Source organism: Marmota flaviventris, chromosome 6, assembly GCF_047511675.1.
Source record: "Marmota flaviventris isolate mMarFla1 chromosome 6, mMarFla1.hap1, whole genome shotgun sequence".
In the NCBI taxonomy this organism is placed as follows: domain Eukaryota; kingdom Metazoa; phylum Chordata; class Mammalia; order Rodentia; family Sciuridae; genus Marmota; species Marmota flaviventris.
Window position 1 is genome coordinate 56,361,471 of NC_092503.1, and position 112,895 is coordinate 56,474,365.

A 112,895-nucleotide genomic window follows, 5' to 3' on the forward strand; every position below is an offset into this window, starting at 1 on the left:
TCCTCTCCATTTCCCCATTTCCTGAAGCAGCAAAACCCTTAGTTTTCTATGAACTGATTATTTTTCATGTGAGTAGATCCAGAAAATTTCCCTAAGAAATGGCTTTGGCTTTGATCTTGAGTATTTATTTGTCTTAGTCTGCTTTCTGTTGCTATAAAATACTTGAGACCACATACTTTGTAAAGAATAGTTTATTTGGCTCATGATTCTGTCATTTGGGAAGGCCAAGTATATAGTATATAGTCCTAGCATCTGGTAAGGCCCTTCTTACTACATGATACTTGGGGGAGGACCTCAAATGCTAGAAGGCTAGTTCAAGTTTCTTTCCCTTGTTACAAAACCTTTAGGGCAATGGTGTGTGTGGGGGGGGTCCCACCCTGAAGATATCAGTTAATCCTAATTACCTCCCAAATGGCCCCACTTCTAAATCCAATTAACTTCTAAACTAGGGGATTAGGTTTCCAGTATATGAACTTTTGGGGACATATTTAAATCATAGCAATATTGTTTGAGGAGCTATTCTCTGCTCTGTTGTAGGGTGTATGGGATTTTGTATAGGGATGGGTCTGAGGTTGGTGTGGGATGAGTGGTATATATTCATGGTGGTTTCATAGTTGGGATTTGCAATTTATGCACCCATATATCCCTCTCCTGTCCCAGAAATGGAAGGTTCAGCCTTCCCTTCTGACATTCCTTCCTTCTAGCAGGATTCCCATTTTGTTAGCTTTCTTTCACTATAACAAATACCTGAGATAATGAACTTATGAAGAGAAAGGTTTATTTTGGCTCATAATTTTAGAATCCACAATCAGTTGACCCTGTTACTATTGGGTCTGTTGTGAAGCAACACACCATGGTGGTAGCTCAGAGCAGGGCAAAACTACTCACCTGATGGCTGAGATGTGAAAGAGGGCAAGAAAGGAGCTAGGATCCCACTAACCCCTTCAGGGCTCACCTCCAGTAACCTGAAGGACTCCCACTAGGCCCCACCACCTCCCAATAGCGCCACCTGGAGGACCAAACCTTTAACACACAGACCTGCAGGAGACATTTAAAATCAAACTCTAGCACCCAGGGAAGGCGTCACAGTTATGTTAATTAACCCAAAGGACTAGTCCAACTTCACATCTCCTTGCCAGAAACTGTGCTAGCATGGGGGAAAATGCCAAGAAACCAATCATACTGAGCTGGAGCTGACCCTAAGTTTAGAGCTGTGAGAAGTCCAAGGCTCCTTCCATCCACCAAGTCACCTCTTCTTTATAAAGCCCCTGTCTCCTTTTGCCATTGTCTCTGCCTCCTCAGGGGACAGCTGTATCACTCCCCTTGGACACTTAGCTCTTTGGAGATTCCATCCCCACTCTCTTTCTTCATTCCAACCCCCAGATATCTCTGTGGTGCCTTCAAAATGTGAGATATTTGTTTCAAAAAGCACATGATTGTATTTTAAAGTAGTATGAGTTGCAGGGTTCATTAATGAAGACATCTCACTTAACTAGAATGTGAGTTTGATCATGGTTAATCCTCAGTGCCTGGCACAGAGTAGGAGCTCAGTTCATAGCTGTTGAATGATGCATGAATATCACCCTGCAAGTAATCGCACCCTGCTTGGTATTTTCTATTTGGTTTCCAAAGTTTGTCCTTTGGGACTTTTCTCCTATCACAGACTGTATCCAGGGAAAACAAGAGCTGAGTTTCTTAGAAACAGCTCTGTCAACAGCCTCTCCCCACCCCACCTCCTCTGCCAGAAGTGGTGAGGCAGTAAACAGCTTTTATCAGAAAACTGGCACTTGGAAAATGTAAAAGCAATTAGGGATCTGTGAAATGCCTCAGGAGAGCATTATTAGGGAGTTAGAAGGGAGAGTACACACATATTGGACAGGACCTCTAAGACATAACCTTTTGGAAGACAGCATTGATTGTAAATAGTCAAGCTTTAAGTTTAATCGTTTGGCAGTTACTGAACTCTATATACATCCTTTTTTTGTTTTGTAAGATGTTGGATTGAAGGGAATTATCAAGGGGAAAGTCTAGATATTTCTTCAGGGGCGCATTTGATGTGATATTCTTCTGCCTTGTGGATTAATCTCTTCCAGCTGCCATAACAAAGTACCAAATCCTGGGTGACTTAAACAACAGAAATTTAATTTTCTCACAGTTTGAGAGGTTGGAAGCCCAAGATGGAGGTGTTGGCAAGATTGAGTTCCTCTGAGACCTCTCTCCTTACATATGGCCACCTTCTCACTGCTTCTTCATATGGTTGTCCCTCTTTGCAGGCCTACCTCTGGGGCTCTCCTTAGGACACCAGTCCTATTGGATTAGGGCCTTCCAGATGATTTTATTTAACCTTACTTCCCTCTCAAAGTCCCTTCAGCATAGGGATTTCAGAGAGCCACAATTGAGTCCATAATACTTACTGTTCGTGTTGGATAAAAAATAGCATCCTTTCTCCCCTGCATGTACTCTTTCTGCCAGTTTCTTGAATTGTTAAACCAGGAATGGATTGCAAATAAGTGTGAGGACGTGCGGGGGACATCAGAAGGAAATGTGTGAACGTGCCTGCCACTGTAATCATCTGTAGTCCAGTCATTTTGATTCTTTTCTTTTTCTGTTTGTCAGAAGATAAGAAATTAGTTTGGGGTGGGAGAAGACATTTATTTAACTATTAACATTCTTTTCAGAAGTCTTGGTCATGTACTACTGTAAAAACCCAGTGGGAACTATCTTTTGGTTTTATTTGCATTAGGCTGAATTAGTCTGAATTTTTTGGAAACTCCTATTGAACATGCCTAGACACCTGTAAATATAAAAATATTAAGTTCGTTAAAAGTAAACATTGCAGTATGGAAAAAAAAAACCAGTGGGGAGGTTACATTATAATATTTCCATCGAACTATAAGACAAGGAACCAGCCTGTGAGTTCTAGCTCCTCCCCAGTCTAGGAATGCATAATATTTCTAGTCTTTGGTCTTGGAAGGGTCTTATGTACCATCAGAAACCAAAGCTATTGACAAAAGAGAGACTAGAGAAGGCTGTTATGTGACACATCAAACTTGCTAGGTCTGGGCTTGATTGCTGCATAGCTGGCTACTGGTGACCCTTAATTGACCTACAGAAATGACATGATGGACTTTGCTTTTCAAAGGAAAGAGATCATGTCAGAACCTCTGATATACTAGTTCAATGACAGAGCACTTACCTAGCATGCACAAGGCCCTGGGTTCAATCCCCAATATTTCAAAAAAAATGGAATGAGACAGTGGATAGGACATATGCTATTTTTTTATAAGTTTTCCTTCCTATATTATATACATTTTCTAAGGGACATACAGTAGCCTAGAAGAATATATATTATAGAAACAGATCATCCATGTTTTCTTGAAATGACAGGATTCCAGATGTCTTCTTTTAATCCACCTGAATTTTATAATTTTTTAATAAAGAGATTGATATACTTAGTAATAATTTAAAAGTTCTCTTTTGTTCAAAGATGGGAGAATTTTCAATTAGCTATTTTAGTCTCTCATTTATTCCCTAGTATTTGACAGGATATGAATACATTTATTCAATGAATTTGCTCATCAATGCCATAGATTAGAATTTAATGAATTATCTATGTCAATGTCACAGATGAAAATGACTAGAAGGGATGATATTGGCATAGCTGTGGGAAACATTTTCTGTGTCACTAGGGTTACAGGGGCTATGAATTTAGCTCCAGGTCATGGTTAGACTTCTTTTTCTTTTTCTTTCTTTCTTTTTTTTTTGATGCACAGCAGACTGAACCCAGGTCTCACATGTGCTAGGCAAGTGCTCTATCAACTGAGCTACACCCCCAGCCCCATATAGCTACACTTGCTAACATCTCTCAAAAGGAAGAAACTTCCTGATAGTTTAAAATTGATTGAATCTTATCAGCCAATATCTTTTATTTGAATGCAATTCTTACTTTCTTTCATTATGGGAACGGGAAATGGCATCAGTGAGAAGTGATATGGTATATTTTGGCCTTTTACATCAAGAACTACTTAATAATCTAGTTTTGCAATCATTTTATCTATAATAAATGCTACAGTGACTGAGGCTTACATTTCCTTTTCAGGCTAGCTAAATACTTTTCTCATCAAACAATAGCAAATGAAATTATTTATAAAATTGAAGCAATTATTTAACATTGTTTATAGAAAGTTATCAGGTTTTGCCTATTGACTTATTTCTCTTGTGTTTTTGAGAACGGTGGAGATTCTCCATAAAAAAAAAGACACATCTGAAAATGTCAGGGCAGTATGTATATAATTTTCAACCAGATTTAACTTTTATAAAGGGAAGCTTTAATTCAATATTTAAAAACATTGTTTACTAAAAAGGAAAATAGCTTGAATTAAAGTCAGAAAAAAATCTTAGACAATAAATTTACAAATTGTTCCTAAAAGTTTACTTTAATTTCTATTTCATCCGAGTTCACGAAACTTCACCAATCTTATCTTGCAAAGGTATGCAAAAGTCTTTCTTGTAACCACATGATTGATTCTTTCACTTAATTTTTTTTCCTTCACAGGAAATGTATTAATTTCCCAAAGTCCACTGAAAAAATAACAAAGCTAAACCTATATGTTTGTTCTTTCTCTCTCTCTCTCTCTTTCCTTCCCTCCTTCCTTCCTTCCTTCCTTCCTTCCATCTTTCTTGGTAGGAGGCAGGGGATAGATTAAACCCAGGAGCACTATACTAGTAAACTACATCCCTAGTCCTCTTTATTTTTTATTTTGAGACCCAGTCTCACAAAGTTGCTGAGGATCTTGCTAATTTGCTGAGATTGGCCTTGAACTTGTGATCCTACTGCCTCCGTCTCAGGGTGGCTGGAATTACAGGCTAGTGCCACTATGCCTGGCAATTTACAGGTTTTTTTTTTTTTAATTTATATATGAGTGGGATGCATTACAATTCTTATTATACATATAGAGCACAATTTTTCATCTCTGGTTGTATACAAAGTATATTCACACCAATTCGTGTCTTTATACATGTACTTTGGATAATAATTATCATCACATTCCACCATCATTTATAACCCCATGCCCCTCTCTTCCCCTCCAATCCCTCTTCCCTATCTAGAGTTCATCTATTTCTCCCATGCTCCCTCTCCCTATCCCACTATGAATCAGCCTCCTTATATCAAAGAAAAACATTCGGCATTTGTTGTTGTTTTTTTTTTGGTGGGGGGGTTATTGGCTAAAATGGGCCAAGGACCTGAACAGACACTTCTCAGAAGATGATATACAATCAATCAACAAATACATGAAAAAAAATGTTCATCATTACTAGCAATTAAAGATTTCATTTTGCTCCAGTTAGCATGGCAGCTTTTATGCATACAAACAACAATAAGTATTGGTGAGGATGTGGGGAAAAAGGTACACTCATACACTGCTGGTGGGACTGCAAATTGGTGCACCCAACATGGAAAGCAGTATGGAGATTTCTTGGAAAATTGGGAATGGAACTACCATTTGACCCAGCTATTCCTCTCCTCGGTCTATACCCAAAGGACTTAAAAACAGCATACTACAGGGACACAGCCACATCGATGTTTATAGCAGCACAATTCACAATAGCTAGACTGTGGAGCCAACCAAGATGCCCTTCAATAGACTAATGGGTAAAAAAAAAGAATGTGGCACATATACACAATGGAATATTACTCAGCAATAAAAGAGAATAAAATCATTGCATTTACAGGTAAATGGATAGAGTTAGAGAAGATAATTTATAGGTTTTTAATGCTGTTTTCTACTCTAGAACAATTTCTTTCTTTGGTGCTAAGCACATGCTCTACCATTGAGCTACATTTTTATCTACAAAAAATATTAATTAACTTCATAAAAAATAGTTTTATTCCATTTAAATAAATAAGTGGGTTTATTCATGTGTCAAGTACTTCATACAAGTATTATAATGTGTGTGTGTGTGTGTGTGTGTGTGTGTGTTGCTGGCAATGGTAATAAGGTCAATTGAATCCAGGGCTTCACACATGCTAGGTGAGTGCTCTACATCTGAGCTACACCCCAGCCCCAAGTGTTATACTTTTAATTGAGATGCTGTAACAAAATACCAAAATACAATATATATACAAGGTAAACTTTCTGTTGTCACATGGCGCTTTTAGAGAATGACAAAGTCTTTTCTCTGGAAGGAACAGTCTGAGTACAAACTAAATAGTCTCTATTCTATGTTCTTAGACTCAGAAACCCAGTAAGTCACCAATAAAGAAGATTTTAAGTAGCTATCTTGCCGCAGTCTGGCTGGGCACAATCAGGAGCCACTTGTCAAAAGAAACTAACTTTATTTTTAGAACCACACACGGCAAACAAAACAGCCTCTCAGGAAAAACCCTCAGAGCCCCAACTGCCACCACCAGCTTTCCACAAGCCTCTCTCTCCAACACAAGCCTCTCTCCACCTCCCACAATCCTCCTGCTCTTGAGGCCGATTGGCTGGGTCACATGGGCGGAGCCAAAAAAGTCCCCCAATGAGCAGCTCCCTGGTCTGAAAGGGCAGGGAAACAGCCCAATGAGCATCACCGCAGAGGAGCCAATCAGCTAGATGTTGCTGGGGCCGCTGTGAGCCAATCATCAGCCGGCAGCTGGAAGTTTGCTGGCAGCTGGAAGTTTGCTGGGGCCCCTTTGGCTGTGGCTCTCAACATCTCCCCCTCTCTGTTTAAACAAAAAGCATGTGGCTTAGGGACCGTGCCGTGCCTGCCTTAGGTTGTCCAATAGTACATATGGTCCTTACCCGTTAGGTTGGTACCATTGCAATTGGATCTTACCCGTCACTAACTACCGGTCCAGTATACAGCCACACCTGTGGAGAGGTCTTTGTACCAGCAGGGGGGGTGAGGTTCTTTGCCTCACCTCTGTTGGCCCCCAAATTTTAGCTGGACGATCATGACAAGCAGAAGGGAAGAAGATACACCAAGCCAATTGACGGCTTCTTTTGGAAAAATTGTACCACCGATGACATCATCAGCAAAAATACCCCAACACTACCACAAGTTGCTGCACCAACAGATAGTTCACAATGCATACAGGTGAGTTCACAATGTGTCCAGGCAAGTTCTGCAAGCAGTTCAGTGATGGCTATTGCAGAAGCTGTAGATTGGTTTTATCTTTGACTTCACCAGCACTGGGATGAAGATAGGAATTCTGGCAATAATGGCTAAAGAAAAAATTATGTAACATTCCAGAAGGCACTAAAAGAAAACAATTTTCTTAACAATTTACATTATCTTTAAGAGAATTATTAAATATAATGAAAAGGAAAGGTGAAAGTAAACAAACAGATCTTTTAACCTCCTTTTTTGTTTACATATTAAAACAATCCTCAACAGTTGTTAATCCAATTTAAATTAAACCATTTAAATCATGTGAATAAAAAAAATATATTTGGATCCATTTTTTTCATGAGCGCTCATCATATATGATATATGGACATACGTACATTCAAACATATAACACAAAACACAAGTGTGCACACATAATATAATACATACAACACATAACCTAATAGTAAAGGCCTTATAACTTTTTACAGGTGAAATCTCCATTGCAATGTTTAAAAACTCTATAGTCAAAAAATAGAACTGATCATCAAAACATTAACCTAGGTCTGTATGAGCTCAAAAAACAAAATAGAATGTGGGAAAGGGCAATAATAAAATTGATATTGAAAAAAGCATCCTGGTTCTATCGCAGATGTAAGGATAGCCAAACTGGAGTTTTGGATATCAGCTGTTATGGACTTGAGTCAAATATCTTCTTTTTGGTCTGTAGAAATCGCTTTAGTTAATCTCTCTGGAATCCAAATCGGCTGATGTTCTCCCTGTGGAAACACACAAACAGGCCCCCGACTCCAGACAATCACTGGGTCAGGACCTTGGTTAATCTCTCTGGAATCCAAATCAGCTGCTGTTCTCCCTGTGGAAACACACAAACAGACCCCCGACTCCAGACAATTACTGGGTCAGGACCTTTCCATTGTCCTGTTAGAATATCCTTCCAAAGTACCTTGGGCTTATGCACATTTTTTGGACACATATGCCTTTCCGCAGCACTAAGTCCTGATGAATCCAAATTTAAAAAGTTTAGAGTAAAACGGGTTATTTTAAGTTTATCTTTGGGGAATATATACCCCTTCCCAATTCCGTCTTTTTGCTTTAATAAGTACATTTTAATAGTTTGATGAGCTCTTTCAACTATGCCTTGTCCCTGTGGATTGTATGGGATTCCTGTTATATGAGTAATGCCAAATGATGAGCAAAATTGTTTAAAAGAGGTAGAAGTATAACCAGGGGCATTATCTGTTTTTAACTGTTTTGGAATGCCCACAGTGGCAAAATTTTGTAAGCAATGAGCTATAACATCTTTAGTTTTTTCTCCAGCATGAAGGGAGCCCATCAAAAATCCAGAAGTATCAACTGTAACATGCAAATATTTTAATTTTCCAAATTCTGGCAAGTGTGTGATGTCCATCTGCCAAATATGGTTAGGTATCAATCCTCTAGGATTGACTCCAAGATTAACTTGTGGTAAAACGGTCACACAATTTTGACATTGTTTTATTATTTGTCTAGCTTGTTCCTTAGTTATTTTAAAACGCTTTTGTAAAGTATTAGCATTGACATGGAACCTTTTATGAAAATTTATAGCTTCTTCTAGTGTAGAGAAAATATGTATGTCATGTGTAGTTTTATCTGCTAAATCATTGCCCAAACTAAGGGCTCCAGGCAATCCTGTATGTGCCCTGATATGTCCTATAAAGAATGGATCTTTTCTGTCCCAGATTAGACTTTGTATAGTGGAAAGCAAAGAGAAAACAGTAGAGGAAGGGGAAATCCTACCAGCATCTTCAAGGGATACTATAGCGTTAACTATATACTGACTATCGGAAAATAAATTAAATACAGAATCTTTAAACATCACAAAAGCTTGTAATACTGCATTAAGCTCTACCTTTTGAGCTGATTGTTTGGGTACTAAAAATGTAAAAGTTTGATCAGATGTAACTGTTGCTGCTGTACCATTATTTGATCCATCAGTGAATATATTTGGAGCATTCATGATAGGTGTTTTTCTTGTCATTTTTGGAAAAATTACAGGATGCGATGACCAAAAAGACAATAAAGGATTAGATGGTAAGTGGTTATCAAATGAAACATTAGATTTGCACATGATTTTGCCCAAGTATTTAACTCATTAGCTAACTCATCAATTTGATTCATAGTATATGGAGTAATAATTTTATTGGGAGAAATTCCAAACATTCCCTTTGCTGCTTTTATTCTTTTGAGTATTAATTGTCCTACAGCCTCAGGATACCTAGTAAGAATAGTGTTAGGAGAATAAGATAAATGTATCCGTAATAATGGACCTTCTTTCCAAAATACTCCTGTAGGAATATTTTTTGTTGGTAGTACAATAAATAATAAAGGCAAACTTATATCAATTCTATCCAAATGCATATTTTCCATATATGTTTCAATGATTTTTAATGCCTTTCTTGCTTCAGGCGTTATCATTCAGGGTGAATTTGGATCTGATGGACCTTTAAGGATATCAAATAAAGGTCCCAACTCTCCTGTTGGTATACCTAAATAAGGCCTTATCCAATTTATGTCTCCTAATAACTTTTGAAAGTTGTTAAGTGATTTGAGTTGATCTACTCGTATTTGAATTTTTGGTGGACGGACCATGGTTGAGGATAATAGAACTCCTAAATAATTAATTGGAAAATTTAATTGTACTTTATCTATTGCTATCTCTAGATTATAATTTTTTAATAAGTTTGTAAGTGTGGCATAACATTCTAGCAATGTGTTTTTAGCTTTGTGTGCTAATAATAATACATCATCCATATAGTGAAATATTTGTAGTTCAGGATTTTGATTTCTAAGTGGCTAGATTACTTTGTTAACATAAATTTGACACATAGTTGGGCTGTTAGCCATCCCTTGATGGAGTACTTTCCATTCATATCTCTGATCAGGACCTTCATGATTCAGTGCAGGGATAGTAAATGCAAAACGTGGACTATCCTCAGGACGAATTGGAATTGAAAAAAAACAATCTTTAATATCTATAACTAAAACATACCAGGTTTTTGGCAAAGCAGACAACTGAGGAATCCCTGATTGAGCAGGTCCCATAATAACCATCTCATTATTAATGGCTCTTAAATCTTGCAATAATCTCCATTTACCAGATTTCTTTTTGATGACAAAAATGGGAGTATTATGGGGAGATACAGAAGGTTGTATGTGTCCTTCCGCTAATTGTTGTTTGACCAGGTCATGGGCTGCTTGTATCTTTTCTTTAGTCAGGGGCCACTGAGGAACCCATACTGGTCTTTCTGATTTCCAAGTAATTTTTATTGTCTCAGTGGCCCTTTCTGAAAATCCAACCCATGTCTGTCTGTTCCTTGATCTATTTGTATTGGTGCTGCTATACCTTGTTCTTGTTTTTCTAATCTTTTTCCTTTCCTAAAACCTTGTCTAGTCATAATAGTGGGTGCATTTTGGTTGATGTTATTTGTTAATGTCAAACCTAATTGATCTAGGACATCTCGTCCCCATAAATTTACGGGAAGATGATCCAATACATATGGCTGTATAGTTCCTTCACATCCTTCAGGATCCTTCCAATCTAATACCATTGCATTTCTATGGGGATTAGTCGCCACTCCTAGGCCTCGAAGCGTTTGAGTGGCTTGTTGTAATGGCCAATGTTTTGGCCATTCTTGACGAGAGATGATGCTAAGGTCTGCACCTGTATCCAGTATCCCATTAAATTCATGTCCTTGAATATTTAGTTTTAGCATGGGGCGAGAATCTAAATTTAAAGAAAGCATAGCCCAATCTACACCTGTGGAGCCTAATCCCTTGGAACCTCTTTCTACAGTACGACTGGAAAATTTATCATGTAGGCTGGGTATTATTAGTAACTGTGCTATTCTATCTCCTGGTGAAATTACTGATATACCCTTTGGAGAACTGGCTATAATTTTTATTTCACCTTCATAATCGGGATCAATTACCCCAGGACTTATCATAAGTCCTTTTAGAGTAGAAGAGCTGCGTCCCAATAATAAGCCTACTGTTCCTTTGGGAAGAGGTCCTTTCACCCCTGTGGGAATGATTTGAACTCCCATCTCTGGAGTTAGTACTGCTCTGGCGGAGGCGCAGATGTCCAACCCTGCGCTCCCTCTGGTTTGTCTGACGAGGGATCTGATGGACAATGTGTCCTGGGCACTACACTGATGGGGTTGCTGGGTTCCTCCAGTGCTCCGTATATTTGTGGTTTTGGGCCCCGGAGCATTGGGCCTCCCTGTCCATTTTTTGGCAACGGAGCCTGATGCCTTTCTCCATGATATCGTGGATAAACACCTGGTCCTTGTTCGTTTTTTGATAATGGAGTACCCTCTATGGTGGTTTGAGAACGGCATTCATTAGCCCAATGTCTCCCTCTACGGCATCGTGGGCAAATACCTGGTATTCTACTCCTTTGATACCTAGTTTTGTTAAACCCTCCTCCAATGGGGCAATTCCTTTTAAAATGTCCTGTTTGTTCACAATTGTAGCATGTTCTTGGCCTGGCATCTAAAGCTTGTTTTACTGCAGCTGCCACAATTTGCCCTTGTTCATTAATGTCTCTGGCATCTAAAGCCTGTTTTACTGCAGCTGCCACGACTTGCTCTTGTTCATTAACGTCTCTACATAATTTAATATATGTGTTTAAATCTTCATGTTTCCATGGTCTAATGATATCTCTGCACCAACAATTCGCTTGCTCATAAGCCAGTTGTTTTAATAATGGCATTGCTTGTTCTGTATTCCCCAAAACTCTGGTAGCTGTTTGAATAAGCCTATCTACAAATTCAGCATAAGGTTCATTAGCTCCTTGTATTACCTTAGATAATTGACCTTGTAAACCTCCATGTCCTTGTAAAGTCTTCCATGCCTTAATTGCATCTACAGCAATTTGTGCATATACACCAGGATCATATGCAATTTGTTGCTGCTGATCCTCATAAGGTCCCTTTCCTAACAACATATCTAGATTTCTCTGAGGATAACCAGCTGCTGCATTTCGCCTAGCCGTCTCCTTGCAAAATTCCTCATTGGCAACCTTCCATAACAGGTATTGTCCTCCATTTAGCACAGCTTTACACATATTAGCCCAATCTGCTGGCGTCATGTTCAAGTTGTTAATGGATTCGACCATGCTTACAGTGAAGGGTGCTTGAGGACCATAGGTTGTTACAGCCTCTTTTAGCTGCTTCACTGTTTTGAAATTTAAAACATGGTAAACTCGCTGCCCTCCTGCCTCAAATACAGGGCATGTTAATATTTGAGATCTTGTCTCAGGATCCCAACTATCAACTGCGGGGGTTGGGGGCCTCCCAGCATATGGAGGTGGCCTTGTTAGTTGGACACTTACGTCCTCTGGTGATAGAAAGGTGTTAGTAGCAGTCTCCTGTAGAGGTGGTGCTGTTGGTTGGACACTTACACCCTCTGGTGATAGAAAGGTGTTAGTAGCAGTCTCCTGTTGTAACTTTCCCCCTGATGGCTTTTTCTGTTTTACACTTTCTTTCTCTGTCTGACTAGCTTGAGAGGCCTTCTCTTTTACTTGAATTTTTTCCTCTGTCTGACTAGCTCGAGAGACCTTCTCTTTTACTTGAATCTTTTCCTCTGTCTGACTAACTTGAGAGACCTTCTCTTTTACTTGAATCATTTCCTCTGTCTGACTAACTTGAGAGACCTTCTCTTTTACTTGAATCAATATGTCTTCTCCTTCCTCTACCATTGTCTGAACTGAAGGCTTTGGACTAAGCAAACAAGATACGAACGTCCACAATGGCAATGTGCCAACTGGCAGAGTCCCTGGGCTTTTCTTTTCTATTCTTTTTAAATCTTCACCATGATGGTTCCATTGTGATATATTTAACAACTCCTCCTTAAAAAGCCATGGGCTACATTTTTGTATTGTATCAACATATGCCCTGACTGCTCTTGATTTTACTGGGATGCCTCCTTCCTCTAACAATTTACTTAACACTCTTTCAGTTTGTTTTTTACTAATTTCTGATCCCATATTTCTACTATAATACAACCCAACAAGATAACACCAAACAAAACCGAGATAGAATGAAATAAAAATGGAACAATAAAAAATCATTATAACCTTTCTCCCTATCTGTTCCTCAGACGCAAATAGTTTTTCCTCAGATGTGAGCGGTTTTTCTTCCATCTCACTCATCTCCAGGGACAGGCAACTTAAAACAAAAGTGAAGCAAAACAAAAGAGGAATCTTAAAATGGCTACCCATCCTCTTGCCCTGCCCTCAGGGGCGAGCAGTTTACCTTATCACTTACCCTCAGTCGCTCCCAGTGCGAGCCACCAAATGCCGCAGTCTGGCTGGGCACAACCAGGAGCCACTTGTCAAAAGAAACTAACTTTATTTTTAGAACCACACATGCCAAACAAAACAGCCTCTCAGGAAAAACCCTCAGAGCCCCAACTGCCACCACCGGCTTTCCACAAGCCTCTCTCTCCAACACAAGCCTCTCTCCACCTCCCACAATCCTCCTGCTCTTGAGGCCGATTGGCTGGGTCACATGGGCGGAGCCAAAAAAGTCCCCCAATGAGCAGCTCCCTGGTCTGAAAGGGCAGGAAACAGCCCAATGAGCATCACCGCAGAGGAGCCAATCAGCTAGATGTTGCTGGGGCCACTGTGAGCCAATCATCAGCCGGCAGCTGGAAGTTTGCTGGCAGCTGGAAGTTTGCTGGGGCCCCTTCGGCTGTGGCTCTCAACACTATCTTAAGATTTTGAGTAAATGCATCAAGTCCTAGGACATCTAGCTTCATTTTAAGCAAACTCCACTGTCCAGAACAAGCCAATGAGAAATGCCAACAACTCAGAAAAGTCTGGTAAGTTTAAACAATAATGTATGGAGGGGTAGAGAGGGCTGCCAAATGTCCTGCACAGAAATTCTGGTCAATTCTTATAAAGACAGCTATTATGCAGCTATTTTTACATGTCAACTGTAGTTACTGCTGTCTGCAGCTTTCATTTATGGGTTTTTAAATTTTTTAAAATAACTGCTTATCTTCAGAACAATTATGTACAATGTTATGAAAGATACAAAGTCCATTTCTAGCTGATTTCACCTGCATTGTGTTTAGTTCTTTGGTTAATATAGTCTTTCTAACACTAAACATTTGCCTATGCCAGTATTAGAGACAGTAATTAACATACTTTTAACAAATATAAATACAGATGTTGCCATGTGAGTTCTGGTTAGATGAACCAGTTAAACGATTATGTTTGCTATCTCTCCTTGAAGAAATAACTCTTAGATGACAGTGAAAGATTTAAATAGGCATAAAATCACAAAAACAAAAGGAATGGGAGAAAAAAATGAGGTAACTTTAAAAAACTGGAAGCTGGACGCGTTTGCACTAAATGATTTGAGCAAGGTTTCTAGACATGGTGCTACTGACATTTGGGGACATATACATTTTTTTTCCTATTCTTTTCTGCAGATGTGCCGCAGTCTGGCTGGGCAAAATAACCGGTGTGTGAGTGACAAGCAACTTTTGAAGGTTGATACAGTGGGAGCCACTTTATTGCAGGACAGCAGAGGTATATATACTTAACTAATTACACACAGCTTATCTTAATTAACATAAACTAGATACAGCAGTCAACCAATAAGGAATTCTCATCATCTTAATGATTACACACAGCTTAACTTAATTGACATAATCTAGACACAGCAGTCAGTCATTAAGGAATCTCTATCATCTTTTTTTTTTAATTTCTATTGTTGGTTGTTCAAAACATTACATAGTTCTTGATATATCATATTTCACACTTTGATTCAAGTGGGTTATGAACTCCCATTTTTACCCCGTATACAGATTGCAGAATCACATCAGTTACACATCCATTGATTTACATATTGCCATACTAGTGTCTGTTGTATTCTGCTGCCTTTCCTATCCTCTACTATCCCCCCTCCCCTCCCCTCCCCTCCCCTCCCCTCTTCTCTCTCTACCCCCTCTACTGTAATTCATTTCTCCCCCTTGTATTTTTTTCCCTTTCCCCTCACTTCCTCTTGTATGTAATTTTGTATAACCCTGAGGGTCTCCTTCCATTTCCATGCAATTTCCCTTCTCTCTCCCTTTCCCTCCCACCTCTCATCCCAGTTTAATGTTAATCTTCTTCTCATGCTCTTCATCCCTACTCTGTTCTTAGTTACTCTCCTTATATCAAAGAAGACATTTGGCATTTGTTTTTTAGGGATTGGCTAGCTTCACTTAGCATAATCTACTCTAATGCCATCCATTTCCCTGCAAATTCTATGATTTTGTCATTTTTTAATGCAGAGTAATACTCCATTGTGTATAAATGCCACATTTTTTTTATCCATTCGTCTATTGAAGGGCATCTAGGTTGGTTCCACAGTCTTGCTATTGTGAATTGTGCTGCTATGAACATCGATGTAGCAGTGTCCCTGTAGCATGCTCTTTTTAGGTCTTTAGGGAATAGACCGAGAAGGGGAATAGCTGGGTCAAATGATGGTTCCATTCCCAGCTTTCCAAGAAATCTCCATACTGCTTTCCAAATTGGCTGCACCAATTTGCAGTCCCACCAGCAATGTACAAGTGGCATTACTTCTCAAACCACTCCTCTTGGCAAGTGCCAGGCGCCATCTTGACTTGTCTGTGGCTCTCAACACAGATGCATGATAGGATGGTTAGCAGCATGCTTGCCTATACACTGAATGCCAATAGCACCCCCTTCCCAGTTGTAACAATCAAAAATGTTCCCAGTTACTGTCAAATGTTCCCTGGGGAAATACTGCCCCTGTTAGAGAAGCACTAATTTAGGGAGTAAGAAAAATCATGAAGTATCCCTAGGGAAAATCCAGAAGTAAGCTTATGCTGGTGAAATAACCTCCCCAAAGCTCAGGAACTAGAGAAAAAAGAAAATAAGACCAGCTAAAACTCTGTAGAAGAGGCAGGCTGAATCTTCTGTATCCCCTCTGCTAGAGAGTCCTTCTTTGGAGAGGCCGAGTTTTGGGGACTCCAGACTTGAAGGCACAGTTGAGGGTATAGGTTCCACACTGAACGTATTATATGGAAATCTAATGTGTGAGTGGGATCCCAGCTTCTTGTTCCACTCAGCTCTAAGAACACTGGTTCTCAGGTGCCTATTTTCCAGGTAGGAGACTGGAGCATTCTTCCAATTAAAAAAACAATACAAACAAACAAACAAAAACTGACCAAATCACCTAAAAGAAAAAAGATTTATTGTTATTCAAATTAAGTGAATAACCAAATGACCCTAAAACCGTAAAGTTCATGAATCATCTCTCCTTTCCTTCTCCACCATATCTTCTAATCAAAGGTTTTCAGGGCCTCACATAATATGCAGATAGCCAGCCAAAGAAGGCCAAGCATTGGGAGAAAGCCTCCAGTAAAAAAGGAAAAAAACAAGGAAGAATAAATTTAGAGAAAAAAGCCCAGCATGATAGTGCATGTTCCTATTCCCAGTGGCTCCTAGAGGCTGAGGCAAGTTCAAAGCCAGCCTTAGCAAAAGCGAGGCACTAAGCAACTCAATGAGACTCTGTCTTTAAGTAAATACAAAAATAGGGCTGGGGATAAGGCTCAGTGGTTGAGTGCCCCTGAGTTCAATCCCCAGTAGGAAAAAAAAATTTTTTTTTAGAGGAAACAAAAATATTGTGGGAAGTTCATGAAAACTTCCAACAAGTTTCATGTAAAGTTGTCCTTTCCGGGGATCTGTTTTCTATAGACCCTTCTCCTCTGGGTGGGACATAGAAGCAGCCTCTTGTGTTGCAAAAGAAAAAATCCTTAATGAAGGAGGAGGCCATGAAAAAGAACACAGGTGACAGATTGAATGGGTGTCCCCTGGCCAAATTGAGAGCAATTTGAGCATAAAAATAAATGGTGAGAGTATGACATTGTAATTCTTGATTAAAATTGGAATCCATGAGTCCACAATGGCATAAACAAATCAGGCAAAGAGAAAGAGGTCATCAGTGGATACTATGTCCAGTGGGTAGAGGTTTGGTGAGGAACAGGTACCAGCAAAATCTCAAGATGTTCTCCATAAAGTACCAGTCATGTACAAAGAGAGAATTGCTGACTTTACAGTGGGAAGAAATTGGCAGACTCAAAGTAACAAGTGATAAAGGTTAATATCACCAAAATGGGATGGGTTGACATTATATGCATGATGTGATGTACTAAGAAAAGGCACAGCATATTGTTGTAGAATTCCCTGCAAAATCTATGGCTCTAGACTGGTGATGGGGAAACATTGAACATGTAGATGGACAATCATTCTATGCAGTGAAAAGCGTGTACTCTGAAGATATTAGAGCCAGGGAAAGACCGCAGAAACAATGACCTATCAATGCAATGATGATTCCAAATAGGAGTCCTAAACCTTATAAGAAAAAGAGGCGTTGTTTGGACAATTGGTAAAGTTTAAATGGGTCTGGCAAAGATACCACATCTAGCACAGCTGCTATAATCAGAGCTACTTCTTGGCTGAGTTTTTTTTTTCTTGTTTTTGTTTTGTTGTGCTAGGGATCAAACCCAGAACCTCATGCATGCTAGGCACTCTATCACCTATCTACACCCCCAGTCATTGATTGAGTTTTAAATAGTCCACTGTTGCTCTTCAAATTCTGTTTTTGTTTGTCTGGTGAATTAAATGGAGATAATATAGGGTCCACTACTCTCTACATTCTTCAAGTTAAGGGTGACACTAATTTTTGCCAGACCCTCAACAATGCAGTATTGTTTTTTTATTTCCCTTCTTGATTGTGTGGGAGTATGTGTGTGCATTTGATGGGGTGTTCGTTTCAGAGACTTCCCCTTGGCCATCTTCATTTCCATAACTTTTACCCACCAGGCCAAGGAAACAGTGTGGGATATGTCAGTTTTCAATATCAGAGACCAGAAAAAGCTATGGATGGGTCTGCAGAGTCAAGGGACTCACTGTCACAAAGGCCAGAACTCCATTCCTCACTGAACTCCATTGCTCTGAGTCCAAGATGAGGAAGAACAGCATAGCAGCAGAAGGGTGTGGTGAGGAAGCACTGCTTCATTCATGGTGGCCAGGAAGTAGAGAAAGAGAGGGAGGGAGGGGGATGCAGGGAAGATGAACCTTTCCCAGGCCGTGCCCACAGCGACCACCTCCTTTAGCCATGCCCCACCTGCTTACAGTTACCACCCAGTCAGTCCTTTCAAACTAGGGGGGACTGGTTAGGTTACAGCTATCACAATCCAATCATTTCACCTCTGAACATTCCTGCATCAACACAGGAACCTTTGAAGGACACTGTATATCCAATCGTAATAACAACTCTCCTCAGGTCAAGCCGTTGCCCGTCGCTCACACTCTACCACTCATTACAATAATTGTATCCATCTGGCTTCTGATGGTTAGGTACTAACCTGGACTCTAGAGTAAGAGAAGGTGCAGATGGGTGGGAGTGGGTAGGAGATATCCTATGATCTTCATTACTATCAGGAGCCCAGTTGTTAAAAGACAGAACTTCATCCCTGGTCTACAGAGGGAAGTTTTCACAAAATTCTTAGAGCCGCTCTTGTCAGCTCGTTCCCTATTACTCTGGTCAATAATGTTTGCTAAGAGCCACAGCCAAGTAATATGATGCATTGGCATTTTTGGTTGAAAGGTGACGCCAGCAAGCCACTGAGATGATATGATTATGTTAAGATCTGCATTCATATGGATATTGGACTCCTGCTGTTCACCTCAGCCTGCTACGGGACTCCTGGAGAGTTCCCATTGGTTGGGGAAGTGCGGTAGGAGGGAATTCCGGAGGAGGGACTTCCTGTTGGGGTCTGAGAGAACGCCGCGTGGGGCGGTCGGCAATCTTCCTGGGAGTATACGGGGCATTGGCGGCAGTTTCAAAAATAAAGTTTATTCCTGCTTGAGTGGCGCTTGATTTTGTGCCCAGCCAGACTGCGGCATATTTACTCTGTTGTCCCCCCACCCCTGCATAGAGATGTCATCTAGCTCTTGAATGGTCTATCCACTTTGACCTGCCTGCTTCTCTGAGCCTTGCTGTCTGTCTTTTGCCATCTGCCAAGACAATTCTCAGAATGGACCATTGCTTTCCCCTGGCTTCTTGGAGCCATCCTAACAATATGTTTGCACCATCTCCTGTGGATCCTTGTCACTCACTGAATAAATCCAATAAATAAACATTTCCAATAAACATTATCATTGAAAGTAATGCTTTGCCTGCCTTCATCCAATGCCCTCAGAAATCCTGTGCCATGTGTCTTCTCCTGGCTCCTGCCAGTATCTGCTGCAATTCTTTGTCCCTTTCCTCTCCAGTTAAGTATGTTGTGACTTCACCTAGGGATTGGCCTAGAGGCTGGGATAGGAGGTTGGGACAGATCTGAGGGGCCACATGTTTTATAGAGGTATGGCCTCTGCATTGTCTTTCATAAGAGGAGAGTACTGGCCCAAACTTCAGCAAGGATGTAGTGCTGGCTCAATTCTGCAGGCCTCCTCAACCCAGATGCCACCGTCCTATCATCAGCCTCCTATTCTTTGTCAACAGGGCCATGACCTGGGCATAGCAAACTTGCCTAATTTGAGAGATTAACCATTTTTGGAGCTACCCTCATGATAAGTTCTGAGTCTGGTTCTCAGCTTTCTCTGTATCTCTGCTACTGGAGAAAAGAGATTTATTCTGTATAACCAAAAAGGCCCTCTGGCTTTAACATTTAGCTTTGAAAGTCAATTAAACACTCTTTGTCTTTAATTATCTTTTTCCAAAATATCAGTTGAGCATAGCAATAGTCACTTTTATTATCCTTGTCGTTATTAATTCCTCCACATTGCTCTGCACCTTTTATGATACCCAATTAAAGCATTTACTATCACCAAAGCAGGTTTAACATTTGTGTTGTTGCCTTGTGCTCTCCCCCAACCTCCATTAGTGACATCTTCATTGCTGACAAGATGGCATGGGACACAGCTCCAAAATCCCATCTTACCATTACATTCTCAGACCATTGCTGGTACCAGATTTTCATAGGTCGGATTCCTCAGCAAGAAAGATACTGGCATGGAGGAGACTGACTAGGGAATACTCTGGGGATCAGTACTCATAGTAGAAAAGGAAAGGCAAGGAAGTAGGACTGGGTAGAGAGAGAATGTGGCTGATTACACAGGGAGCTCAATAACTGGGCTCCCTCCAGAATTGTCCCCCACTGCAGCAAGGGCCTCCCCAGCTCCCTGTGTCCTACAGTCATTGATTGATGGCCACTCTGGGAAGGGGTCTTGACCATCTCTGAAATTCCCAAGCAGGCAGATGATGGAGAACTGCCTTCCAACAGCACTTCAGTGGCTGTGGGACTACTCAGGAGGGACTTGGTGGCTCATCCCAGTATCCACCATAGCATACGTGTAGTACAGGAACACTCAATTTGATCTAACCAGAATGCATGCTGTGATTGGGAAAAGAAATGTGTGTGTTTGTGTATGTATGAGGTCCAAGAGTATAAAAGTGAAAATCTTCTTTTTACATGATTAGTTCTCAAAAGTGGTTCCAAAAAGAAATTAAAATAAAAATCTACTATGAAACAAGCTGTATAAATGTTTACTCAGGCATTTACTCAGGCATTCCTGTCTTCCCTTTATGAACAACCCCACTTTTTCTACCCACCAAGAAAATGTTATATTTCTAAAATAGTTTTTTTCCAATTAGATTTTAATAGCAAAGAAAAGCATTTTGCATTGAGTTTTTACATTTTTGTCTTTCTGGACGGAAGCTAAACTATCAATCCAGTGCTAGACCCCTGACAGTGAAGATGAAAAGTATTCACTAGTTGTCTCTTTATTTTTTTAATTTAATAAACTTTTCTTTTTCCAAATGTGTAATCAGTTTGACCTGTTGATGCACCTCCACCAGCAGCTGGGCACCTCCACCCTGATGTTTTCAGTGTAAATTACTTGAGCTTTGTGCTTCCAAACCAGTTTGATGAGTCCTTTAGTAAGAAGCTGCTGAGGGCTGCAGTGGGGACTGTGACACTTCTGTCTGTCGAGACAACAGCTGGGATTATAAGCTTATATTTGGAGTTTCCTTATAGCAATGGTCAGAAGTAGCTTTGTGGGTGAGTCACACAGATCCTTCTTGATGAGCCTGTTGTGAACTTGGCCTTTGGTCTTCTTTTGGGCCTTGGCCCAGATTTGTTCATTGAGTCTTTTTCTTGTCTTACTGTCCTGAGTTGTTTCCTGATCCTTCTTGAGTGGGACTGTGAATCTTGGAGGGCAGTTGTGACCACTGCAGCCTTGCTAAGATGTTGGGCAAAAAGCAGTTACCTCTTTTTTAAAAAATATTTATTTATTTATTTATTTTAGTTTTAGGTGGACACAATATCTTTGTTTTATTTTCATGTGGTGCTGAGGATCGAACCCAGTGCCTCACACATGCTAGGCAAGCACTCTACCACTGAGCCACAACCACAGCCTCTTTTAAAATAAGGAATGATAATAGTCAGTTTAAAACTGTTGGATGTCTTCCAAATTCTGTTCACATCTTCAGTTCTCATAGTAATTCGACAGTGTCAATAAAGCAGACATTATCCCATTTGGTGGATAAGGAAACTGAGGCTCAAATGGGCTGTGCTTCAGAGGTAAGATCTGTATATAAATACTGGACAATGAATTCAATTAACAACAGAGTTCCTTTGTGTTTTAGTTAGTTGTCAGGAATCTTAAAACAACTGCTGATAAAAATAAATTATTTATGGTAAATTGCATTAACAGGGAAGGTATTTACCCAAGTGTTTTCTAGAGTACTTTTTGTTAGAAAATAAGCTTGTTCTAGAATAATTTCATCTAGTTTCAAGAACTTTGTGTTAAACAGTTATTCTGCCTTTTAAAAGATTTAAGTTGTTGGGCTGGAGTTGAAGCTCAGTGGTACAGCACTTGCCTAGCATGTGTGAGGCACTAGGTTTTATTCTTAGCACCATGTAAAAATATATAAAATGAAGATCCATTGACAATGAAATATTTTTAAAAATTAAATTGTCAAACAGTGAGTGGTGGAATTAGACAATTCCATTTCTATTGGTAAATGCTATATGACTTTTGCTGGAGATTGTTTGGTATAAGTTTAGAACCTTTAAAGCAAAACAGAAGTGGTGAGGAAGATGGAGGAGGTGCCTGGGGCTCAGCAAGATCTTAGCAATGGTAGTCGCAGAAAGCACCATCTACACATGTTCCTCAGTATCCACGGGGGACAGGTGTCAGGATCCCCCCAAATCATGCTCAAGTCCCTCCTACAAAATGGCATGGTATTTGCACATAGCCTATGTACATGCTTCTGTAAACTTTATCTCTATAATACCTAAAACGATGTAAATGCTATGCAAAATAGTTATGCTGTATTGTTTAGGGAATGACAAGAAAGAAGTCTATACACATTCACTACAGACACATTCTTTTTTCCAAATATTTTTGATCTGTGATTGATTTACACCATGCTTGATTGAATCTGGAACTCATGGATCCCAAAAGCTGACGGTATACTATATTCAGGGGAGAGCACTGGGAACAGTTGAGATCCACTCTGAGAAGCACTCCTCTATGGAGCATTCTCTGAACTCATTCAGCAGTTGGTCATTTTACCCATTTTCATTTTTGCACTATAGGCTATTTTTGCCCTTTGCTTTTGCTATAAAACAAAGAACCCATTTTTTGTTTGCTTTCTTTTTTGTCTTCTTTAAATAATATAAAATCACATCTGAACAAGCACTAAGTGCATTAATGTCAGATCTCCATTACTTGCTGAACACTTATTAAGTAGACTGCCAAATTCTAGCCTTCCAGACAAGTTTATTGCACTAAAGCCTGAAATCACTGCCCATAGGCTTTTAGCAGCTTATATAAAAAACTTAATGAACTTGGGGCAGGGGTAAAAATAAGATAAGGAAGATATATAATTTTTTAAAAAATAAGTTTCAGGGTTTGGTTTTTAAAATAAACTATTTGACTTGTTTTTAAAATAGTTAATTCATATATATTGTGTAAATTCAATGGCACAAAAAGTGATCGCTGAAAATCAAGTTTGCTTCCATGACATGATATATACTCTTTGGTTTTTGACCATGGTTCTAGGCTTATGGCTCCCTCCCCGAGACAACTGTGGGTACTAGAATTTCCCTTCCTCAAGGCAGGTCATAGAAACTCTTTCCCCCAAGTAGTCTTGGAGCTCACTGTAAAGAAATTCTCTCATCTATCCTTGTCCAATGGTCGATCAGAAGAGAAACCACAGGGGTCCTGCCCCATGCCCTAGAGGAAAGGATGCTGCTGCCCAGAGGGACAATCTGAATAGACAGGCTTGCTGAGTCCCTACCCCCAGAATTCTCAGCAATCATTCCTACACAATGAAGTCTCCATAAGAACCCCAAACTAGAGGGTTCAGAGATTTCTGGACAGCTCAGCACTTGGAGGGTCCAGGAGGGAGGAGTGCCAAACCCCTGCCCCCATTCTCTGCCTTATGTAACTAAGCCCTCAACTTGTAGGATTGGACTTGGTCTCTAGTGCCAGAACTGACTTGAAATGGAGGACACTCAGCTCGAGTCTGCTGCTGCTGAATTAATGGCTTGTTTGCTACGTGGGGAAAACTCCCATACATAATGACTCAGAAGTCTTTGTATTGTGGAGTGAGAGTAGAAGAAAAATAAGACACTGGTTTTCCCTAACACATCTTCTCACTATGCCCCAGAGCTACCAGTTTTCCTCTAGAGAGGAAACAAATTCCTTGTATTTCCCTTTCCAGAGAAATCTTCTGCCCAAGCCTGCACATAGATTCTACACAAATGTCAGCTTGCTACATCTACTTTTCTTCAATCCATATCAGAACATAATACAGCTACAAAATTTCTTTCCCAATGGCTAAATGGTATTAAATGGAAGGGATATGCCATAATGCACTAAATTATTAAAGTGCACTTAGTTTGTTTTTAATCTTTGTTACGAGCAATGCTGTAACATCCAGTCTTGTGCCCCACAATGATATTTAGGGCAATGACAATCAAATATATGACAATAATCCCATAGTTATATTGTCTAGTAATGTCATAACTATCTTAGTTTGATGATGGTTACAGAACAAAAAAAAATTGCCTAACAATGTATTTCTCACAACATCTCTGTTATTGACATGTAGATTTCTCTTATGTTTTAACCTTTGCTACACTGGAATTTACTTTGGAGTAAGCAATGAGGTAGAGATCCACAAAACTTTTCTACATGGCTACCACCTTAGTAACAGAATAATTCATCTTTTACCACTGATTTGAAAGGCTTCTGTTACAACCAAAATTTGGGGGAGTTGGAGTAAACTTCTGAAATTTTTATTGCTTTATTTATGTCTGCCTGTGGAAATATTTTAATTATTATTGCCTTATAACATGTTTTAATATCTTTTAGGGTATTTTCCCCTCTTATGATTATGATTTTTTGGAATTTTCCTGACTTTTACTTTATTTTTTTCATATGGCCTGTGCACAATTGATTTAGATTACCTATCCCCTCAAATTTCAAGTGTCCATCAAGGATTTGAAATGTGGCTAATGTTGCTAATGAACCAAATATTAAATTTTATTTAATTTATTTAAATAGCTAGATGTGGCTAATGTCTACTGTGTTAACAAGGTAACCCTAACAGGTTCTTGTTTGCATACATATTGATTTCTGAACATGAATTTTGTAAGCAGCCAATTACTCAAGTTTTCTATTAATTGTAACCCTTTTTAGTTAATTCTCTTGGCTCTTTCAGGCACAGGCACACAATTATATAATCAGAAAGTGACAACTTCTTTCCTTCCAACGAACATAACTGTGTGTGTGTGTGCACGTGTGCGCGTGCAGGCATGCACTGGGGATTGAATCCAGGACCTTGCACAAGTTTGGAAAGTGCTCTACCACTGAGCTACACCACTGGACCTTTTAAAATTTTTATTTTGGGACAGGGCCTTCCTGCATGGCTCAGGCTGACCTTGAACATATGATCCTCCTGCCTCAGTCTCCAGAGTAGTTGGGATTATAGGCATGCACCACCAGCTCAGTCCCAATTAAAGCAACTTCTTTTTATTTATTTGTATCTTTTAGTCTGATTGAAACAGTGGTACATTAACAACTTCATGAGATTAATTAAATCATTCAACAAACATTAATTGCCTTTTAAATTTTAAGGGACTTGAAAGAGACAAAATAACTAAGAATTTTTTGTTGCCTTGAAGAATTTGTATGTAGTGTGGTAGATAGGATCATCTCAAAAGAAAATGTAATACAAACCAGGCACGGTGATGCAGGCCTATAATCCCCACTACTCAAGTGACTGAGGCAGGAGGATCATAAGTTCAAGACCAGGCTTGGCAATTTAGCAAAACCCTGTTCTCAAATAAAATAATAGAGTTCAGTGGTAGAGCACTTGGCTAGCATGGGTTCAATCACTAGTACTACAAAAAAGAAAATGAAAAAAATAGAGAGGTGTTAATACAGTGCGATAAAACCCATGACAGATATATGTAAGGTTACGGTTCTTTGGGGAAGCAATGGCAAAAGAGAGAAGAGTTCCTAAGTGGTGTGTGTGTGTGTGTGTGTGTGTGTGTGTGTGTGTGCGCGTACGTGCGCGCACGCAAAGGTAGAAGAAGAGTCAAGGATTTTGGACAAAGGAGATGACAACTGATCTATATGTAAATATATTAGTATTTTTCTTTTTGCTTAGTCTTTATATGTGGTATAGACATTTGATAAAATATTTATACAAGATTGATCAAATATATTTTAAAATAATATTTATGCTTGGAAACACCTTACCATTGAGGCTCTCATAAAAATAATACATGAGGGGGCTGGGGATGTGGCTCAAGCGGTAGCGCACTTGCCTGGCATGCGTGGGGTGCTGGGTTCCATCCTCAGCACCACATAAAAAATTAAAAAAAAAAAGATGTTGTGTCCACTGAAAACTAAAAAATAAATATTAAAAAAATATCACATGATAAAAATAAAAGTGATATTTTAACTAATATTTCAAGTTACCTGCTTATAAGGATGGCAGTTAATTTAGCTGGTAGGTTAATTTCAAAGTTAATTTTATAGCAGTTTTAACTTTTCACTAGTAATTATTTCACACTGGAAATTCATTATGCCTCAAAACATATGATCTTTTCTCAGTAAAAGTGCCTTCACACCAGGAGGCTTTATATTTCCTACAGAGTTGAAGGGATGAACTTAAATTTCCTTTGAAATACTTAGCTCTATTGTTTCTTCTAGAAGAAAAAATTCTAATTAATCATCTAGCAAAACAAAAAGCCAGTGTGCATTGAAACTCTTTGACACATGATGCTAAACCTCTCTTTTTCTAATATCATCTGGGTCATGATCACGAAGGCTCTAGTATTATAAAAACTCTAGGTTAAGATCAGTTTGCCAAGTGATTTACCAAATTATACACATACCTGTTTTTAAAATATCAATTGCTTATAAACCATGTACCAATGGGCTAAGGCCTCGGTGTTCAGTGTATTTGGAAGATGGATGCATCACAATTGTTAGGGGTTGTAAATGTCCACCAAGTAGAAGGCCACGGACTGGATTGAAAACGGTATGATTCTGTCATATCTGTCAAATTTATCAAATGAATCCCACACATTTTCTTTATTTACTTTTTTTTCAGTGCTGGGAATCAAATCCAAGGTCTTGACACAGAGGACAAGCATTCCACCACTTAGTTATATCCCAAGTTCTCACATTTCTTTACAGTGATCTTTCTAGGCTGGGTTGAATGTTATTATTGTTTTCCCTGTCTGTAAGTTAAGGATTTTTTTCTTTTCTTCTTGGTGCTGGGGATGGAATCCTGGATCTTATATATCCTAGGCAAGCACTTTGCCACTGAGTTACACATCCAGCCTCTTTCTCTGTAAATTGTGGATTTTCAATGGAACTAAATAAAATGCTTTATTTTTTTACAGAAATATTAATTTTTCAGGAATTTCTGAACACTAGAGTACTTCTGAAGCACTCAGCTTCTACATAGGGCTTACACTAACATGTAACTGGAGTTGTGTCTGTGAGAAGTGTGAGGATGCCAATGGATCTCACTTCCAGGCCCAATTTCTTCTTGTTCTACCTGTAACTCTTCCTTGATTTCTCTCTCAAGAAAGCAGACCAGTGGTAGAGCACTTGCCTGGCATGTATAAGGCCCTGCAAAACAAACAAATAATAAACAGAAACAAAAGAAGAAAGACCAGCAAACAAAGAGACATAGGAAGGATGGTATTGGTGTGTTGGTCAGGATAGGCACTATGCTATGCTTTATCAATATTCCCTCCCAAATTTCAGTGGCTTAAAACAAAAGCTTTTAATTGTTTTATTTCTTGGATGCTAGCTATCCATTGGATTGACAGAGAAGCTCTGTGAACTTTAGTGACTCAGGAACTTGGGCTAATGAGCAGCCACCATTTTGAACATTGCTGGAGACAAGAAAATTCTAAGGCATCAACCCAGACTCTTAGCTTACAACACATGGGCTGGAACGAGGCCCAAGATCCCATCTTACCACTGAGGCTCTGAAAGTGGAGAGAACTCAAATTATCTGATAAAGGAAACCAATGATTACTATGATTGTATTGAAAATGCGGAAAGAGCAGTTTGGGCAAGAGCAGAGGTGACCTCAGCACAAATGGAACAATGAGAATGAGAAGAGAGCACAGTGTCGGCTGGTCTGTGCTATTCACACTTCCCCCTTCAACTCTTTTCCAATTCAATTCGATTTTATCAACATTTACTAAAAGCTTCAGAGTGCAAAATACCTGCTTATGTAAAGGTGGAAGAAGCAAAACTGTGGATATCACTTTTCTTTTGGATGTTACACTCAGGCTACTTTGAGGTTACCTTAAGAAAAACCAACATAGATGGAACAGTGGCCTCCAAATCAAACTTAAGTAGGAATAAGCATTTGGATTATAAAAATAGTGTGGATAGGTATTGGGTTGATTGGTACTTGAAAAGTTAGATTCCTTCCTCATATCATTTACTAGCATATACCACTTGAAAGGCAAGAGCCACAAAAGCAAAAATGGATCAATGAACTTATTCCAAAGAAAAAAACTCTACCAGCTTTTAAGAAAAATCTTTATCTCACAGAATGAGAATAATTGCAAACCATATATCTGATAGGGGATTTATATTTGAAACACACACACAACGCCCACATTCCTCAACTTAAGATGGGTTTACATCCTGATTAAAGTCATTGGAAATTGGAAATATTGTTACATGGAAACCTAACTTACTGAACATCATAGTTAGCAACACAGTCCTTAAATCATGAGCCTGCTTTCTCTTTCATCCTCTTGTTTTTTGTGGTGCTCAGGATAGAATCTAAGTGCTTTACCACTGAACTATATTCTAGCCCAACTGGTTTGCTTTCTTGAATGGATGGTAAAGAAAGAGTTTCAGGTAGCATGAAGAAATTGGGCCTGGAAGTGAATTCACATCTTTCTCTTCACACACCCTTCTCATAAGCATAATTTCAACTACATGTTAGGGGAAGCCTACCACTTGTATAGAAGTTAAGCTTTCCAGACAGAAACACTCCAATGTTTGCATGGTGGAGTGGGAGCTGCAGCTCACTGCCACTGCCCACGCTGCCCGGAATTGAGAGAGAGGAAGAGGGATGGGGACAGGGACAGGGGGAGCAGGGGAGAGGGGGAGAGTGAGAGAGCACAAGTTCAAGAGTATAGTTCCTATCGCTAGCTCCAGGAAAGTTCAAAATTAAAAAAAATATTCAAAATCAAAATTTGGTCTATCATCTATTGAATGCATATCATCTTCACAGCATCATAACATTGAAAATCATTAAGAGGAATTATACTAAGTTGGGAGCCATCTGTATTTAAAAACCTCTTAAATGCAACAGTAAAAAGACGACCCAATTTTAAAATGAGCAAAGGAATCTCTGAAGAATATAAATGTCTGGTAAGCACATGAAAAGATACTCAACTTCATTAGTCATTAGAGAAAAGTAAATCAAAACCACAGTGAGGTGCTACTCATACCCCCTGGGATGGGTAGAATCATAAAGCCAGACAACAAAAAGTGTTGGCAAGGATGTCAACAAACTGGGAGTTTCATATATTATTGGTGGGAATGTATGATGCTACAGCTTGGCAATTCTTCAGAAAAACTAAATATATGGCCCAAAGGATATAGCTCAGTAATAGGGTGCTTGCATAAGGCTCTGAGTGCCATCCCCAGCACAGAAAAAATAAAAAGAATAAAAGATACAGAGTTACCATGTGATCCAGCAATTCCACACCTAAGTACCTATCCAAGAAAATGAAAATGTGTTCACAGAACACTTGTATACACAGGTCTGTAGTGTTAGCAGCAAAGCCAGAGAACCTGCCTGATTCTAGCTGGCTGGATTCAATTGCCCACCTGCATAAAAAACAAGCAAATGATGTAAAAGGAAAAATGAATTTAATGCAGTTTGGACAAAACTGGGGAGAAGATAATCAATCTCCACTGGTCTTGAAAAAGTGGTTATAACTCATAAAAAGAAAAGCTGGGAAATATACACATGTAGACTTAGCTAAGCTGTGTAACCAGAGAAGAGGTCACAGTTCCTGTTTTTCAACCCTTGCTGCCACCATCTATACTTGGTGGGCAAGTTTTTTTTTTTTTTTTATCTCCCATTGAGAAAATAACAACTAGTAAATTGTGGGAGCAAACAACGTGGGACTTTTAATTTCATTGGGGCACTGTTACAACAGAAGCATACTTTTAAAAAAATATTTATTTTTTAGTTTTAGGTGAACACAATATCTTTATTTTATTTTTATGTGGTGCTGTGAATCGAACTTAGTGCCTCATGCATGTGAGGCAAGCACTCCACCACTGAGCCACAACCCCAGCCGAGCAGCATTATTCTTAATGGTAAAAGCTTGGAAACAATCTAAATGCCAATCAACTGATGGTGAATAAACCCAGTGTAATATATGTCCACATTGGAATATTACTCGGCCATAAAAAATGAGAAATTGATATATGGTACAATGTGGATGAACCTGGAACAAATTGTGCTAAGCAAAATAAGCCAGGCACAGAAAGTCACATGCTGAATGATTCCATTTGTATAAAATTTCTGGAATAGGCAAATTCATAGACACAGAAAGTACATCAGAGGTTGCCAGGAACCGGGAGGAGAGGGGCATGGGGTGTGACTGTTGATGTGTATGGATCTTCTTTGTGGGTTAAGGGAAAAGTTCTGGAATCTAGTGGTGACGGTTGGACAACTGCTAAGTCTGACACCAGTTTTATCAATAAAATACATATAACTACATCCATTTATGCACTGTTAAACAACACAGGAAGGTCTTTGGCATGGGTTCCTTCTGTACCCAGAGCTGCTAAATAAGCATATAAGAACTTAACTCAGAAACAATTCTTACAATAAACCTGATTTTAAAAAAGACCCTCAGCCAATTGCAGGCAACCAGTCAGCTAGTTCTGTATCTAGGGATCTCCCTTCAGAACATACTCCAATAAGGTAGAAGCTTCACCATACCAAGCCCACATAAGGCAAAAGCCTCACTGGAGGCCATCAGGTAGGTGATTTCCCGACTTTGCTTCTGGGTTCAGCCTATGGAAACCCAATGCTCTGCTGCAGGGGGAGTCCTCCAGACCTCTTCTGGTTCCAAGTGCTGCTTGATTCATGAACTGTTCTTTCCTTAAATAAATTCGGTCAAATTTATTTTGTCTAACTAACAAGTGATTTTTATCTTTTCTCTAATCTTTTAGAACATGCCTTTGTAATTAGTAAAAGAAAACCCTGATAAAACAATTTAAATCAAATTCAAAAGCTGAAATCTTGCAATTCCCTAATCATCTTTTAATGATATACAAAGTTATATATAGAATAAGCAAAACTAAATTGTGCTGGGAAAAATTTCTGGAAGAGGTGGTTTCCTCTGGAGGGACAAGGGAAGAGATGAATAGGAGAGGGCATCGGGAAATCTGCTGGGGTGACAGAATTGATAGGGCTTTGGGTTACCAGATGAGTGCATCTGCCAAAACTCAGGGAATGTACGTTTAAGATTTGTGCACTTTACTGTATATCAATTTCACATAAAAACCCATAAACTTATTGAATTCAAGTTAATAATAGGAATGCCATACTAGTTAGAAAAGTGTACTTTGAGGTACATATTTAAATAATAAAGTAGGTTAATGGATGAATAGAGGTACAGTTACATGATGAAGCAAATATTTTAAAATGTTAATAGTAGAATACAAGTGGTGGGTGTGTGGGTGTTCACTGCATTATATGTGAAACTTTTGAATAAAACATTGGGGAGAAAGAAACCCAATATAAAGACTTCATTATCTACCCCTTGATTCCCCAAACACCATCTTACTTAATTGCCTATTCTCCCTATTGGCATTTCCATTGGTTATAGAATTCATCTTCAGCACCTACAAATTATTCTTGCTTTCTTTCCCTTTTTATTAACGGTAACATCATTCATCAAGTTGTGAACATTTCCCAGGATAAAAATCATTCTTTACTCCCTTCTTTCTCCTGTATCCTCCAATCCAATTAAGCTCTATTTTTTTTTCTGATTTTCACTTTTAGTATCTCGTTTCTTTTACCATTAGCACTATCTAAATTCTGCACCAATTACCTGCATTCTAGTGGCTGTTTCCATGGAGAAATAAAGTAGCATCCTAAGAAAATAATTTGCACATAATTTTAAAAGACGTAGATTTTTTACATGCTTGCCTTTAGAATGGTTCTGATACTGTATTAGAATTAGAATATCCGGGATTCTTGGTAAGTCTTCAAGTTCTGAATTCTAGGCTTACTTCCTTTTAGTTTGTATGCTAATGACTTGAAACCAGTTTTGGATAATTTAGATGTGTGAACTTATCATACAAAGCAGAATGATAAGTATTATGTATGATTAGCTTCTATAGACAGTCGGTCCTGCTAAGTGAACTTGCTAACATTGTCAGTTATCGTTTTGGTGAGTAGGTAACCTGCAGGCCCATCTTGCAACTAATTTATCTAGGAAGTCACACCAAGGAGTGAAATTGCTTACAATTAGATGTCCCCTGGGTACTTCATTAACTTCTTTTCCTTGATGGATATACAAGTGGGCCGTTGGTAACATCTACCTTACAATTTTCCCTTATTAAAATAATTACAGCTGAGATGCAGTATTTGGGAGCCTTAATTATCTGACTGCATGTTGGAATGAAACTGATTTTTATGAGGAATAACTTGGCTCTGTCAAAAACATTTTCCTGTCAGGCACAGTTGCACACAACTGTAATCCCAGTGACTCAGGAGGCTGAGGCAGGAGGATCTTAAGTTCGAGTCCATCCTGAGCAACTTACTGAGACTATGTCTGAAAAGAAAATTAAAGGGCTGGGGTGGTAGAACACCCCTGGCTTCAATCCCCATTACAAAAAAAAAAAAAAAAAAAAAAAAGTTCCCCACAGAAATATGGTGTGGCGATTTTTGAAGACACTACCTTTTATCTTTTTGCAAAAACTTCCTATTTTCTTTTTGTGGCACTGGGGGTTAAACCCTTGCTCAAGCCAGGCAAACGCTCTACTGCTTGAGCCCAGCAGGGTCTATGTTCTTAAAGGAGCCAGTCAATCCCACGCTTCATTTGATTGTCAGAGTCCAAGTGCTGTTGAAGACCTCCAGATCGGTAGCCTATTTTTTAAATCAAAAGTTCATGGAAAATACTTAAAAAAAAAAAAAAAGTGCAGTCCTGCAGTTCTTTCAGATATTTTAAACTTTATCTTCAAAGGAAGCCAAATCACTGGGGAGGTTGGTCTCTAGAAAAGCATTTAGTAAATTACAGGAGTGTCATATGCTATTAGTTTACCATAAGATCTCTGTAAGAAAATGAGTTAAATTCATGATTGCATGCACTGATGTATAGTTTCAAGTTATTGACTGCCTGTTTTGTCCAGGATCATGCCAGGTACTTTGAGAGCACCATTTAAATTTAATCTTACTCCATGGAAGAGATGTTACCTTTATTTTACAGATGAAGATACTAAAGCTAAGTTACACAGCTCACAAATGGCAGTAATAGGATTCAAACTCAGGTTTGTCTGATTTTTAAATCTAGTGAGTTTACCCCAGTAGAAATGCCCCATTTTATCACACTACAGCCTTAGCATCTGCATAGGTACCTTCACAAGCGTTTTTGCTTTTCATTTTTGTCCTGGTTTTATAACCAAGAAGTATAAATTTCTTCCTCGCCTTTACTATTGCTTTGCTTCACTGATTTCCTCCAACTGTTCACTTTTATACCTTCATAATAACATTTTTAAGAAACTGCCTAAAATCCTTGTGGATTTATATCCCATGGAAGTATAAAGAAAAGTAAATTTTAAAAGCCCCTATAAAACGCTGTAGTAATTACTTTTACCTATATTATTTGCTTTTATCAAAATTTCAGTTTCTGTTCTAGTGTACATGCTGCTTCAGTTATGAACAAAGGAAGGCCTTCTTTATTAAACTGCTTCTGATGTTTCTGAACACAGTGAATAAACTGTACCCAAGGCTTACTCAACATGCATTCGGCTTGGTATAGACAATTATATCTGAAGAAAAGAAAGGAGGTTAGAGTAATTAATAAATAAATGTTTATAATAAAAGCTAGTTTTAAGATTGTGTTATTTGTCACTGGGTGTAGGGGGGCACACCTGTAATCCCAGAAACTATGGAGGCTGAGGCAGGAGGACTGCAAATTTGAGGCCCACCTTGGCAATTTAGCTAGACCCTGTCTCAAAATTAAAAATAAAATAAAAAGGCTGGAGATCTAGTTCAGTGGTAGAGGATCCCTGAGTTTAATCAGCAGTAAAAAGAAAAAAAAAAAAAAGTATTTTACTCCCTGCTTCAAATGTGACAGAATGTGACAAAGCTTGCTGAGCCTACTGATTGAAAAATTGGAACCAACCCTCTTCTTTTCACTGTCCTTCAGGTTATTCTAAAATTCTGAAGATACTTGCTTATGTCAGAAGTTACAATTTATTTCCTAATAGAAACCTTTTTTTTTTTTTTTTAAAGAAACTCTTCTTCTGTACTATCCTGCTTTTTTCTAGATGGCCCAAGCTCATTGTCATAACAAAGGATGTGATGTCAAATAGGGAACATTCCATCTCCTGGTTTCAAGTGACCTTCTTGGTAACAGTTCGCCTGGCTTTACAGGGAACACTGGTTTTCTCATTTGCTCCTCTGACTCTATGTGGTATCAGAATGCCAAGTTCTGTGACTGCACCACATTTTTTTTACCCTGGCATAACTTTTTCTCTTTTCTGTTTGTCTGCTTCATTTGGTCTTATAAACAATGATTCATCTTACACTTGAAGCCACCTTTACCTTCCAGAAGCACTCTGTTGCTGACAATTTCAGGGGTTAATTAGGTGAGGCACAGAATTTTTGTCACTTGAATTTCCAGTGACTTAGCAAAATGAGGTCTATTAGATTTAGGGTCAAGATGGAGGAGAGACACAAATTAGGTATTTTTCATACTAGTTTGATATTATTACATGTGAACAGTCAATGTTGCACTTCCCTGTTTACAGATTCAAATCATCAGCTCAAATTGAGATATGGGAACAACAGTAAATATTCTTTGAAGAGTTTTCATTTCAAATTACACATACATTAAAAATAGATTGGGACAAAGATTATTTGTTTGCATTTTACATCATATTAACTCCTTCAACTAGATGGCTTCCTCAGTGTCTCAGGGGGACTGGCTGTAGGATCACCAGATTCCAAAACCAACGGATCTCAAGTCCCTTATATAAAATGTCCAAGATGCTTATAATCGACACAAACCACCCTAGGTATATTAAATCATCTCTAGATTATATGTCCTAATACAGTACCTACCTGTCACTTTATCTGCATGGATTCAGTGAAGTACTCCATGCAAGCCAAAGCTTTCAAGTTCAGCTTTTTGGAACTTTCTAAAATTCCTTTTTTCTGAGTATTTTTGACCCATGGTTAGATTTACCTGGAGAGGAGGAACCCATGGATATGGAGCGCCAACTACAATGTAATTTTCTCTGTTATAGACTTCTTCTTTCAGGGATTTGGAGTCAAAATTAGTAATATAGAGAACCCAGCGTAAAAAGTGTGTATATGTGTGTGTGTGTATCGGATCATTTGATAGTGGGAGGATCTCAGGGAGGGGAAAACTATTAATAAGAAGTTACAGGCAGATCAAATTCCTTTGATAAAACATTCTAGTGGTTCTCTTATTTTTTTCCTCATGTACTTTATATTTAGAAAAGAATTTTTTCTTAATAAAGTGACTTTATTAAATAATTCAGTTTTCTACATTTATCAAAAAATATGTAAGTGCCAAGTCAGAAAGTCTGATCAACCTGAGATGACAGCGGTGTCCTAGCAAAAATAAAGATATCTAAAAATGAAGCTTCATAGTGAGTAGACATTGGTTTCCATTAGATTTGGACAAATACTGAATACAAATCTTCATTAAGTCTCTTTGGGCTCAAGAGAAATAGAGAAAATTTATAAAGACAGTCAAGAGGATTAGGAAACTATGAGGAAGAGAGAATCTGGGTAAAGCAGGCTCTTGCCAGGGCCTCTTTGGCATCCTCACCAGATGATCTGCAAGTGTTTCAAATGATATGTTAACTTACATATTTTGAATCTTTCTCACTAAAACCATGCTCCGCCATTACCAACTTTCTAGTCCAATATGGTCTGATAGATTACAACAAATGTTTCTAAGACCTCAACAAGCTCAGGTGTGATCAGTAAATAGAATAAACTCAACACAGCACGGAGTTGTTCTGGCTCCTAAGCACAGGCTCTGGGATAGCAGAAGTAAAAATTTAACGGTAAGAAAGAAAGGGAAAAAAATTCTCAGTCACTTTAGTTCTATTCTTAGAGAAATAAACGGAGTGTCTGCACCTGGGGCTCCTCCCTAGACAGGCATCCCCCAAAGTTTTGCATGACTCTGGGTCCTGGTGGGTTGCACTTCCTCCTATGAGCAGAACTTCTCTCCCACCTGCTTTGTACAGTACTCAAAAGAAAATATATTGCTTGATTGCTTTTGTGTGGTTTTTAACGCTCCCTCAAGCAGCCTCTACTGCTTGAGGAGAGGTCATGTAGGTTATCTCCAGAGGTACAACTACCGTTTTTGTTAGTGCTTTAGTTATAAAGATACGTGTTTTGAGAGGTTTTTTCCTAAGCTTATTTTTACTATAAATTCTGTTCTTTTTAATGAACATTTTTGCAGAATGTACTGTTTTTCAGGAATATATATCTGGCATTATAGTAGAAATCCTGTACTTTATACTTATCAGATATTTAATAAATGTAGACAGATTATTATAATTAATTAATTACATCAGAGGAATTTTAAAAATGATTCCAGGCAATGACTGTGTTGACAATGAACCTAATTACAAGAATTGAGCAAGATCATTTGATTCTCTTGAGTTAGAATCTTTAAGTCATTTTAATTTGCATGATACATTTATCGTTACTGTTTCAGAGAAACAGAAGCTAACTTTTCATTTTCAAGGCTTAATGAACAATTATCCATGAGCTGCTGAAGTTGAATAACAGGAAACTGTACTTGTTTTTCAAACCATTTAGCGACTGAAAGAAGCTGCTGATCACAAAATGCACGTCCAATAAACTGCAGTCCTATTGGCAACCCTTGGCTTGAGAGGGCCATAGGGACATTCACTGCAGGTAATCCTGAGGAAAAGAAGAAACCCATTAGTTGATTAATTCTCCATCTTAAGAAACAGAGACATCTTCTATTTTCTAGTGCTAGGAGGTAAAAGCAGAATAAAGTTTAAAAAAATAAATACTATACTCTGTATTTTGCACAATGCTTTGTTTACTTAATAATGGGTCTTAGAAATCATTCTTTCAGTTTATAGAGACCTTCATTCCTTTTTTATACCTGTATAGGATTCCACTATGTGGTTTTGCCATAATTCATTCAACCAGTCTTCTATGATTGGGCATTTAGGTTGTTTTTAATATTCAGCTATTTCATATAATGCCCCAGTATATAATAATTGTGTACATGCTTTTTGCTATTCTTGAAAGTTTCTTAGATAAAGAGGGATTGCTTCATCAAAGGATAAATGAATATGTTATTAGAAATTCCACTTCAAAGTAGCTGTTCCAATTTGAATTCCCATCAGAAAAAATACGTCTTCTTTGCCTACAGTCTTGCCAACAGAGTTTGTTGTAGAGCTTTGGAATTTTTTCCCATCCATTAGATAAGAATGGTAGTCTGAATTTAAGGTTTGAAGCAGAAAAAGTACAAGATCACAGAATATCCTGTTATGCCATTAAAAAAAGTTTTTAAAAAATGGGAAAGGGTTTAAAGAACACCTATAACTTGAAGGGATCCCTATTGGCCAAATTTAGGACAATTCAAGTATCAAAAACAATGACAATAATTGTTTATAATACATTCAGTTTTTTAAAAAGAGGAAAGCTCTTATATAGAGAAGTCTGCTAGTTAATAAATGGATGCTAAAACTGGGTTCAAGGTTATTGGGGAAGAAGATATTCACATGGTCCCAAGAGTATCACTTCATAAGTTGCTTACAAATCATACAAGGAAAAACGTACCTTATCTACTTAACCAAGTGGGACAAAATGATAGTAACTCTTTCCTGATATGAAAAGTGTGTACTGTTTGTGCCAAAAATGTTTAACTTGACCCAATTAGAAAGAAACAATGTGACGAAATCCAGATTGTGAATGGGGTATCCTATAGGACAAGTAGACTGAACTCTTCAAAAAAACAAAAAACTTATTAAGAGAAAACATTTTAAAGATGGATGATTTCTCATTAAAAACTAAGCAGGACAGAAGAAAGTGGCATGACATTTTCTTGTGCCAAAGGTAAGAACCAGTGAACCAGAATCCTATTCCTGCAAAAGAGTCTGCAAAAGTGAAAGGGAAATTAAGACATTTTTGCAAATCTGAGACAATCTGCTGCCATCAGGAACTATCTTAAAAGAATGGCTCAAACAATTTCTCTAAACAGGAAGAATGTGTTAAAAGAATCTTCATACTTTAGGAAGGAAGACTAATTGTAGACACCAGAAATATGGGTAAATAAAATAGACTTTCCTTTTTCTTAAGTTTTCTACATGTTTGATGATTGAAAAAAATTATAACAGAGCCTGATATGGTTGTAAAAACATCAGACATGGGGGGTGATGCTCTAGATTTTAAAAAGATTATCGTAAACAAATACAATATGACCAGGGAAAAAAACAATACATGAAATATTTTTTTGGTACAACTAAGAAAATGTGAATAAGAAGTATAATCAGATTATTACTGAATTGTTAGTTTTCTGAGGTGTGTCAATGGGTAGAATGTCTTTATTATTAGAAGATTCATGCTAACTTATTTAGGAGTGAAGTGTCATGATATCTGAAACTTTCAAAATGATTCAGTTAAAAGGTGTGTGTGTGTGTGTGTGTGTGTGCAGACAGAGAAAGAAAATGAGGTAAAATGTTAACAAGGATGAATCCTGGAGAACGGCATATCAATGTTCATTACATCATCATTTTTCACTTTTTGAAGGTTTTAGTATTTTCAAAATAAAAGTTAAAAAATACAAAGTATATCGGTTCAGGTTTGTGTGTTTTTGTGTGTATATATGGTTGTGTGCATAAGAATGCATGCACACACACTTCTAAGTATTTCAGAAGGATAGGCTGTTTCTTTATGGGAACAATCTAGCTAGAACCTAAATTGAAGACCAGGGCACCTGCCTAAGAATTTGAAGAAAACCAAAACACTCTTGAGGGACTCTCACCTGCCATATTTACAGCCTGTGTAAAAATATCATCCTGGGCACTTCGTGTTCTGTTGTCTTCTTTGATAAACTCCAAGTATGGTACTGCCTCACGCAGGGTGGTGGGGGTTAGCAAGACATCCACTCCAGAGTTAAAAACATTCACAAAATCATTGGCAATGAGGCGCCTCACCTTCTGTGCTTTGATGAAATAATTCTCATAGTTTCTGTGGGGGAAAAAAATGATACTTTAAGGACTTCGTCATTTTTTAAAAATCATTTCTCTTATATTAGGCTTCTTAGAGAACCACTGGTTTCTTGGCTTTTATGAGTGAGCATCATTAAGATTCTTAACACATAAAGGTGAGTTTTGTTCAACTCTGCTGTTTCTTTGAAAATTTATACATCCGGCATTTAATCAATCAGAATTCACAACTAGGTGCAATTTCACACATATAATCACAAAATATCAGTACTTCCAGAGACATTGCTAAACAAGAACATTCATTTGGGGGTGAAGAAAATCAGGTGCATAGCCATTAAATAAATTTCCAAAAGTCAGAAAGCCAGGCAGTGGTAAAGGAGATAAGAACACAGGTCTCTAGAGGCTCACCCAAGCTTCTTTCTATTATAATGTCTCATTTCATCTATTGTAAAATGATTCATTATAAGGACTCTCAAGTTTTTAAGATTCTTGTATGCTTTCTGAATTCGACACTGGGAAACACACCTAGAAGGAAGGTTCTATGAACAGAAATTGGGAAAAGTATGCAGTGTTGAAATCCATGAATAGTGTAGTTAGAGAGTAAAGATATGAGATTCAAGTAAACATGCTTAATTTACTAAAAGATTAGGATAAATGCCACATATAAAAGCGATCTTACGTCAATGAAGCAAAGAAAGGAAAGAAAACTTTTCAGATCCTTCTGAAGTTACTGAAGAAGGCTGACAAAAGAACTGTTTTAAACCTCAATTTCCTCTACTGTAAAAATGGATATAATATCTCCAGGCTCACCAAGGACCAAATAAAATGAGATAAAAATGTGAAATCTTTCTTACTCTAGAAAGACTTACAGAGTGCTGTAAAAAGCAGATTCCTTACTATCTCCATCTGACTACAGTGTCTACAGAGCTATGAATACAGGTATCACATGGAATTTACACAATATGTGGGGCATGGTGGCACATGCCTACAATCCCAGCTATTAAGAGGCAAAGGCAGCCTTAGCAATTCAGTGAGACCCTGTCTCAAAATGAAAAAGAAAAAGACTGGAGATACAGCTCAGTGGTAAAGTGCCCCTGGGTTAAATCCACACTATATCAAACCAAACCAAACAAACTGTACAGCAACAACAAAGAGTTGTTGTTTTAAATATTATATTTGGGCTGGGGATATAGCTCAGAGGTAGACTGCTTGCCTAGCATGTGCCTAGCAAGGCCCTGGATTTGAGCCCCAGCACCAACTCCAAGTACACACAAATTAATAGCATTCCCCAAACCCAAATTTTATAAAACTAATATTTTCTATTAATTTCCTTCCCATTTCATTTATTTAATCTTTTTGGTACTAGGGATTGAACCAAGGGTGCTCACCCCCCACTGAGTCACAACCCCAGTCCCCCATTTTTTTCTAAATTTTAAAATTTTGAGACAGGGTCTCATTAAGTTGCTAAGGCTAACTTTGAACTTGCCTCCTCCTGCCTCTGCCTCCTGAGCCTCTGGGATTACGGGTGTTTGTCAATGTTCCCAGGCCCTTTCTACTTTAAAAATAGTTGAAAAATAGAACTGCTTCCATACATGATAGAGTACAGGGATGAGATTTATCCTGTCTTCTTAACCCCAAAACTGAACAAAATATGTGAAACAACCATTTCCAGATATTAGGTAAAGGGCATTTGGGAGAGAGTGCACTGAGAGGAGAGGCAAATGTTTCCCCAGCTTAATGCCTAGAGGTACTTTTCAGGCCTTAGTCCAGAGAGGAAGGACATATACACAGTCATGGTGGATGAATCAGAAGTTCAGGGAGAAAAAGCCAGCAGCAATTTTCAAGGCAGTATTGAATTGGAGAGTGGCACACAGAGAGTGTAAGAGATGTGTGAAAAGATTCCCGCAAGTCTCTGGCCCAGTATTGGCCTGTGCATGAATAAGAAGACACCCCCAAAGTTGAGGAAAGAATCATCAAAAAGCAGGAGGTCAAACAATTCCTAAGCTCAACAGAGCTGGAAATAGTGTGTGTTCTTAACAGCTAAAGTGGAAAGACCTCAAAATACACACAGCACCTGGGAAAATCTTCAGGATATTGCCTTAGAGTTAAATTAGCCCTACTCTAAAGGTTTTCTGGATTTACACTATTAGAGCTTAAAAGGAAGGCTTGAAAGGATCCAAAAGATTCCAAGTAACCACATCTTAATCTAAATACTGTTTAAAAGAAACAACAAAAACCTAGCACATGACAATGTAAAATTCAATGTCTAGGCATACAAAGAAGCAGAAGAAACATGATTCATAAGGAGGGGGAAAAATAGTTCATATAAAAAGGAATCTGAATAGAAATGACAGAAATGTTGGAAATAATAGCTAAGAACATAAAAAAGGCATGTTCTATATGTTCAAGATGGTATAAGAAAACAAAATGATAAAGAAACTGAAGAGCCAGGTGTGATGGTGCACGCCTATAACCCCAGCAGCTCAGGCTGAGGCAGGATAATCATGAGTTCAAAAACCAGCCTTAGTAACAGTGAGGTGCTAAGCAAATCAGAGAGACCCTGTCTCTAAATAACATACAAAATAGGGTTGGGATGTGGGTCAGTGGTTGAGTGCCCCCAAGTTCAATCCCCAGTATCAAAAAAAAAAAGAAACTGAAGAGATAAAAAGACCTACTTGGAAATTCTAGATCTTAAAAGGACAAAATATGAAATTAAAAATACACCAGATGGGATTGACAGACTATTGATACTACAGAAGAAAAGATCGGTGGATCTCAAAATTGTAATGGAAACTATCTAAAAGGAAGCACAGAGAGAAAAAGACTGGGGGAATGAGCCATGAGACAACACCAGCAGATTAACATACATATAAATGGTGTCCCAGAGGAGAGGACAGAAAAAATATATTAAGAAATAAGGGTCAAAATTTCCCCAAATTTATTAAAACTATAAACACACAGATCCAAAAAGTTCAAAGAACACCTAAGCAGAAGAAATATTCAAGAAACCACACCAAGGCACATCTTAAATTCCTAAAAACCAATGGTAAAGTGAAAATGTTAAAACTAATCAGAGGGACAAACAAAGTTACATTATACATAAGGAACTAAGATTAAAAAAAAAATAAGACCTCTAGAAACTATGCAGGCCATAACACAATGGAACAAAACCTTTAAAGAACTGAAGGAAAATGCTAATGTCAATTTAGAATTTTATATCCAATAAAGTATCTTTCAAAAATTAAAGACAAAACAAAAACCTTAACATATAAAGCTGAAAGATTTCACTGATAGCAGGACTACACTATAAGAAATGTTAAAGGAAGTTCTTTAGGCATAAATAAAATGATAACACAAGAAAATCTGGATGCACAAAACAGAGGGAAAAGCACCAGAAATAATTATGTAGGAAAATAAAATGACTCTTGGCTGGGTGTGGGAGTATATGCCTGTAATCCTGGTGGCTCAGGCTGAGACAGAAGGATCATGAATTCAAAGCCAGCCTTGGCAACTTAGCAAGGCCCTAAGCAACTTAAGGAGACCCTGTCTCTAAATAAAACACAAAAAGGTCTGGGGATGTGGCTAAGTGGTTAAATGCCCTTGGTACCAAAAAAGCAAAACAAAACAAAAAGCCCTATTTTTCCTCATTTTTAAAAATATCTCTTTAAGATAAAAATTTATAGATTAATGAAAGAAGGCAGGAAAAGAGGTTAAGAGAAAGAAAGAACACATGGAATAAATAGAAGATGATAACAAGAAGTAGACTTAAATGTGGTTCAAAAGTAAATATTTATGCAAATAATAAAAAAAAAGTTGGGCACAATGGTACACACCAGTAATCCCAGCTACCCCAAAAGCTGAGACAGAAGTATCTTAAGTTTGAGACCAGCCTGGAGACCCTATCTCAAAATGAAAAAGGGGTGGAGGGTGTAGTTCAGTGACAGAGTGCTTGCCTAGCACGCACAAAGCTCTGGGTTTTATTCCCAGTACAGCAAAATAAATAAATAAATAAATCTGGGATTCCTAACTCACAGAAGTAAAAATGTTAAGACTTTTTCTATATCTTTCTTTCTTCTTCTTCTTCTTTTTTTTTTTTTTTGAGAGAGAGAGAATTTTAATATCTATTTTTTAGTTTTCGGTGGACACAACATCTTTATTTTATTTTATTTTTTTAATGTGGTGCTGAGGATCGAATCCAGCGCCCCGCACATGCCAGGCGAGCGTGTTACCGCCTGAGCCACATCCCCAGCCCAAGATTTTTTCTATTTCTGGACATACAAGTTGACTTTTAAGACAAAAAACAACAAGTGCCCCAAATCCCATTTTTTCTGTCACTCATGTTCACCTTTACCCACCCCACAAAACAAAAACAAAAAAACAAACAAGTCAATCCAAGAAGCTACGGATACTATCAGTAATTCTTCCTTTTCTTAATAACCCCAGCTGGTATTCATGGAAGAAGCTTGCAAACTTCTCTCCTTCGATATTTTTTAATGCTGTTACAGTGACCTATACAATCAATCAACTTTTGTCTTGACACATTCAATATGATTCTAATCAGTAATACATGGCAAATGTAACATCTTTACCTTAATAAAGTCTCTGCTTAGAAAACTTCTTCACAATATTTCATTTTTCCTACTCCTACATCATTACAAATGTCTGGTCAATATGGAAAAGAGTCTTTTAATATGAGATATAATTAAGTAATCTGGAAAAAAAAATGATCTTAACTTTGGCTTTGAGGGGATGCACAGATGAATAAAATGCTTTCTGCCCTTGAATACATGGAGTAAAACTTCAAAAAGCTACTCATTACAATAACCATTCTTGCTTATTCATATTTCTCATGTCCTCTAGACTCTATCTATTGTGAATCCTATTCACAAGATCTTGAATAAACTTACATTAGAGAAAATTTAAGTAAGGGTCACAGTATTTTGGAATTCTTTTTTGAAGTAAACAGATAAATTTTTCAAGAGATCACACTGTAAGTCTATGTTTAAGACTCTAACAATAAGCCAATGCACAATAACAGCCAGAGGATAAGTAATGAGGCTAAAATCGGAGCTCAAACCAGGGCTTTCTGTTTAGTTTGTACCTATCATTTAGCTAGTGCATCAATTAAAAACATTTTTTTAAAAAAAATAACTAGGAACCAAAAGTGCCACAAGTAGTTCTTTTCTAATTCAAATCATAAGGAATTTATTTCTTTAGTAAATATCTTGGCTTATAAAACCTGACAGACATACTACTACCTTATTCTTCAGCTTTCAAGAGTGAGAAAAATGCTTAAACTCATTGTCTTACTCTTTTAATAAGAAAAAGTTTCCTGAGAGAATTCTTCCTCGAACTACATCATTGAACCCTTCTCTTCTGGTTGCAGCATACATGGCTTCAGTAGACACATTAATGTCACATCTGTGGCCTGAAAACAAAAACGATAAATACAATACTTGCAAAAGAAGTAAAGTTTTGGCTAAAAACTGGCAAAGATTCATACTTTTAAATACTGAAATTTAGGGAACATGACTTTACTTTAGAAAGATACTTTAGAAAGTATCTTTTCTCTATCAGTCATAGGACTGATCATGGAGGGAAAAGAAAATAACCAAGAAAGAAATTTCATTTGCTTCCTCCCTCATCCATCCATTATCCAGTGTCCAAATATTTAATGAGCTCCTCCCATGTTTCAGGCACTACATTAGATGAGTTTAACACATAAATACAAGATACTATCCCTTTAAGATATTCAAGTCCAAAGAAGTGAAATGAACATCCTGAGACATTTAAGATGAATAGAATATGTACAATGTTAAAATGATAAGGAAAAATGATTCACTGATTAATTTTCTGAATCATTAACACTATCTCAGGCAATAATTTTTTATTACTGTAAGTTAAATTTTCAAATTTCATAAGCTGTGATTGTAGGCACTGTGGTACATGCCTACAATCCCAGCTACTTGGAAGACTAAGGCAGGAAGATCGCAAGTTAAAAGCCAGACTAGGCAAAGTACTGGGACCCTGTCTCAAAATAAAAAGGGCTGGGAAGGTAGCTCATTGATGAAGCATCCCTGAGTTCAATCCCTAGTACCCACCCTCCCCCCCAAAAATAAAAAGCCCCACCCATCTTACCATATTCTAGCCCATCAAATCTTGCCATATTTGACGCCACTTCTGATGTGCACAATACATGGTAGCAGACAATTGAATAACAGGTGTGGGGCAGGGATACTTCTATCACTTTGGCTCCTTCAGAATCAAAGAGATCAGCAGCTTTGGACCAGAGAGATCGTACTTCACTTGATAATTCTGGTACAAGACATTCCTTACAGGAAAAAGCCAAGATACAGAAACTGGAGCACTGATAATAGTTTTATAAAAATTTGTATACCAGGACTTTTGGAAATTCCCTTGCAAAATGGATTATATTGCAGGCAGGTTGCTAGAAAGACCAAACTAAGATTGTTTAAAACATAATACTAAATATTACGAGCTGGATATAACAATTAAAAAATTGGAGATCTAGGGCTGGGGATGTGGCTCAAGTGGTAGCGCACTCGCCTGGCATGCGTGTGGCCTGGGTTCAATCCTCAGCACCACATACAAACAAAGATGTTGTGTCTGCCGAAAACTAAAGAATAAATATTTAAAAATTCTCTCTCTCTTTAAAAAAAAAAAAATGGAGATCTAGTTGGGGAATTCATATCTGTTAAATGTACATTATGTATCAGGTATGCAGCTAGATGCTTTTTGAAAGTTCTCTTTATGAATTTATGAAGGAAAAGTGTTGAAACTAGAAAAGTAACTTTCCTAATGTTATATAGCAGGTTAGTAGAGGATCCTAGGATTCTAAACTAGGTCTCCTTCTAAAGCCTGTAAGTTTTCATTCTTTTAAAAGAAGGTCACTTGAATGGAAGACTTTAAAGAAAGTAGCATTTCTCAAAAGTATTGGTCTCACCTGGGGGCGAGTTTTGTCTCCTTTTCTCAACCAAGAAACATTTTGTAATGTCTACAGACATTTTTGGTTGTTGTGTTGTGGTAGAGGTAAGGAATGTTATTTGGCATCTAAGGGTAAAGAGACCAGGGATGCTGCTAAACTCTCAATGTAAAGGATAGTTACCCACAACAAAAAATTATTCAGTCCCAAATACTAATTGTGCTGAGATTGAGAAATCGTTTTTAGTCTGCTGGGTAATTTATCTTTCTAAATGATTTTTGAAAGGTTTTTAGCATTACTATGTTGTTAGATTTTTTTTTAAAGGCCAGTAATTTAAAATTATCATATCCACAATATAATGACTTACTTAATTGTTACTGTAATAGGTATAGTAGAAGGAGGGATAATAATAATAGTAAAGATAACATTTAATAAGGTTTACTATATGCAAGGAATGCCTTTGGGCTAAGTGTTTTACATTAGGGATTAGCATGGACTGTGGACCAGATGTGACCAGTCAGCTATTGTGTATGTGTGAGGGGGGAGGAGGGGATGGGGAGGAATGTTACTGGGAATTGATGCCAGGGTTGCTTTACCACTCATCTATGTCCCCAGCACTTTTTATTTTTCATTTTGACACAAGGTCTAAGTTGTTGAGGGTCTCACTAAATTGCTGAGGCTGGACTCTAATTTATAATCCTCTTCCTCAGCCTCCAGAGTCTCTGGGATTATAGCTGCTATACCTGGCCAGTAAGCTAGTTTTGAAAATAAAATTTTATTAGAGCCGAGTATGGTGATACATTCCTGCAATCCCAGTGACTCAGGAGCTGAGGCAAGAGGACTCCAAGTTCAAAGCTGTCTGGGCAACTTAGTGAGACCCTGTCTCAAAATAAAATCACAAAGGGAAGGGGAGGCAGCTCAATGGTAGAATGCAAGTCTAGTACATGCATAGTCCTGGATTCAATCCCCAGTATTGTAAAAAATAACAGAAGTTTTATTAGAATGTAGACATACTCTGTTTACATGTTTTCTATGGCTACTTTTTCACTATTTGTTTTCTTTTTTCTTTTCCATATCTGGCTCTGCTTTTTATTATAACGGCTGAGTTAAAAACACTGTCTAGTCCACAAAGCCTAAATTATTTATTATCAAGCTTTTGACAAAAAATGTTTATAGACCTTTGTTTTACATGATAATCTAATTTAATCCTCACAACTCCTTGAGGTCAATATGTTTATTATCCCGTTTTGCAAATGAAGAAATTGGGTTTAAGTCATGTACTCAAGTCACATGGCTAATAAAAATGGCAATACAGGAATTCAAATCCAACCAATTGCCTCTCAAGTCTATGCTGTATATTTGACTTGACAGTTTTTCTGTGGAGTGATGAAAGAAACAAGTTACCTTTGGAATTCCGATACATAGCTTGCTTACATCTATCAAATTGGGAAGCACGAATGATTTCACAGGATCCTGTACTGTGGTAGAATCTTTGGGGTCATGTCCAGCCAGTATACCTGTAAGGAGAAACACTTATGAGTGACAGATATATTGTTTTACAGTAAAATAATTTCAAGTGATATGGAATCATATAAATACCCAACACAATTGCTGTATCATCCACATATCTGGTTAAGATTCCTGGCACATCCATCGAATTCACCAGAGGAATAAGACCGTGACGAGATACTAAGCCATAGCTTGGTTTGAAACCAACAAGCCCACAGTGGGCAGCAGGATTTCTGGTTGATCCTCCAGTATCTGATCCTAAAGCCCTGGAATTTAAATGGAAGAGTGACATATTTCTAACTATATTTGGTATCTATCCTTTTAAATGTATATTTTTACAGTGTCATTTCCCCTTATTATAAAAAGTAATACATACTCAGAGAATTAATAATGTATAGAAAACTGTAAAGAAATAACTAAATATTCTGAAGCAAACACTGTTAATATTTTGGCATATTAACTTCAACTGTTTTAAAAAAACATTTTTTTTAAATCATAGCTAAGATCATTCTGTAATCATAAGTTTCCATCTCTTTTTTTGCTTACCTGAGCCTTTTACTATGTCATTAAAATTACTAAAGATTTAAAGTATATATAATATTCCATCATATAAACTGGTGATTACATGTTTTATCAAGTACTTTAAAGCACAACCTGCTATTGATACACATACAAATCTTATACCCTCCTTTGATGCTACTTCATATTTAAAATAAATCAAATTAAGGCAGTTTTATAGCATGCTTCTACAACCTAAATTCAGATAGAGCCCTTTTCCTACCCTACGTAGAATCACGAAGAGATCAAATTTATGTAAACATTTATGTCGTTTCCAACTGAAATAATAACTATGTAACAAATGACTGTAATGAACATCTTTAAACATAAACATTTGCCCATATGTCTGATTAGTTTTAGGCTGGCTTCCAAAAAGCAGAGTTAATGGATAAAAAGGATCTGTTTCGTGTTGTACGTTTGTGATATATATGATCAAATAACTTGTCAGGAAGATTTTGTCAATTCATATTCTCAACTGGAGTGAATCCAATTGTTATAATGTTTCAGTACCATCACTGAACACTAGTAGTTTAAAAATTTTTGCTAACTTAATAACTAAAAATTTTATAAAAGCACATTACTGAATATTTTTTCACATTTACTTGTATTTGCATTTCCAACTATGAAAAAGGACTATTCATTCCTTTTTTTCCCTCCCATTTCTTGCAGTACTAGGGACTGAATCCTGTGGTATTCTACCACTAAGCTACATCCCCAGCCCTTTTTATTTTGAGACAGGGCTTTTATTTTGCTAAACTCCTGAGGTCCTCCTGCCTCAGCTTCCCAAGCAGCTAAGATTACAGTTGTGTGCCACTGTGCCCACTTGTGCTTGTTCATTCCTTTATCCACCCACCTACAGAGTATGTGCTCTTATTATTTAAAAACAAAAACCAAAAAAACTACCCTTGAGGATATTATGCTAGGTGAAACAATCCAGTCACAGAAATATAAATGCTGTATGATGCCATTTATACCAGGTACCTAGAGTAATCATACTCACAGACAGCAAGTGGAAAGGTTGTTACCAGGGATTGGTAGGAGGGTTAAGGTTACGGAGTTTCCATTTTGCAAGATGAAAAGGGTTTTTATTTGTCCATAACTGAACTGCACATTTAAAAATAGTTAAGATGGCATATCTTATATGCATTTTATCATAATTAAAGTGAAATTTTAAACAATTATATCAGAAAAAAATGTTTTTCAGTAGAAAAATAGTACTTATCTACTGCAAAAATTAAAATATAATTATAGGATAGAGAAAGTAAAATTTCTCTTAAAACAGCCCCTATAATAGTCCTGTTACTACCTTTAACATACTTTTCTCCAGATACTTCCATGTAATAACTGATATCCATACTAGGTGATTATTATTTTAATTGAATCAGGGTCACACTGTACATACTATTCTGTAACTTATTTTTCACTTAACAATATATCTTGGATCACTTTCCATGTCACTTCATATAGCCCTATCATTCTTTTTTAGAGGCTATGTATTATTCCAAGAATCTTTCTGTTTTAAAAACTATGATAAAAGAAACAAATCAAGAGGAATTGGGGAACAAAACAGAATACTTTACAGTTTGGAACATTCAATCTGTAGTTATTTTTGGTCAGTGCTTCTACGGATTATATTTAAAATCAAGCATTGGGCTAAGTGACATTCCTAACAATAACATGACACTTGTGCTCTGCAGAAAATGGAATTTATATTTCCTTTCTCACCAAGTCCATTTAAGCCATAAAATCAGACTGTTGCTTTCACAATTTTAAAAGATACATTCTCTTATTAGCATTCACTGACGGCTGTGTAAAAGTAAAACTTATATTTCCATAGGAATTATGTGTCAAAATGCCATCTTCTTAAAGCACATTCAGAAAGATGAACACTAAGTGGGCTGATGAGGATAGAAAAAAAGCACCTAATCCTGCAATTCTAACTTGTCAGAACTCTCATTAATATTAATGTAATGCTATAAAATTCCACAGAGATAAAATGAAATGGTTCTACTTGTTAACAAGATTTCAGGAAAACTAAATAAAAAAATAATGGAAGAAGCTAAAGCTCTATAGCTAAAAAAATATAAATAATTTATTGAATACAATGTTTGTGAAAGGACTTAACTTAATTTTAGTGGATAATTAAGGAGAGAGAAAATACATATAGTATTACTGAAGAAACACATTCAATTTGGTTAAACTGAGACTGATAAAATAAATAGCAGCCATATTTTAGATGGTTAAGAAATGCTTTAAAAATGGGACTTAAAATAAAAATGGATGGATTCTTTACAAAATACAAAATATGACAAATAGAATCAGCTCTCAACAAAGTTGAAAAAAATTTACCTAATGATATGTTTTTAGTTCCAGATTTATGAAAATAATATTTTAAATATCCTATTGATATATATTAGGAACTTCTTCTCTTTTTAAAGTCAAATGTTGCTGAAGGATAAACCATTTCTAACAGCTCAGCAGCAGTGAATTAAAGTAATGGAGTACCTAAATATTTCAAGGAGCAAAAGTTAAAATAAATTATTTCAAAAATTAAATTCAATGTAGTCCATTTATGCTCAATTCTTAATTCTGTAAGATCCATAAAATCCGGTTTTTAAGAAAACCCGGTATTATAGAGTTTAAATATTATCTTAAGTTAAAGTTAAATGTATAAAGAACACATAGTGTGAAATATAGTTGAGTATATTCAAAAGATATAATTTTGATATATGATTTTTGAACACAAATAGCTGACTGAAAAGAAATTCAAATGCCAGAGTATGAACTGCTCCATTGCTGGGTTTTGCATATGGTTTGTGATTATTTGTATTTGGATGGGTTTTAAAGTACAGATAAAAGCATCTTACGCGAAACATGTGAATGCGGATACGGCAGCTGCGCTCCCGCCTGAGCTTCCTCCAGTTATTAGCCAATTTGAATCCTCACTTTCACCATGGGGATTCTGCTGCTTCTTTTCTCTGTATTGTTTTGAATAACTCCAGGGGTTTTTGACTGGTCCAAACACACCATCTGTACTTCCAGATCTGAGGTGAAGAAGTGAAATGATTTACCTTAGTAGAAGTTCATTTTACGTGAAATTCTCATCTTGAGACAATTTTTTGTTTCTGACACTCACTGAGCTTTTAGTTATCCAGTGTGGAAACTGGAAAAGTAAGAAGCCTGCTCAGATGTAGCTTTCACTAATTACAGTTGAAGAGTTGGGAGATGGGAAAGGAGAACATTTGAGGTATAGAGAAAATTAGTGTGCTCAGAAAGAATTTTATCCCAGTTGATCCTCCCAATCAACTAAAAATGATTTCCCTTGTAAATTAAGGTCTTTTAGTTGAAAAGAGACATATTCAAATAGTTAAGAAGTCTTTTGAAGGGATCCCTCCATTAATAAGTTTTAAGAGACACATTATATATGGAATATTAACTTATTTTTAAACTAATCTTATTCTTAAATTACAAAAATAAATGTGAAACACTTTGAACCCCTTACCCAGATGCACCTATTGTTAATATTTAGTCCCATTTGCTTTATCACTTGCACAGTCTGTGTATATGACATGTATTTGTCACACACACACATACACAAAATGTACATAAACACATTTTTTTTCCTGAACAACTTAGAGGTAATTTATAGATATTGTGACCTTGACCTTTAAATAGTCTAGTATGTATTTAGTATGTATTTAGTATGCATTTTCTAAAAATAAGGACATTTTGTTATACAGTAACATTATAGTTATCACAGTAAAATTCAGATCTATAATAATCTACTATATGTAATCCAACTTTGTCAGCTGATTTAAATTGTACTTTATAGCATTTTATCCCTTTCCAAGATCAAGTCTAGAGTCAGGCATTACATTTAATTGTCATTATCTCTTTAGCCTCTTTCAATTTTATTTTTTTACTGGGGGGTGGAGAGCAGGTATCAGAGATTGATCTCAGGGGCCCTTGGCCACTGAGCCACATCCCCAACCCTATTTTGTATTTTATTTAGAGGCAGGGTCTCATCGAGTTGCTTAGCACACCTCACTTTTGCTGAGTCTGGCTTTGAAGTCATGATCCTCCTGCCTCAGCCTCCCTAGCCCCTGGGATTACAGGTATGTACCACAGCACCTGGCCAGCCTCTTTCAATTTTCTTTTGTAAAGTCGTTTATCAGCCAATAGTCATTGCGTATTGAGTTGTTTCCAGTCTGGGACAATTATGAATAAAGCTACTATAGATATTGTATTTAAAGGTTCTATCTAGTGCTTTTGTGTACATAAAAATCTCTTGGGTAAATATGTAGGGCTGAGACCAGGGGGTCATATGGTAAGTATACATTCACTTTTACAATAAACTACTGAACTTTTCCAAAATGGTTATACATTTTGCCTTCCTTACCACCATATGAGAAATACAATTGCTCTGCATTCTTGTCAGTAATTGATATTGTCATTTTTGTTAAGACATTCTAATAGGTGTATGTATCTCAATGTAGTTTTAATTTGCCCCTAATAACTAATGACATTAAGAATTTTTTCATGCATTTGTGAGCTCTATATCAACTTCAATGAAATGTCTATTTAAATCTTTTGCCCATTTTGTAAAAAATTGAATTTTTTTCTTATTGTTGAGTTGGAAAAGGTTTTCTATAACTTGGATACTATTTCTTTCACAGACATACATTTGGAAGAGATTTTCCCTGTTGCTAATTTTTTCATTCTTTGGTGGAATATTTCAGAACAGAGGTTCTTAATGAACTAATTATTATTATTATTTTGAGTGCTGGGGATCAAACCCAGGGCCTTATGCAAGCACTGACCATTGAGTAATATTCCAAAAACAGAAGTTCTTAATTTTAATGAAGTCCAATTTATCAAATTTTTAAATAGATTTGGTCATTATGTGCCTTAAAAAATCTTTGCATACCAAATTCATTCTATGAAGCCAGTATCACTCTGATATCAAAACCAGATAAGGACACATCAAGGAAAGAAAACTAGACTAATATCCCTGATGAACTTAGATGCAAAAATTCTTAATGAAGCATTAGCAAATCATATTCAACAACATATTAAAAAGGTTGTACGTCATGACTAACTTGGTTTTATTCCAGGGTTGCAAGGATATGCAAATCAATAAATGTAATTACCATGTAAACAATAATCATAGTCATCTTAAGAGATGCAGAGATTTTTGGCTAAATTCAGCATCCTTCATGATAAAAACATTGAAGAAATTAGGGATAGAAGAAACTTACCTCCACATCATAAAGACTATATATGACAAACCCAAAGACAACATCATAGTGAATGGGGAAAATCTGAAAGCATTTCCTTTAAAAATCTGGAAAAAAGACAAGGTCCACTCTCACCACACTTCTATCCAATATACTACTAGAAATTCTAGTTAGAGCTATTATGCAAGGGAAGAATATAAAAGGGATTAAAAAAAAAGGGCAGGAAAAAGTCAATTTATCACTGTTTATAGATGATATAATCTTATATTTAGGAGATCCAAAAAGCTCCACCAGATGACTGCTAGAGCTAATAAACAAACTCAACAAAGTTGCACATTACAATCAACTCAAAGTAGATCAAGGACCTAGGAATTAGACCAGAGACCCTGTACCTAATAGAAGAAAAAGTAGGCCCAAATCTTCATCGTGTCGGATTAGGCTTTGACTTCCTTAACAAGACTCCTAAAGTTCAAGAAATAAAATCAAGAATCAATAAATAAATCAAATAAAAAATAAAATCAAAAATATAAATGGCAAACTAAAAAGCTTCTTCTCAGCAAAATAAACAATCATTGAGGTGAAAAGAGAGACTACAGTATAGAAGCAAATTTTTACCACACACACACATCAGATAGAGTAATAATCTCCAGGATATATAAAGAACTCAAAAAACTTAATATCAGAAAAACAAACAACTCAAAAAACCTCAATATCAGAAAAACAAACAACTCAATCAATAAATGGGCTACGGAACTAAACAGACACTTTGCAGAAGAAGACATACAAGTGATCAACAAATATATGAAAAAATGTTCATCATCTTTAGTAATTACAGAAATGCAAATCAAAACTAAGATTTCATCTCACCTCAGTCAGAATGGCGGTTATCAAGAATACAGGCAATAATAAGTGTTGGAGACAATGTGGGGGAAAAGGTACACTCATACATTGCTATTGGACTGCAATTTGGTGCAGCCACTTTGGAAAGCAGTGTGGAGATTCCTCAGAAAATTTGGAATGGAACCATCATTTGACCCAGCTATCACTCCATAGACTATACCCAAATGACTTAAAATCAGCATAGGATAGTGACATGGCTACAGTAATGTTTACAGAAGCTGAATTCACAATAGCTAAACTGTGGAACCAACCTAGATGCCCATCAATAGATGTATGGATAAAGAAACTGTGGTATATATATACAATGGAATATTACTCAGCATTAAAAGAAAATAAAATTATGGCATTTGCAGGTAAATGGATAGAGTTGGAGAATATTATGCTAAGTGATGTAAGTCAATCACAAAAAAATAAAGGCTGAATGTTTTCTCTGATTAATGGATGTGAATCTATGGTGGGGGAGGATGGGAAGAATGGAGGAACTTTGGATTGGGCAAAGGGAGGGTGGGAAGTTGTTCTAGGGGTAGGAAAGATGGTGGAATGAGATGAACATCATTATCCTCGGTTCATGTAAGACTGCACAAATGGTGTGTCTCTATATCATGGACAACCAGAAAATTGAAATGTTGCACTCCATTTGTGTACAATGAATTAAAATGCATGTACAAGTAAGTAGAATAAAAAAAAGAAACAAACAAAAAATCAACATACAAAAATTAATAGCTTTCCTATACACCAAAAATGAATCTGCTGATAAAGAAATCAGGAAACTCATTCCATTCACACTAGCCTTAAAACAAACAGACAAATAGTAAAAAAAAACCAAACAAACAACAACAAAAAAAACAACTTAGGAATAATTCTAACCAAGGAGGTGAAAGACCTCCACAAAACTATAGAATACTTAAGAAATTGAAAAAAACATAAGATGGAAAGACCTTCCACATTCATGGATAGACAGTATCAATATTGTTAAAATGATCATACTATCAAAAGCAATTATAGAGATTCAATCCAATCCTCATCGAAATACCAATGCCATTCTTCACAGAACTAGAAAAAAATAACAGTACTTAAAAATTCATTTGTAAGAATAAAAGACCCAGAATAGCTAAAGCAATTCTAAGCCAAAAAAAAAAAAAAAAAAAAAAAAAGCAGTGCTGGAGGCATCACAATACCTGACTTCAAATTATACTGAAGAAGTATAGTAACAAAAACTGCATGGTACTGGCATAAAAATGGACACACAGATGAATGAAACAGAATAGAAGACAAAGAGACAAACTCACACATCTACAGTCAGTCATCTGATCTTTGAAAAAGGTACCAAAAATATATATTAGAGAAAAGACAGCCTTTTAAACAATGGTGCTGTAATACTGGATATCCATATGTAGAAGAATGAGACTAGATCTTCATCTCTCATCCTACTTAAAAGTTAACTTAAAATGAATCAAAGATCTAAGAATTAGATCAGAAACTATGAAAGTCCTAGAAGAAAACATAGGGTCCACACTCCAATGTTTAGGTACAGGCAATGACTTTCTCAATAAGATCCCTAAAGCTCAGGAAATAACCCCAAGAATTAATAAATAAAATGGCATCAAATTAAAAGCTTCAACACAGTGAAGGAAACGATTAAGAATGTGGAGGGAACCTAAGAATCAGAAAAAAATCTTTACTAGCAACTTTTCTAACAGATGATTAATGTCTCAAAGAACTCAAAAAACACACACATACAAATACACAAATCCCTAATTAACCCAATTAGTAAGTGAGCAAACAAACTAAAGAGACATTTCTCAAAAGATTATAAATGGCCAATGAATACATGAAAAATGTTCAACATCTTTAGCAATTAAAATCACCCTAAGGCCAGACATGATGGTGCATGCCTATAATTCCAGCAACTAGGGAGGCCAAGGCAAGAGGATTGCAAGTTCAAGGCCAATCTCAGCAACTTAGCATGCCCAACAGCATAGCAAGACCCTGTCTCAAAGAATAAAAAGGGGTAGGGAATTGGCTTAGTTGTTAAGTGCCCCTGGGTTCAATTCCCAGTACCAAAAACAAAACAAAACTTATACTAAGATTTCATCTTACTCCAGTTAGAATGGCAGCTATTAAGAATACAAACAAAAATAAATACTGGAGAGGATGTGGAGAAAAAGGAACAATTTTATGCTGTTAGTGGAATTACAAATTAGTAAAATCACTATGGAAATCAGTATAGTGGTTCCTTAAAAGACTAGGAATGGAACTACCATACCCCAGCTATACCACTCTTTTTATATTTATCCTGAAGAATTAAAGTCAGTATATTATTGCAATAGATGCATATATATGTTTATAGCACCACAGCTCACAATTGCCAAACTATGGAACCAGCCTAGGTGTCCATCAGGGGATTCATGGATAAAGAAAATGTGTGTGTGTGTGTGTGTGTGTATGGAGTTTTATTCAGCCATAAATCATAAATAAGAATGAAATTCTGTCATCTGTAGGAACTTAAGAAATTTTATGTTAAGTGAAATAAGCCAAACTCAGAAAATCAAGGGTGATGTTTTCTCTTATATGTGGAAGCAAGAGAGGAAAAAGTAAATGAAAGGATTGGGGGAAGGGGCTAGGGTGGCGTTGAATCTCAAAAAAAAACCAGCAAAACACCAGAAGGGAGATCAGTAGAGTAGAGGAAAGGGTCCAGGAGGAGAGAGGAGATAAAGGAAAGAAACTATTGGGAAATGATATTGACCAAATTATATTGTTATATTGTATATGTGATTATGTAATAATGAATCCCACCATTATTCATTATAGTTATAATGCACCAATGAAATATATGAAAATGGTAAAAAATATTTTTTTTTTTGCCTAACTCAAGGTCACAAAGATTTTCTCCCAAGTTTTCTTCTCTAAATTTTATAATTTTAGGTTTTACTTCCTATAGCCTCTTTTAACCTGGAGCTTTTCACAACCTTTGTTTTCATGATATGATGCTTTAATAGAATGCTTCTCATTATGGATTTGCCATATGTTTTCTTTTATTTAAAGTCAATTTGTATATTTTTTAAATATTTATTTATTTTTATTTTTTAAAGAGAAAATTTTTTTTAATATTTATTTTTTTTAGTTTTTCGGTGGACACAACATCTTTATTTTATTTATTTATTTATTTTTAGTCATAGATGACAAAAGAATGAATTTTGACATATAATACATACATGGAATATACATACATCATGTGGTGCTGAGGATGGAACCCAGCACCCCACGTATGCCAGGCAAGCGCGCTACCGCTTGAGCCACATCCCCAGCCCCATATGTTTTCTTTGTTATCAGACTCACATTACACATTCTCAGTTGGAACATCACATAGGTGATGGTGTATCCTTAGAGAAGCATATCTGGAGACACACGAAGTCCACTTCGCCTTCACTCACAGTGTTTATTTTTGTTTGTATTCTTAATAGCTGCCATTCTAGTCAGCTGATGAAAGCAATGGCCTAAAAATCTATGTTTAAGTTTATTCTCATGGATTAGATCATTAAACATACATCTACTTAATAGCAAGAGGAAGCACTGTGAACACAATAGTCAAAGGTTCTGTTTCTATGAAACAGAGCACATAGAGCAAGCAAATATCACAAATGTGACAAGTATAATAAAAGGAGAAATGTACAGTGCTTTTGGTGAAAGACTGAATACTTTTCCCCCAAGATTAGGAACAAGGCAAGGCTCTTTTCACCACTTATATTCAATATCAAACCCAAGGTCCTAACCAGTCCAATAAGGGAAGTAAAAGAAATGAAAAGAAATAAAGCTATCTTTACTTATAGACTACATGATAATCTATATAAAATAGCTCAAAGAATCCACAAGGATCAACTAGAACTAATAAGTGAGCTTCAATATGGACATGAAGTCAATGGAGAAAAAATCAATTATATACCTATGTATAGAAATAAACATTTAGAAATTGAAAAATGCATCACTTTTTATAGCATTAAAAAACATTAAAAACCTGGGGCTAAATTAAACTATATGCAAAACTTATATTAGAAGTCCACAAACACAATTCTAAGAAAAAGTAAACAAAATCCCAATTAATGCAGAGATATATGGTGTTCATGGATTAAAAAATAAATATAAAGATGGTAATTCTTTCAAGTTGATCTATAAAGTCAACACAATTCAAATATCATCAAACTTCTTTGCAGAAAGAAGCTGATTATAAAGCTTATATAGAAACAGAAAGGACCTAAAATAAGCAAAATGTTTTTGAAAAAGAAGAACAAAGTTAGAGAATTCTTCACTGCCTAATTTCAAGACTTATTATAAAGCTACAATAATCAAAATGGTATGATATTTGAGTAAATATAGAAGAGTGCCCAATAGACTTAGATGTGCTTGATTTCTGACAAAAAAAAAAAAAAGTAATTTAATGAGGAAAGGATTATCTTTTTTTTTTAAACAAATAAAATGCAGTCATTATTGGACACCCATATATTAAAAACAACAACAACTTTATTTACACTATATACAAAAAATTAACTCAATGTGGATCACACGTCTAAACATAAGAGCTAAAACTATAAAACTTCTATGAGAAAAATCTTTGTGATCATAGTTAGATAAAGATTTCTTAGGACACAAAAAATATGAATCATAAGAGAAAAAATTAATGAATTGGACTTGATCAAAATTAAGAACTTCTACTCTTTGAAAGGCATTTTCAGAGAATGAAAAGATAAGACAGAGACTTGGACAATATAATTTCAAATCACCTATTTGTAATGGACATAAATTCAAAACATATAAAAGACCTCTTATAACTCAGTAAGATTTTAAAAATACAATTTAAAAAGTGGGCCAAAGTCTTGAGCAGAAACTTCACTAAAAAAAAATATATGAATGGCAAAATAAACACATAAAAAATGTTTAAAAGCATTATTCATCAGGGAAATGCAAACTAAAACTAAAATGAAATATTACTGTATACCTATTAGAAAATTGAATATTATTTCATAGTGGGACTAGGAAACTGGAATTAGAATCCTCATGAAATCATCTTACTAGTTTAGGTACCTATATTAATGAAATTAAAAGTACAGATATAAGAAAAACAAGAGAAGAAAATTTCAATTTTATTTACTTTACTTACCCCATAGCAAACTCATCTAAATTTGTTTTTCCCATTAGTAGAGCTCCCTGATCCAATAACTTCTGAACTACTGTAGCATTATAAGGTGGTATATAACCTGAAAAAGTTTAGTTATTTTATCATAGGAGAGAAAACAATGCACATGTAAATAAATCATATGCAAGAAATAAGATTTTAAACCACAATTAAACAATTAATATTGACATGGTGAATTATTCCTAATCTGAATAGCAGTTGTGCGTTCTTCTAAGAGTTAATTTTTTTCTCCTGCTAACTGTACAAGTTTTCCAAAGACAGTTGAGTATTCACTGTTTTTATAATTTAAAAACATTGATTTTAACAGTAATACAATATATTGCACGGTAGAGATGTACTCAATTCGTTTGAAAGTAATTTCAAATCATTATTTTACTTTGACTTGATGTTTTCTTCTTAGATATTATACCAGAAATGTTTATGTATCTTATCAGAAAGAGCTCCTTATTCTCAAATAAAATTTCTTCTACCTTTTGAAAAGCTCTAGTATACATTCCCAAACATCTAATAAGAGTCCACCTATTAGAAGACCCTGAGGCATATTCCTTATAGAATATTATTTTTAGTGTGCAGTAGTCTGAATAACCTTTTTTCCCCCCTTCTAGGACCCAAAATATCTTAATAAACATGCTTCTTTTGACCTACTGAATTCTAAACAATAAAACTAAGCATCACTATTCTGTGCTACAAGAGATGGAGGAGTCAGGAAACAAAAAATAACTTAGTGAGAAGATGCTAATGAATTTTCACATCATCCATAAAAGGGGGATAATGACAGCTCATACTTACCCCACATTTTCAATGAGCAGGAGACAGAGGTCATTTAGTGTGTTTGTGGTCAGTTACTGAATCTTCCTAAATAGGATTTCTAAAACTTTTAAAGTAGCATTCATTCATAAACTGGCCTGCCTCTAAAAAAATAATTCTGCATTGTGAAAGAGCAAATAGTAAAGAAGTAATAGACTATCCTAAGTATTTCTTTCAAAGATATAATTAGGTTATCTTGGTGCTTAGTATCTAAAATGCCTATTTTAATAAAATTATTAATGCTTCAATTATACTTTACCTTTTAACATATTTGATGCACATGTTGTCTCAATGCCAGATGTGCTAAAGTTGTCTTTTACTGCAATAGGTATTCCATCTAAATCTCCAAGTGATTGACCTGCGTTAAAAAGCCAACAGAGGCTTATGAGAGATAACAGTTCAAAACTTAAAGTTGTTTATAATAAATAGTAATTTTTGGAAATAAAATTTCTTCAGAGATAAAATTTATGTTAGAAATTATTCCAGTTGGATATTACAAAGCATCACATACCCACTTACCTCATTTTATTATACTTCTCTAAATAAGAGTATGTTTTACGTTTATAGCTTCACTTGCCAAATGGAAACTGCTGTATTCAATTAAACTCTTTCTCTGGTGCTAGACTTAAGCATAATTGGAAGTAGTTTACCTTTCTTATATCTTTTCTCTGATTCTTCAGCTTGCTTTAAGGCCACCTCTTCTGATACAGTAATATAAGCATTTAGAAACTTGGTCTTCTGGATAAGGGAGAGACATTTCCGACAGAGCTCTGTTGGTGTAATCTGGCCTTGTTTCAGTGCTGTAGAAACCTATCATACATACAATTCAAAAACCTGTTACTGAGTCTGTGGAAGTTCAGCTATTATACTGAAGGGGCAACAGAGTAGTTACACATAAAATTTCAAAGTTAGGCTTTGGTTCAAAATCGAGAGAATCTATCAACCCTATTTTTAAGAGAATGAATGAAAAGTAACATGTTGGTCAGATTAAAGGATGAGTCAGGAAACATGGCATTCTCCTCCTCTCTTTTCCCAAGTTAGGCTTAAGCAAATGATAACAGTGTAGGTAAGTTAACCTAGACAGAAAGAGTCTGGGTGAAGATAACACCTAAAGGACTTAGTTAAAAGGGAAAGAAATGAGATAATTTTAAGTGGGGCTGATCTTCATTAGGTCCACTTTTAGGAACTCCAGATTTGAGAAAATCAGTAAGGGAATTGGAAAAAAGAAGTGAAAACAAGGATGCTAATTAGCTATCACTGAGCATGAAGAGAATGAAATGTACATTGAATAGCTCTCCTGGGTCAAAACTGCAGGTGTTACATCTGAATATAAAATAAAGTCAACTTTTAAATTTGTCATTTAAAAAAAAATCTCTCTCCTGGCACTTCTTTTATCTCTAATGGAAACTGGGCTTTCCCTTGAGGCCATAGCTTCCACCATTTTCATGTATCATAGAATCTGATGGGGGAGAAGAGAATGCAGGCAGGTGTCTTCCTAGTTCTTCAATTCCTTTCTCTTTCCCCTTCTTTCAAAAATCCCAAACTTACGTGAAACAGATACCTTGGGGATTATATCACTCTCCCCCCTCTTCCTCCTCCTATTTGCTTTCAATCATAGACAATTTTAGCACTCAGCTCTCTGTCATCTTAGTTACTATTGTTCCTACTGCTATTCTTGTTCAATTCAAACTTCAGGTCCTTGTATACTGACACCCAGCCTTTCTGTCCCTTGATCTCACTTTGCACAAGCTTCTCCTTTTCCTTATTACCCCAGTTACCCAGTTTGCTTAGTTATAGCTCAGACTACAGCATTATCCATAGCCATAAAATCTTTCAAACTTTAATTCTTGCCATCCCACACCTTCTGCCCACTAAGCTCATTTATTTTACTACCCATGAAGCCAGCAAGGAAACAGTGATCTCAGTCTTAGAATAAGGACATGGATCCTGTGGACAATCAGTGAGGTCAAATGAGGACCTACCTGCACACTACTCCAGATGAAACCTCAGGCCTGGCCAATGTTTTTTGTTTGTTTGTTTTTTTGGTACTGGGGTTGATTTTAGTCTTGTGATACTGAGCGAAGAACTCAGCTATTCCACACCTGGGTACCTGATCCACAAAACTGTTGGATAATAAGATTGTGATTTTCAATTGCAAAGTTTATTCTCATTTGTTTTGTATTCAGCAATAGAAAACTATTATATCTCCTTAGAAAAATTGAGAAATCTTCCGCAGGAATCATTCTTAAAAAGTATAGAAAGTAGGGTAAGGGAAAATTGTAAATACTTAGCATTTTTGTCCTGTACCAAACTTAAATTTAATAATAGTTATTTAACATTTCGATCTAGGCATCACCCAAGATGCTTTATATTTCATCTTTACATTCACACTGAGGGGCTTATATTATTTTCTCCATCTTACAGATAAAGAACTGATTTCCTCTTGAGGTCACATAGCTAGAAAGAGGCAGAGCTGAGATTCAACCAAGGCCTGATCTTGTTTTCAAAATCCATGCTCTTAAAGGACTATAATACTTCTCTCTCTACACAAGGCATTGAAGTATTTATTTCTCTCTAACTAGATAACATTATTATTTTTAGAAATAACATCAGAGGTTCACTTAGGAAAGAACTGTCTTGATAAATACAGGTTTAAGAGAGCTTTTCAGGGCTGAGTGTCTAGTGGATGGGCACTCTTTCTCTCTTTTGACACGTTCTGTCTTCACTGCCCCATGCATGTCAAGGTCACCAGCAATGTGCACATTCCTAAATCTAGCAGTCAATGCTCAGTCCCCATTTGACAGCATTTCTCAGCAGCACCAACACAAGGCACAGTTTCCTCCTTAGAACACTTCTTCACTTGTGTTCTGGCACTTGCCATATTGGTTTTCCTCCTACCTCTCTGACCATTCCTTCAAGTTTTTTTTTTTTTTTTTTTCCATCAGCCGTTCTTTCTAATACTGACCTCTAAATGTTGGAAGTTTTAAAACTGGGTGCAGTGACGTATGCCTGTAATCCCAGCGGCTTGGAAGGCTGAGGCAGGAGGATCACAAGTTCAAAGCCAGGTTCAGCAACTTAGCGAGGTTAGTCTAAGCAATTCAGTGAAACCCTGTCTCTAAATAAAATACAAAAAAAAGGGCTAGGGATGTGGCTCACAGTTAAGTGCCTCTGAGTTCAATGCCGGTACCAAAAGAAAGAAAGAAAGAAAGAAATGTTGGACAGTTTTAGGCCTTCTTTAATTTTATACTGAACTTCCAAAGTGACATTATCTAGCCACACAGCTTAGTTATCTTCTATATTCTGACCAATTTATATCCTCATATCCAACCTGTTTCCTAGGAGAGCTCTAAATTTATCATCTACTAGCTGAAGTACCATTTTATATATCTAGAAGCTATCTCAAAATTAACACCTCCAAAAAAGATCTTTTTTTCATTCCTTCTGAGACAGGGTCTTACTAAATTGCCCAGGCTAGTCCTAAACTTGTGATCCTCTTGCTTTAGCCTCCCAGGTAGCTGGGATTACAGAAATGTGCCACCACACCCTGCTCTAAAAGAGAGCTCTTGAGAACATCTTCCTTCCAAATATACTGCCTTTTAAAGCCTTTCCAATCTTGATAAATGCTACCATTTTAGTCAATTGCCAGGCCCCAAGCCCCAAGTATTCTCCTTGATTCTTTTCTTTCCCTCAAACTCCACATTCAATTCATCAGCAAACTCTAACATAAAAAATAACACCTATTTAAATATCAGCCAGAGAAACCTTCCCTGACAGTTACACTAAGTCATAAGCAAGCCAACTAGTTCTCCCCCTATAGCCTGCTTAATTTTTCTTCATAGTACTTAAACTACCTGTAATTATGTAATTTACTTTTGAAAACTCTTACTTAATGCTTGTTTTCCTACCAAAAGATATGTAGGCTTCACAAAAGCAGGAGTTTCTGTCTAATACTAACTCCCAGTTCCCAGAACCCAGAGGTACTCAATGAATGTTAGCTGAATAAATGAATAACTTGAGTTTAAAATTTGGAACCTATTCCCCTAGAGAACAATGATTAAATCTTCTTAATTAAAATCCTCAAGAAGTCAACTAAATATATGATTAATTAAGCTTTCAGATTAGTATAGCCTAGTATCTGACCCCTAGAAACACTGGGATTATGCCACAAAAGAAAGGTAAAAGTGAGTCTTCTCCACCTCCTGAATGTACTAGAGTAAAATTTGCAAATGGGAATTTTACCTCCTATTTGGCATTTGACCTCCTTTTAGTACATCTTCCCAGTGCTCCTCTGTTGTTATAAGCTTCCACTTACACCTCCTAAATTGTCTCAGATATTCAGTGTTTAGCCCCTCATCCTAACGTCTTTCCCAGCAAATTTTCTCCTACTTCAATTGGTTGGTTATCTCAACAAGGGTATTACCTAAGGAGGGAAATGTGATTTAGAACAATGAAAGAAAAAATTGTATAACCCTTCTGGGCATCTGTACTCCTTAAAAGAGAACGTATACTGAATTAATTAGTCTCCAGTTGGTAGAATTCAGGGCATCATTATGAGAATATGGGAAAAAAATGAATGGATAAAAGATACCTTGGGGAGGGGGAGAAGAAGATACTTTTTGGTCTGGGAAAATAACCACCAAATGTATTGCATATAGTAGGAATAAATAAATATTTGTTAAAGTAGTGATTAAGTGATCATGCCAAGATAACCTTTTGGTCTTCCCTTGTGTTTGTTCTCCTAAATCGTTCATTTTTTCCCCCATAAGGCAAAAGTTATTTCTTACAATTACTCAACGTCAGAAAGGGATCATGCGAAAAAGAAGGTGCATATGAGGAGGGTGGGAGGACAGAAAAAGGAGACACCATAATTTTAAAGGTTTTATTTTATTTTAAAACAGTTTTGGGGTTTAAAGAACAAACTTGATCTTTACTGACAGCACTATATGTCAGATACAATTTCAGATGGTAAAATTATGTCATTTTGGGGAAGAAATATTTATTATTTAAAACATGTGGATTTAAAAGTCTCATAATTGATAGCTTTCTCAAAGGCTGCCAGCTAGCCCCCCCCCCCTTTTTTTTTTGTGGCCAATCTTTCCACCCTCCCAGGGTGCCCAGAAGAAAAGAGACTGCTTAGGTGGAGATACCAAAAGAAGATGGAAGAGAGAATAGGTTCTGAATCTCAGAAATTGCCTGGAGAATCCTTTCCACACAGATCTGATTTAGAGTGAGAAACAGTTGTAGTTCTAACAAGGGCCCTAAGTGACTGTGATAGCAGTGGGATTCGGATAGTTCTAAAGGTTAAGCTATCTGGGCCAGAAAACAAGGAGACCAGAATAAAAGTCATAACAGCAGGAATATGAGAACAAATTCTAGCCATATTTACAAGACGGAATTAACAAGACTTGGTGATTTCTTGGATGTTAAAGATGAAGAAGATTCTAATAAGCAATAGGATAAAGGATATTCTATTAAAAAGACTATTAAGGATTCAGAAAGAGCAGGGGTTTTGTTTTGAAGATGGGGGTTAAAAAGCTATGGTACTGTTACAACTTGGGTTAAAATTAATTCGCTGATGAGATATTTGGAAGAGATGTGCAGAAGGCATTCACAAATACACTTTAGTGTTCAAAAATGATGTCCAGCTCATGGAGACTGAGGTAGGGAATCGTAGGTATCTTGGCGGTAGTTGAAGCCTAAAGAATAACTTTTTAAAAATGAAAAACCAACAATTATTCATTTTAATTCTGCAACCTACAAATTCGCCGCGCCCTTCAGCAACAACTGCTTCTGTTGGGACACAAAGATTGAAGTGGACCAGCCAAGTCCTCCTCATCTGGCAAAGTCCACTCTGAGAGACCCTGGGTCTGGGCTTGACCAAGGCCTGAGCAAACTTCTAATACAAAGAAGTCGATGGATGCACATTTCCACTCCATAATTCCGCGGTGCAGACATCTCCCTAGTGAGGTCCTCCCACCAGAATGGGCAATGCACGTACAGCCTAAGGACCACAAAGTCTGGATACCCACATTCAATTCAAAGAAAGAAGGCGTCTAGCTGGAAAAAGATCCTCAATCAGGCGCCGAGACTTCTTGTCCACCGAGTCCGCGAATCTTTCCACCCTCCCGGGGTCCGGGGTCCCCCCTCCCCCCTCCAAGGCCAATTCCACTCACTTCACGGAGGGTTCGGCCCAGCATGGTCTTCCTGCTCGGCCTGCCACCACAGGGGCCAGGTAACAGAAAGAAACAGAAGGTCAACAGCCGCCACCAGGGCTACTGGGCGCAGCCATCTTCGCTCGTCATGATACTCTTCTACACCGAGCACTTCGATTGGTCGAATTGCAGCCCGGGGGAAATGATCTTCGCACGCCATTGGCTGTCGCCACATGGCCTCCCTCCCGCGGCGAGGAGAGCCGGCAGGCAAGGAGAGTCCGGGCTAGGGTCGCGGCGGTGTTAGGGAAGTGGTGGTTTTGCTTGGCATCGGGATTGCTGGCAGTGTCTGCCGGTTTCGGCAAGGGTTCCAGGACAGCATAGGGATCTAGGGAGGTTGCACATCTGCTTGTTTGCTATTTTCTTTGTGTTGCCTTTTAAAGGACTGTCCGCGGTTGGGGGAGGGAGGAGAATGGACAGAACACTGAATAGAACGTTACTGGAGCATGTCTGATGGGACGAGCACAATAACAAGTCTGTATTCTTCCTTCATTTGCTCCACTAGGTTAATTTCACTTTCGAGTGCTCAATTTTGAAATAGGTTAGTGTGTTTGGCAGAATTTGATCGAATTTAGGAGTGAGAGCTTGAACCACTTCAGTTGCATCTTATTGGAGCACAAAGCACACTGTTCACGATGGAAGTTTTGAGGATTTGTGTACTGAGAAGAAATGCATGTACTGCTGCCTGCTTCTGGAGAAGCAAAGCCGTACAAAAGCTTTCAGTTAGGAAGATTAGTACTACCTCTCCAAGGAACACTGTCATGCCCGCTTGGGTGATTGATAAATATGGGAAGAATGAAGTGCTTCGCTTCACTCAGAACATGATGTTACCTATCATACACTATCCAAATGAAGTTATTATCAAAGTACATGCTGCGAGTGTAAATCCTATAGATGTTAATATGAGAAGTAAGTTTTGAAAAGACTTTTTCATTACCTTTTTCAAAGCCAGAATTTCATTGCAGTTTTAAAAGATCTATTGCATTTGACTACATTTTGGTTAACACAAAGGAGTCATTTGGGTTTTTATTAATGCCTCTGCAAATAGTTTTACCAAAATTAAAAAAAATCTCAATGGTAAGGATATACTTTAATCTTTTACAAAATACAAGTTTGTAAATTGGTACTTGTGAATTGTGTCTGCAGCAAACTTGCTATTATACTCTCCTGGGAACTTTGTGGTAAACTGTGATCTATCAGAGGCTTCAGAGGTATGGTTATGTTTACACATCAGTTCAGAATTTGCATTTTTTTGTAATTATTCCTGTCCTCTTTGCTCTCCCCTTACAACTTCCTTTATTGGTCCAGTAGACAAAGCAACAGATTGTATCTAGGATATGGATATTTTACTCATTTCTTCTATTTTCCCCCTCAACAGTGAAAATACACGTTCCTGTTTGCTCCTTTCTAAATCAAAATGTTGTCCTATTAATTTCTGCTGGGATGGGGCTGACAAAGCTTGGAAAGAGCTATGTTCCTTTTTGTTTTTTATTTTGGTTCTGGGGATTGAACCCAGGGGCACTCTAACACTCCCAGGAATCCCCCTCCCCGACTTTAAAAAATTTTGAGACAGGGTTCTGCTAAATTGCTCAGGCTGAGCTAGAACTTGTGATCATTCTGCTTTGGCTTCCCAAGTCACTAGGACTACAGGTGTGGGCCACTGTACCTGGCACTATATTCCTTAAATACATACTATGTGAAGATTATATTTATTAGAGTTCAAAAGATTGTTTAGCATTTGTGAATTACTTTAACTTTGGAAGTATTCACCAAAATGTCAGTCTTATGTGTCTTTTGAAAAAATTAAGAAACATCTTTTGTGATCATTAACCTCAGTGTAAATTACAGGGCATTAACTTCAGTGTTTTAAGTTAATGGCCATATCCAGTTTAATTTAACCAGGGACAGGTGTTTTGAGGGTAAACCTACGGTTTTTACATTCAACAGATTGCCTCATTAACAATTCTCATATATGACCTATGTTTGATGAATTTAATTCTTTGTTTTTATATAAATACAATTACAGAATTAAGATTAATGATACATAATCATTTTGTGGAATTTATAGAGATGTGGAACTTATGAAACTGTTGAGACTTCATTTCCTTCTCCTCCCATGGAGAACTGGTGTGACAGAGTAGCAATTCTCAAAATTTTTAGTTTCAAGACTACTCTGTGCTTAAAAATTACTGGACACTTAATGTTAACTGTAGCTATAAATATTTACCTTATTGGAAATTAGAACAAAAATTTAAAATATTAACTTATTTAAAAATACAGTAACATTATAAAATTAAATCAGGAGAAAATATAAAATGAAACAAAAATAACAAGGAGGAGACAATTAAGTATGTGAAGCACTGAAACAATAGTAGTTGATAGAGGTTATATTGAAAAGTAACTATTTCCCAAAATAAGCCAAAAAGTTAGTGAGAAGAGTAGCTTTATTGTAAATTTCTGCATCTCTATTTGCTGTCTGGTTTAATAAGATAGCTGGATTTTCATACATACTTTTGTAGTCAATCTGTTGCAGTATGATATTTGAAGTAATGAAGAAAAAACAGCCCACAAAGATAGATTGCTAGAAAAAAAAAAAAGGAATCTCATAGATTCCTTGAAAAGACTGGGAACATAGATAACTTGAACAAGTTCTGAATAAGGGAAATAAAGTCCAGATTCACTGGCGTTAGGTCATTTTATTCTAATTTTGAAAGCTGCTATTTTTAACTTAGTAACTGTTTAGACCAGTGCTTTTCCAGTATGGTAACCACTAGTCAAATGTGACTGTCGAGCAGCTGAATATGGCTAGTCTGAATTGAGAGTGCAATCAGTATAAAAGACTTAGTGAAAAAAAGAGGAATGTAAAATGTCTCATTAAGAATTTTAAGTTAGTGGGCTGGGGTTGTGGCTCCGCAGTAGAGCACTCACCTAGCATGTACATGCGAGGCCCTGGGTTCAATCCTCAGCATCACATAAAAATAAATAGATAAAGGTATGTGTCCAACTACAACTAAAAAATAAATATTAAAATAAAGAATTTTAAATCAGGGTTGGCGGTATAGCTCAGTGATAGAACAGTTGCCTACCATGTGTGAGGACCTGGGTTCAATTCCCAGCATCCACTCTCCAAACCCCCAAAAGAATGGTATATTAATTACATGTTAACCCAGTAACATTTGCAATACTGATTTTGGTTGTTTCTCTTTACTTTTTGAATAGCCACTAGAAAATTTTTAATTACGCATATAGCGTGCATCTGATTTCTATGGACAACATCTATCTAGACAATGTGATGGGAGTAACTGTTACACATTTCTTTCGGTGACAAAATTTGGCCAAAGGCTTTGGAGTCTTAAAAGTATTTGTGGCTAGAAAGCTCTATTAAGAATGAATTGAAATGACTTGGTTATAATTGTCTCATTAAATTTACTTTTGTTTTTGTTTTGAAGTAATAATTGCTGTGACTATTTGGGCATGTTGTTTTACTTTATTCTTTTATTCTTTATTCTTTTTACATTGGGCTTGAAGGTAATTTCATTTTGCAAGATGTGCATGCACACTTTGTTGTATACATATTTATTTCAGTACAATGCATCTGGACCTTTCTTAGCTGCTGTTTAATAAAACACTGTAACACATTTTACTTTTATATAGTATTCTTGAGACATCTTAGTGTTTTATGACTTGACTGAGTAATATTATTTGCAAGTTCTCCGCCTGCCCATGGATTTGTTTTGAGCAAGTGTTATTGTTGTTGCAGAAGATATCTGAAATGGTGGCTTGGGGAAATAAAATAATGAGTAGATGATTGTAAACTTTCAGAAGCAGTTATTTCCCTTGATAAGAAAGCAGGAGCCACATCTGTTTTACTTTGAAGGATGAAGACTGGCTGTTTTTCTGAAGATGGCCACTACAGTTAGGCATAAAATAATAAGTCATGGAAATGGCTAAGGCAATGAATAAGTTTAAAAATAGGAAAATAATACTACCAGCAGCATTATATTCACACTGTTTGGGTTTTTTCCCAACAAAGTTTTTAGATGGGATTAAAGTCTTTGAAACTGATGACAGATTTCGGATTTTATAAATTGGCCAATTTCTCTGAATAAGTTGAACTTTTGTAGCGGGGTGGAACTCTGAAGGTCTACATTCATTTGTGTCATCAGTAGGTTCTTCTTTACTAACTGCCATCTAGCTGCATTTGGGCCCACTTTAGATAGTACCAGTGTGCTAGGGCTACTCACCTGATACATGGGCATACTAGGGTTACCAAGAAAACTCTAAAAACAACCTTGAGCTGCCAGCTCTGTAACTCAGAGAGGACTGAAACCTATCTGCAGCCCTGAAACAGCTAAACTTTGACATGGCTAATTGCCTGCTTCTGTTGCTCAAACCACATAAGGGTTCAGTGAGTAATAGTTGGTGTTTTAGCAGTGGAAAAGAAATGTAAGACAGAAAAAGAGAAGCATGCAGTATTTATGTCACATGTGAAGTTGTTTTTTTTTCCCCCTGATAGCTTGCAATTCTACATAGCCAGATGGCAGATGTGTAATGTAACACAATGGCCAGTAGCTAAGATATTTTTGGAACTATCCCAACTTTCAAACACTTTCCTGTGTGTCTTGATTTTCATTAGGAAACCAGCTTCTGCAAACTGTGTACCTGTCAGGGTCTGTCCCTGTATCTATTTTCCTTCCTGCTGTGATGAATTGTCATTGCTCCCAAGTCTAACCCTCTATTTGTGTTCTTGATGTCATCCCCTCACTTACTGGGGTTTCATTCCAGAATTGTCTCCTGCATCATCAGTTTTCCCCTTTCTACTGGATCATTCTAATTGGCATACAAAATTGCTATAATTTCTCCCTTTTTAAAAAGAAAAAAAAAAGTCACTGAAAAATCCTATCTCTGTTGCTCTGTCCAGCTACTCCTCCATTTTCCTGCTCTCCTCTATAAACACAACTATCTTAGAGTTGATTCTTCTCACTTGCTTCAATTCCTTGCTTCCCACTCCCTCTCAAGCATACAGTGTCACAGGAACTGCTTTTACCAAGGTCACCAAGGTCTCCATGTTGTTGGACAAAGTCTTGTTAAAGCCTCTAGCAGCTTCTGACCTTATTTGAAAATCTGTCTCTTCCCTGTCAGTAGAATTTGGCATCTTGAAAAGACCTTCTTCCCTTGGCTTTCAGGGCACCTCCTACTTTACCAGCCAAGTGTTCTTGGGATCCCTTGCTGGATGTTTCTCATAATTGAGATATAATGTTGCCCCCAACCCCAGCTTCTGGCCAGGAGTGGCCAAGGGGCAAGGGTAGACTTGGAGAGGGTTGGTGATTCTGCATACATGTTGTGTGGCAGGGAGAGGTATATGACACTGGGGGCAGAGGGTTAGACAGGGTACCTGTCTTGAAGAACCTAATATAAGAGGAATATTCTCAGAAGTATGTGAGGCAGAAGAGAGGGTAACAATTTTGTATCTTAGAAAAGGTATTTTATAGATTGATGCTTTATAATGAACTACATAGGATTATTGCAGATAGAGTAGCCAATTTATTTGAACCAAAGATTATGGTTGTTTGTAGTTTTATGTAGCTGATATTTATATAAATATTCTTAGAAATTAAGTAACCAACCTGACTTAACGTATCAGAATAGATGCAGCTTAGAGTCTATGTTCCTTTTTAAGAATCTCTGTACTTTTTCCAAAATTGTTTTTCTAGGAAGATTTTTTTAGGAGATAGGGACTATCACTCTTAGACCGGTATCAGAGTTAAGTACTTTATAGCCATGCTTTGTGTGTTCGTTAAAATTTTTTACGTATACCAGTATCTTCTGTTTATTATCTTTTAATAGTATTAATGTTTGTTGTCTTCACCAGACTTGGCACCAAACGTCTTTATTATTTACAAAGTGTATGAATGAATAAATGAATAAAGATACTACCTTCAAAGAGCAAAATATATAAAAGACAATACTAAAAATACTGAAGATAGTTTCAAAAGTTGAGTTTCGCTGGGTGTAGTGTCATTGCCTGTAATCCTAACAACTTGGGAGGCTGAGACAGGAGGATCATGAGTTCAAAGCCAACCTCAGCAAAAAGTGAGGTGGTAAGCAATTCAAGGAGACCCTGTCTCCATATAAAATACAAAAAAGGGCTGGAATGTGGCTCAGTGGTCAAGTGCCCCTGAGTTTAATCCTCGGTACTACAAAACACAAACAAACTTGAGTTTCAAAGAAATTTTGAATAATGGTGGCTTTAGTTTCATAAGTGATTGTGATTTTCCACCTGATTTTCTTTGAATGGAACAGCACTCATTGTTTTTATATTTTTTCATAATGATGGCAGAATATTATAAAGTTTTTGTTTCATAATCTTTATCTTGAGACTCTAACATTTTACCTGGGTTGTTATCTTATGTTAGTTTTAAAATCATTCTGTCCTTAGTCTTGGAGGAAATAGATAAATTGTGTTTTGTAGGTGGTTATGGAGTGACAGCTTTAAATATGAAGCGTGATCCTTTACATATTAAAAGAAAAGGAGATGAATTTCCTCTAACTCTGGGCCGGGATGTCTCTGGTGTGGTGATGGAGTGCGGGCTTGATGTGAAGTATTTCAAGCCTGGAGATGAGGTAAGTTAATCTTTTTCTTCCTTATTTTTTATTACTTTTCTAAATGTGCATATTTTATTGTGCCTTTTTTAGAAGTATATTCTACACCATTGACTGGTTTTCTTCTCTTCAATAAATGTTCTGACCTTTGGCTGGAACCCTCATTTCCTTCGTTCTGTTGTTACATTTTTTTTCCAAATAATGAAAAAATAGCTTGACTATACTAGAGTTTTCTAAATTTTGTGCTTCAGAATCATAAGACTTCTAGCGGCTTGGGAGGCTGAGGCAGGAAGATCGCAAGTTCAAAGCCAGCCTCAGCAAAAGCAAGGGGCTAAGCAACTCAGTGAGACCCTATCTCTAAATAAAATACAAAATAGGGCTGGGGATGTGGCTCAGTGGTTGAGTGCCCCTGAGTTAAATCCTCGGTACCGCCCTCCCCACAAAAAGAATCATAAGACTTGAAAACACATAGGATTGGGACTATTTTTCTTATAAAGTTTTTTCTTGAAAGAACCTCGAAATGACAATTACTACCTTCTGGATTCAGTGGTAAAATATCTGAAATTTGATGTGATCTGTCATCTGTCATGTTGAACATTTGTGCCAAGAGATTGTAGTGAGCTTGTAATAAAAGCTAGTGATGTCCTGATTACTTTTCAAATGATAACTATTCCCTGTAAGATAGGTACAGGTAGGCCCAGGGTATAGAAGAGGAAATCACACTATTAAAAAAAAATCCCATACCTAGTAAGATTAGGGCCAGGGTTCAAATCCCAAAGATTGTGGACTCTCTAGAACTCTTAGTAGTCAGTCAACACTGCAGGATACCCTGGCGCCTGCCTCCAGTGTGGTTTGACTTAATTCAGAATCATACCAAGAAATTTATCACATGAAAATAAGTCCTTTGCTTGGAGCTATCTCAAAGGGCAGATATGTATCAGGGAATACCTTCATGCAAAACTTTGATAAGAACATATCCATGTCTCCAGTGAAGCTGTGTGTCTGTGTGTGTTTCAGGTCTGGGCCGCAGTTCCTCCTTGGAAACAAGGCACTTTCTCAGAATTTGTTGTGGTCAGTGGGAATGAGGTAACTTACCATCTCTGCTAAAGTGCCATTAGAAAGTTTAAACAAAGACTGACAAATATCTCTGCAATAATTGGTTGTTTTTCAGATTGGGTTCATGTTTTATGGGCAATTTTGAGAAAGTTAAAATAAACAATAGGAGTTTTTGAAAGATTGAAAAGTTCTTTGGTGTCATTTAATAACACTGCTTGCCAGAGCAGTTAGCTTTGCCTCATGGAACAGGGATTTGGAATGAGGTCTAGAACCCTGCTGTGCTTCTTTGTTCTTCGCAGTATAAATAGTTGAAACCAAATACACCCAGAGGGAATTTGGATTAATCATAAACAGAGGCATGGAAGTATCAAGCTGTTTTGAATATCTTTAAAAACAAGAGTCTAATCAAATATAATCAGAAGACCTGACAATTTGAATAGAGAGAAAGGGAGGAGTTAATGTTGAGGAAATTGGCTACAGAAGGGAGGTTAGAAGGGAAAAGGGGGTGTTTGAGATTGGAAAAAGCCTAGAAAGATTACTTTGCAGAAAATGGGAGTAAGAGAAGCAGTCGGTTAGAATATGTTTACAAGGGTTCGAGGTTTATTTGGGATTATATCTGGATATGATCAGGACTAATGAGATTATTGCTTGTGGTCTTTTTATAAACAGTGAAGTAGCTATATCTAATCATGTAGCCTAAACATTACTAAACTGCCTCTGTGAGGCAGCTAGACAGCCACTGGGATAAGATGTTCAATAAACACTGAACCTGGAAGACTTTTCCAGCTTTACCTTTGAAAATAGTTGAATTTCTGTGAAGGTCAATGTGCTTTATTGTGTTCATAGGTATGCAAGTCTTTGCTTATTTTTGACTGTTGTCTTCAAATCTAGGTCTCTCACAAACCCAAATCACTCACGCATACTCAAGCTGCCTCTTTGCCATATGTGGCTCTCACAGCCTGGTCTGCCATAAACAAGGTTGGCGGTCTGAATCACAAGAATTGTACAGGAAAACGGTAAGTGTCTCAACAGTGGCATCTCAACTTCCCTTCTTTCCTGCTATTTGTAGTAAACCTGTCAGAAGAATTATTTACATGACTGGAGTGATGCTAACATTTCAAATAATTTCCAAAGAATTCTGTTTTGGTTTGTACTTTTTAAACCTCATTTTATTGATTCTCAGTTATAAAATTTCCAATCAATTGGGAATTTTTAATCTGACATACACAAATGGGCTTTAGGAGTCTGAACCTTCTAAAATAATACAGATTTTGTATGTGAACATCTGGAATAGAGAGCCATAGCTTTTCAGATTCCTAAAAAGGTTAAGAATTACTCCATAGCTGAGAGTGGTGGCACATGCTTGTAATCCCAGAAACTGAAGGAGAGGCCGGAGGATTGCAAGTTTGAGGCCAATCTCAGCAATCAAAATTAAAAATAAATGAATAATGAAAAGGAAGAGGGATGCAGTTCAGTGATACAGCCCCCACCCAAGGAAAAAAAATCAAAAAAATGAAGAAAAAGAAAAGAATTACCTCATATGTTTTTTGGAGAATGATGTCAAGATAGAGATTTTTTTTTTCCTATGTCTACTAAGAATTGCTCCCACATTTGTATATTTCTAATCAGATATCAAGGGACAAAACACTATTGGATATTCTTGAGTTCTCTTGGGCTCAATGCTTGATGTCCCTCAGGTCAGTCCTGATGCCGCAGTGACTTGAATGTATGCCTGTTTAAGTTAGAAAGAATGCAGGGACAACTCAGTCTCAGAGTTGTCCCCACTGTCTGTGGTTTCACCTTTTGGAGTTTCAGTTACCTGTGGGTAATCATGATCTGAAAGGGTGAGTACAGTATGGAGAGAAAGAGAAAGGAGAGACCACACATTCACATAACTTTTATTATCATGTATTATTTCTTCTTCTTATAAGTTATTGTTAATTTCTTATTGTACCCAACTTATAAACTAAATTTTATCAAAGGTATGTATGTATGGGAAAAAACATAGTGAATGTAGGGTTCATTACTAGCTGTGATACTGGTCTTGGAGATCAGGCATGGGTCCTTATTCCCCAGGGTTGAAGATTAAACACCTGAGAATGCAGAGGCAAGCACAGGAAGCAACTTTTATTTAAGAAAGTGACAGCAATAGACTTCTCCACAGAGAATGGGCTCCAGAGCTAGGTGTCTGTGGGAGGGGGTGGTCTTGTCTCTCTTATAGATCCCAGGACCTCCCTTTTAATCATGATCTGTTTTTTCTTCTCTGTATATATGCCTAAGGGCAGGAAGGAGAAGGAGCACAGGGGTTAATCATTAGCAACCCAGTGTGCCAGGGAGTGTAATCTGGGGAGTATAATCACAGGAGGGTAACTGTTAGCAATATTGTCTTTTCTTTGATAACCACTCCTCATCTTCTCCACTCAATCATTTATTACCTATACCGACTACCTGACCTTTACCCTGTCTCAGCTGCAGATTCAGGCATCCCCTGGGATTTTGTAATATACCTCCTGTGGATAAGCAAAGGACTATTGCATCTGAGTACATATAGATTGAGTTCATATCAATTCCCAATTTATAGCTGGGTGACCTATTCAGTTGATTTTTTTTTTTTTTAATGAGTTTTGTGTTGAAGATTAAGTGAAATCACACACACAAAGCTGGTGGCACAGATAGTAAGAGGCATTTAGCAGGCCTGGCACAGTGGTACACACCTGTAATCTCAGGGACTCAGGAGGCTGAGGCAGGAGGATCACAAGTTCAAGGCCAGCCTCAGCAATTTATCAAGGCCCTAAGCAACCCAGTGAGACCCTGTCTCAGAATAAAAAGTGGGTGATGCTAGGGATGTGACTCTGTGATAAAGCACCCCTGAGTTCAATCCCCAATACCCCACCTCAAAAAAAAAAAAAAAAGAGAAAGAAGGCGGCACTCAATAAATGGTGGCTATTATTGTTAGCAAGGAGATTATAATGTTTTTGTATTTTAGAAAGTTGCTATCATAGAGAAAAACCAATGTTTTTGTTTTTTTGTGAGAAAAGGAGGTACTAAGAACCATTTAATGATTTTAAGAAAAGAAAGAGCTATAGGTCAAATTATAATAAATTAAAATAATGTTCTTTTTGTTACTAAGGCTTGTGCAAGATAAATGAAGTCTGTGTCATTCTATATTCCTATTGTTATAAAATATTGAACTTTACATTTAATGTGTTGATAGAGCATTGAATTCAAAGAAAGTTTAAGCTGTATTCCAAAACATTGTGAGGTTATTCATCTAATGACTGCTACCATTGATCTTAACATTCAAGGCAAATACTTATTCTAAAGGTCAACCTTGTTTATTTTTTAAACTTTTGTGGCCTTTTTTTTGAAGTTGCCATTTTGGTCAAACACTTTGTTTAAATTAAATTTGTTTTGTCAGAGAATTTTCTAATGGTCCTTCTTAGTTAATAGTCCTGCAAAAATTTCATTCCAGAGTTTTAGACCTTTATTATTATTGCAGGCTCAACAACAACATTGATGTTTTTTCCTTTTGTCCCCCTACCTGCACATAAAAAAGTAGGTTTTCTATGCCTGCATGGTTGTATACATATTCTGTTAGAGAATGCTTATTCCTTTTGCAGGTTCAGGGCTGTCTGGGTATTTTAGCATACTGTAAAAAACGATTTGGAGACAAAGATCTAGCTGTTTTTCCTTGGATACATAGATGTGAACTCTTAATTTATTGCTAGCTTTGTGGGTAATTCTTTAGTACACTGTTATCGTCTGTTTAAACAGTAATGGTCTGAAACTCAGAAATTGGAGCCCTGGGTCCTACTCTTCATTCTGCCTTTAGCTAACCAAATGACCACATGCTGTTCATGGTCTCTTTGCAGTTTCCTCTTAGTTACTGAGTGTAGGACACTATAGCTTTGGGCAGTTGATAATTTTATCTTACTAGGCCGTTTTATATATGTATTATATATGTATGTGTGTGTGTGTGTTTATTTATTTTATATTGTATTGGATCTGTTTATTGATTTAGTCACATGTTAGCCAAACTAGAGTGAAATCCATTGTAAAGCAGTAGTCCACACCATGAACTTCTGCATTCTCATCTGCATACTGACCTGTAGGATGCCTGTGTCGTGAGCCATAGTCCTTTTAGACTGCTACATCAACACAAAAAATAAAAACAAAAACAATAAACTAATGGTTTATAAATAACAGAAATTTATTTCTCACAGTTCTTGAGGCTGGAAAGTTTAAGGTCAAGATGCTGACAGAGGGGCTGGGGATGTGGCTCAAGCGGTAGTGTGCTCGCCTGGCATGTGTGCGGCCTGGGTTCGATCCTCAGCACCACATACAAACAAAGATGTTGTGTCCGCCGAAAACTAAAAAATAAATATTAAAAAAAAAATGCTGACAGATTCAGTCTAGTGAGGGCCAACTTTTTATTTTATCAAGAGTTTCTTGTCTTCACATCCTAGAAGGGGCCAGAATCTCTTTGGGGTCTCTTTTGTAAGGGCACTAACCCCATTCATGAGGGCTTTACCATATGACATAATCGCCTCCCCCAAAGGTACACCCCCAATGACCTACTTCTTCTGTCACCGCCTATGTGCCTGCAGTTCCACCCTTTTAATCCACATCAGTGCATAAATCCACTGATCAGGTTATATCTCTCATAATCTAATCATTTCACCTCCAAAAATTTTTGCATTGTCTTACACATGAGCTTTTGGGGGCACCTCATATCTAAACTATTATAAGCTACATCCCCTCTCAAAATAGTTTTAATGAAGACTTTATTACCATCAGTTGGGGATTAGGATTTTAATACCTGAATTTTGCAGGACAGAAACATTATAAATATTTAGACCATAGACTTGCACTTGGTGCTCTCAGAAATGTAGGTTAAATTGAAGTTACTACCCATGGGTTATAATAATGGCCTCTCTCTCCAGTTGCTTATTTGTGAGATTCTCAAGCAATATGAGCACTTTAAAATGTGTAAAAATACATGTGTGTTTGGGGGGTTACTAAGGATGGATCCTTAGACCTCTTATGTGCTAGGCAAGTGCTCTATCACATAAGCTGTTTTAGCTAGCTTTTTTTTTGTTGCTGTGGCAAAAAAGACTTGACAAGAACAAAGTAGAGGAGGAAAAGTTTATTTTGGCTCATGGTTTCAGAGGTTCAGTCTATGGTCAGCCAATTCCATAGCTCTGTGCTGGTGAAGCAAACTGTCATGATGGAAGGGCATGGCAGAGAAAAGCAACTCATGACATGACAGCCAGGAACCAGAGAGCTCTGTTCACCAAAGACAAAATGTAAACCCCAAAGGTACACCCCCAATGACCTACTTCTTCTGCCACACCCTGTGTGCCTACAGTTCCACCCTTTTAATCCACATCAGTGCATAAATCCACTGATCAGGTTATATCTCTCATAATCTAATCATTTCATCTCCAAAAATTTTTGCATTGTCCTACACATGAGCTTTTGGGGGCACCTCATATCTAAACTTTTACAAGCTACATCCCCTCTCAAAATAGTTTTAATGAAGAATTTATATAATGGGATTTTATATTACCAAAAACTCAGAGGTTCTAATGTCCAAAGTGGATTTTTTTTCAATTTGATAATTCATTATGATTGATGGAGCACATTTTGGCTTCTCTAAGCAATAATATTCTTTTTCTGTTAGCTGTTAGCATTAAGGCTTGCTTTAGTTTGCACAAAGCAGGTCAGTGTTTGTTATCAAGGACTAACAGTCTATTCTTTTTCTAACCACCTAATTAAGGGGGAAAAAAGCAAAATTAATAGTAACAAAACCACCCATCAATACCTTGAAAGATTATATAGGATTTCTTTGTTACTAACAGCTTTTTTAAAAAATTAGGACAAAACTTTCTAAGGATTCAGTGGTGTTTGCCTTTTCCTTCATTGTTATCTAATTATATTTCTGCAACAACTGAGAGTGTCAGTGAACCAAGGGGATGATTCAGTCTTGGTATTGCATGCTATTATCAACTTTGGCCACACTTGGGTGTCACCAGAAATGTCAAGTAAAAGTATTCCTTTTCTGTCAGCTCATCTATAGTTTCTTTATGATTTATTCATAGAAACACATATATAATTAGGGCTCTCAAGGTGAATAGAAAGTAGGTGATGTATCTCAGTGGTAGAGCACTTGCCTAGCATATGCAAGGCTGGAGGGGGAAATTAATAGAAAAAGAAATGTAAAGTTGTTATACCTGATATTTTTTTGAATATGGTACAATCTGATGGTTTTGTTGTTGTTATTTTTTTTTTTGTTTGTTTTTGTTTTATTAGTGGTAATGTCCTGGGACTTGAATATTTCATGCTCTTCCTGCGAAAGTTGTACTTTTCATGCTCTGCCTAGGAAAGTTGTATACATTTGAAAATACAGTAAATTTAGGCACACTTTTCAGTTTCTTTCTTTCGCTCATTTTTTTTTTTTTAATTTTTATACTGAGGATTGAAACCAGGGGCACTTTACCACTGAGCTACATGAGCTACATTCCCAGCACTTTTTCATTTTTTACTTTGAGATTAGTTGCTCAAGCTGACCTTGAACTTGAAATCCTCCTGCCTCAACCTCCTGAGTCAAGTTGCCAGAATTAAAGGTATAGGCTCTGTGCCCAGCTTCAATTTTTTTTTTTTTTTTTTTGAGATTAGACTCTACTATAGTGAAATTTTATCAGGTAAGTATAAACTGGGTGTCTGATTAATTCTGTTTATACAGAATTAGATTGTACTCCACAGCAATAGCTTATATTGAAGTTAAAATGATTACCTGGTAATTCTAACAGCTTCCTTCTTTCAAATGCCTTTTCTTGCCTGTTTTTCAACTCACCACCCACGTGTTTCTCCCCACTCTGCTCCTGCCTCCCCTGTGAGCTTTGTGTTTTTATCTGCACCTGACTGGGTTGTATTATGAGAAGAGCAAGGCTGGAGTATTGTGATACAAATGCGTCTTCCTGAATTCTCCTCTGTTTTCCAGGGAGCCTTCTGAAGAAATAATAGGAACCTCACTCCTGGACTTTTACTTAAAAAAAAAAAAATTAAGAGATTAGAAGCATTTACTCTTCAGCACCTTGTCATCTAGCTTTCAGCCTTGCCATGTAAGAGACAACAGTTCCCATGGGGTCATAGCAGACTAAGTGGCTAAACCCAGTGATGCTTAACCGTTTTTTATTTTAACTGATTACTCTGAAGTATCTGGCACTGTTGGCCACTTCCTTAATACTCACTTTTTCTGTGGTTTTAGGGACACTAGACTCCTTTAGTTTCTTTCTTGCCTTTTTGACCATTTCTTATTGTTTTTTAAAGGCATTCATTCTTCTAACCCTTTAAATGTGTTTTCACAGTGTTCTGGGACATTCCTCTATGTCTCCCAGGGTTATCTCATGTACTCCCAGCTTCTAGAGTTTAGTAACTTGCAGATCTATTTATCCAACTCTAACCTGTCCACTGAGTTCTAGTTAGACATTCCATTTGAATGTCAAAATCAACTTGTAGAAAACAGAACTTAACCAAGTACCACTCTGACTCTTCCTCTATATTCCCTATGTCATTTAAGTGTGATTTACCTTAAACCTGATATTATTTAAAGCAACCAAAACCTAATATTGTTCCTAAACACCACTCCCTCTTTTTCCTCTGCTCAACTCATTGCTGTTCATGCCATGTAAAATTTACGTTTGTTGTCATCTTTGGAACAATGACTTCCAGGTTTTTCTTTTATATGAACTATAAGATTTCAAGGCATTTCGAGTTTTCTTGTGTAGCAAGTAAGCCAAAAAATACTACTAGATTTTACTTAAGAACACTTATTAACTAGTACATTGTTATGTTTTTCCTATGGTATTTTAGAACTTTTTAAGTGTTCTAACTGGAAGTATGTTTTGAAGACTGGCTTCTGGTCTGTACATCTCAAACCTTGTTTAATTTAATCTTGTTTGTTCTTCTTCACTACTCACATGATCCAGTGCTAAATGCAGTTATACTGGCCTTGTTTTATTGGTGCATTATAGTTGTACATAATGGTGGGATTGGTTGTTATATATTTGGGTATGTACACAATATAACAATATAATTTGACCAACTTGGTCTTATCTTAATAAAATATCATGAGGCTTAAGTAAGTTGATTTCACAAGAACTAGGAAATACTCTTAGATGGCATTTTAAAACCAGGACTGCTAGCAATAATTTAACTCTGTGCAAAGAGTGACTGTGAACCTTATCAGTGTTTCTCTCTAAGTGCAAAACAAATATACAATAGTCCCTCTTTATCATCAGGGGATACATTGCAGAATGCCCTGTGGATGCCTGGAACCACAGACAGTTTGGAACCCTATATATACTGTGTCTTTTCCCATACATTTATACCTATGATAAAGTTTAATTTATAAAATAGGCACAGTTCAAGATCAACAGCAATACTAATAATAGAATAACTGTAAAATATACTTCAATAAGAGTTACTTAAAACAAATGAATTATTTACTTGTGTACTTTTGTATTTAATATTTCTCAGCCACAGTTAACTATGGGTGACTGAAAATGCATGGATAGGAAAGGACTGCTATTTGTTCAAGTTAGCTTCCCCTTAATCAAACCTACTATCACCTGACAAGAGGGCAAGTATGTAGAGTGTAGGAGTGGAAAGAGAGCCATATTAACTGATTGTGATGGATATATCTTTTTTTTTTTTTTTTGCAAAGTTTACAAAAGAATATGTCCATGAAACTATATTGCTAGGGTTCCTCCCAGGACCATGTGTAAGAAAAGGGCCTGAAGCTGTAGCTTCATTGGATCCGTGGTCAATCCTTTGATCAGACTACTTCTCTTTCTGCCCTATTAGGTCTGCCCTACTATCACTCATCAAAAGAATTTTTTCCCTCTAGCTATTTCTGTGTAATATTGAAGAAACTACTGATTTGGAATAGGTCCTGCTGCCTCTTCCTTTTGGGAAGATAAATTTCAGTACCTTGAAATTCTGAATAGATCTGAGGTAATAGAACTGTTCTTATCCCGAGTTTGACATTCTTGGCCCATTATGGGTTAGCTAAACCTTTAGAACCAACTACCCTGGGCACCTTGCCAAATGTATAAATAACTTTGTTTTCATGGGAAATGTGTTAAAATTCCAAACATCCTATTCACAAATGAACTCTCCTGTAAATTGGGGAAATGTCAATATGAATCACAGAGGCTTAGAAGAAGAGGTCATACAAATCCAGACTATATTGGACACATTCGGTTGATTTGTTTTATACTTTTATTACTGTACTCATTGAAATTATGCTAAGATACTTTCACTCATCTCTTCCCCCAGACTTAAAAGCTGAGAAATGAGATGTACTTTCAGCATCATTCTTATTTCTTAAAGACCATTTGTTTCTACTAATGGAAGATTTAGCTGTATTTAAATCCTCTTTGTTTCTAAACCATTAGGACAAAATAGGTGGCAATCTAATCTTTGCGATTGTCTTTTTTTTCCCTCCATAAATATGTGGTCTAGGAAGAATCATGAAGATCATATGGTTCTGTTAGAAAGACAGAAAAAATGAACTATAAGCTTAAATTGGCTGAAAGCACCAATTGTTTTTCATTGACTCTCAGAGTATACCTCTGTGGGCATCATGTCAGAGGTGAGGAATCCAAGGCCTAGGGGTTCCATTAGTGAGAGAGCTGAGACTAGAGCCTGAATTTCCAGAGAGAATCCTGGCATTCAAGGATTTCTGGAACCAAGCCAGAATGTGGAAATTTGAAAGGTGATTCCCTCCTGGTTCTTCTACTATTTTGTGATGTCATATTTTTTTGTTGTTGTTTGTCAGGCAGTTGATAACCTGCCTCAGAAGATTATAATACTAAAAACTGTGATTTTTAAAGGACTTAGGCTCCAAATGCTAAATAAAAAGTATCTGAGTCATGAAAAAGAAGCCAACATTGCTTTAGTACCTAAATGTTTGTTTAGGGAGAATTCAAAGATTAAATAGAAGTGTCAGAATAAGATGAAATTTAGGGTTTAAGAATGCATAGCAGTATAATAATGATTCACATTTTTTCCCATTTTTTTCTAGACTAGTCACTATGGCAGTCTCCACTAACTTCAAAGGAAGCTTTCTGTGCAGACTAGGAAATAAAAGAGGCGTGTGATTAAACATCATGACAATTTTGAATTAGAGTGCTTTTTGCAAGTATAGTATTTCCTAGGTACTTTTTAAATATAAACCAACAAACGATACAGCACATTTTTACTCACTGTAACAAATAGGCTTCTACTTCAGTGACATTAGAGTGTATAGTGTGACCATTACGCAAGCTAGGTAAAAGATGTCCCCATCTCCCCATCATCTCCCAGCAAGAGCTCCTTTTAAAATTTTTTTTAATTCTAATTTGTTATACATGATAGCAGAATGCATTACAATTCATAATACACATATAGAGCACAATTTTTCATATCTCTGGTTGTATACAAAGTATATTCACACCATTCATGTCTTCATAGATGTACTTTGAATAATAATGTCCATCTCATTCCACCTTCATCTTCCAGCAATAGCTCTTAAGTGAAAGGCCATTGTGAGATGAGCTCTGAAAGTGCTTTGAAGAGTCCTTAGCCACAGGACTTCAAACCTTAGATGACCAATCAGTTTATTGCTGACTTAAAAAATTTATTTTGCCCTCTGTTCTTTTGGGAACTTACTTTGTTCAAAAAAACTATGAGCCCTGGTTGACCCTGCCTAAAACCGAATTTGCAGGACCAGAGAATGAAGCTTCCCCAGGGCTTCTTTATTAGAAAACAAAACTTCCTTGGGCCTGCCCCTTGCCTCTTCTGCACTTTGGGGGTGCCATCAGGTGGCAACATCAGGAACTGAAGCTGCTATGCAGAACCACTCCCTCTTTTGCCAAGCCCTGCTGAGAAACATTTTGCTTTTTTATATCAGGAGATGAAGCTGCTTTGAATTAAAAGTTATGGGGGAAGAGCTGAACTGACAATAATGAAGCCAGAGATGTGTCTAGCAGTTAAGTCCTTAAATAGCCATTAAATTTGGTATCCTTTAATTCTAGCCTTCTCTGAGAGAGAATTAGAAATTAATTTCATGCTTTTCTTTACTGGAAGAAACTATAATGCAGACTTTCAAGTAGCCAGGTGACCCCTCATTCAAATGGTAAAATTTCATTCTTGCCCTGATTGTAGGATATAGTGCTGATTGGATGCTTTTTAAAATCTAGAAACACCTGCTGAGGCATGTGCTAGAGTAGAGCCAGCATGGGGCATCATAGAAGGTCTCTGTCCTTGAGTGCCTGCAGAAGAGCTTGGGAAGCAGAATGTTTGTGTGAGGTAACTGTATGGCAAATGCCAGGATTTGGTGTAGATATCAGATTATGGATTCTATTAGAGGTATTGTAGAGGAAAACTGGCACTTGGGCCTTTAAGGGAAAAGACATCTTAGCAAGTAGTGAAGGCATTTTGGAACCTGGAGGAATGTGTCAACATGCATAGGGCTTGGGGTAAAGAGTGAGGGGACCAGGGTTGTAGTGAAAGGAAAAGTAGAGATTTGAGATGGTTTGATTGTGAAGAACTTGAAGAAGAGTTTTACTAGCTACATAGCAATAAGAATGAGCAAAATTGGGAGGACTTGTTGGGTGAATGAATTTTTGTTGTATCTCTGAGGCAGTTTTAATGCATTTCCCCCCCATTTAGGAAGTACTAAAGCTATAAAATGTGTGAATTGTAGGGTCTTAGAAGAGTGGATTTTCAGTGTCTTCTATAATTCATAATTGATAATTCTGTGAAATTGAAAGTAACTCTTCTAAAAGGAACATAATTTGCAAGGAGACTTCTTTTAATTGCATTTAATGCTATTAATTTCAAAGGAAATGGCTGGCTTAGAAATTTTAGTAGTAACTTTTAAGATATAAAGGGTAATACTCATCTTTCTATGATTGGGTAAGAAAGAAAAAAAATGAAATGAAGCTACAGTTGAGATTGTAGACAGCATGCATATTCCAAGATTAATGTACTTGCTAGAGATAGGTGGCAAAATTCTTTGTACTTTGTAATAGCCAAGACAAAAGGGAACTACAACTAACAGTTGTACAATGTATAGTGACAGATAAATAGTACAGGTATTTCCATCAGTCTTCAGAAAAATACTTTTCTGTGGGTACTCAGAATTCTCATGAAGAATTTTCTCAACAATATCCCCTTAGCTAATATAGTGTCAAATACCATGCAATCAATTTTATAATGTACCTCAGCCTCCATTGGTAGCATATCACCAAAGTATAGTTCAGTAAATACTATTTTCTGGGCATCTGAAGCCTTACAGTTCAAGGGCAATTCTGTGAAACTGTAGCTTAATTCAAGAGTAAAATAGAAGCATATGTAAAGCAGTGATTTTTAACCATTGATTCTTTTATAGATCACAAACTTCTTTGAGAAATAGAGATAGGTGTAGATCCCCCTCCTTGCCAATACATCTGTGCACCAAGTTTTCAGAGTTATTTTAGGAGATTCGCAGTTTTAAAGGGATCAGTATCTCACCCTTCTCCTATATCCCCCCACTCATTTATAAACTTGAGTAAGCATCCCTGGTCTCAGGAGGCAGGGAGGCTATAGCTATAGTGAGTAGACATGGTAAAAGCCTGGAGCACAGGGTGATTGTACTGATAGGACATGTTCATCTGCTTTAACAGGACGAATGAGATTATTTTTGTTTATGACAGTTCATGAGCTTGGCAGGACATGTCTGAACACAAGATGTTTATTCCACTTTGGCAAGAATGTGGTTAGCAATGTGATTTTTTTTTTTTTTTTTCCGAAAGCAGCTAAGTCTAAACACTAAAAAGTGCCCAAATCTCCCTCTTGTAGAGGAAACTATGGTGATTTGGGCCAAGAAAAATTGTAAGGCAATGGTAACTTACTTTTCTCTTAACCTAAAAAAATTATTAATATTTTTGATATTTGGAATTCTTGATAAAAAGTTCATAAACTGTTTTGATCATATACAGCTTCTGGTTAATATAAAATAAAAATCCTTTTGTAATCTTGGGAAGCTAACTAACTTTATTTGCCTTGAGGATTGTCATTGAGCCAATTACATTTTGAAATATTGATTTATCCAGTTATATCTACTAAAGATTCTCAGTTGTGGCTTCTTTTTTGCTTTACAGTGTTTTAATCTTGGGAGCTTCAGGTGGAGTTGGTACTTTTGCAATCCAGGTAAAACAATTTTTAAATATTGTGAATAGGAAAATTTTGTTTATGTGAATTTATAAATTTATAAATTCACATTAAAAAATTACTTTCCCCTTAAAAGGCAAGAAAAAGGTAGGTTTGGTAAATGTACTGTAATTTCACTTGCTTTTCTAAGAGGAAAATGTTCTAATATGGTAGAAAGTGTTAACTTGTCCACAGGTTTAAACTGAGTGAGTGGGTGGTTATCTTATAGAATAAATAAAGAATTTTTATCAAGGAAGACTATGCAATTTAGTAGGAAATAGCCAATGCCCAAAACCAAGGCTGATTTCCAGTCAAATTTCTGCAGGCTTTTTTGTAGAAATTGATGAGCTAATTCTAAAAATAGATAGAAACACGGTAGCCAAAATACTGTTAAGATGTCAACACTCTCTCTAAGTGATCCACTTATTCAATGCAATACCAATCAAAATACCATCTGTTTTTCTTGCATAAATGGACAACCCTATTCTGAAATGCATATGGAATTGTAAGGGACCTGAAATGCCAAACAATACTGGAAAAGAACAAAGAACACTCATACTTCCCAACTTCAAACTTACTACATAGCCACAGTAATCAAAACATGTGGTACTAGCATAAGAAGAGACAAACAGGTCAATGAAATAGAATCAAGCATCCAAAAACAAACCTATACATTTTAGACAATTTTTTTTGGGGGGGGGTACTGGTACTGGGATTGAATCCAGGGAACTCTACCACTGAGCTATATCCCTAGCCTTTTATATTTTGTCTTTGAGACAAGGTCTTGTTAATTACCCAGGTTTGCCTTGAATTTGTGATCCCCCTGCCTCAGCCTCCTAAGTCACTGGGATTGCAAGCCTGCAGTATCTCACCCAACTTGATTTTTGACAAGGTTGAAGATCTTGTCAAAGGTAAAAATAGTCTTTTCATAAATACTGCTGGGACAAATAGCTATCCACATACCCTACCGTATGTCATCTATACAAAAATAAAAAGTAGATAAAAGAGCTAAATAAAAGAGCTAATTCCACAAAACTCTTAAAAGAAAACAGTAGTAAATACCCAGCTCCTTAGATTTGGCAAAAGATTCTTAGATATGACACTGAAAGCACAGGCAATAGAAGGAAAAAATGGGCAAATTGAACTTAATTAAATTAAAACTATGGTACATCAAAGGGCACTAAGCAAGGGAAAAAGCAGTCCACAGAATTGTAGAAAATATTTGCAAATCATTGATCTGGTAAAGGTTTACTATCTAGACTATATTTAAAAACTTTAAAATAAAAAGAATACAAACAGGGCTGGGGATGTGGCTCAAGTGGTAGCGCGCTCGCCTGGCATGCGTGCGGCCCGGGTTCGATCCTCAGCACCACATACAAACAAAGATGTTGTGTCTGCCGAGAACTAAAAAATAAAATATAAAAAAAAAAAAAAAAGAATACAAACAACCCAATTTAAAATATAGAAAAAAATTTGAAATTTTTGAAAGAATATATTTAAATGGTCTATAAGCCCATGGAAAGATGCTCAATATCATTAGTCATGAGGGAAATATAGATTAAAACCATTCTAATACTAGAATAGTTGTAATTAAAACAAAAACAAAATAATAAATATTGGCAAGGATGTAGAGAAATTTGAGCCTGTATTCATCAGCTTTCTGTTAGTTAACATATATCTGAGACAATAAAGTTTCACAGAAAAAGTTTATTTTGGCTCAAGTTTTAGAGGTTTTATTCCTAATTGACTTGCCCTGTTGCTTTTGATCCTATGGTGAAGCAGCACATCATGGTGGCAGCATGTAGTAAAACTTTTCCTCAAGGCTAAGACATGAAAAAGGAAGAAAGGAAGAGGAAGGGACCTGGGTCTCATGATCCCCTTCAAGACCACATCCCCAGTGACTTGAAACCGTCCATGAGGCGCCAGCTCTTAGAGTTTTCACCAGCTCTGGTTTTTTTTTTCCTTTTCCTTTTTCTTGCTGTTCTGAGGGTGTAACCCAGTGCCTCTCGTATGAGAGGCAAGTGCTGTACCACCGAGTTATATCCCCAGGCCCTATCACCAGACTTTTTTTTTTATTTAAATATTTTTTATTTTATTATTTTACTCAAATGGAGCACAGCGTTTTATTTCTCTGGTTGAACATGATGTAGAGTCACACCCTTCGTGCATTCATACATAGGGGCAATAATGTCCATATCATTCTACCATCTCCCCCCCTACACTCCTCCTCACACCTCTGCTCCCTCCCCTCTACACAATCCAAAGTTCCTCCCTTCTTCCTTTGCCTCCTATCCATTATGGGTCACATCCACTTATCAGAGAAGACATTTGGCCTTTGGTTTTTGGGGACTGGCTTACTTTGCATAGCATGATATTCTCTAATTCCATCCATTTACCTGTAAATGCCATAATTGCATTATTTTTTAAGGCTAGTAGTATTCCATTGTGTATATATACTACAGTTTCTTTATCTATTCATCTATTGAAGGGCATATAGGCTGTTTCCACAGTTTAGCTATTGTATTACCAGACTTTTTGATAGTAATACTTTAAATGTTTTTTTTTTTTTTTTTAAATGAAGTAACATATGTAAGATACTCCAAGAAAATCAGAACAAGCATTTTGTACACAACAATACTGGCCTTCAGGGTAAAAAGGACACATTCAACATGCATCGACTTGGAAAATACTGTTCTTCTGATCCCTTTCTGAGGAACATGCTAGAGAATGAGCTTCTGATAGCAAATGATGAGAGAAACACTTTAAGGACTAGTGGCAAATGTTAAATGTAGAGTCATCTGTGAAACAAAACTAAATGGGGGCTTGGAAAGTCAGAGTATAGTGTGTGTTACAACTGTGTGCTTTGAAAAGCAAATATAGTGCAACTATTTTTTTAAAAGGGGAAAATAAGAAGAACATGTTAAAATTATTAGTATTATTATTCAGTACTGTTATTTGTGTAATATAGAATTAAAAAATAGATATTTAGGGTATATTTTAATATTTTTAAAATTTAATTCTCTCTCATCCCCTATTGTCTTTGAGAAGCAGAATTCTCAAAGGAGGTATAAAAGAAAGGAGATACAAATGTAACAGAAAAGAGGTTAAATAAAAGCTTTGTAGTCTCAAATTTGAATTATAAATTTTAATATGAATCCAGGAGGTAGTTTATGTGCGTTTGTATGTAAAGCCATCTCTTGAAATATCATTTCTCATTAAAGGAATTAGGGCTTCTTGGAGAAACGGCAGAGTTCAGATCTAGGGCACAAATGTACAAGAATAAGCCCAGAATATATTAAATAGCAAGGAAACTATCAAAGACTAGTCTGATCACCTCAGATGAATGAGTTAACAACTTGAAGAAATCCCCAAAGATGTGACAATTTGAGCTTTAAATAATAATAATAATAATAATTAAATTCATGAGATTATGATAATATTTCTTTTAAATGATCACATTTAGAAGATGATAAAGAAGCAATTTATTATAAACAGAAAAATAAGGAGAAATAATTAAGCATTTGTTCTGCCTCTTCTATATGAACTATACGGCTGAGTAAACCCAGTAGCATATGAAGGGAGGTGTTTGTCTGTGAAATATTCCAACTACTAAGTGAAAAGAAAAGAATTTGAACCACACTGTTTTGCAGTCACTAATAAACAGATGTAGATATTGAGCATTGATAACTGCTGAGATTATAAAAAGAGTAACAACCAGACATGATGTGCCTTGTGTAGTTTTGCCAGACACTTTCCATGGTTTGAAACTGAATCTGATCCAGTCTCCAAATCCATCTGCCAAGTAGCAAAAAATACAGAAGACAGAGCAACATGCAGAACTGCCCTCTGAGCGTACAGTCAGAAATTCCAGTGGCAAACTCTGCAAGTCAAATGGCCTGGATTTTTCTATAGATAAAATGTAAGAAATCAAAGGGATAGAAGATAAGCCTGTAATTTAAGAGAGATTTAAAAGGCATCACATTTTAAAAATGCACAACACTAAACTATAGCAACTAGGAAATGCATATTTGGTTGCGAAACCTTTTTTAAAATGCAAGGAGTGATTACTGTTAAAATCAAGGTCATAACTTTTGAGAGAGGCAGATGAGGTAGTGGTTTATATTGGGAAAGGTCACTTTAAAAGAACTTTTAGAATGCTTGCTGGTATTCCAGTTTCTTTTCTTTTCTCTTTTCCTGTCTCCCTTACCTCTGCTCCTCCCTTCCTCCCTCCTTCCCACCTTCTCCCCCACCCTCCTTCCTCCCCTTTTTTTGTATTTAATAGGCATTTTTTGTATTTAACAAATGTTTAGTTAGTACTTTTGGGTGCCCTGACCTTTGTGTCCCCTGGAGTGGAGATTCACAGTTAACAAAACACAATTCTCTTATATTCTAGTGACCCTTAGCAATTTGTCTGAAGGAAACTCAGGAAATTGATACTCAGGACAAAGTTGAGAAAACAGCTGATCTGTTATGATCTGCAACTATCAGCACACAAATTTCTTGGTGAACTTCAAGTAACCATTCTCAAATTAAAAACATAATTATATGATACTATAGAAAATAATTAGAGGAGTTTTAGAGTAGATGCTTTCTGGATACTTAATCCTGAATAACATTAGAATTTAACTTTCTTTTTTATTAAAATCTAGTTATTCCTTATTTTAAAAATTAAGTCATCTGCATTTTTAAAGCCTGGACACATTTATTTAGGTCTTCCTACTCCAGAGGAGATCCCTGATCTGTGTTTTAAATATAAAATAGCCATGTTTTCTTTCCCCTTAACAGTACCTTTTCAGATTTTGCCAAGCATCTGATAGCTGATTACTTTGATACACTGATTTAAGACTGCATTAATACTTTTTGTAAATGCAAATGAAGAGGTGTTGTACATTAATTTTCTGAACACATTTAAAGTAGTCATTTTCTGAGGACGTGCAATTTTTCATTTCAGCCATTTAACTTTATCATTGAAAATGCAAATTTTTAGGCTCTCATCTCTGTCTTTCCTGATCTTGGTGAGACACTGAGCTCTTCTCCAGGTGGATGGGTAAAACTTTATGCCATCAAGGTGACTAGCTGTTTTGTTTAAATGAGATCTCTTCCTTGGGATTTTTCTTAGTAAACAAAAGTTAAATCATTTTCACTAATATTTGACAGATGACTTCCTATAGTTCTTGTTAAGTTGAAGTTCTTAAAGTTCCCTAGAGATTAGTGTGATATATGTACACATGGTGCCAACTTTTTTTTTTTTAATGCAGTCCATTTTTCCACTCCCTTTGGCAGGTAATGAAAGCATGGAATGCTCATGTGACAGCAGTTTGCTCTCAAGATGCCAGTGAACTTGTGAGGAAGCTTGGGGCAGATGATGTAATTGATTACAAATCTGGAAGCGTGGAAGAACAGTTGAAATCCTTAAAACTGTATGTATTACAGCAATGTTCCCATTGGGAAGGTGGGCATAAGGCCCGCTGATAATACAGGTCTCAGGTTGTTTGATGGCCTCACAATCGTATTGGAATCTTCGAGAAGAATCTGAAAACATTCTACATCATTAGACGTCATTTGGATGGGTTCCATTTTAATTCCAGAGCACAGTGACATGATGTGATGTGTACTGAGGAAGTTATTTTGCTTACATAGCCTTTTGCTAATTTTCAAGTTAATGTACTTTTATTGCTGGTTTACAAGAGAGCTGAAGGCAAAATTGGAAGTGTGTTCCCTTCTCTGGCATCTGTTACTGCAGGAAGAATATAAAGTAGTACTCAAAAACACATGCTTAGCACTACATACACTTTAAGCATTCAATAAGGTTGTGAGAGCAATACTGGTAATGGAGCACTGTGGATGCCCTCAATGTGTCTGAATGCCAGGTTTGGCCTAGCCTGAGGGACCAAACAGGGCAGATTCAGGACACAAGCCCTATTGCTCTGACTATAGCTCCAGTTTATTAACCTGATCCTCATTAGCCCAGGCAAAGCTGAAGCTGATAGTGCAACTAGGAGTATTTGGAAAGCTAATAGGAGAATTTTACTGCTGCTATTTCAAAGGCATCTCCTTTTTAAAAACTAGTTTCCAGAAGCCAATTATTCTTGTACACATTGAATAGAAGTATATTTTCATAGATTAAAAAAAGAAAAGAAAGGAAAAGGGACTCTATCTGACACGGCCTAACCTTTCTCAGCCAATACCTCCAGCTCCAACAGCAATATGGCGCTGCTACTGGGAGCAGACAGCACACTGTTACTCCTTTTGCTCTTTATGAATCTATACTTGCCAGGCACTGTTCTAAACACTGGGTACAGTGGTGAACAAGACACTTTCCTCCCTTCATAGAGCTTACATTCTGTTTGAGAAGGTTTTGGTCATTAGCACTCAGAGGAGAATTGATGTAGGGAAAGGGGAGGGTCAGTGATTGGAGAGGAGATTGGCATAGGTGGAGTGGTTGAAGAATGCCTCTTTGAGGAAGCAACAGTTAGACAGAGGCTTCAGTGAACAAGCCATGGTACTGGGATTTTTTTTTTTCTTTTTCTTTCTTTCTTTTTTCCTTTTTTGGTGCTACTTGCTGCTATCTCCCTCTACCTGGAACTATAGTGCAGTAACACATAATAGGTGCTTCATAATATTTTTTTAAATATATTTTTTAGTTGTAGATGGACACAATATGTTTATTTATTTATTTTTATGTGGTGCTGAGGATCAAACCCAGTACCTCATACGTGCGAAGCAAGTGCTCTACAACGCAGCCACAACCCCAGCCCCTTTGTAATTTTTAAAAAATTAATTATTGAGGGAATATAGAAGAACAGTTGTTCCAACTAGAGATAACAGCAGATAGTAAGCTCTTGCATAGTAAGCATGTGTGGCATGGTTGAGGACTCACAGCTACCCTCCTGAGTGTCAAAGTCGAAGCCCATGTGGGCTACTAGGAGGTGAGAATGTGACAGGTCTCCGAAACTGGGCTTCTGGATAGTGATAGTTTAGGTTACCTCCTATTTGCCACTGCTAGAAGGAGCAGCATGGCCCTGAGGCCACGGCCAACTCGTTCCCCACTATCTGCTGTAGGTGTTAGACATGTCTGGAATTTGTTTCCAGAGAACCTGGTTGATGGAAGGCTGGAGGACACTCAATCTAGCCCCCCAGCCTGATGCTCCAGTTCCATCCTCAGTATCTCTGACAAGTGGCCATGTCCCTTTTGCTTGTGCTTTTTCAGTAGAGGAACCTCACTGTCTTATAAATGCGGGCCATTACTAGGACTACTACTACTTCTTTTCTTCCTCCTACTCCTCCTCTTCTCCTCTCTCTTCCCTCTTCCTCTCCCCCTTCCTCCTGCTCCTCCAGCTTAAGTTAAATTGATCTTTATAACTTCTGCCTGAGAGTTTCAACTCTGAATTTACCTGTAGTAATTTGTTCTTCCTTCTAATTAGCAGCTTCTTAGAGTTTTATAGCAAGAAGAGGCTTTGAAGTCCTTCAGTTTACCCCTATCCTGCAGTTGAGAAAATGAGGGACAGAGGATTGATAATTTTTTTTGCATGTTCAAAGTCATGCTGTGAATCCTAAGTGAGAGAGGTGGGTCTACAATTTGGCCTCCATAACTCCTTTTCAGACAGTGCTTGTTCTATAATATCAGACTGCCCTTACATTTTCTTTTAATAGTCTCATATATTTACTTAATCAAAAGTTTGGAACAAAGTAGAAACTTTTCTTATGAGAAGAATGATCATCTGGTAAGGTCATTGTACATTTTATATCGGTTAATTTTTATTCGTCTTTCTTTAATCCCTTGAAAGACTCAAAAGTCTCAAAGTTGGCCAAAGGTGGTTTTAGAACCTTTGATGTTTAACTTTATCCAAACGAATTGGGAAGTGAAAAAAGATTTATCCAAGAGGAATTCATCAATTGATTTACTTAATTTATACACATGCATTCTCTAAATAGATCTTTATTTTCAAAAGTATTTAAAAGGTTTAGTGGGTTTTTATCCCTTTTAAGTAGAGTTTAGGGATTATAGCAGTTTTAGGTTAGATTTAAGCATTTGAATATCTGTCAGTTCTTTGGATTCCAGTATGATGATTTTTTTTTGACATGTTAGAACAGAATTGAAGACAAGAAAGGCTGTTGAGATTTATGCATCCCCTTGATGCTATACATAAAACCAAAATTCCAGAAGGTAAAGAGGATGCTTCTACAAGTGTTTCTGAAGATGGCAAGAATAAAATCAAATTGTTCTTATAGATGAGACCCTTGCATACTTTTCTTTCAAGTACTTGTGTGCACTAAAGAATACTTTGGGCTGGGGATGTAGATCACTGGTAGAATGCTTGCCTCACACTCGTGAGGCCCTGGATTCAATTCCCCAGTGCCACCAAAAACCAAACAAACAAACAAAAAAGAATACTTTGACTTATACTGAATGGATTGCTTTGTGGTTTTTTACAAAGCTTAGATCAGGGTTCCTCAACATTTAACACTAAGTTCCTCAACTATTGATATTTAATTGATAATTTTTGGTGTGCGGTCTATTGAGTGCATTGTAGGAAGCAAAATCACTCCTGGTTCAGAAACACTTAGGTCATTCTTTAAGTATTAAAAAATGATATGATTTTGATGACAAAAGAAGGTTAGTCAATTCAGTTTTACTTTGGAGACAAGTCATCAATTCAGGGAGTGGCTTTGTCCTTTCTGTCAAAGGAGCCATCCTGGGCTAGTGGCACAGTGCAGCATGGTTTGTGAACTGTCTCTGAGAAAAACCCTGTAGCCAACTTGTGATGCGAGTGAAGGGGATCAGAGCCTAGAGTGAAGACTGACAAGGATGTTTTGATTTGATTTTTTCCCCACCAGGTTTGATTTTATCCTTGATAATGTTGGTGGATCTACTGAAATGTGGGCTCTCAATTTTCTCAAGAAATGGTCAGGAGCCACCTATGTGACTTTGGTGACTCCTTTCCTCATGAACATGGACCAACTGGGCATAGCAGATGGCATGCTGCAGACAGGAGTCACTGTGGGCACCAAGACATTAAAGGTAGGAAAGAGAGTCTCGGTGAGAGCAAGCAGAAACCTCAGGCGACTAGAAATTGGTTTGTCACCTGGCCCTCTCTTCTCTTGGTGACAGCATAGCGAAGAGACTGCCAGCATGGACTCTGGAGTCACACTGACTAGTTTGAAATTCTGACCTTACTTCGTGGCTGTGCCACCCTGTACAAGTTACTTAATATTTCTAAGTCCAATATCTTCACCTGTAAAATGAGGCTAATGATTCTTCTGCCTTCCTGCATTGTTGTGAGGATTAGATGAGATAATCCATGTGAAGAATGTGGCATAATGCCTAATATATAAAAAGCTCTTATTAAATGTTAGCCTTGTTATTAGATGTTATTACCTTTCTTGATTTCATTGGATACACCATCCGCTTCCTTCCTGCCTGTACCTGATAGCCCTCTCCATTTCACCAGCGTTAACACATATATCCTCTTATATGTAAAGGTGGAAACTTCATTAAAACGGCATATGGCTGCTGTTGGGATATATCCCTGATTCCTAGCCTTCTGACCTTTAGAGGTCTTAGAGGCTTTTTGTTGAATTTCAGAAACCTGAAGGAAATTATGCTCTTATTTCAGTGAGGCTACAAAGGCCAATGGAATGATCATGCTTTTGCTGGGATTATGGCAATTTGTTCTAACACTGCGTATCCCTGTGAATATGAAATTCTCCCTAATGTTGACATTATGAAAGTTTCTGGTACTCAGTCAGACTGACCATTGATAAGCCACTGTTACCAGGGCTGTTTGGAGTTATATCACTCACACTGAAGGTACCTGATGAGTGGGAGATTAGCATATATCAGCCTTAGTAATGGCACAGATTGACATCGTAGCCTATTGTCATCACAATTGGGACAAAGGCTTATTATGCGATTTCAGATTATGAAATTTTGATAATTACAGATCATTGAATTAGTGTTGAAATAGAACACATGATAGAAAAAATAAAGATAAATTCTACTCTTTTAATTAGACAGAATACTTCAGACTCGGAAAAAAGGTGGTCCTCCCACCATTGAAGTTTCCCCCAGCCCTTTAGTAGCTTCTTCATACTAGGAAATAGTTTAGCTTTTTAGGGGATAAAATTTAGAACTTTGGTTTCTTGAATTCTGTAAATGAACTAAGTATTTAGAAGTAGTATTGAAAAGCTAGTTATGATAAAGCAGACCATAAAACAATTGATATGAAATATGTATGGGTCACAGAGATGAGCAATCCAAGCTCTGCTTTCTGGTGTCCTCCATTTTGGCTTGATTCAGACGGCAGCCAGAAACAATGCCTCAGGATACTTTGTAGAAAGGAATCTTAACTGTCATTTATCTCCTCTTTCTCTTTTCACAAAGCCTAGACTTTCCAGTACTTTAAAGTACAAGTTTTCTGTAAGATTTCCCAGTTTGTACTCCAGAGAGACCTCTCTCACAAGTTAACATTCAGAGTTGTCCTCAGAGAGTAAAGCAGGTATTGGTTCCTTTGTTTTCTACTTTCCACCTGCTTGAAAGACAATAATGGTCATGCCAAGCAGTTTGTATCCAACAGTTTCCACTGTCTTTCTGAGACTGTGCACAAAGCCTCACTGTCATCTTCCAGCTCTCCTACCTGCTTTACTTTCTGTCCTGTAATGGCCTGGGAAAAAATACACAACCCTTTTAACAGAATATAAAAATTTGGCTATTACAGGCCAAGTTTCACTTTGCAGAGTAACATGCTTGTAAAGAATTATAGATGTGGTAGTTGTGAACATTTCTGTTCCTTATTTAATATCCTAAACAATTACCAGAATATTTTAATTATAGCCCATGAGGCCAGACCTTAGGGCGAAGTACTTGAATACGTCTCCTGAGGTTGTCATTAAACTGGGCCCACTGTCAGCTTGGGCCATTTGCATTGCTTCTGCTATCTAGCCACATTAAGTATTCAGAGGCTGTTCCCCAGCATCTCTCATGTCACAGCACACAGAAAATGATAGTATTTGAACAACATATTGAGGCTGCTCTGTGTTAAAAGCCACCTACCTAGAGACTTCTACTAGCCCAGGCTCTGTCATGTTACCCTGAGGATTAACAGGAGTCTGTATCTCATCACACCTGTTATAGAGTAAGCTTGACTCTTCCTACCTGTTGTCCTGGGGTAGACATTTTGGTGACTCTTCACTCACAACTTTTCCAGATTGGATGATAAACTATGTAGTCACTCAACTGGTAAGCCACTGCCAGCACACTAGGTGGGAAGCTCTGCCTAGGCAGCAGCTTAGTTTAGTTTTTATTTTTTTCTTCCTACATTCTTAAACTCTGACTTGGTATTGTCCCAGTCTTTACTTTCAGTACTGAACAAATATTTATTGAATACCTTTTATGTGTCAGGCATTTTATATGCATCCTTTTTTAAAAAAATTTAGATGTTAATGGACCTTTATTTTATTCATTTATTCATATGTGGTGCTTAGAATCAAACCCAGTGCCTCACACATGCTAGGCAGGTGCTCTACGATTGAGCTACAACCCCAGCCCCATTTTATATACATTCTTATTTTATCTTTCCTACAACCCTGTCAGCTAGGTGGTCATGGTACTGATGTTCTATAGGCCAGGAAACTGACTGAAAGAGGTAGCTTGACTGAAATAACAGTAGTAGCTGATCTAGGGAAGCAAGGAGTTCCATCACACAGCCTCATGCTGTGGTGATTTATGCCATGCTGCAGGAATGTCAGGCTGAGAGTGAGCTCAGTGAAATAGAAGTCCAAGCTTGCCTAACAGTTGCAGGTCAATGCAAGGAGGGCAGCAGCATAGTACTGACTGACCCCCACTCCCTCAGCAGTTTAGTTGGACGGGTGGTTGAGATATCATAGAGAACCTCTGTTTACTTCTGTATTGGTAATGGATCACCTACCTCTGACATAAAGAGTAACAGTTACAAGTGGTCATGGCAGTAACTTTGAACCTTCTCAGTGTAAGATTTTTGCTCATCTTGTCTCATAACAGATGGGATGGCTTGGTATTTGCCGTAACTGTAGGGAAAATCCAGCCGTGGTGTATATGGAACTTTACATTTTGTTTTGCCTTTAAAACTGCCGAGTTCTTGTCAGAGCCAGGAAAAAAAGAATGAAAATTGGGCTTTTTGTCTAAGATCATATTTTTGTAATTCATTGCCCCTAGAGCATTATTGAATTTGGTAAAAATCTCTTCTGGTACTTCAGAGATCTTTTCAAACCTTATTAGAGAAAGCGTAGAAGTCCCAGCCCCTAATTCTCCTTTGAGAAGCAATCCACTGTCAAAGACTATTTAGACTGTCATTTAAGGAATGCTTTCCTGTGCTTACTTGTTCATCAGTCACAGCTTAGAGAAGCCTAGGTTGACATGGACATCTCTGTTCATTTATTTCTTAAACATTTTGGAGCATTTGTTCTCTGTCAGTCACTGTGCTAAGGTACTAGGCATATATAGCTCATGTGTCAGCAAGAAATGGGAAATTGGTTTGTCTTTTACATCCAGAAAATGTCTTTACCTGAATTTGCATTTAGTCAGATTTTGTCCTTTTCTATACTTGACATCTTTTTTTCCTTTTTAGCATTTCTGGCAAGGAGTCCATTATCGCTGGGCCTTTTTCATGCCCAGCGGTCCATGTCTAGATGAAATTGCAGAACTTGTGGATGCAGGAAAGGTAGGTACATCAGTAAACCTTTTATTTGGAAACTTTTGTATTGGTGGAGCATTTCTGGGAGACCTGCCCACCAAGTCTCATCAATGGAATTCTTCAGAGGTAGGCTTGGCCGGGACTTACAGTGCCTTACATAGCCAAGTTTGTATCTTTGTCTCTATCATCCTGGAAATCACAGATGTAGACTGTTCAGTCTGGAAAAGTGTTTACCTATCTAGTTCACCCTCCTTGGCTTGCAGACAAAGAGACAGACTTATGGAGGTTACATAATTTTCCCAAAGGCTCCTGGTTAGATAGTGGCAGAGTTGGGATTTACAGTGGATGGGTTTTTTTTTGTTTTGTTTGTTTGTTTGTTTTTAAGTAGTCCTGAAAACATGGCACTTTGGGATGACCATACCTGTACAAAGGTGAGAACACATCTGTGAGTTCAGTAGAACTGCTCATGGAGCTGACTTAGTCTGAGGGTAGGTAAGCCACTTTCCAGATGAGAAGGGGAATCTCAGTCCCAGCACAGCTGGATGAGAATTAGATCTCCCAGTCTTCTGATTCCCAAATTACTATAATAAGGTCCAGAGCAAATAAATAGTATGTCTGAGGTCAATGGCCAGGACACAGGTAAGGATTGACGAGGGTTGGGTTGTAGACAACTAGTATTCTCAGGCTACTAGTGTCTCCTTTGTGGAAAGGGACTGGTGCTTTGAGGCTGGTTATCCCTTGCAGAGATCTTGGTAACTGAAAGTTTCCTAAGCTGACACCTGCTCATTTGGGCTCTTTCACAGCCTTAACTGCCCTAACTTTCCATCACTGGAAGAATAACCCAGAAAATAGACTCATATTCTGGTGCTGATATTTGTGATTTTATTGAGAGATTGTATGGAATTATAGGATGGAGAACCTTGTATACCTTAGAGGGTTGCATGAGATCATAACTACAGTGATTCTCATTTTACCTGGTATTAGATAAGAATACTAGCTCAGGAGAAAAAGGGATATGCTCAGCTTGCTAAGTGGGAGCAGAACTCAGTGCTTTCTCCCCACCAATTCAACTACCTTCTCAGTGCTTGGGACTGATTTCTACTGGGTTTACATTGTCTTGTCCTAATCATTTTACAGTGGCAGAGAAAGGGGTTGGAGCAGGGCCAGCATTGCCATCACATGATTTTCACTCTCACGCTTGGAAAACCCTCCTGAGGAGTGACACCCCTACTTAGAAATCTCTTGCTTCCCCTGCCTTTTCGTGGATATCTAGGTTTTCATGTGTGCTGAATAGAAACAGGGGCTCAGCATTATTGTGATTGTGTTAAGTTCCTCTTTGTAGGGGTCTCTCACATCCCATGGGGATGTTTATTTTGTTTCTAGGAAGAAAGAAATGAACTATCATCAAATAAATAAGTGCTTCATGTGACTGAGCCCATTATTAGAGAGGTCTCTATCTTCCAGAAGTCCATCATGTGATTGTGCCTGTCCTAATATCTGCTCCAAACTGTCCACATGCTTACCATTGCTCTTTTGTGTTCAAAATATTGTGACTCTCTCTACCTGGAAATTACTATTTACCCAACAAAGATGAGAGGTGGCTTGTATATATCTACCTATTAAGTTTGGCAGATAACTGGTAGAATGGCTGAAAGAGTACATGATAGAAAAAGATGTCCTTGAAATATCCTTAAATGATGGTGGCCAAGTAGATATTCCTCTTGCCTTCGATTCTGCACTCTCCTACCCACAGGCTGTTGGGTTTGGGAGTTGTTTCTGACAGTGAAGGACTCTGGGACTGTGCAAGTTGAGAGGTGACGCCGGATGCCATGAAAGGTTGGCCATCCTTTTGCATTCCTACTTCTCTGTGGTTGTGAGAAATCATTGTTTGTCTACCCTGGGAATTTGGGAAAAATAACAAAGCAGATTTTACATATGTGCAGTTAATAGATATTTACTCTACTGGACAAAGACATTTAAGTTCTTCAAACTTTGGCTGGGTGCTTAATGAGTCTAATTAGCAGGTATCTGATAGAGGAGCAGTATTTCTTTTTTGATAGTGTAAAGTCACGAAACCACAGAGCCAACTATTTTAAAATATGTTTACATTTTTAGATAAAATACTTTTCCAAGATTCAAAATCCAAGAAATAGGAAAACTTATTTCAAGTAATCATCCTTTGACTCCTGTCCATCAGTCACTGAGATTCTGTATGTCACACACAATCAGTGTCACATTTCTTATGTATTCCAAAGATATTCTGACTCCAACAGGAAAATTCCTCTCCCCCTTTCAAACACAAGTAGATAACATGTTGTTCTGCAACATTTTAACAACCTATTTTGAACTTTGTTTTATGTTAGGATATAAATACTTTCTTCATTCTTTATTTTATAAACAGCCACATAGTATTCCTTTATACAGGTGTATTATCAATATCATTCCAGTCTTTTTGCAGATAATGCTTCAGTGGCTAATCCAGTATTTATGTTAATTACCTAATTGTGAGTATGTCCATTTCTATTTATGAAAATGGAATTGTTGAGTCAAAAAAGCATATGCATTTATAATTTAATAGGTATTACAATAACCAGTTTTGAAAATCTAGTTTTTATATTTAGTGTCTGGAATTTTCCATGAGGCCTACCTTCTAGACTCCTTTTCTCTTTATTTACCTGTTGCCCTCTTGCTGGTTTTATTTCATAAGAGAATTGTTTCTGGAAATATAAATACAATATGGCACTGGTCACTTATGACTTAAACTGTCCTGATTAAAAAATAGTATCTGAGCTGGTGTGATGGCACACACCTGTAATCCCAGTGGCTCGGGAGGCTGAGGCAGGAGGATTTTGAGTTCAAAGCCAGCCTCAGCAAAAGTGAGGTGCTAAGCAACTTAGTGAGACTCTGTCTCTAAATAAAATACAAAATAAGGCTGGGGATGTGACTCAGTAGTCAAGTGCCCCTAAGCTTAATTCCTGGCACCAAAAAAAAAGTATCTGGATTAACAAGTATTATGGTAGATTCTTGTTAGCTCTGTGTGCCCCAGTAAAAATGGAGAAAGCACAGAATTAATGCCCATAATAATGAGCACTCTCTGTTCACAACAGCATCACCCTCACACTATTGTAAACACCAGCTGTGACGTTGCCTTCTCTCAGTAGCACTAGCTAAAATAAAATAAAATAAAGGCATGCTGTTCTTCTACAAAACTACAAAAAGCAAAAAAAATTAGTGATAACATTAAATAATAAATCCCTCATATAGCTTCAGTGTTTTCTGCTTGTGTACATAATCATCCAAATATTACACAGGTGGAGTTTGAATTTATGGTGTTTTATTATATCTTCTTATGTTTCTCAGTATCCTTCAGGACTTTGAAGAGGTGACGAGACAGATTCATGAGACCATAGTCTGCTCCTGATAAGAACGACTGTGTTTTGAGGGAAAATATTTATACATATTTGCTTATTGCTTTCCTATTGCTATAACAAATTACCACAAACATGGTTGTTTAAAAGAACACAAACTTATTATATTACAGTTCTGAAGGCCAGAAGTCAGTGGGTCAGAAGCACTGCATTCTTCCTGCAGGTGGGCCGGAGGGGAGAAGCTGTTTCCTTTCCTTCCCCAGCTTCTGGGGGCTGCCCCTGCATTCCTTTACTTATAGCTATATCAGTCTGACCTCTGCTTCTGCTTCTGTCATCATATTTCTTTCTTAACCCTCCTGCCTTCCTCTTGCAAGGACCCTGTGATTCCGTTGTGCTCACTTGAATGATCCATGATCCCCCTGTTTAAGGATCCTTACCCATCTGCAAAGTCCATTTGCCATGTAAGGTAACATATTCACAGGTTTGGGGAATTAGGATGTGAATATTCTTGGGGACCATCATTCCACCTTCCACTAATATCTCCAAAGGATAGGAAAGGATTTTGAAATATTGATTGCCCTGAGAAAGGAAACTAGATGCCCAGGGATAAAATATGGGGATATTTTTCATTTTACCCTTTTATCTTTTTATTTATCTCACTATGTTGCGCATGCTAGTCTTGAACTCCTGGACTCAAGTGATCTTCCCAGCTTATCCTTCCGCATAGTAGACTTGGAAACACCACACCTGGCTCCCTTTTACTTTTTATATTTGTGCATATATTCCTCATATATTTTCCCTTTATATATTTGTACATATATATTCTTCATAAAATTATTAAAGCCTTTTGATGCCATGCACTTAATGACTTAATGTTCACAGATCTCTTCAAAATCCTAGGTGACCAATCTAGTTTCTTGGTTGAGGAATGATACAGACTTTGTTTTATTTTAGCCAGTATTAGAAGAGTTTCTATGTAACGTATTTAAGTTCAATTCAAAATATTCACAAAGGGCCCCTAGCATTCTACTTCAGCCAATAGGGTGTGGAGAGATTGGTTGGCCATATAGAGTTACCCTTTGAACAGTGCTGTCCACTAGAACTTTCTGTAGTGATGGAAATGTTCTCTGTCTGCACTGCCTGGTACTGCAGTCACCAGTCACATGTGACTATTGAGCACTGAAATGTGGCTAGTACAGCTGAGAGACTGAATTTTTCATTTCATTTGCTCACTTTTGGGGCTTTCTGGGGATTGAACTCAGGGGTGCTTTACCACTGAGCTACATCCCTAGCCTTTTTTATTTTTTATAAGACAGGGTCTCACTGAGTTGCCAAGACTAATCTTGAACTTGAAGTCCTCCTTCCTAAGCCTTCCAGATCACTGGGATTATAGGCATGTGCCACTGTTCCCAACTTGTGATTAGGGAGCCATGTCTGTCTAGAGGCTACTGTATTGGGACACTGACAGACTAAGAGTGCGTGCTCTCTCTCTCTCTCTCTGGTACCAAGATTGAAACCAAGGTCACTTAACCACTGAGCCATATCACCAGCCCTTTTTTTAAATGTTTTATTTTAAGAGAGGGTCTTACCTAGTTCTTAGGGCCTCAGTAAATTGCTGAGGCTGCCCTTTAACTTGCAATCCTCCTGCCTCCTGCCCAAGTGTCTGGGACTACAGGCACATGCCACCACCCTTGGCAACACTGCCACTTTAGAGGTAAACATGAGTTCTGAGGTAGGTGATTTCCCAGGCCCTTCTTGAATGGCCTAATTTAGCAGAGGACTGTGTTTTAAGCTCTTAAGTTTCATGTTACAACTGGATTTTGCTCCATGGACAGTGTAATGACTAGAGATTGAATCTTAAGAACCATTAGAAGATGGTTAGCTTGCCAGATATGGCAAGTATCTCATGAATCTCTTAACCTTGATGCTTCTGAAGTTTTTCTGGTACTGCTGAAATTGTTTCTATGTATACTGAGTTTTTCCTCTTACCTTCTAACTGGAAGGAGTGTCTTTTCTTAGGGGAATACCTAGGGATACGTATGGATTATTTTCAAAACTCCCTTGATGAGCACCCTCATCTGTCATCTCCTCCTATCTTACCATCTATCTTGCAGCTTTGAGTTTTCCATATGAGGGCAGGAAGTCTCTAAGAAATAGCAAATTGGAGCAAAACTCACCTCTTCCTTTCGTCCTCTTCTTATCTCAGGAGACTTAATTAAAGTTGTCATCTTCCCCTTTACACCAACCAACCCTGGACACTGAGCCTATCACAGAGGTCAGGGCATACCTGTCCAAGAAGGGGTGCTGGGGCTGTGCCTGGTGCCCATCCACAGGTGTGTGGATTTTTTGACTCATACCAGGAGCCCTCAAGTCCTCCTTGGTGTCTGACACCTGTCAACCTGTCCTCACACACTCCACCCTCAGATCTGCATCTTCTTTGCCTTGTGGAGGATGAGGCTGAAGGGTGAGAGAAAGAAGTAAGCAGAAAGACTTCCCAAACCACATCCATCCCATTTGACAATGAAATCAGGGGTCCTGGGTCATAATTTTGGCTCTGTTCCTGACAGCTCTGACTTCACATGTACTGCTCAGCCACTTACACATCAAGCTTCCTAATCTATCAAAACAGACTTGCTCAGATATTTAGATCCATTTTGGTTCTGATGTTTTATATTTCTTGTTGAGAAAATGGGAATGGAGGGAAACCCTTTTGCCTGCTGCTAGTGCTATCTATGCTATGTCCTGTGTCCGCCAGCAATCCCGTTCTTATGGTGGTGAAAAGTCCTCCTGTACCCTCCCTTTAAGGGGTGAAGAGGGTTTCTGCCTCAGATAGGAGGCTGGCCCAGCAGCTGGTAAGGCCATACTTAGTGAGATCCCCTTTGTCCCTGTGTTGTAGAAGGGATATCAGACAGCAGGTGCTAAATCTTGGAGTCTGTCTGGGCACAGCCTTTAAGGAAGGTAAGGTATACTCAGGAGACCCACAATTGGATCCAAGACAGATCAAGGGCTTCTGCGGTGGACATCTCCCAGTCGACTGTGAGCCCCGGGTGTCTATGTGGCGGGAAGCCTGGTATTGAGCCTGCCTGCTTTATAACAGGGCTCCCTGTGCCAGGTGGACTATAGCAGTGTCATCACATAAATGTCCCCACTTCACTGTGAGTAACCTTTCTTTCCCCTCTCTGGATTTTAACTCTGATCCCTTTGTTCTTAACAAACAAGCATTCGCGATCTGATGTGAGGCTGTGCACAGACACTGTCTCATTATCCAGTTAATCTCCATTTGCTGTCACATATTCAGCCAACAGTGGCATTTGCCTGCCTATAATTCGAAAGCTTTTTTTTTTTCATTGTCACTTATGGGAATTGCTGAATGACTCATTATGCCATGGTCAGCCCTCCTGGGTTATTTGCCACAATGGGCCTGACCAGCCAGATCAAAGTGTGCAGTCACTGCAAGCTGCCTGGGTCATCAGTTCAGCCTCTGTGGCTCTGGGCAGAGCTCTGAAGTGAACATGGCTCGATGGCTTGGGCAGCTCATTCTAGAGTGGAGCCTCTTTTGTGTTCCTGCTCTGCATTAGTCCTAGCACTTAGAAGGCAGGCATTTAGTCAACATTTGCAGAATGGATGCATGTATGTCTGATACAAGTTCAGAACCCTAAGAATAGGGCAGAAAGCAACAGCAATTTCACTGTAGTTGTGTACACACATTTCCTGGGAAGCTTATTTAAAATTCACCATCCTCTTCCCTACCCCTAGAGATTCTGATTTTGTTTTTCTAACAGGAGACCTAGGACAGTGGAGTTTAAGCATACATTAAAGGTGGTTCCTTTTCCAGATAAACAGCATCCCCAAAACAACATCCCAGGTTCAGAAGGTTTCCTATGGGACATACAGGAATCAACCTGAATGACTTCCCTCCTCTGACCAGAGAATACAAATAGGTTTCATCTAACATGCCAGGCAGATCAGTTCTTAGTGGTGTGGTGTTGAAGAAGGTTTTGAAGTCATGCTCAGCACCTTGGAGAATTATCAATTAGTGATGTCCTCCATAAGCAGATGGAAGTGTTGGCACATGTACCACACATCTGTCATCTTGGTGGCCTAGACAAAGGATCTAGAGGCCACATTCTCAGCTGGCACAAGTAAAAAAGGTCAAGATGCAGGCTATGATGTCATTATTATCCTTGGCTTCCTTTCCCTTCCTTCTAGGTGTAGAGGTATAAAGCTGCAGATGATAATGAAAAGTTCAGCAGGTAGTGGTGAGAGCAAAGATGATGCACCAGATTGAATCCTGCCTTATCACTTAGGTGTGACTTTAGCAATTTATTTAATTCTGTGCCTTGATTTCTTCTTTCATAAAATGAGAATAATAGTAATACCTATCTCAGAAGGTGGTTATGGGTTTAAATGAGGTAAAAATATAGGGAGCCCTTAGAAGAGTCCCTAGTATGTAGTAAGGACAGAACATACCAGCTATTGCTTTTATTTTGAGCTTATTGTGATTCATGGATACAGAAGAAGATTTAGATCTTTGGAGAATGTTTGGAGTTTGAGATGATTTTTGGGTATCTGGGTTGTATGAGTCATACTAGGGGGGATTGCACTGGTTGCATTTGAATGTCACAAGAACACGTCTTCTCTTGTAAAAATAAAATGGTTGTCAAATGTATGAGTTGACTTGTGCCTCTGACAGCTTATTCCTGCCGCTGGAGTTATGGGAGGAAGGCCAGTGAAGTATGCAGTGAATAATTACTGACTTCTGCTTAAAGTTTTGAAAAGGAAGAATATAATTTCATTTTTGTATGGGAGGAGGGTATTACTTGGAACCTACTTTCAGAAGGAGGTTGCTGGCAGTAGTAATGGTATGTTGAAGAGAACCAGCAACACTCTAACCATCAGTGAGCTGGCTGCAATGGCTTTCCTGTAAATTCTAACCAACTGTGCCACTGTTTAGCAGAGCTTCCCAGGGCAACTATAGCCTGGGACAGTTTCTTCCAAAGCTCAGAGAACTCACATAAGACTTCTGCTTCCCACATTTTGGTTTTCACCTAAGTGATATTTATTAAGCTCCTACTATATGCGTAGCATGATGCTAGGTGTTGGGGAGAAATACAAAAGAGGTGGTTTATACCATAAGTTCTTTACACTCTGGTTGAGTGGATAGTCAAACATTAACAGATTAAAAAAATAAAAAACCTCTACTTAGTCTGTACTATCTGTAAGGGGACCCAGGGAATAGATAGAGCAAGGAGCTTGGGGCATCAGGCTCCTTTGGTATTTCCCTTTCAGGGTGACCTAGATTTGTCCTCAGCTATAACAAGTATAGCTCTGAGAAGGGCCCCCCCCTGGTCCCTGGAGCAGTTCAAAGGGAGAACACACTGCAGGCTAGGGGATGAGGAAATGGAGTGTGGGATCCGAGCTGGGAGGGCCAGAGAAGAGGTATTTCTGGACTGACTGACTTGTACTGGCAAAGGTACCAATATACTGTGTTCAGAAAATGGCAAGGAAACCATTTTGGTGAAGCATAGCATCTGCATGGGGCTGAGGTCCGGAGTAGTGGTCTTTGAATACCTGTCTTGGGGGCTGTTGCAGGGTCCTGAGTAGAAAAGCGACATGACAGCATAGAGCAGAAGTCAGATGGAGCAAGGTGGAGCTGGGTCACTTCAAAGAAAAGAGAGGCGATGAGGCAAGAGTGGAGGCAGCAGATATGGCTGGGCATGAGCGCTTCATTTTGGCAAAATGGAGAGAGACCTGAGAAAGACCAGCCTTGAGGGATATTGTGAAGAAACTAAGTATAGATGTCACCTGCCTGGAAAGATGTCGGTGTTCTGATCAATCAAGTCTCTTCTTGTATTTTACAGATTCGACCAGTTATTGAACAAACCTTTCCTTTTTCTCAAGTTCCGGAAGCTTTCCTAAAGGTGGAAAGAGGACATGCACGAGGAAAGACCGTAATTAATGTCATTTAAATAAATACTGTATGTGGTTTAGTGATTGTTGGCTTTCTTATTTGGTGAGTGCTTGTGGTCCATACTTTTTTCTAGCCATCCCCCTCAAACATTTTTCCATATTAGGTTATAAGTTCCATGATAGGCTAAAAAAAAATAAACACACTTTTTTTTTTTTTGCCAATGACTTGCCAGTGGTTGATACAAACATCAGCACTTGGACTTGTCTGTAGTCAGTGAGAATTGCATATTCTTTTTAAGCTGTTCTTTCACAACAGCTTTGCAGATTGCTATGGTACCTTCTCTTCTAGCAACTCAAACCTTGTTTTATTATGATAATGTTTTTAAGGTCCTAAAACTTGGAGTTTGTGAATGGATACCAGCATGAAAAGTTATTAAAAAGCTTGCTCTGGACTGGGAGCATAGCTCAGTGATAAAGCACTTGCCTGGTGTGCATGAGGCCATCCCTAACATCACAAAATAAATAAGTTTGTTAATTGAATAAAATAAAAGCTGGTTTCTTCTTGAATTCATCAGTGAACACTTTCTAACTGGCTGCCTTAGTTTGGATTTGGATGACCCCCAAAGACCATGTGTTGGAGCTTGGTCTGAGCTTGTGGTGTTACTGGAAGTCAGTGGAACCTTTAAGTGGTAGAACTAGTAGGAAGAAGCTAGGTCACTGGGGGCATGCCCTTGGAGGAGATACTGGGATCCTGGTGCCTTCCTGCCTTCTTTGCTTCCTGGCTGACAAAAGTGAGCATTTTCTTTCACCATTTGCTTCCACCATGATGTGCTGCTTCACCACAGGCCCCAAAGCAACAAAGCCAACTGATGTGAACTGAATCCTCCAAAACTGAGCCAAAATAAACATTTCCACCTTATAACTTGATTATCTCAGTTATTTGTTACAATAATAATCTAACACAGAAAATTGGTACCAAGAAGTGGGATCATTGCTATGACTATACTGATTTGATTCAGAAGCCTTTGGAATTTGTTTGCAGAGAAATTTAGAAAAGTTTAGAGAAGCAGATGATAGAAAGCCTAAAATGCTGTAAATGGAATTTAATGAGTGATTCTCATGATGGCTCAGAAGGCTAGAATGCTGACAAGAATGCAGACAGTAAGACTGCTGATGAAGCTTCAGATATAAGTAAGGACACTATTAGGAATTTGACCAGCAGTCATCTGGATTAAAAGTCTGGCAAGTTATATTTTGTCTGTTCCCTGAGACTTTGTGTAAGGCTGAATTTAAAGGTGACAGACTAGTTTATTTGGAGGAGGAAATTTCAAAGCAACACAGTATTCAGTTAGCAGCACAGGTACTACTGGTTGCTTTTAGCCAAATTCACAGTGAGAATCAGGAGCAAAGAGGAGCAGTGTGGAAAAATTAGGAAAACCTGCAATTTGCCAGAAAAGAAGCTCATTTCAGGGGCTTACAAGGAAGATACTAAAGAGATCAGCATAATTAAAAAGAAGTGAAGTACTTTGCACTTGGACAATAAGAAAGATGCCTTCAGGGCATCTCAGGAATTGAAAAGAGTTTTGTTTGAGGAGAGAGTCCTGGGGGCACTCTGTGCACACAGAGCTACCTAGGGAATTATCTCCCTGGGATTTGTTTCCTGTGTTTAGCCATCAAGGCACTCAGGCCACTGCAGCAGTGGTTTGAACCAGTGTGGATGTGGCTGTCATTGTCCTCATGATGCTGGTTTTGCAGGCATGCAGAATGCAAGAATTCCTGGGTCATTGAGCCTTCTACCAAGATTTCAGAGGAAAGCCTTAGAGGCTGGGCAGTGTGTGGCAGGGTCAGAATCCCTGCAAGCAATTCCTAACAGGGAGATACACGAAGCTTAAGAGTGAAGCTGAAGTTGTGATGGAGACCCCAGGAAGTTATAAATGCCAGGTACATGGAACACCTGTCAGGAGAAGCTGCTGTCAGGAAAGAGAGCCTAAGAGAATGGTCATGTGGGTTGCAGCCAGTAAGGCTGAAGGGGTGGTGCTGTCCAAGCACTTTGGACCTCACATCACACCAACTGTCCTGGTAGATATCAAACTGTGGGATTTAATGTTTGCCATGCTGGGTTTCAGTCTTGGTGTGTTCTAGTCCTCCCTTTGTGTGCCCCCATTCCTCCCTATTGGAATGGAATATTTACTCTGTCCCATTGTACCCTAGAACTATATGTTCTTTTGATTCTTATGGGGGCTCACAGCTTAGAATTTGTCTTGCAGAGAAGACTCTGGACTTGGATTTTTTGTTTGTTTTTGTTTTGGTGGTGCTGGGGATTGAACCCAGGTCCTTGTGCATGAGAGGCAGGAACTCTACCAACTGAGCTATGCTCCCAGCCCTGGACTTGGATTTTTGATCAGTGGTGGAACTGTTCAGATTTTGAGAACTCTTAGAGATGGAAGGAATTCATTTTGCACTGTGAGGTGGAAATAAGTCTTTGGGGCTAGGGTGGAATGCTATAGTTTGAACCTGGAATGTTCTCCAAAGGCCAATGTATTGAAGTCTTTGTCCCTTCAAAGTCTGTAGCCATCTTGGGAGGTGGTAGAACCTTTGGGACCTAGTGGAAGCAAAGTAAGTAGGTTATTGGAAGCATGGCCTTGGAAGGGTTATTGGGATCCTAGCCCCTTCTTACCTCCCTGTTTCCTGGCCTCCATCAGGTAAGCATCTTCCTTCACTGTGCCACCCCAATGTTCTCCTCACCACAGACACAAAAGCAACGGGTTCAACGGACCATGAACCAAAACTTCCAAAACCATGAGCCAAAATAAACATTGCCTCCTTATAACTTGGGTATCTCAGGTATTTTGTCACAGTAACAGTAAGCTAACACACTTTGTTTTTATTCCCCTGCTCTACTGTGGTTATCACAGACTTATTAGTTTTGAATCTGTTATGGTCATCTATAAAAATCTGGCCTGATTTGATTGCTTAATCTCTTAATATTCAAAGGTAAGGATAAAGTTTCTAACTTTCTTAAACCCTAAGTTTTTCATAAGGGCTGGGCCTCTTTCAGCAATTGAAACATGCTTCTTCTCTGGGGACCTTTCTGGGGAAATTGCCACCATTCCAGTGGAGTCTAGTTGGCCATTATCTGACCTCACATGACTGCATTTAGGTACAATACACCAATACACCCATCACAGCATGCACTTCAGAATCTCCATTAATGTGTTTTTTATTGACTGTTGGACTCACCTCCATTATCAGGCCTTTGGTACTTGCTTTTAGTTTTTGATGCAGACTTGTTCTGAGAAGATTTCACTTTGTATTTTCCTGTTAGACACTTATTTGGTAGCATGTTGGATATGGGCTTTTCTCTAGAGTTGTCTGAGCACAAATTACTTCAAAAGAAAAAGATGTTTTTCTATTTGTAAAAACTAGTTGCTCTTTTTTTTTTTTTTATAAAACTAGTTGCTCTTAATTTCCACCTGGAGCAGTCTCAGCTCTTGTCCCTGAGGGCGG

At 37.5% G+C, this 112,895-nt stretch overlaps 2 protein-coding genes across 2 annotated transcripts; one reads left to right on the top strand and one right to left on the bottom strand.

Moving 5' to 3' along the window:
* Nucleotides 1-36,641: 36,641 nt before the first annotated feature.
* Qrsl1 (glutaminyl-tRNA amidotransferase subunit QRSL1) lies at nt 36,642-66,630 on the bottom strand. The gene is made up of 11 exons (XM_027928262.2): nt 66,506-66,630; nt 60,983-61,142; nt 60,592-60,690; nt 59,490-59,586; nt 51,065-51,241; nt 47,730-47,905; nt 47,535-47,647; nt 45,326-45,518; nt 44,498-44,615; nt 39,004-39,209; nt 36,642-36,905 (listed from the first exon to the last, which is right to left on the bottom strand). Exons 1-11 carry the CDS (start codon nt 66,527-66,529, stop codon nt 36,685-36,687), a joined length of 1,584 nt encoding a protein of 527 aa, XP_027784063.2. The 5' UTR covers nt 66,530-66,630; the 3' UTR covers nt 36,642-36,684.
* A 97-nt stretch (nt 66,631-66,727) lies between these two features.
* On the top strand, nt 66,728-109,472 carry Rtn4ip1 (reticulon 4 interacting protein 1). The gene is made up of 9 exons (XM_034636701.2): nt 66,728-67,450; nt 73,014-73,165; nt 74,162-74,230; nt 75,092-75,216; nt 87,391-87,439; nt 92,723-92,859; nt 96,278-96,461; nt 100,045-100,137; nt 109,340-109,472. Exons 1-9 carry the CDS (start codon nt 67,177-67,179, stop codon nt 109,445-109,447), a joined length of 1,191 nt encoding a protein of 396 aa, XP_034492592.1. The 5' UTR covers nt 66,728-67,176; the 3' UTR covers nt 109,448-109,472.
* The last annotated feature ends 3,423 nt before the right edge of the window (nt 109,473-112,895 follow it).

What these genes read in the sequence shown, in the direction of transcription:
- Rtn4ip1 (XM_034636701.2), top strand. Translation starts at nt 67,177, where the DNA reads ATGGAAGTTTTGAGGATTTGTGTACTGAGAAGAAATGCATGTACTGCT. An exon ending in TTGGTACTTTTGCAATCCAG is followed by an intron (nt 87,440 to 92,722) that starts GTAAAACAATTT and finishes TCCCTTTGGCAG; the next exon opens with GTAATGAAAGCATGGAATGC. An exon ending in TGGGCACCAAGACATTAAAG is followed by an intron (nt 96,462 to 100,044) that starts GTAGGAAAGAGA and finishes TTTCCTTTTTAG; the next exon opens with CATTTCTGGCAAGGAGTCCA.
- Qrsl1 (XM_027928262.2), bottom strand. Translation starts at nt 66,529, where the DNA reads ATGCTGGGCCGAACCCTCCGTGAA. An exon ending in TCCGCATTCACATGTTTCGC is followed by an intron (nt 47,906 to 51,064) that starts GTAAGATGCTTT and finishes TTTAAATTCCAG; the next exon opens with GGCTTTAGGATCAGATACTG. An exon ending in TATGTATCGGAATTCCAAAG is followed by an intron (nt 45,519 to 47,534) that starts GTAACTTGTTTC and finishes TTTTCCTGTAAG; the next exon opens with GAATGTCTTGTACCAGAATT.